Source organism: Selaginella moellendorffii, unplaced genomic scaffold (genome assembly GCF_000143415.4).
Source record: "Selaginella moellendorffii unplaced genomic scaffold, v1.0 SELMOscaffold_8, whole genome shotgun sequence".
Lineage (NCBI taxonomy): Eukaryota > Viridiplantae > Streptophyta > Lycopodiopsida > Selaginellales > Selaginellaceae > Selaginella > Selaginella moellendorffii.
The window spans coordinates 3,200,232-3,324,972 of record NW_003314269.1 but is presented as its reverse complement, the minus strand read 5'-3'; the positions used below and the strand labels follow the sequence as shown (position 1 = coordinate 3,324,972).

The following is a 124,741-nucleotide window of genomic DNA, read 5'->3' as shown; positions in this document are numbered from 1 at the left end:
TGGAATTCATCGTAGAGTTGTGGGAGGGTGAGGACATTGGATCGCCGGAGGGACTCTGCCAGGTGACTGAACATGGCATCGACGTCTTCATGAGTGTGCCCAACCATGAGAAAGCCAAGTGTAACCGTTTCAAATATGCCTTTGGCAACAAGCATCGCCAAGTACACGAAGACGTACATGTTTTTGTTCTCACTGCCAGCATTGTCTGTTTGGAGCAGAAAATGGGGTGGAAGGCCACATCGGCTGCAAGAACTTCCTTGAGATTCTGCTTCGTTTGGATGAGGCTGTGCATTCACCGGGCGACCAGCCTCGTCGGAATGGCATGAGGCCTCACATGATAACCCTACAATTTGACGGCCAACATATTCACTGGGATGGCATGGGGCCCCACGCGATACTGCAAGCCTTTGCTCCTCCTCTAGCTGAACCCTGTATGGGGTTCGATCGACAAGGGCCTTATGCAAGAGTTGGCCGTTCAGCTTAGTCTGCGCACTTTGCAGAGACCTTAAGTGTTTTGCTAGGGACACAATCATCATGTTTGCACCCCCGCCACCCCATAGAAGTACAAAGAAGTTCCCATAGTTCTGGGCACCATGCCCATGAGCGATTATGCCAAACAGAGACACAGGCAGCTGCATGGATGAAGAGATTGCCTTGGGGGCAGGATTGAGTCGAGGTAAGCACGTCTTTTTCTGGTCCATTTTGTCGTGGATGATGCAGAGGTAAGAGTCAGGTCTCTCCATGGAGAGAATCCTGTTATGATAATATGCAGTCCTGCAGCTTCTCTGCTTGATATTGTGGTCGAGCCACCTTCTAACCAACGTCTCTCGCTCTTGAGCGCTACAAGAATTCTTCGACAAAGCCATTTTGATAGTAGTGCACTCGTCACACTTTGAAAAGCTGGAGTACTTTCCTATACTCACATCCCTGAACCTGTTGCTCCACAATCTACTAAATCTAGATTGGCTCAGCTTCCTGTAGCCATTACTCTGGAGTTCCCGATTCACATCTTCCAATATGGCCCCCTTGGTATACATGGAAGGGAGAACTCGTTGGGTGTCTCCTGTTCCATCTTCCAAGAGGCGGGTTTTATGTGGTTGCTGCTCGCTACATGTCTCGACAAACCTCTTGAAGATTGCCTCTCCATATACAACATGACCCTTGGTTTTGTGCGTACCGTCGTTCCCATGGACTACCTGTTGAACCCTTTGTTCCTCGAACTCAGTTTTGATTCTGTAGAATGTGGTTCGAGGGACTCCATAAATGATTTTCCATGCCTTCATGCAGACCAAACCCCTCTGGAAGACCATGCCCCCCACCTGATGTTCTGAAGCATCAACAGATGACCGTAATGCCTCATACACAAAATTGCGAGCTGCCTTCCAGGACAATGTCTTGTATCTTGCTCTCTCCTCTTCAATAGCATCCCAATCAGCATGTTAACAGCACCTCCTCTTGCAACAAGCAACTGTCGAGACCATTCGAACTTCCATCGCCATTTTCTGCCTTTTCGGTTCGTTGCTCAGATCCCTTTGGCTGCGCTTTAGGAAGGTGTACTTTCTTTTCCCATAAAGAGATGCTCTGTCATTAGTTGTAGTGGTGTTTGATTGTGAATCCTTCACATTCTCAAACACTAAGTGCCTCAATTTCCACCGCACAATGCTTCCAATAGTCAGATTGTTTTCTTCTGTGTCAACAACCTCTAAAATTGCAACTCCAATATCATCCCAGCCCAATTCTTGATTAGCAACCGCATCTCTTGGATCGACAACTGTGGCTAAGCCCTCAGCTACCACCTCCCCCTCGGGGTTGTTTAGAAACACCTTTGCCTGAATCCATGTAGCACGGTTCTTAAGATCCACGGAGGGAACATGCGTCGCACTTGCGCTGTCCCTAACATCTGCTTTCTTCTGAAGATTTTTCAAGGCAACAACAACATTTACCCCGACGACCATCTCTCTTCGTTCAATAGCGACCACATTCCCATCGAAGACAGTCTCTATTGATACAGCAGCATTGCCTTCCCCAAGCCTTTGACAGTGTATAACAAAGTTCCGATCCATAGACACAAGGGTCCCTTTTGCAACTCTCTTCCCACCATTCAAAATGTAAACCTTTTCCCCAACCCTGAAGGCCATTCTGAAAGTGCAGAAAAGAAGTTAAGACCATACAAAAAATGATTGGAGAATGGCCTAAATCATAACATACCAAACAACCTCAATAGCATGAGGCCACATGCCATTATTCAAACATGCTATTGACACCCATGTGAAATTTCACATTCACAAAATTGGCATGAGCCCTCATGCCATCTTGATATACACACAGCTGCAGGCAAGTAAAAACATACATGACAATACGCTAGCCATGAAATTGCAAGGGCCTAAGATGGCATGTGGCCTCATGCCATTTCTAAATGTGGTCCTAAGCCATTCCATGGTGAACATACCAGGAAGCACAAGTGCCGAATATCAAGAGGAAGCGGTAGCCACACCAAAGACAGTGCCGCTCGCAACACCGCAACTACTCGTAGCGCTGCTCGCAACACCACAACTGCTCGTAGCGCCGCTCGCACAAACTGCCACTCGCATAAACTGCCGCTCGCAATGGCGCTCGCAATGCCGCAACCGCTCGTAGACGCATAAACCACAGCCCACAACGCCGCTTACACAAGCAGCGCTCACTGCGCTCAGCGGAACCAAGAACACGGCGCACAAAAATGATAGACCTAGGAATGAGTTCGAGAATTCAAAAATAACACACGCTTGAACGTCACATCAAATCCTCTAACAAACCAGATCTTATGACTCCTCTGACAAATTTCAAACTGAGTAGCTTCTAGACTTTGCTGTCGGAGGTTGAACTTTGTCACATCATGTCCTTGCCTCGATCCAGCTGTGCCATGTCAGTGATTCGAACTTTGCCATGCCATGTCAGCGATCCGCGCCAAGATTATTTGCCGTGTAAAGGAATAATTATGCTGTGTGTGTACGTCCATTTATGGCAATATAAGGCCACACGCCATTCAAAGAATAATGCTCGACATAAGGCCACACGCCATTCAAAGAATAATGCTAGTCGAGCATTTTTTGGTGCATTTTTTGGTTCAAAATTGCATGAGCCCACACGCTATAAAGTTTACCTGTACCAAAAATAGAAACAGCTTTATTTACTTGGGAATTTAAGTGGTTGAGGCATTTTTAAACTTACAAACACATGCCCTACTTACATTCCTTTGGTTGCTTAAAATTCAAAAATATTATAAACCTTTCTTTTTGCATTTTCAATGTTTTCAATTATGGTTTTTGATTTTCGTAGGACCAGCCTAGTAATCTATTTGCATCCCGTCATATTTATAGCTAGCTTTCGTTTGTCCCCTTTGCTAGCCTGAGATACATTTGCTCGGCATCTGCCTCTTACAGCATTTGCCCAGAAAGGGCATCTTTCTTCACGCAGCATTTGCCACATGTTTAGGGTTTAGGGTTTAGGGTTTAGGGTTTAGCAATTCAGTAGCTTGATAAACATGCAAATACAGAACTTGATGCAAAATCCTTTGATATGTCACAATGCCCCTAGGACCATAAACACATTTCAATAGAGAGGGTCCTTTCATTTCATAACTCCTTACGTAGATCTTGGTGAAACCAGAGTTAGTGAAGTTAGTTTCTTGTGATCCCGCATCTGATTGTGATGTCCCTTTGCAGTTTCGATGGAAAGGTCAATGCACACCAAACTGTAAAATCTTGGAGCAAAATAACGGTCGGATCTATGGCAAATGCCCCTGAAACATTGTAAGGCTCGTGTGGTCTCATGTGGTGTCTGATCAAGATGCTTCTTTGCAGGGTCATCAAGAAAGACATTGTATACCATTCTGTAAAATCTAGTTGCGATCTAATGGTTGGATCTCCAGAAAACTCAAGAAAATCTCGCGCGTGTCAGAATATCCTAGGAATATACTCCTATGTGCCCCTGAAAATGGCATGCGGCCCCACGCCATTCAAGAGATAACGCCAGATGACGCCGAGAATTTTTTGGTGCATTTTTTGGGTTCAAAATTGCATGAGCCCACACGCTATAAAGTTTATCTTTGCCAAATAAAGAAAAGTTTATCTGTGTCATGTGAGGTAGTTACAGTCCTTTGTGCTCGGCATCTGCCTCTTGCAGCATTTGCACTGAAAGGGAATTTTTCTCCATTCAGCATTTGGCCCTGAAAATGGCATGCGCCCACACGCCATTCAAGGAATAACGCCACAGAACGCCTGGATTTTTGGGTTTAAAATGTTTAGGGTTTTTTGGGTTTTTTCAAAATATTTTGGGTCCAACGTTTTTTGGGTTTCTTTGGTTCAAAATTGCATGAGCCCACACGCTATAATATTGATTTGAGAGAAAAATAGAAACAGATAGAATTTCTTTATTTAGCTGAACATCTGCCATTTTTGGAAATACAAGATGCTTTGGAATATCCAATCATGCATGGTATAAATATAGCGAGGGTATTAAATGATATCCCAATCATGATCTTTCTTTTGGATTTAGAGTGCATGCAGTCCGAGGAATGATGACGTTGCAGATTTCTTTTGGATTTCACGTGCATGCATGCGCGCGGCGATCCAGAAATTAATGGTGGCGCCCAAGTCTGAGGAATGATGACGTGGCGGGATTACCAACCGTCGTGACATTTCGCACGTGTGAGGTTAGGTTTTGCATTTTCCTTCGTACTCGCGCTCGCATCGCGCTCCCACTCGCAATCACGCTCACATTCGCACTCATCTACCTTCTCTATAGGTTTCTCGTGTGCATTGGCGTCCACTCGCGCTTGCATCACACTCGCGCTCGCATCACGCTCGCATCGCGCTCGTGTGCATCGGCGTCCACTTCAAGACACACCCAGTTTGTAACTTCGCCGCCAACTCCGCCGCCCACTCCGCCACCCACACGCAGCCCACTTGGCGTCCCGGGAGATTTCAGCACCACTCTCCAACTGTAAGTGGCAGAGTAGCCTTGCTGCTACGATCCGCTGCACACACAGTGCACATTCGCCAGCGAGTCCGGCCTCGATTGTCACGGCCTCCATTCGGCTTCAAATGGTAAGTCTTTTAGACCAAGTAGAAAATGGTATGAGGCCACATGCCATTCAGTAGCAACATTGGCATGCACCGATTGGGCTCTCGAGTGCAGTCCGGTTACAGATGGCGTGTAACCTCACGCCATCTTAGGATGTAGCCTCAAGACATCTGATGCAGTGGTGAATGGTGTGTGGCCTCACGTTATTTCCAGCTGCTAGCTTTTCATCTGTCAGCTCTAATTGTTGTGCATTTCTGAACAGGCGAGGAATTGCGTTCTTCTTCTAGCCACTGTCTATGTGGATGCAGAGAAGGGGGAGGAGCTCACTAGTTGGACTTTCGGGATGGAAGGCGAGGATCTGAGGCTGTACAACACAGATGGTGGGAGAAAAGAATGCATAGGGATCCTCATCCAAGTGACAGACACTCCATGCAGTTCCATGCAAGAATATGGACTGGCACTTGTGGTAGAGACAGCGTCCGCCTTCAAGATCCACCTTGCACATCCTAGCGGCTTCCCGGAGGGGGGCAGCGGCTATGAGGAATTCCTAGAGGGAGCTAGGGAGAGGTTGTCCAGGAGGCCCACAATTTCAAAGACGCTGCGGGTCTATAAAGATCACATGGAATCCACGGACCTCACCTACGGTGATGTTCAAAAACTATATTCCAACATTGAGTCGTTGAGAGTGCCTCGAGTTCGCGAAGCGAAAAGGAAGGGGGTCGATCTGGAAACTACCCCGAAGCAGAAAAGGGTGGTCAAGCTCAAGCCGACGTCCGACTCTGCTGCTCCAAAAAAGAAGCTACTCGGTGATGCCATTGCCTCGGGTTCGAACACTACACCCACCAAAAAGAAGAGCCGCAAAGAGCAGAAAGAGCAAGAAGAGGCAGCAAAAATCGTCGCAGATAATAGTACTTGTTACTATTCCAACAAAGTATATACAATCGACGTGAGCCATATCGACATCAAAAGCAAATACAACCATAGGCTAGTATCTGATGAGTGGGTGGAGAAACTGAAGCAGAAGATGCTGGCAAGTCCAGTAACACCCGACATCGCAGACGTGATCCCCTACTACCAAACAATGAAGGGCGAGACGAGGTTTCCAGACTTGATCAATAGGAAGGTGTTGGACGATCAGAACATCCGGTTCTATGCCGTCTCCGAGCAGCATTCTAGCTTGGCGATGCAACAGATAGTTGTGGATATTATGGTGGGCGAGGAGGTGAAGAAAGTCTTCAAGACAAGAGTTGTCCACCTGATGAAAGGCAACTCGCCCCTCCGATCTATCATATACATCTCCCACGCGCAAAATGTCAAGCAAGAAACGTGCTACAAATCGGGTCTGCACGAGACATTGGCACGAACACGGAAGCTCTGGGTTCAACTGAAGAAGCCACAAAAACCAGGACAAGGACGTGCACTAGCAACTAGCGCCTGGCAGGTAAGCCTCGTTGCATGTGGCATAGCATGTGGCCTCACGCCATTTCCATTGCAGGAATTCTCGAGTCTTCTCTCGAAAACACTGGGGGTCAATGACACACTCAGCATCCATAACATTCTACTCGCGACAAAAGTTGTTTTTGACAAATGGGTAGATGTGCTAAGGAGGTACCATGACGGGGAGTTGCTAAACTCAATGGGTGTGGAGGACGGCCGGAAGCCCAATGATTTGAAGCTCAACGCCTTGCGTTTCTCGCGGTCTCTAGACAACGACGACCTTCTGACAGTGGCTAATGCTCTTCTACGTGGTGAGGTAGTCTTCAACAAGACCAAAATGACTCCCGGCCATATTGTGACATACGAGGACTTGTGCACGACTCTGAGAGCTCGTGCGCTATTGAAGGATTGGATCTTCGAGCAAGTGGCCGTGGCGAGGGTGAGCATCGACACCACGCAAGAGATGATGGAAGAGCTGGACTTGTCAAATGAAGACATCGACGAGTACGTGAAGGGGGCCCCCAAGTTCATCGATCTGCTGCGGGATGCCACGAAAAGTAAAGCTGAGAAGTTGGATCAGTATCCAAATTTCATTAAGAGGGATGTCGACCGCCGGCTTCAGAAACAGCTCGACCCCGCAGCAGAGGCCTATCGAGAACCTTACCGGGTATACGTGAATTCGGATGAGGATCAAAGGTGGAGGAGCATCGTTTCCCGCGGAGATGAGCAGGTCAAGAACATCTTTTGTGTGATGGACTTCACAAACGAGGAGATCACTCATGCAGACGAAGTCAGCTCCATCATTGACTTAATGGTGGGACTTGCGGAGGTGGAATCTTCAGTCCACTATATGATCTACGACTCCGAATCCTATCACAAGTTCTAGAAGGCCTTGAACAAGGTGAAGGCTCGGTTGAAAGGCAAGGAGATGCGGGAGATCCATGGGATAATGGCTAAGAAGAAGATACTGACAAATTTCCGCATCTTCACACTTGCCCTTGTTATTGGTCCTGCAGCAGAGTGGGACTGGAGTGACTTCCCAGCTTCGTTTGACAAGGCCGATCGAATTGATCTGAGGGAGGTGAATTTACCCGTGCCTGAGGAACTGAAGACGGCTATGGAGCTTTCGAATCCAAAGAAAGCTCCAGGTGCAGCATGGGAAATGCTCAGCTGGGTCTTCAACGCAATAGCGGGTGGGTCACCTACTTCCGACTCCAAGGGCAAATGCGTTGTCGAGTACAACTGCGGCGGACTATTCTTTCGAGCCGCACTACTCAAGAGTGTCCCGTGTGTTGCGGTGACAAACTCCATTGAAGAGGTGACTTCAATGGAGCATATAATTACAGTTGCCAAAGAAAAACAGTATCTTCTCTGTGAACCTGGTGAGTACGCACTTTAAGTTTAAATGTTATCTCACAACCTCTGTATGCAGGAGCATGGCCACCCCCAGATGCTGAAATGGCGTTAACAGCTACTGTTGAAGATACCCATGTTGGGCCGAGCTCACAACCTACACAAGGTAAGGTCACATGAGGCTTCACGCCATTTTGATTATAGATCGTTGTGAATATTCAGACACGAGGACTGAAAAGCGCACTGGTGGCGCGTCGAAGAAGGACAAATAGACAAGCAATAGGAAAAAAGGAGGTACAAATTATATTTGCAATGGCGTGTGGTCTCATGCCATTCCTTGCAGGAGACACTTCTTCAAAGGCAAAACAGGCAAGCACCAGCCAAGCTCAAACTGACAGTGGTCATAAAAAGCGAAAGCACGTTGGACAATCGTCGGGATCAGAGGCGTTTGATTCGAAAAGGAAGAAGGGCAACGAAAAGATGATAGGTAATGCCTCGCGGTTATGGCGTGTGTGCTCATGCCATTCATTGCAGATCAAGGGCTGAGTGAAAGCAGCCAGTCACCACCTCCTGACTCAGATTCCTATGGCGGACTCCCCTTCCCCAATCTCAATGGAGAGGTACAATGGATGAGGGATGCTTTTCAAGTCAGGGCCACGTTTTTCTCATCTCGTCGTCTTCGAAGGGTGCAAGAACGTGCAGAAACCATGTTAAGACAGTCGGGTGAGGATACAGTCCTAGATCACGCACTAAAACAGGCTATGGATGTCTTGTATTTTGAGATGGAGACTCGGCCAGATGATTTTCCCAAGATGGTCCTGGAAGAACAAGCCATCCAGCCTGAGCAGCCTATCGAAGAAATGCAGGAGGGGGATGAGGAGCCAGAGAAAGATAATGAGCAGGAAGAGCAGAAGGACGAAGAGGAGGACAAAGAAGAGGAGGACGAAGAAGAGGAGGACGAAGAGGACTTGGATAGTCCTCACAATGGTGACGATCATAATAACGACGACGATGATGATGACGACAATGGCCAGCCTGAGGTGGCCAAAGAGCAGCGGAGGAAGGTCATACAAGACAAACCATCAGGTAAATAATAGTACATCCATTCCTAACCTTTTACCATTTCTAACATTGTCCATATAGGTCGCAGAGCAAATGGTAAGTAGAGATTATTCAGTTGAATTTACAAACTCTAACCTTTAGTGTCGAGGAAGGATAGTGCCAAGCAAGGGTCGAAACGTATGTCCAATCCTTCAGAATCAGCAGTGCCCCCAAGTGATATCGGTCCTAGTTCCTCAATAGCAGTTGATGGTAAATACAGTATAGTCGATTCAATGTGCTAATGAGTTTGTTTTTAGTAGCACGGGAGGATACCATCTCAATCGAAGAGAGATATTTGGACATGCATATGGATCCGCCAGTGGACTCTACTTGCCTGCAAGAGTCATCAGAGCTGGTGGAGGCTACTATCCATATCAACGCCAAGCAAGCTAACCACGCTCCACTTGATGCTGCCCATACCACTAAGTCAATCTTGTCCACGTATCCAACTGACAGTGACCAGGCGCCATTGGACCCGCATAAGGCCGCCCCAGCCACCAAGCCGGTCGTATCCTCATTTCCAACGGACTCAACGTGTGCCCAATCGTCTGACTACGCGCCGTTGGAACCTCCCTACACCGCCCCTGCTGCCTGTTCGGTCATGTCCACTTTGCCAACGGAGGCACCAGTTGAAATGGCGTGTGATCACACGCCATCGGAACCACCCCATGCCACTGTTGAGCCAGTTGTACCAGAGTCTACAGCTGAAATGGCATGTGCCCACACGCCATCGGATGCGATTGACCCCACATTGCAGAGGAGAGTATTTCCGCCCTTCACGTTTCCTCGACCAAAACCCTCTCAACAACCATCGGGAGCACCATTCGCTAATATTGTAGATGGTAAAATTGACTTGTACCATTTTTTATGCTGACGCATTTCATTTCAAAGTCACGGCGAAAGTACTGTATCGTTTTTGATCTGAACGGTGTCCTTTTCTCCCATGAGCGTGGCTCGTCCTCGAATGTCACTGCACCCTCCAAAGCTTGCGGTCGCAAGTTGGTCAAAAGAGACAGATTCACATTAATCACACGGGAGAAACTGCGGGATCTAATAATGACCATGCGACACTTAAAACAGAGGGCCGGGTTCAATTTGCAATTGGGAGTTTGGACATCCATGATGCGCCACAATGCATTAACGTTGCTACAGATGATGCACGATCAGACGCGAGTAATATTACCATTTGACTTTCTCCTAACGCAGGAGGATTGCTTGATTATGGTCCATGTGAGGGGTAGCAAGCCCATCTTCGTCAAGCCAGAGGCTGTAGTGATGAACCGGACTGCTAGGTCAAGTGAAATCCTCATCATCGATGACTCGCCGATTAAAATTGCAGCGAACACGCACACATATGCAATGCACCCCATCTCTTGTAGTATGGAAACTAGGGAGAAAAAACCGTATGTTCTGGGGGACCTTGCAAAACGGCTTGGAGCGATGGTGATAGAGAACCGGCCAGTCCAAGAGGTGGCTGCAGAAATCAACCAAATGGCAGATGGAACGGTATATCAGAAGCCATTTGATCGGACAGACACCAGTCATCATTTATGGCATGTATATTGTCTAGCCAAGCACTATCCGCATCTCCATAATCTGCTCAACCGGATGGGTTCTTCGACCACTGAACATGAGCGTGGACGTATTAGAGAAGAGATGGCATTACTATTGGGTTTAAATCCTGATAGTGTGGAGAGTGATGAAATTCCAAGATTATTGTATAGGCGTTCGAGGCAAAAAATAACAGTCTGAGATGGCATGTATTTATTTAAAAATGTAACTTATTATGGCATGGGGTTCCATGCCATTGTATTAATATTAAAAGACAATTCTTTGAGAGGATTTGCATTATACTAGAAGTGTTATAGCATGTTATTGGAAGTCTACGAAGTTGTTTTATTAATAAGGGGAAAGTAAAGATTGAATGGGGACTTGGGCTCCACCTAGACTCGGAGCAACTGAGCCAATATTAAAAGGATGGAAAGAAATTGGACGACGATGACAAGGAGAAGAGAGAGGTGAAGCAGTGGCAGGGGGAGGAGAAGTGATTGAGTAGACATTTCCTTGTTTAAAATAAAATGGCATGTGCCTCAATGCAGTTGAATTTTGTTATATTTATATACTATATAAAGGTTTGGAAACCTTATTTTACAAGTGGGATAATGACAATTCCCACTTTAACAAAATAGAGCTTTACATCTTCAAACAGAAATAGAGTAAAATAAGTTTAGCTCAAATGCTCTAACAAAGGAGTACATTGTGAAAATAGAAGGTGGAGAGTATACAATTATCATTCAAGACCTTCCTTCACCCACATGTCTAGACTTTAAGAACCATAAGGAACATAAGAAGGTATATGCTCCTTGCAAAAATATGTACTACATCTTTATTAATATCTTACACTAAGATCCTAAAGTGGATATTCATATACACTAAACAATTTTTACTATTGCTGAATTGTAGAAAACTTTTGAAGTTGACTAGATTTTCCAAAACTATTGATATTTATTCTCTATCAATAATATAAACTTATTATACTTTATATAATTAATAAAAAATCATACTTTTCATTTGATATATTTGCAAGTTTTTTTTGCAATATTGCCCATAATACTTGTATATCTCTATTTTTGTCTTTACCATCTCAAAAAATATTTCATGGTAGTTTGTTGGATGCATGATGTTGTAATGTGTCGCAAAGCATATATACTATCATATTGATCATTGCTATTGTCATCAGAAGCCAAAAAACATATAGGGCATTTTTTTAAAGTCAGAGAATTATAATTTTCTAAAATTAATAGAAAAACATTCTTTTTCACCCAATTTATTGCATCTTCTATCATTGCATTTATCTCTAATTTGTGATCATTATCTTCATTATCCTTTTTTTTTTCTTGTATGATTTGGTTGTGTTGTGCAATAGAGCAACTATTGTAACTTCTAGCCCTTGAATTATTACTCTAAGAAGAAAGATTGCAAGAGTTAAAATTACCAACATTAAAACTCACAAACATTTATATATATTTCCCTCTCTTCAAATAAGAGTGTGATTGAAGATCCATAAATTTTAAATACTATACTATGACAAACCTTTCAAGAATGTATTCTAGAGAAGAATCAAATTTCACTTTTATATGCAACAAATTTACATCAATAGTTGTTATTTTTTTCTTTTCAAATAGTTATATAGCCTTATGTAAAATTCTATTTTAAATTTAATAATTTTAAAATTCTGACAAACTTGACATTTACTAACTAGAAAGCACATAGTATAGATTTAAGAAAATGACAAGAATAATTTTCTTGCAAACATCTTATTTTATGTTTTAACAAACATCCTTATTATGACATATAGTTAATATTTAAATTGTTAGAACAAAAAGTGTCCTTTAGAATATTTTTATTTATATAAGGTGTCTATAACTTTAATATTTTAAATTTTATTTTATTTTTTATTAAATTAAAATTAAAAATTAAACTCAACTTGCAAGCTCAAATCTTCAGTTCGTGAGCTCAAGAATGGTCTGCACTTAAATCAAACACTAGAGCATCTACGAGATAGTTTGAGATATGAAAATCCAATACCAGCAAATGACCAAAAAGCTAAAGATCATAATGGATACTAGTGCTCAATTTGCTACTTTAATTTTGGCTCATCCTACTGTGTTTTTGTAATGTCCAATGTACCATATATAAGAATCTCCCTGGATTAAATAATGTATTATATATTATAGCAAACCAATCAAGATACACCTAGATTAAATAATAGACTATATATTAACAAGCTCAAAAATTTCATCAAATTTCTTTATTTATCTTAATAATGATTTCATGCATGATATCTAGCCATGATGATCATACTCTTGACAATAGTTTACAGCAAAGAGTAAGGCAAGCAAAATGTTCTTCACATGATATCTTTTATTAAGAATTTCAGGTAATAATCACGATTTCATTTAATAATTATGGGGCTGGTTTTCCTTTATCAGGTTCCGGCAGTGGTTTATCACCTGGATTTGGAAGTGGAAGCGGATCTTCTGGTTTTGGAAGTGATACCTCCTTTCCAGGCTCTGGCAATGGCTTGGCATGGCCTGGATTTGGAAGTGGCTTCTCCTTGCCAGGCTCCGGCAATGGCTTGGCATCATCTGGATTTGGAAGTGGCTTCTCCTTGCCAGGCTCCGGCAATGGCTTGGCATCATCTGGATTTGGAAGTGGCTTCTCCTTGCCAGGCTCCGGCAATGGCTGATCTTCTGGGTTTGGAAGTGGCTCCGCCTTGCCAGGCTCAGGCAATTGTGGGTTTGGAAGCGGCTCCTCTTTTCCAGGCTCTGGAAGTGGATCCTCTGGAATTTACAATCGTCAAACTCAATGAACCAAGAGATGTAAGATCATACAATTCACCTTCCAGGATTCGCCTTCCTCCAGTGACAAGAGCCACATTCACGCCCAGCAAGAACACAAGAAGCACCACTATCATCTTCATCGCTCTATAAAGGATAGATTGATCCACATTTATATAGCAAGGGAAAATGGATCCTCACATGCACAAAAGCAAGAAAAGTTGGCCTGGCCTGCGTGTTGTATGTGACAAGGTGGCCCTACACTGCACGTTGTTCCTACAGGATTAGGGCGTGTGTGGCAACTTCACCTATTACGTGGCCAATGACTTGGCAATGTACGGTCAGATAAGCATATTCGCTCTAGGGCTTACAGCTACGGCCATGGCTGCCAGGGATGGGAATGCGGAGAGCTCGATCGAGAGGTCTGTTTAGCGCGCCACACTGGGATCGATATCTAGGTGGAAGGTAGCTCTAGAATTTCTCAATTATGGAGGACGGTAGCAGGGATTTAAAGAAGAAGCTCCTGATCCACGAGGATGAGAGCGGCCTGGAGCTTAGCCTGGGATTATCTCTGGGAGGAGGAGGAGGAGGGGGATCGTCGCTGGAGAAGAAATCGTCGTCATTGGCAGCAGCAGCAGCAGCAGCTACAGTGACTGGAGATGGGGATTCTTCGGCGCACGAAGAGGAATGGATCTCTAGGACCAATAATCACAGCAGCCAGGAGCTGTGGCTGAGAAAGGCGATGATCCAGCAGCAACAGCAGCAGCAATCCCAGCAACAGTCCCGGCTGCGAGAGTTCCTCGCCGCTACTGCTACTCCCTCGTCATCTTCTCCGGACGTTTCCTCCCAGCAGCAGCAGCAACAGATCGCCGCGGCGCACGTAGCCGCCGCTGCCTGGAGGCAAATGAATCACGTCGATCCAGCCGCAAAGTTCATGAGCTCCAGCGGCATGCCTCTCTCGATGGGCGATCTAGCGAAGTTCCTGGCGGCTGCAAAGTCGACGTCTTCTTCGTCGGCTCTTGCTGGCCACCAGCCCCAGCAGCAGCAGCAGCAACAGGCCCAGCCTCGCGAAGACGACGACGAGCTTGATTCCGTGGAGCAGCAAAGAAAGTTTTTCCAGCACCAGGAGGCGCGGAAGAAGCGAAAGATGCTCATCGACGAGCAGAAGCAAAACAAAAAGGCCAAGGACGACGACAAACCCGGTAAGAACAACGTAGAAAACGCAGAGCGCTTTCGATTTTCTGATCTCCTCGCTTGGTTCCAGATGGAGCCGAGAATGCCGCTGGCGGCCTCTCACACATGCAGCGCGCCACCTCGCTGGGGACTTTCCAAAACCAAACCGGCCCTTCCGCCATGGCGGCGCTCGCCACCCAACTTATGCGGAGAACGATCTCGGACTCCTCCCCCGTCGCGCAAGCACAAGCATCGTCCAGAGACGACGGCAATCCCGCTGCTGCTGCTGCTGCTGCTGCTCAGGCCGATCCAGCGACAGAAGCTACTGCGAGAGCTCTGGATCCAAACGCCACCGCCGACGAGACGAAGCAGCTCCTGGGGATGTGGCAGCTTGGCACCACAGTGGACATGCCAGCGGCGGAGAGCATAGATCCGGAGCTGAGCAGCCTCCGGCCGGGGACGGTGGCGGGGCAAATCGGAGGGACGGGCTCGTCACCCGATCTGCCGTGGGTGTCGGCCTCGGGGCCCGGCGGCAAGGCCATCAGCGGGGTCGCGTACAAGCTGTTCCAGGGGCAGTATAAGATCGTGTGCTCTTGCCACGGGCTCCATATGTCCCCCAGCGATTTTGTCAAGCACGCTGAGAGCCCGGACGCTTCATCTGCCAATGGCGGCGGCGTCAAGGGCCTCGGAGATTCCATGCCCGTGCTCAGCCAAGTGACTCCCGCATAAAAGTAACCATGACACGAAAAAAACCGACATATATTTTTTCTGCTTATATTGACCTTCACAAAAGCATGAACGTCGTACTTTGATCGTGTGCTGTTTAACATCGCAGATATTACAAATTCACATCAAAGTGAACTTGGGGATCAGATTAGATATTACTCGCAACCACTCTTCTAGAAGAGCGAGAAACTGGGAATAAATTTGTTAATTTTCTCACCTACCAGTTTTTGGTGGAGCTGCTGACTTGAAATGTCACGTGACTTTTCTGTTTAAAATAGACATTTAAAAAAACTTTCTAAATACTTTTTGAAAAGTTGTATATACACTTGATTGAAGTAACTCGCGGGCCAAAATCTGTTCTTCCCCGACTTGTAGGGACAGTCGTGCCTGCTGTTGATTGAAATCTCTCTCTCTCACCTCCACTAGATTAATCACTTTTTTGGGCCGCGATTTCTTCTCGACTCGGTCGCGCACTCGGTCACTGTTCGCTACCTCTTCGCTGGCTGCTGCCCACTTGTCAATCGTCCCGGGGGGACATCTCATCCAGCGAATCCGCCGAGGAAGCAGCCGAGGAGGACGAAGACGAGGTGGAATAGTCACTGCTCGAGCCCGAGTAAAAGTCGTCCTCCTCGGACTCGTCGTCGTGCACCAGCATGTCCCACAGAAAATCCCGCCGGGATCGTCTATCGCTGGCCATGACCACTTCCTCCCACACTTGCGAGCTCCTCCCCTGGTAGAGCTCCAGCACCGAGGACGCGTCCGGGTTGAGCAGTGCCAAGTCCCTCACGGTCTCGAACCCCGCCTCGTTCAGCCTCTTGAGCTTGCCAGGCCCGTCTTTCACCCCGATCAGCTCCGGCAAGCCACCCATCCTGCTCGTCGAGTAGATCCTCGCGTTGTCCACCGCGTCGCAGTACCTCTCCAGCGACGCCGCGAACATCTTGTGCGATCTCAGCTGCGCGGGGATGGGCACGAAGCGATTGGTGATAATCGCCCTCCTGATCCCGCGGACCACCGCCAGTAGCGCGTCGCAAGTCACCCCGACGAGAACGATCCGATAAGCCGGCCTCTCCTCCTCGCACAGCTTCCCTGAAGCACCGGTTTTTGTTTTTCTCTCAGCCACCTTAGTTGATTGTGGAAGCCGTGACGAAAATGTACCTAGAAACTCGTCCACCACCTTCTGCTGCTCGCCATCGCTGTTATTTTGGAGCTCCTGATCCTCCTCCAATGAGGCCAGGAACTCGTCCTCGATGCTCGTCTCCTCCGCCTCCACGGGCTCCCAGTACCGCTCCACCAGAACCCCGTTCTCGTCCAGCCTATACCCGGGTCCCAGGCGGTACCGCCGCCGGTGGACGTCCCGGGCCATGGCGATGGTCTGCATCACGAAAGGCTCCCACGACATTGTCCCATCGAAGATCACGTCCCTCCCTTCGTTGAGAGCCGAGACGAGCAGCGACGAAGCGGCCCGAGTGGAGGAGTCGTGGACGAGCTGGGAGGCCATGCTCACGTCGCCCGAGCCAGAGCTTAGCGAGCGGTAGAGCACATCAGCCTCCTTGAACGCATCGGCCTCCACCACCACGGCGTCATGACGCACGATACTCTCCGTGGCGTGGAGAAGCTCCTTGACCACGGTGCTCTTGCCCGCTCCCATTCCACCACCAACGAGCATCAGCACTGGGCTCCTCCTTTGCCTCTTGAATTCTCCTCCAAGCTCATGATCACAGTCGGGCAACTCCCTTGCTTCCAAATGCTTGATGGTTTTCATGGCCTTGATCGTCTCCACCAGCGTCGCGAAAGCCCGCTTCGCCTTGAGCGTTTGCATGGCTCGCTGGAACCGATGCTTTCTCGTCGCGGCCATGACAATGCTTCTCAAGTTCCTCTGCCCGCTTCGGACTTGATCCAGCAAGTGTGCCGAGTGTTGCCAGTGGAAGGAGAAGTAGGAGATCATGCACGAATCCAGCTCCTTGACGAGCTCGTCAAAGACCATCTGCGAGGAGCTCGGGTCTTTAAGTCTCTTGGAGAGGAATGCCGCGATGTTCTCCAGACTACCGTCGCTGGGGCTCTTGTCCCCGTTGAGATACTCCATGGCGACCTTGGCCAGCGCCTTGGCCACGGGGGAGTTCTTCCTCAGTCCAATCTGCCTGGCCACGTAATTCCCATAGAGCTCAATGGTCTTGGCGAGGCCGCCGCTAGTGAGGCCAATGTGAGCGATCAGAGCCTCGAGATCGCCGGAATCCGGCCGGGCCGCCAGGATCTCTCGGCTCTGCTGGGAATTTTGGTGGAAACTTTGACTTTGATGCTGCTGCACTTGCTCTTGGTTCCTGTGGATTTGCAAAACCAAAGCAAACGCACCTGTTACCGTGAACGACCCCAGGTGCTCTCTCATCATCGGATGAGGCGGATGATAGAGCTTGGCGCTCGAAATATCCGCCCTGGGAGCCAGCCTGATCGATCGATCGCCGTTTCTTGGAAGAAAAGAAAAGATCCGAGGCTAGTCTCCCCCGTTACTGTCGCGGATTGGAGACAGCGCCACGAAATGTCGAATTCCAGCCCCAGAATCTACACGAATCTACACGGAAGAAGAAGAGAATCCCTCTGCCGCATCGAAGCCCCCAAATCCCTAACGGGCGCCAAGAGACCAGAGAAAAGCCCTATATAAAAAGAGACGCCCATTCCGTACGTTTTATTTTACGCGCTCGCGTACATGTTGACCAGTGACTCCAGAGAGGCGTTCTACTGTTTCGAACTCGCGACCTCCGTTGGCCACGGGCGGCCGTCGATCCCTTCCCGCGATCAGGAGGCACCGTCCCCACGATTCTCACAACGTTGGATTTTTATCTTCTCCTTCCTCTGTGGGTTCTCTTTCGTGACGTCGGCGATGGAGAAGGCAGTGCTTTTCCAGACCCAACTGGAGGATGTGATGGGAGATTTTGGCTACAAGAAGCCATTGCTCTGGGCCACGTCGATTCTCACTGGAATTCTCATGTCCACGCTAGTAAGTCAAACGAAAAAACCATTAAAAAAACGAAGGAATTTACCATGGATCGATCGACTTGTCGAGCAGGCATTCGAGTCGATGAAGGCTTACGGCCCGGTTCTCTTCCCAAATGCGTACACCAAGCTCTCGGACAAGGACAGGGTCGAGTGGAACAACAGGTATTCCAAGTCAATTCGGTCTGCTCGTCGTATTTAAAGTTTTGTAGGCGGGTTTATGTGAGTCGCGTCACTACATGTCAAAAACGTGGTCAGAGAACGCATAGAAAAGAAAAAAAGCTATGGATGTGAATCAGTTCACCTGTGAAGAAGATGGAGAAATCGCGGTTTGACCATAATGCAGGGCAATCTCTTTCACGCACGCCGTCGTCGCGACATTGGTGGCCGGATATCTTTTCTTCGTCTCGGACCTGTTTAGAGAAGAGGTGGCGTATGGGCCTGTTGTGTTCCGGAGCACCATCTTCACCCAGTTTTTCCTCGGGGTTCGGTACTTTATGCTGGAAAAATCTTCCATCGATCATACTGTTCTTCCAGGTCTCAAATGGATACTTTATCACGGACATGGCGATGTTGCTGAAATATTATCCGAACCTGGGAGAGATTGAGTTTGTGAGTGTACACAAAACTGAAAAAAAACAATGAAAAAAACTCACCGGTCATACGTAACAGGTTGTTCATCACGCTGTCTCCATTATCTCGCTCTTCCTGGCAGTGCATAGCGGATATGCACACATATATCTATACACGGTTCTCCTGTCCGAGAGCACGACGCCTTTTATAAACATTCGATGGTACACAAGAAATCGAATTCATGCAAGCACGACCAAAGAGATAAGTTAACAAAAAAAAGACAAACGTGGATGCAACAGGTACCTGGCAGCGGCGGACATGAAGAAAACTCGTGCTTATACAATCAATGGCATTGCACTCTTCGTGAGTTGGCTGGTAAGTTTGTCTTCCTCCTGCTACAAACAAGAAAAAAAAGTTTTAACTTATTAATTCTGGAAGACAGATCGCTCGAATTGTCCTCTTTGTTTACCTCTTTGCTCACATGTACTGGCACTATGACGAGGTATTTCGTGTTGCTTCGAAACTCCTGCATTGAAAGCTCGAACTTCTTTGCAGGTGATTGAAATAGATACCATCGGATACTATTTCATGTTTTTCTCGACGTCTGTATTTGCTGTGATGAACCTGTACTGGTTTGAGAAGATTGCCAGAGGCTTGATCAAAGTATTAAAGTCCAAGGAAACTTGAACACTGTAAACTAAAGAGAGCGCTTTCAAAGAGAAAACAAATCCATATACAAACGAAAATTCCAAACATTAGCCTGATGAAACATCAGATTTCAATACCGTCGTGTCTTCCATTCGTAGCAATAGGCTTGGCAGCTTTCTCGGCTTTCCTCCTCTTCAAGTGTACCATCCAAGTAGCGACCTCCAAAAGCAAAGAGATGACCGCGAGGACCACAAGTATACCGGTGTATGCACGACGCCACTTGTTGTGCGGTTCCAGAATATCGAGGCCTTTATAGATGTTCACGATCGCGAGGAGCAACGTCAGGTAGCCAATAGTGCGATGATAGACTTTCCAGTATGGACGTGCTTTGTGATCGAGCCCTGGCCTCAATATCAGCGACAAAACCTGAGTGACCATAGAAAAGTAATGCTCTACATCTTCAAACTGTGGAAAGCAATGTGAACTACCTGGAGCGTCCCGAAAACAAATAAAGTTATCCCGATGTTCCTATGCTTGTGATAAACTACACCGACGGAGTAGCTTCCGAGCCTAAGCCCGATAGCCCAGCCAATAACACCAAGAATGTAGCCATTAACCTGAAACGGAACGTGGAGACAAAACCATGCGCTGTCATGGAAAGGTCGCAAGTATCTAGCAAACATGGCACCGAGCGGGAGTAAAATTCCCCAGCCAATAGCATTGATAAGTCCATGAGCCTGCAAATAAAAAACTTTAGTCGAGCATGGAACAAAAAGAGAAGAGAATACATACCTCCTTAAGCTTCTGATGCAGAGGACGTGACGATAAAAGTGCTCCGGAGGTGATATCAAAAACACCTCTACCGTTCAAGTCATTCGTGCCGAGGGCGTGTTGCTGGGGACTAAAGTTGATGACACTGGATCCCCGGTTCCAAACGTGGTTGAGCCTCGTCTGATTTGGCCTGAGCTGGATCAAGGCGTAGAGCCTCATGTTTCGCTCTTGAATCACCACTGCCCGATCCAGGACGACGAGATCGATCGGGCTGCACGTAAGTGGCCTCAGCGCCTGGGTCTCTTCCGTCAACTTGTAGTCGAGCAAGTTACTCCCGTTTCCAGCTTGGAAGGCGACTAAAGCGTTGGTCCCGATCATCACTGGCCTGGCTCCAAAGTTTATGCCCCAGCCGACCCATCCGGAGGAAGAGGGCGCCACTCCGGAGAAAACCACGGCTAGCGTGTTTCCAGAAGCGTTGTACGACCACGCGAGAGAGGCCTGCTGTGACGGAAGATTGACGCACGTCGTAAAGGTCATGGAGGTCCTGTTGCTGAAAGTGAGAGACCTGGAGCACGACTGGGCCATTGAGGTGATGGCCAAGCACTCAAGAAATAATAAAATCGCCACCGCGCCTTCGCAAGACCTTTTCCATGGATCTGGCATCGTTCCTACACGAGAAAGAAAGAAGAGATTATCAGCTGCGAACAAACCCTATACCCCGCCAGGGCAATCCGATCGACGCAGCTAGAGAACGCGCTCCAGGCACAAGAACGGAGCTCTAGAGCACTGGATTACCCGCATTTTGATAGATTTCGAGCGATTGGCGCAAGAACTCACCCGGAAATGGAGGCGTTGAGCGCGCAAAAATTCGATGCGCCGCGGCAAGATCCGGCGCCGTAACGCAGCGCCTCGCGCTCACGCAAGATTCGTGAGGGAAACGCCCTTGAGCCGCCGCCTGGGAGATGCGAGGATTTGGGTTCTTCCCTTCCCGAAAGAGCGGGAGACCAACGTTCTCTTCGTGTACGTAATAAAAAATTTCGCTCGCGGTCCCACCGTACAACTAAGCTAGAAGTGGGACCAATCTGGAGCGTGAGCTTACATCACACGTGGAGAGATCTGGAGCGTCGGCCATCGCATTCAAGTTATTGACTTTGGTGCTTCTAGTAGCCGATTCATCATAACATGGCCTTGTGGCGTGGAATAATCTGGATGGCTAAAGTTGAGTATAGTTGACTACGTTGACTTGGTGATGGAAGGCGTTGTTGCCTGAGCCGGGAAACAACAGGGGTGGAGTTGGAGTTGGAGTTCTCGAGATGAAATCCTGGACGACTTGGTTTTGAGGAAATGCCAGAGCCTCGTGTTGATGCTGGAAATCTTGCTCCAAAGTACTATGGATTGGCCTCTCCTCCAAAGCGCTCGACGGCAGCGCCACTCCAGTGCTGGAACCCACTGCTGACATATCAGGCTGCGAGCTCGGATCGAGCAGCATGCTTCCAAATTGCCATGATCCTCCTCCGCTAGTCGATCGATTCCCAGGGAACATCACGCTTTGCTGCTGCTTGTTCCGCATCATCTCCAAGGAAAGGCTCAAGATTTGCGATGCCGAGCTCTCCTGACCGCCGGAGAGCAGCGCCTGGACAAAAGGGTCACTGCTGGTGCTCGCTGCGAGCCTCCTCACACTCGAATTGTCGTGCTGCTCATCCATCCCAATCTCCGGGAGAGACGCCAGCATATCCTCCTCCACCGTGCTCCCATTGCCCGTCCTTCTCGACTCACTCTTAATCACGCTCGCCCTGCTGTACGCTTTCGCCTTCTTTTTGTAAATTCGGCACAGCACCCAGTCGTCCAGCTGAAAAAACATGGAAGTCAAACATAGTCAAAAACAGTCAATATCTAGTCAGCGGCTTTCAAACCCGCAGTGATCCTCGCTTCCTGGCGAAGAGAGCCTTGTTGTTTGGATCCACGAGACGGTACTCGTGCATTATCCAGTTGGACTTGGCGCCCTTTGGAGCTCGTCCTTTGTAAAAGACGAGCGCCTTCTTCACTCCAATCTTCCTGCCGTCGGCGGAGCTGTGGATCATCTTGTCCGTGCCAGTGGCTTTCCAGTAGCCGGACGCGGCCGCCCTGTTGGGACGAACTCCATTGGGGTACTTTCGGTCCCTGGGGCTGAAGAAATACCACTCCTTTTCTCCAAAGCTTGCCTGCTGGGGAAGCTCCCACGGATCAAACTTGTACAAGTCCACCTCGGTGACGATGGGAAGCGGCTTGAAGCTGTGCGACGCGAGCTTCCTGGAGAGGTAGTGGACGACGAGCTCCTCGTCCGTGGGGTGGAATCGAAATCCCGGCGGCAATTGCAGCTGATCGGAGGAGCCGGAAGCTTGATCGGAGCTTAGATGCTGCTGGTTTTGCTCTCCAGTGCTGCAGTGCTGATCCAGCTCCATTGCGTTGAATTTGAGGAAATCCACGCACTAAAATCCAAGGCCAGTACTACGCGCTAGAAGTTTCGCCATGCCCGATCAGGAGGTACACCCTGCTGAAGAGACAGACAAAGTGTCCTCAAACTTACCCAAACAAGTCACGCAAAAAAGCCCACACTGCGTACGTAGATTCCACCGCATATCCCACTTCCAGGCGTCCGCGTGCCTAGTTTCAAATCCCCTTCCATGGCCCCATTTTCTCAACAACACAACACACAAACATACAAAAGAGTGCTATGAATCGACAGCTTCTTTTGTATCGCGACAAATCACACCATCACTTTGGAAAAGAATCTTCTTCTTTTTTTTCTGTTTTTTTTTTTTTTTTTGAGCCTTCTTGCCCATGGAATATATTCCATGGATGATGGATGGATCGTATGGTTTTTGATAGATGTATCATAGCCGTCACGTAATGAGGGCCGGGGTGGCGTACGGAGGTGGGCTTCTTGTCCTTGTGGCCCAGAAGGTTTGATCGATTCGTCACAGCATTTGGCATGCCGTACAAGAAAGAGAGCACACACTTAACACTCCCAAGTTTAGGTCAGAGAATATTTCCATAGGTTTCCAGTTAAGTTATTCATTTCAGCTGAACCCTAGAAATTTCTAGGGCCCATTAACACTAAAAGTTAGTCAATGGAGACTTTGCTCCTCGGAGGAGCAACGAGCTTGCTGGATCCATCGGCGGTGGCCCCGCCCCTGCGAGCTCTCCGCGAGTTCTCATACTCAAACTTGAGAACGTTTTGAATGTGGCCGCTGTCCTTGATGTAGAAGGCGCGAGCGATCCTCGTCTCCTCAATCACTGGGAAGAGCGGCACCATCAATCTGTAAACCACGAAGTACCACAAGCTGCCCATCACCAGGCCAGCTCCGGCCCCGGCGAAAACCTGTGACACTGTGTGGTAGCCGAGGTAGATCCTCGAGTACATTGTGAGCACCGCGAAAGGCCACGGGAGTAGCACCACCATCGCCCTTCTCAGCGAGCCGTGGAAGGACCACCTGAACAGCGCCGACAAGCTGATGAATGTGGAGAAGAAGGACATGTACTGCGAGTGACTGGAAGGCCAACCGTGGGAGTCGCACATCTCGAGCAGCTCGCAAGTCAGTGGCCTGGCCTGCTTCACCTCCTCCTTGATCTTCTCGTTGCAAAACTCGGACATGATGAGCCCAGCGGCGAAGAACATCGCCAGGAGCTCTCTCCGGAAGATGAAGTGGGAGATGAATCCCGCTGAGATGAGAATGGGCAGTAGCGAGGCCCACGCCATTATATGCCCAATATCGTCGCCAACCTCGTACCTGACATGGGTCACTGACACTGCCTTGAGAGACGCCATTGCTGTAGCTTGGTCGATCCAAACAAGCCCTCTCCTTCGCCCTCCAAAAGTTGTGAGACCTAGAAACAGAGCGAAGAACATATAAGGCTTTAGAAAACTTTGCAAGGAATTGACCACTTATTGCTCCCGGGAAGTTTAGATATGCGTTGCTGCTCTGGCCTTACCACGAGATCCTTTTGCCACGCGGAGTGAACTGTGGCAGCTTCCAAGCTCAACGTGTGTCCTCAAATTAAACTTAAACGATCACTGTAGGCCTAAGGTTCCATCGCTTTCATTTGGAAATGTAATGCATCGAAAGACTCGGCAGTAAGAGCAAAGCGTAGCTCCAACCTGTGCGTCGATTCATCGCTCAGCAAAAGAGGGCAAAATTCTATTCTCGCACTCACAGCTTTGCAGGAAGGGCAGCGGCGGTAGAATCGGCTCTTCCTCACTTGGACGTTCGTCTTCTGGCCATTGCAGAAGCTACAGATCGTCCAGCCGCGGCCGTCGCAAGCATCGCAAGGAAGATTCACCTCTGGGAAGACCTGATTCTGGAAATTTCGGGCGAGAAAGCAAGAGAAATTCCAGCGCGCATACCTGTGGCGATGGGGCGCCGGCGGCAGCGGCTGCTCTAGGAGATCGAAATCTTCTTCTGGGGATGGAATCCTCGTCAGCGGCGGGAGAGCGCCATAGCCAGGACTTAACAAGCAATGCCATTTTTCCTTTCTTTGTAACCACCCAATATAGAAACTAGTTTAGGGCTTCGCTAGGGTTTAGGGCTTGATGAGAAAATGCGAGGACTAGCGCTGTGGAAGCGATTGCAGGGGGCGCGGGCGATTTCCACGCGATCGATCCTGCTCGATGAGGCGCCGGGGGCGAGCGATCTAGCTGCGGTCGAGAAAGGTGAGCGTTTCTATGCATGTTGCGCCGGGAATTCTGGAATATTGATTGAAAGAATGGATCCAGCGTCTGCCAAGCTCAAACGGAAGAAGCCGAAGAAGCTGCTGAAGTTTGGCCTGGATGAATCCAACGCGGGAGAATTGCAACGCGTCCATAGTGCACGCAGAGAGATTGATAAGTGGCTCGAGCATCCAACGTTCTTCAATATGATAGCGAGTAAGCTACATTCTTCGATCTTTATGTTTTCGCTCGAGTTTCTGATTCTAAATTCTCTTGCAGAGGATGATGTTTCACTGAGGCCGGACGAAAAGAAGGAAAAACCACGATCGACTCCAATAGGCAAAGGCCCTGTTCTAACGTGGGAGACTTGCATAGTTTTTCCATACGATGGCACTTCATGGCATCCTCTCAATCGCAAGGTGAAGTTGAAAGTTCGTGTCAGCGACTTTCGTCTCAAGCCAATGCAACGGAGGCGCCTACTTGACTTGGTCGATCGCCGATACGAGCCAGCATTTGACGAGCTCACCATCACTTGTGACAGGTATGTTTCTGATCTATGAGTTCTCGGTTTTCTGTTTTCCTGAAACCTGTTTTCGCGATGCAGGTTTGAGAAACGCGAAGACAATCGCAAAGAGGCTCTGAGGCTTTTGTATGCTCTTTTGGAAGAAGCTACAAATCCAATCGCGGCAGTTTTAGCGAATAGCGGGGGACCTGGAGAAACGGAAGGGGAAGATGCCTCCTCGGATCAATCAAAAGAAGAGACCAGCGCGAATGATCCTGCCTAGATACTCGACAAATGGTGGGTATCTCCAGCGTGATATACCTTAAACATCACCATTGAATCATTCGCTTTCATTGCAGCTCCGGACACCATCAATATCACGGTCGCAGTTTTGTGGACGTGGCCTGAGACTTCGATTTGCGTGTCAAAAAGAGTGGTATGTATATTGCAAGTTGTCTCCAGGGAGGATACTCGAAATGTATTTTTTTGGAAACTGACTCGGTCAAGCATTTCTGCGTTGCATGATTGGGGCGTGGTGTGTCTCAGCCTTTTGTTGTCAAATCCTGGCTTTTTCAGAGGGCTCTGCATGTGATGACCTGAGTAGAAATGCGATTCTGTGCGGCTGGGTGTTTCTTGCTGGTCAAGGTCGTGTTTGAAAGGTTAATGCAGGAGCTACGCTTTGCGATCATGTTAATCACCTCCCTCGGAATCACGATGGGAACTTGAGAAGAAGTTGCTTCTCACTAATCCAGTAGAAACTTCGTGCGTCTGAAGTTCACGGAAGACTGGTCGACTTTCTTCCGTCAGTCAAGCCAGGTAATGTGAGAAACGTCCTTTTTTGTTTCACTCTTCTTTTTTTGTTTCTGCTGCCCTTATCTCCTCGACTGCTATCTTGTGCAGCACCAGCACGCCGTCTAAGTGGACAAAGAGCTGTTTCATACAACACTGACGCAGAGCTATTTCGGAGCTAGATCGGTTAAAGTGCGTGAGGGCGACTGGCTTCCAGAGGACCAAATGCTTTGCACCATTCGTTTGCTGGTGTTGCTGATCCAGCCAGTCTCCAGGTACTTAGTTTTGCGCGCTGCTTCTCGCCGTGGCCTTTGAACAGGTGAAGAGACGAAGAAAATTCCACGCTCGGCTCTCTCAGGTACTTCACGCTTTTGTGCCATGACAGGATAGAACTAATCCAGCGTGTCTTCGTTCTTCTTCTTCTTTTCCACTTCGCAGAGAACGAACGAAACTCTTGCCTGCCAACGAGAGAAGATTGGAAGCTTCTTTCCAGCGGCCATGCACGCAGTGTGGTGCATCAACCAGCGTAGAAACTTTGACAAAGGAGGATATGAGGGACACGTGTCGGCACCACGTGTCCCATGGAATTGTGCGTGCCGGCCCCCGTCAAATGATTGGCGGCCACGTGGGCCCCACAAACGCCGTTGATTCTCCGTACACAGCTTCTCTCCCCTTCGGGTACGCGCTCTCCCTCGCTCGCTCTCTCTCTCTCTTTCGGTGTTCTATCTCTTTCGGCAACGTAGGCAGTGACTGCATTGCATGGCTTTCATAAATTTTCCTTTCTTTTTGCTTCTTTGTTTTTTTGTTTCATTCATCATTCCTTATCTTCTTTTTGTTCTTTCTTAGAAGAGTTTCTAGAGTTTATTCCCTTCTTTTCTCATTTCTCATTCCTTATCTTCTTTTTGTTTTTTTAAGAAGATTTTTCCCTATTCGTTGATGCTTTTCTCATTCCTTTTTTCTTCTATTTTGTTTGTTTTTGCAGAGTTTCTAGAGACGTGTAGTGAAAGAAACATTTTTGGTTACTTGATCTCGATCCCTGACTGCGATATGTGTTGCGTAATAATTCCACCGGCTGGACTGTAAGCATCCATCGGGCGCAGGCGGCTGTCGACTTCATTTAAGATGTCGAGCGGTGCGTTGTTGCTTTCGCTCTACCTGGACCACTGCGGGGTATCAAAGTTTGTTACTGTCTTCCTTTGCTCTCGGGGCCGAGCGAGTCCCGTACAGGTCGATTTTGCTGACCCCTTTGTTTCCGTTCGGATTAGACACCTGTGCCGTTTGGACGTGGGATGTGTTTCAGTGGAAAACTGCGAACTCAGGTATTTCTTTCCGTTTTTACGCGAGAGTTTTTTAATTGTCCATGTTTTTTCTTTTTCAACTTTCATGCCATGTTCATGGCATACGGTATCGAGCTCACAGAGATGCCGTTATCCCAAAGCTTTTGTGGACAGCTTTTCTCTACACCTCACTTTCAACGCTTTGCTTCCAGCATTAGAGTATTGCATCTGGCTCATTCTACAGGCTGCTGGAAGTTCATCGAACTCCAATCCAATCATACGTGCCAGTAGAGGCTTTTTTTGCAAGCTTTCCCTTTGCATGCATGTCTGTAAGCATTTAGATATCCAGGATCTAGATGCTCTAAGCTTCGCTGTCCTATACAGAAACCTTGTTTGTATGCGGGTTTGCGAGACTTCGAAGTCACATTTCCATCGCCCCACATGAAAGGTGTCCGTCTTTGAAGATCTTTGCTACGTTCATGTTGTGCTCGCCAAGCAATGATCTTTACTCATAGAGACGAAATCTCACTTGTGTTATGTTGTAGCTCATGCTGATGCGAACCAGTCGACATATGCGAGGACGAGTTCCCTACATGATTCAGAGGGGACCCTCGCCGGGTGGTAGACTTCCTCGGTACGTATCTCTTTTAATCTTCCCTTGTGTCAGTAACTTCTCGTGGCTTTTTTTCTTAGAGCTATAGAAAAACCAAGGCGAGACAGCAGCCGATGAGCGGCAGAGTTGACAAACAACTCGCACAGCTAGCAAACGAGTGGCCATTCTTCTGCCAAAATTCCAGAGAGCCAATGATTAATATCAACCCCATGGAAAAACTAGAGGTAATGTTCTCCATGAAGCAACTCCATTATTTTTTTTGTTTTCTTGGCAGGGAGAGAGAATGCAAAGGAGGTAGAGTGGATAAAACCGCGGTACCTGTAATGTATTTTAATCTGCACGAGGTAGAGCACTCCCGAGCAATGAATGCACCCGATCTTTGTCCCCTCCTTTCCTTCCACGAGCTTTGGAGTTGCACTGATTTATCTATCCATCTTTTTTCTCGCAGACAGCAGTGTGCGCGAGGGGTGCGATCCGATTCGATTGTGGGATGGAAGTTGGAGTAGCGGATACCATTCTTTGTGACGGCGATCCCATAAACAAAACGCGAAAACCGTAAGTTTTTTCGTGGCTTTTTTGTATTTAAAAAGGTGGAGCTGTTGCTTGCTTCTCACACAACACAGGGCTCCGAGATGAGAGGCGGGTCCGGATGAGGGGCCGGGACGTTGTCCTCTTCAAACTCCCCCTACATTCCTGGCCGAGAAGCAGGGCATCGTTCGTTTTCGTTTTGTGACAACTTGTTCCTTGTTCCTTGCCGCGGCCCGGAAGAATAAACAAAGGCGGTGAGTGTGTGGATATATCGATATCGGAAGAAACAACGAAAGAAAAGAATGAAAAGGTGACGGGGGGTATGCGTGGAAAAGAACGTTAAGAAATTCCAAGCTCCCATGCATGTTGTTTGTCTCTGGTTTTTAGGAGCTGGAGCAACAGTCGGATAACAAAACGCCCCAATCGCCTTGTTTATAGAATGACAAGCCTGAAAGAGAAGCCTGAAAGAGCTTGAATTGGAATTGGCCAGACAAATCCTTCTTTATCTTTGTTTTTCCCAAGCTTTTAATCTACAAAAGCAAATGGTGCTGGTTGGCCAGGGTGCGAAGAAGAAATAGGCGAGTAGTGTATTGACTTGTGGCAATGCAAACACTGGAGTTTTGGAGCACAAAAGCGGAGATGTAGCAGTAGGTCTTGTTGGATCAAACGAGGGACACGAGCCCAACCGCGACCAGACACTCTAAAACTCCTGGGAAGAACGCTTTGAATGTGGGCCATCCCATGCCATGGCCCCATGCATGAGCATCGCCGCCGGGCAATGGTCCCATGCATGTATCCGGTCATCACACCATCATCATCATGACCATCATCATCTTTTTACGCATCCATTTGGAGTGGCAACAATGAATTACTCTTTCCCAGACAATTGGAATGAACAATCACCAAGCACTGCTCCCAATTTCTTTCTAGTTCTAACTAATACCATTAACACAGAATTAAAATTATTGACAAGCAGATAGTAAAATAACTGGAATTTTTTGAGCAACGTACGGCAGGGGGTGAAGTGTGCGTACGAAAGTGTGAACGAGGCCCCAATTCCGCGCCGTAAGGCCTGTTGACGACGATGCGGACACGTGTTTCCATCCTGCGGCGGGCGGAATGGGCTTGCGCGTGCCTTGACATGCTTCTCGTTCCTCTCACTTTCTTATATTTAACACTTCTCCATCCATTTGAGCTTTGGTCGTGCATTCATTCCTTCACTCGTCATAGAGAGGTGGGAGTGAGCGGAGAGAGGCACTCGATCTTTGATTCCAATCCATATTTCAAGGCAGAAAGAAAGGAAAAGGCGAGAGATTTTCCTTGGAAATTTCCGGTTGCAAATTTCATAGCTGTGATCATGGCTTCTTCATTCATAGGTGTGAGCTTGGTATCATCTTAGGCGCATCAAATTGGTGTGAGAGCCTCCATATACTGTGTAGTTTGTAGAGACTCTCTATAGAATTGATAGATCTCTCCTCTCACCCCTCTTCAACTCTACACACACTCTCTCTCTCTCTCGCTTGGAAGATTTTCGTTTTCTTGTGGATCAAGCTAAGCTATGGAGGGAGGCGGTGTTAATTCCAGTAGCTCCTCCCGGAGGAACGAGCCTTTGCTTCCTCCAGGCTTTCGATTCCACCCCACGGACGAGGAGCTCATCGACTGCTACTTGATCAAGAAGGTGGAGAATAACAAGTTTAGCGTTCGTGCCATCCAAGACGTGGATCTAAACAAGAACGAACCATGGGAGCTGCCAGGTAAGAACACTTCCAAGCTCTCCATTCATTCGCATTTGATTCATTCTTCTTGGGAAGAAGTGGGAGTTCGTTCCTCTTTTCATGCTTCTTTCTCGAGTTTTCGTGCCGTGTTGAAAAATTGGAGCGACGCGCTTCTCGTGATAGAGGGTCTTGGAATTTCTCCTGTTCTTGCGATTCTATGCATCGTTTCTCATAATCTTGGCTAGATGCTATCTATTTCTTGGAGTCCGTGAGCACTACTAACACTTTCGTTTTTGGCTCTTGCTCCACACAGACAAGGCCAAGATGGGTGAGAAGGAATGGTACTTCTTCACGCTGCGGGACCGAAAGTATCCTACGGGAATGCGCACAAACCGAGCCACCGAGGCCGGATACTGGAAAGCCACTGGCAAAGACCGCGATATCACACGAACTTCCGCCAATTCCACCACCAATTCCTCCTCAAACACACTCGTTGGCGCCAAGAAAACGCTCGTCTTCTACCGAGGGAGAGCTCCCAAGGGCGTCAAGACCAACTGGATCATGCACGAGTACAGGCTCGAGGGCGAGGCGGCCTTCCTCCACAACTCAAGAACATCCAAGGTGATCACTTTGCTCACTCAAATCCTTCATTTTCTCTTCCATAGATTGCAGTGCTTGCGGTGGCTAGATTTCTTGTGCTCAGGGCATAGATTTCCATCTCCTGGATTTTCTTCTCCCTTTTCCTACTGCAGCGAGAGGAGGAATGTTTTACTTTTTGTGTGGGATCGTCTTTTTGTTTTTTTGGCCGCTCTCTTTCTTGTTGTTGCTCCATCCAGTAGCGTAGCACTCGACTCTCTCTTTTTGTAGGCCCTGATGATGGGAGTCATGGACAGACACACATAGAGACAGCACACGGGGCGACAAAACAAGGCCTTTAAAGGGAAAAAACTAAGAACATCACTCCAGGAGGAGAGAGAGGGGATAATTAATTCTCTCTCTCTCCCTCCACACTCAATCGTGGATCCAATTCGTGCTCTCGATTTGATTGCTTGTCTGATTTATGGCATGATTTCCAAGAAGCATTCTTTCCATTCGATCGACCGGGAGACTGACAGTCCGAAGTTAAATTTTTTTCCTTGCAGGACTCGGAGTGGGTCGTGTGCCGGATCTTCCAGAAGAGCCCCGGGGGAAAGAAAGGCTTGATCTCGTACAAGGAGTCTCGCATCGCCCCCACCACCGCCACCACCGCCACCACCTCCACCACCAGCAAATCCAACCTCGGACTGTGCGAGCACTCGGACGAGCACTCGTCACTCCCGCCCCTGCTCGAGTCCCCACATCTCGACTCCTCGTGCATGCCCGCGCTCGACGCCGCCGACTCTTCCACCCAAGCCTTCCAAGTTCTCGGCAAGAGCATGGTCGACTTCGCGAGGTTCCCGTTGCCTTCCTCTTTCGACCACCACACCGGCTTTGGCTTCTTCGACGAGGGAGTGATGAAGCAGGCCAAGATGGAGCCTCTCACTTGCTCGCTTCTCGGCCTGGAACAACAAAACCACCACCAACACCAACAGTTAGAACAGCAAAATCATCGCCATCACTACAACAGCATTGCTAGCTTCAACCTTCACGACGAGCATACCTCTTCCTCCAACCCCTCGTCGACTCTACGACGGGAAAACTCTTGGATGAACGATGCCACCGCTCCTTACAGCTTCGATCACTCCACCGTTGCCACTCCCAACGCATCACTCTACCGTGCTGCGGCCGCTGCCGCCGCCGCCGCCGCTGGCTCCTCGGCAGTCGATCTCGAGTCGCTCTGGACGTATTGATCTTGGTTTCGTCGCTTTCTTCCTGCAAAGAAGTGGTACACCATTCGAAAGTAAATACTGTTCGTTTCTAGCAAGTAATGTAGTGTCTGATCTGATATGAACCTTGTGTATATGCTGGTGAAGAGAGTCTCATCTCGTCTCCGCTCGTTGTAAATATGAAGCAGCGTGTATAGAGAGGACAACGTTTGGTTGTCACTTCCGTACCAAGAGCCACCTCACATTCGGGCTGGAACTTGGAAGTTTTGGTTCCTTTCGGTTCCTCCTCTTCCGTGCATTCGCGAAACTTGCAAGCTCTGCGGCGCTTGACGCTCCCCAGATTGAAAGCTCGCTTCTCCAATCCAGCAAAAGCCAGCAAAAGTCTCTACCAGCTGGCTAGCTACGTATGGCTCTCAAGAACATGTTCTTGTTTCTCCGGATATCATGTACCCGTCTGAATCAAAACTGCAATATAAAAAGGGAAAGGAGGCGCTTTAGTTAGCTCATCACGGAGTGTTGAAGTTTCAAACCTGCAAGTAGTGTTCCCTCGCCATTGTCTATGTGCAGCGAAGCACCTTCTCTTACGGATTAAAATAATACCAGTCATCCTCCCGCAGGCGCTTAAGACTAAGACGTTACGGAACAGCTCCCCTTGTAAAATGAAGTGCCCACCGAACTTTGTCGTTTGTCTGTGCTGGAGATTATCTTGTGTCACAGCTGATCATCACCGCATCATCTGTAAACTCCCACGTTTTCCAAGGATCAAATCGCAAAGATAATCAATCATATTCACCAATACCTCCTGCTTATGTGAGAGACCCGTGCTCACAACTTGTGCTTAGACCGGAGACAACCACCGTTCTTTACTCGCCAAGGAGATGAATGATGCACACAGGAACTGAAAAAATCCATCCACAAGTCAAGGCGAGATGAGAGAGATGGTGATGGTTCGATCAACGAGTGAAAAGTACCTTGTATATTCAGGCCCGAATAGTCTGTTCCTGTACCCGGCGAGTTCTAGATAGAAGGTGGTCAATCACCATCAATCGAATACGAGAAGTACCTGAAGAAGAGCCAAGGTTGCACAAGTAAAAATCATCCACTGTCGCACTCTAAACTCCCTCTCGATGTTTCCACTCGTGTTAAGCTCAAAACTGTGCAAGCGCCTGTGATTAAATATGATACATACACGCACCTGTGAGTGTGAATAAAAGTGTATGTCATGATACAACCGAAGCATCTCTAAAGCTCGCGAGAATCTTGCTTCTCAGGATCTTTGCCATTTCCACCACGCTCATGGAGGACGTTGACGCGAATGGTTTTCTACCAGACTTTGAAACGCAGCATTGTGAGCCGAGGGCGACTAGCCTGTTGGTCACACTCAAGCTTCGGGTTGCCGCTTCGGGAGTTTTTGTTAAAAGCGAAGTCGCTGTTGCTGCATGAGAGCCGAGCTGAAAAAGCAGAGCCACTGCTTCCGGCAGCAAAGGTGACCTGCGCAGTATGGTTCCATGGAATGGTTGTGAATGACTGATTAAAACAAAAACACCATTGGAGTACCTGTCGCTGGTGTTGGAACCATTTTTCTTCATTTCCTCGTATCTAAGCTCCAAGTCCAGAAAGGAAATAAGATCTCTCGCCACGTTTGAAACAGCACCGTCTTCTTGAACCAGAGCCAGAACACGTTCTTGTTTAGCTGACATGAGAAACGCTATCGAGAGCAGGGTGGACTTCCGCAGCCAATAGTCCTGGCAAGTATCTAAGGTTTAGAGAAATGCGGCACGTTGATAGCTCTCACCTGAACGGGATCTTCATCTTGTGTTAGGCATGCACACAAGTCCTTGAAAATGCTTGCAAGTTGCCCTGCAGGACTACAAATGATTTCCAAAATCCTAGGACCTGCAATGCAGAGTGTAAGTTGAGATACAATGACTAGCGATGCAAACGACAGACCTTACAATTGATAAGAAGATGTACAATTCGCACAGCCTGAAGTTGCACAGCTGAAGAAACAGCAACGCTTTTCTTAAGCAACAAAATTATTCCGGCTTCAAGGAGGACAGTTCCAACCCTGTTGAACGAACAATACAGAAGTAAAGAAAAAACAGTATCAAGGTGCTTTCGTACCGTGATCTTTCATGCGTAGGATTTGTATGGATGACAAATGAGACAACAAGCGACAGTGCTTCCTGCTTCACTCCTGTATCAGCATGGCTTTGGGCTAGTTGCAGCGTCGAATTTAAAAATCGAAGCGCTGTCCCTTCATCCGTCGGAATTCCTCTTCTCACGTCTTCATTTGAGCTCGCCGAAGTTTTCAGGTTGCTCGTAACTCTCGGAGAGGAGAAAACGTGACCACAGAGATCATCTTTATGCCACCCATTGCCTTCTGTTTGACAGCTTTCTAAATAAGATTGCCTGAACAAACAGCTCAATACACATGATCCAAAGAGGAAATAGAAAGAGCACCTATAGAAAATACTCCATGTGTTCCCTACCAGGCATTGAAATACACGCAAGGCACTTCGTACTATCAACGTCTGCCAAAAGAGAAGAAAACAAACAATAAAACCAAAGCATAGTGGACAAAATACTCACATTTTGTGAGCTTAAATAACTAGATAGCGGGGTAATTAACGTATGTGCGGAGCGGAGCCCCTGTATGACCTGTGCATCCAAGCGCGATGTAATGAATCACGAGAAGAAATGTTCAACTCACCTGCTTGAGCGCCTCACACAGGTTTCCGGCACAAGTTCCTGACGCTTGAACGCTTGCCTGTGACCTGAGCGAGTGTTCCATCTCTGTATCTTCAGACCGGAGAAGGGCATATAAGTCCCTCTCACACGATGTAAATATTCTTGTAAGAAGTTCGCTTCCAGCTTCTCTGGGTTTTATGCGCCATATGCTGTGGAGTTTTTGCAAGACATCGGAGGAGTCTGCATAAGAAAACGGAACCGGTTCGCGACCTGCCTGCATCAGATTCACAGGTGAGGGTGAATGAAAATCTTCGCAGACCTGAGAAGCATCAGCACCACTTTTCACGGTATCGCCAGCTGAAAGTGGAAGTTGAGAGTATAGAAAAGAAGCCGATGGTAAACCATACCAGAACTGTCATCAATGTTTGTAACCCCTGGCTTTGATGAATCCACGGCCTTGAAAGATGCAACCTGACAAGCCAGGATTTCTCGCTTTCGTTTCTCCCCAACTGCAGCATCGGACCTGAAAGTTTCAGTAAGGAATGTTTCCATTTCAGCAAATAAGTATAGAGCGTACTGTTTCTTGAGTGCACAGATTTCTCGTTGCATGACTTCTATTGCCTCTTGCAAGTGCTCCTCCTTCTGTAAGCTCTGACGTTTTGCTTCCAAAATCTCTTGATCCTACATTGCTCCAGTGTTTCTTAGTATCTTTTCTCAGCGAGATACTACCTTGAGCCGAAGCTCTGCGGAAAGACGCTCGATTTCTTGCTGCAGCCCATCAAAAATTTCTTGAGAAAAAATTTCAAGTCCCTTCACCTGAGCAGCATCCAAGTTCTGGTTCGCATTTTGCAGCTGCGTAGGAAAGTAGCGAGCTTGGATCACGAAGGTCAAGGCAGAGAACTTACCTGTGGGCAGGACACTTCCATCCCTAAGGCGCCAACGTCCCATTCGTCGAGTTCTGACAAATGCGCGGCTGGTGCTGCTCGCTGCTGGCGCTGGCTCGCCTTCACTGCAGAGGCCTCCAGGCGATCGATCTCCAGCATCGTTGCCAAGTCCCACTCGTCGTCCTCGATCATCTCGAAAAACCTAAAATCTACTTAGTTCTAGGGTTTTAACATTAAAGAAACCTTTCACATGCCCAATGGATTTGAGTATGTGCATTTAAACAACCTATGCTATCTATGGTCTCCTCTTTACGATCACAATAATACAAATCAACCACCAACGACTTTAATCAAAGATCGTTGGTCAAATGATAGGTAGGCGAGCACAGGAGCGAGGAGCTGCGGTTTGACTAGGAGGGTGGAAGAGCGAGGAGTGGAGAATAGACCGTGGAGAGTGGAGTGTGGAGCTTTAGAGCTTGGTTTGGAGTTGAGAGGTAGGAGAAAGATTACCTTGCATGGAGCATGGTGCAAGGTGGGGCATGGAGCGGCTAGATGAGCAAAGGTGACTAACTTACATTTTTTGGATTGGCGCTAAGAGAGTTGATAGATAAATTGCACCACATATCCGCTTCTTCTGAGTTGTTGACTAAATAAGGGTATATCCTGATAATGTAGAATCCGAAGGGGGCAACAGCAATAGACCAAATGATGATAGTAGTGTTCTTTCTCGTCTCCACAGCGCTCCTCATCCTCACCAGATCTCTTCTTCAATTCCTCCGGAACAGCAGCAGCAACAGCAGCAGCAGCAGCAAGGGGCGCGTCCCTCCTGGGAGTCTGGGAGTCCCTGTGATTGGCGACTCTCTGAATTTTGTGAAAGCGCTCAAGCGCAATGATCCGTGGCGCTTTTACGGCGAGAAGCGGGCCAAGTACGGCCCGGTTTTCAAGATGTCGCTGCTCGGCTCCCCTGTTGTCATCCTGCCCGCCCCAGCAGGTCACAAATTACTGTTCGGCAGCGAGGAGAAACTGATGGTCAATAGCTGGCCTGTGGGATTCAAACGCCTTCTGGGTCCTGGTTCCCTCACTAGCCTGACGGGTGAGGATTTCAAGCGGATGAAGAAGGTGTTCATGTCGTTCCTCAAGCCGGAAGCCCTACAGAGGTATGTTCCGAGGGTGAGCCAGTTGAGCTTGAAGCACTTGGAAGATCATTGGGAAGCTTACGCTGGTGAAGAATTTGCGATCTATCCTGCTGTCAAGAGCTTCATATTCTCTGTGGCCTGTAGCTCGTTCATGAGTCTGGAGACGGAGGAGGAGCAGCTTGAGCTAGAGGAGCCGTTTGCGATCTGGACCAAAGGACTACTCCAGCTGCCTGTGAACATTCCAGGGACTTTGTTTCACAAGGCTCTGAAAAGGCGAGAGGTTATCCATGACCTTCTGGGCCGGTTGATTTCTAAGAGGAGGCAGGAGTTCCTGCAAGGCAGGGCATCTGAATCCAGTGATATGCTCTCGGTGATGTTGTCTTACCGGAATGAAGATGGAAAGCCCGCTTGCACCGATGCTGAGATCAAAGACAATCTGCTGCTGCTCCTCTTCGCTGCACATGACACCAGCTCTTCAACTCTCACCCTGTCATTGAAGTTCCTGGCTGAGAATCCCTACTGGAGGAACCAGGTTCTTCAAGGTAAGCAGCCGAACTTGATCTTATAGAAGCTGCGGATCATCCTCATGATCAATGATATTCCTGCGATGGCTTTTAATACTGAATGCTGCACTTGTGCAGAAAATCTGGCAATCTCGCAGGAGAAGAGTGGTCAGGACGGCTACAGCCTGGAATGGGATGATCTTCGAGGAATGAAGGTGAGCTGGAGAGTCTTGCAAGAGACTTTGAGGTTGCAACCTCCAGCACTAAGTGGATATAGAGAGGTTATCCAAGACTTCGAGTTTGGCGATTATCTGATCCCCAAAGGCTGGAAGGTAGGGGCTATATCCCGTCTTGATCTTATTTCAGCTTCATCGGTTGTTCTGTTACAGGCTTGCTGGACGGTGGTGTCTCACAGGTTGCCTGAGTTCTTCCCGGATCCAGAAAAATTCGATCCAAGCCGCTTCGAAGGCGACGGCCCAACTCCATACACATATGTTCCATTCGGAGGAGGTCCTCGCATGTGTCCGGGCAACGAATACGCCAAGATGGTGATGTTGGTGCTGCTGCATCATCTGGTTCTGAGGTTCGACTGGCAGCTGGCCGATCCTGACGAAGGGGTTACAATGGATCCCATGCCAATGCCACAAAATGGACTGAATGTCAAACTTCACAAGCGAACCTGATTAAAGAAGTTGACTGTAGAATCTTCCAGATGATTAAAATTTGAATCTGTAAGTTTCACAATCAGTACTCAGCCAAATGCTAACAATTGAATTGACATTAGTGTTGAGTTCAACAGTGAAACTACCAAGCCTGGTTGCAATGATTGTTCATTCCTTTGCTAGGAACCCTGTGAAGGTGATAGCACTCACCAATACTATAAAAGAGGAAATTTTTATTTATTGTCTTCTGTTTCTAGTCTAGTAGTGCTAGACTAAAATGAGTGGGAAAATACTAACCATATAAAATTTTTAGACTAAGAAAAAAGAATCTTATTAAAAAATAAATATAACAATATAGAAAATAACAAACAAGATGATTTTATTAGAGAAAACAAAATTAATTGATGAATTTTTAAAATTTTTAAAATTTTTAAAATTTGGTAACAATCATATTCACTCATATGAGTGAATTCATCTAAGTAACAATCCGATGGTTACCAAAATCCCACTATACTAATATTAATATATGGCATCAAAACCATACATTTGGACCTTATATCTTCTATTTATTTAAGTTATTACAATTTTAAAAAATCATCAATTAATTTTGTTCTCTCTAATAAAATCATCTTGTTTGTTATTTTCTATATTGTTATATTTATTTTTTAATAAGATTCTTTTTTCTTAGTCTAAAAATTTTATATGGTTAGTATTTTCCCACTCATTTTAGTCTAGCACTACTAGACTAGAAACAGAAGACAATAAATAAAAATTTCCTCTTTTATAGTATTGGTGAGTGCTATCACCTTCACAAGGTTCCTAGCAAAGGAATGAACAGTCATTGCAACCAGGCTTGGTAGTATCACTGTTGAACTCAACACTAATGTCAATTCAATTGTTAGCATTTGGCTGAGTACTGATTGTGAAATTTACAAATTCACGGTGGTTTATATTGGTAATCAAGGTTCACTTAGCACTAATTCATCTAGTATTTACATTTCAAACTCATTTTTATAACAAGAGGTCTCTTATTATTCTCTTTGTATTAGTTGATATAGACTTGAATTCTGCTTGGCCTATTGCCATATGCTGCCATTTATAGTTGCATTGTATAGAGGAGCCAATTTTCATTCTGTATGGGAACGGGCATACACATATATGTGCATAGGATGAAGCAAACCTAGTGATGCGTGTGGGTAGTTTCGAGTTTGAGCTGCAGTTATTGCAAGTGGTGCCGAGTCAAGCTTTTGACCTCATCCTTAATATAGATTGGTTGCTATGCAATCATACTAAGTGTGACTTTGAGAGTTCTCCCTCTTGTCTCATACTTCCTTATATTTTTTCTATTCCTCTCACTTTTGTTCTTTTTCGTCCTTATGCTTCTACTTCTATTTCCATCACTTTTGTTTCCCCATTACTTCTTTTTATGTTTCCATTTTGTTCCTTTGTTCCCTCTTCCAATCCTTTTTACAATCTCTGTGTCGCAATTGTGGAATGACTCAAGAAGGAGTAATCTATAGGCTAATCTCAAGAAGGCTAATCTCTTTGACTTTAATCTGTCGTCTATAGCTAAAATTGCAACATTTCAACTGGGGATACTTGTCTAATCAAGTGTAAGTGAAAGATTTTTCCATTTTACTTTAGTCACTTAACTACATCTCCGACCACTTGGAGGAGTCTCACTCACAACCTCCATAAGTTTTATTTCGGACTTGGGCTTGCTAGCCCCTAGAATGGCATCCCCACCACTCAACCTTTGCACTTGGTCTAAGTGCCCCACGTGTCCGATCCCATGACTGACACCCCAAGGTACCACTAACATATCAGCCCGTTATGCTAAAGCCATGCCCATTCACCTTGGTCACACTGGTGGTTTAACACCACCTGCATCACAGTCCCGTTTCTCAAAGACTGGGCCATCCATCCACGAGTGATCATTCCAGATCCACTCTTGAGCATCCTTAGGATGCCCACAGACATGGGGAATAGCCTTTCCCAATATCCCTTTGTCAGTTCCTACCAAGTCCCTTTCCCGTCCATGGCCATGTTCACCAACACTGCTACTAAATCAAGGCCCGCAGGCCCGGCCACTAAGTCCCATTGTCCTTTGGGACTTCCTCACCATGTGACCGTATCCGTAGTCATTACACTAGAGGACTGCTCCTCCTCCTTTCCCCCATTTGGGACTTCGGGACAACATTTCGGAACACCATGGCCCTACACGAGCCCTGTGGGTACTCTCCCCACCTTCCGCCTTTAGGTGCTCTAGCCATGGGCTTAGAGCGAGGTTCTGTTAAGCCACACTAGGTATCCAAGTAGGTAGTGCCACCCACACTTGGACTGGGAGCATCGGCCAGTCGATCTCCCGGGGGAACTAGAGCCAGCTCTTGAACACTTCACCAAGCTACCCCGCTTATCGGTCTATATTCACTCTAATTTTGGACTTCCCAGTGGTCAATTCATCACCCAACACTGGGTCTGGCCTTCCTGGGCCAAATTGGCCTTTCCTGGCCAAACTGGCTCCACTGCAATCCTCCCCCTTACTATACTTTTGGAGCTCACCAAACCCCCCAGGGTCTGGGAGACGAACGTTTTGGGCTTTCACCCTCTCAGACTCGGACTCGGACTCGGACTCGGACTCGGCCTCGGCCTCGGTCTCGGTCCCGATCTCGGTCTCGGTCTCGGTCTTGGTCTCGGTCTCGGTCTCGGTCCCGGTCTCGGTCTCGACCTCAGACTCCATCTCAGGTCCTTCTCGGACTCCATCTCGGATTCCATCTCGGGTCCATCTCGGACTCCATCTCGGTCCATCTTGGACTCCATCTCAGACTCCGTCTCAGTCCACCTTGGACTTCGTCTCGGACTCCATCTCGGACTCCGTCTCGGTCCATCTCGGACTCCATCTCGGACTCCGTCTCAGTCCACCTCGGACTCTATCTCGGACTCCATCTTGGACTCCATCTCGGACTCCATCTCGGACTCCATCTCGGACTCCGTCTCGGTCCACCTCGGACTCCATCTCAGACACTTCCACGTGTCATGTGTTGGTCCTTTTTGGGTCCCTTTTTGGAGCCTTGCTTATTGGTTGCCTCGTGCTTGCTCCTCGAGCACTTTGTTGGGAGTTCCACTCCCACTCTCGACCTTCCAAGTCGGAGCTTTTAGTCCAAACGTGTTACGCTCGTTTGGCTTTCGCTTCGGCCACTACCACGTGGAGCCCTTCCGGCTCCACTTTGGGGGCCTAGGGATTTTGTGTCTCACATCAAGGTTTCTGTTTGACATTAGTCACTAAAGAAAATCAAGATTTTACTCATAAACATTAAGGAAATGTTAGAGAAGGGTGTTATTCGAAAGTCTCAGAGTCCTTGGGCATATGAACTTCATCTTATGATGAAGCCTAATAAAAGTATTTGCTTATGCATTAACTATTATTTATTAAACAAAGTGACTATCCTAGATATGTACCCTTTTCCTCACATTATTGATCTTCTAAATTGTTTAAGGAGAAGTTGTTGATTCACTATGTTAAATCTTGCTTCTAGGTACTGGTAAGTGTTGATGGTTGAGAAAAATGTTCATAATATTGTTTTTCGTACACCATTTAGTTTTTACGAGTTCTAATACCATTTAGTTTAACCAATGTTTCAACAACTTTTTAACAGATGATAGACAAAGTTTTTTGCAATAGCTAAAGGTGACTAATGGCTTTATCAATGATGTCTTCATCCATTTAGAGGGGACATGAGAAGAGCACATTTATGATATTTGTAAACTATTAAATCAGTTGCAAAACATTGATTTAAAGCTAAAGTGGTTAAAGTGTGTATTTGGGTCCAAAAACACAACTTATTTTGGATACCATATTTCTCATGAAAGCTTATAAGCCATTTGATCCTTTTTTTTTGTGTTCAAATTTTTCCCAACTTTTTGATATTTCTTAGCCTGAACCACCTTTATATGTTCTTAGTGTTTGTTTCCTCATTTAGAATATTTCCTTCACTTGATATATCAATCATTTGTGACTCTTATAATTTTCATTCTTAGTTTGGTTTTGAGTTGAGTGTTTTCTCCTCTTTATATTAGTTTAGATGTTAAGCGTATAAGTGAAGTTGAGATTTTTATTTTGTTTCATTGGTCGAAAGTCTTTGATCAATTCTAGTGTTAAGTATTCTCTTGTTTCAAAAGATGAGTCACTTTTGCTAAAGTTTTAAGTTGAGCATGTATCCTAGCTGTGAGTGTTATTAAAAGTCTTTGTTTTACAATTGTTATTAAGTGGGAAGTCCACTTCTTTGATGATGCAAAATTTTGATGATGTTGTTTTCCAGAGTTTATGTGTTCTCTTGAGAGTGTGGACTTTTTAATTAATTTTTTTATCTCAAATGTTGAGTTGTGAAATTAGTAATATAAGTACCAATATTGCATATTTGTAATTTTAAATAAATATTGTAAAAATTATGATTAATAAATATATCTAAATATTTTAAGTAAGATTTTCTTATCAGTTTTTATTGAGAAAAATTTGTTAAGTATAACATAGTTTTATCTTGTATCTACAGATGATCATTTTTTGAAGGTTTAAACTTATCTTACCTAGGTAATATGCTAATTATAGTACTATAGCATATTAATTTGGGATTGAATTTAATCCGTCCATTTTTTCATATAAGTAAGGGTCTAAACCCTAATTAATATACTTATTTCTAAGCACTCACATTAGTGGAGGTAAGAGGCATTGCAATTTGTCTTTGAAAGCAAAATTTTTTAGCAATGTTTTGCTCAATGTTCATAATTATGCTTTTTGCTCTTATTTCTTCATTCTCTTTTACACTTGACCTTTTATTTTAAATGTGGATGTTTTTAATATCAATCTTGGAGGTGTGTTGATGCAAAAAAGCCTGAGTGTGTCTAATCAACATCATCTTATTACATATATCAACCATACATTACAACCAATAAAATTGATCTACTCCACATTAAAGAAGGAGTATTTAGTAGCAATTTAGGGTTTCAAAAAGCTTTATGCATATTTGCATGGTTTTTGGACATTATCAAAAGGTGATCCTATGGTTACTTTGTTATTAAAGTAGAAAATCTTGGTTGGTTATATTACTCGATAGGCCCTCGTCATAAATATTAGAAGAGAGTGGAGAAGAGAGAGGAACTTCAGAAAAAGCATAAGCATCAACCATAAAACTCCTTTAACAATAAACAACCTTAACATCATATACTTAAAGTTTTAATATTAGAATTATTTTAAGCCATACAATCTAACAGTTATATCCTAAATTCTCGAAGCTATGTGAGTCTTGCTACTAGAGAAGAAAGCAAGGAGATGGATGGAATTTTCATGAAACTGGTGGCATTGGAGTAAGGTATAGTTTTGCACTATTAGGCAACTCAAAGAAGCAAAAGTGCCAATGGGGCTCAAAGCTTGCAGCAACATTGGGGCTTGGCAATTGGGATGAAGAGCACATGCAAAAAGTTGCCACTATGGACTAGAGAGCAATCAAGTCATAGTGATGTGCCTAATCAACTTCTATTGCAAAGTTGGAAGTGTGGTCTTTGCTTAACAAGTTTTCAATTTGGTGCTGTCAGAAGATCTTTTAACCTAGATGGCACTTGTAGCTGGATATGGTCCCCAAGAAGACACTATCTCCATGTTTGAAAGCTTTCATAACATGCAAGATCTCAGCCTTCATCCCAATAGCTTTACATTTCTGTCAATCATTAGCACTTCTAGCCATGTGGGGCTTGTAAAACAGGGAAAAGAGTGTTTATATGCAATGAAGATGAAGTATAGAATCTACCTTGGATGTGAGTACTACCATGGAGTAATTGATCTCTTGGGATGAATAAACCATTTAGATAAGGCAATGATGGTTTTCAAATTTATGCCTCTAGAGCTGAGCTATCTATATGCTCGGCAAAGAGTTCTTTGGGCGCTTGATGGATGCAGTCAAGCGGGCCAGGCATCTCAAAGATGCAAAGGCTTTGGTGAAGATCAATAAGAGAAACAAAGTTACATATACACTTATGGCTAATCAATATAAAAATTAACATTTGCATGCTTGTTAAAGGAATAAAAGCTAGTGGCTATGACTAAGAAAGTATCAACTAGACACTCCATTGTAATTTGTGCAGTGATGAGATGAGAATCTTCCATTCAATACCACAATTTAGTGATGGTGCTTCTTGTCCCATTACTCCATAGATTACTCATCTTTACATGACATTGTAAAAGGAAAAGGAGAGTTGTGGAATATTTATCTCACATTATATAAATTAGTACTGCATTCTTGCTTATGTAAAATCTATGTTGCATACTTGCTCACATAAAACCCTTGTAAGATTTGCAATGACGTCATGTTGTCTGGGATAATGTGACATTAGTTTTACATTGCAATCTAAGGTATCATACACCATGCATATATGGCATAGCTATAACAAAAATATTATATGCACAATCACATTTTGATTTCTTATATAACAATTATAAACTGATTATATGCATTATATTTTTTTATGCAACTCAAAATAAATAAAAAAATCCACACTTATGTAAATATATAATACTCTCATACGCAAGCACATATTAGTTGCCATACATATACAACCAAAACAAAACAAATGTAGATGTTGCCTAATATTTACTTCTATCTCATTTGTAAAGACTATCTTTAATTCTTATTTGACATTTAAAATTAAATTAAAAAAAAAATAGACACTCTTCAATAAAAATAAACTTAATCATTCAAGAAAAACATTCAAATGTAAAACTAAAATTAATTTAGCAAAAGTTGAAATGAATGTATTGAATTTTTTGTTTGCTTGGGAGTAGATATACCTAAAATATATTTAGATATTTTGGGATATTCTACCATCTAATAGGTGTTATTCATTTAGAATAAACTTGTAGTTATAGTTATAAAACTTTCTGGTATATATTAGTCTATTCTACAGTCTTATGTGAAAACATTAATCTTGTAACTATCAAATGGATAAATAAATAATATTAAAATATTATTAAGTAAACCAAACATTGCTATATGCAAATAGCATATAGTATGCTTATATACTAAACTCTATTGCATCTCATATTCTTCATTCTGCACATTATTTACAAGATTTGACAAATTAATAAACTGTACAATATTGCATAATATCAATCTTAAATAAAGTATTTTATTAATATCAAATCCTATATTTTCTATATTTTAACATTACTTTTTAATTAAATATAGTTTAAAATTTTGCACATAGTTGTAATTTAATACTTATATGTATAGTTATACTAAAGTCAAATTTCTGTTTTTAAAATTTTTTAAAATTTTTTTTCTTTATATGGTAAATTACAGTATATATAATTTTTTTATATCTTCCCAAAACATAATTCTATTAATTCTTGTAACTACATCTAGGATTTTAGAGAAAGGTAATACATATACATACATATATTTATAGACTTTATAGCTATAATTTCTAAAATTAGATAAATTTATAATTCATGGAAATATATGCTCTCATAATTTCTATTACATTTGAAATTTTATCAGGTTAATATTTTTTTCATAGAACCATGATACATTAAAAATGTTGCAGATTGGCTTTTATTTAAATTTCTTAACTGAAAAATTAATAGATAAGATATGTAGCAAATTATTTTCTTATAGAATAAATAATATTACTATATTTACAATAGATTAATTCATTACTTAATACCATTTCCATATTAATATAAACTTTAAAAGTTCTTTTTTATCTCTATAATTTTTTTTATTTTTATTTCCAGCCATATTTCACTAAAAAATGAACCTAGTATATTTAACAGAAAAACCTTTTGCCATATAAAATATAAGTTGTAGATATTTTTTAATTTCTTGGGTAAAGCCAAATAAGTGACAAAAATTATGGAATATCAACCTAATATTACTGTTCCAAAGAGGGAATGATGTGAGTTTGCATGCTATTATAATAGGACCACACTCCTCTATATAAGCTGAGGATTTTGGGCTAATCCAATGTGCACATTTATCTGCACTCACAAGCGCGCATACACACATACACACATATATATTAGTATTAGTATGTATACATAAAAAGTCCAATTACTTCCTCTATAACTTACAATTCATTAATTCATTAATGTACATTTTACAATATTACAAAAGCTTTTTTTTTCTTTCGAAGATTATCTTTTTGTACTGCTATTCTTGCTATAAGAAAGTTTTGTAATAGGAAATGAACTATCATACCTGCTCAAACTGGCCTCATTTTTCCAGTTGGCATGATCCACCAAGATTAAGCTGCAGGTGATCTGACACATGCACAACAATCTCAAACCCAAACAGAGCAAAAGTGGCAAACTACCTTGGTATTGAGTGTAATTACTGGGATCAAAGTTGGTCACAGCTTCTCCGCCATTGCAACGAACAGCCGCAAGATCATATGCTCTGCATAAGATTTGAGGCAATCATATAAATCAAACTTAACACAAAGGAATGTAGCTTTTGTAGCATTTTACCTCGCCGCATCTTCCTCGGTGTTGAAAAGCCCCAAGTAGATGTATCTGGCGCAAAACCAAGAAAAGAGTCGTGAGTTAGTTATGTTCCCGCGGCCCAAACTCACTTCTTTCCAAGGAACTGTCCCATTCTTGCCTCCCACCTTCCACATTTATGCAAAGTCACCCCGCGATACTTTGAGCTGCCACGAGAAAAGCCAGTGCTCTGGCGGCGAAGTATATGCACAAACTCTTCCTTGGAGAGCGGGGACATCTATAAAAGCCAGGAGTTTCCATCAGCACTATAAACAACTCTTGAAAGTAAAGCAAGAGAAAAGAAAGTGTAACTTGCCTGCTTGATTTCCTCTTGGTAGTCACTTAAGTTGAAGTTGATGTCGGCATCCATGCCACGGAATTTAATTGCAGCCTTGTCGTAAGCTCTGCACAATTTACAGTACGTAGGATCTCTCTATTATGTGTGCTTTCCAAGTTCGAGCACTTGAAAAGCTTACCTGGCGGCAGCGTGAGCTGTGTCAAAGCCACCTGGGAAAAGAAATGACACCCATTAGCTAGCAGCGTCGGGAGAATAAATGGATCGAAGCTCACCGAGATAAACCTGCTTTCCCGTGTCCCTTGAAAACAAAAGACCAAGCGAGCCGAAAAGCAAAAGTGAGAGAACTTTCATGATAGCCAGGAACTTTCGCTCACCATATGTGTGATTCCCATCGTCCAGTTCGCCTGTAGAAGGTCACGCCTCGGTACTGTGAGCTCCTGGATCTCGGACCGCGTCGACTTTTCTTCGCTGGAGCTGGAGCTGGAGCTGGTGGAGGAGGAGGAGCACTGACTGGATCGAGCAGCTCCAAAGTAATGGCATCGATGCAGCCGAACTGACGCTTCCCCATCATTACCGTGCTGATCATAAGACTCTCGTCCTTCCCACTATCTGCTGCTGTTGCAAAGATCGCTGGAGAAGCGTTTGCGAAGAGTGGCTCCAAAGGTAGAAACTGGCGTGTGATAAAGAGAGGGAACTCCTCAGCTTCACTTTCAGAGCTTCCTGGATCCGCAGCAGCCACATCCAGAAGGAGAGAAGCATCGCTCTCGCTCCCAAATTGATCGCAGGGAGTTGCCGGAGCGCAAGAATCGGTGGCCAGCAGTAGAGGGTCCTTGGAAGTCATGCCATCTCCGGTATCCTCGGACTCGGATAAGCTGCTGGTGGCTTGCGCTGCTGGGTTGACCACACCCGAGCTGGAAGTTCCGGACAAGCACTCCTGGGACGGCTTCTCTTCGATACTATCCAGATGTTCTTCGCTCTTCTTCTTGTCGGACAAAGCTTCTTCATAATCGGAGAACTTGCCTTTGGTCACTTGAGCTTCGGTGGTACTATAGTCATCTTCTTCCATCGCGGGCTGGAGATTTAAGTCCAACATGACGATATCGTAGCACTTGAGCCAAGATCTGGTGAGGATTTTTAGTACTATTTCTATGCTTTAAGCTTGGAAACCACCTATAATATAGCAAATTTTCTCTCTTGTAGCTATATAGCTAATAGATAGATAGATAGATAGGTAGATAGAGATAGCTTTAAAAGCTCTGGGTTACCAGATAGCCGCGGTCGATTCTCTAGTACCTCCCATTGGGCGCCAGAAGAAGAGAACGTTCAAACCCTGCGGAGTTCTCACGCGAGCGGTCATTGTTGACGTTGTTGTAGAGAAAACTATGAGATCACGGGATTTCGCGACCATAATTTTCCAGCGCCAAAGCGACTCAACCCCGAAATATCGCGAAATATCGATCTTCCGAGGTGGAATTCGAGAACCGTGACAAAACCTATCGATTTCCAGGCGCCCGATTGTCAGGGAAAGAGAAAGACGAGAAAGAAACGGTAGTACCACCGCGACGGCGCAGGCGCTGCGATTGCGCTGCGCGCAGTGGCCGCAGATCGCTGTCAAGAAAGAGATGCCCGCTCGCTCACTCGCCTCTCTCTCTCTCTCTCTCTCTCGCCTTCGTCGCTCAAGCTGGAAGCGAATCAGCTTTAAAACCAACGGGAAAGATGAGAAAAAGATGGACCGACGTGTACATACCTTCCACCGTTGAGTTAAGGTGATCTTGGCCGTGGGATGCCGATTTTACCAGTACATAGTTTTATTCGTTATCGATTCCAATGAATTATTCAAGGGCCTCCTAGACTTTGAAAGTTTGAAGTCATGGATTAGTACTCCAAGTTTACACTTTTTCGACGGAAGATTAAATAGATTGCTTTAGCTATTGACACATTGAATAAGACCTTGAGATAGAAGAGAAATATTTTAAAGGGGTTGAGCACTAGCGACTCGTGTCATTATTTTGATTCTATTCTTTACTTTCAACAAATGAACAAGAGGATCACCGACAGATATCCATTATATATATGACCAGAATTATCACTATACTGGTATTTGCCCAGCAAATGTTGGGTAGTTGGCAAAGCCAACACTCATACTTTGTTTTTAGGAGTCGAAGGTTTTAACTCAAAAGTTAATGGCAATAAAGGGTAGAAGATAAATTATACCTAAAATATTCAAGCATATTTTAGGATATTGCCTAAACTTTAAAGAAACATTTCCTTTAGTAAATATTTTCATGTGCTTCGGACATTACAAAATTGAAAAAACAATTGCTTTAGTACCTTTTAGAAGGTGTACAGCCTTGTAATCTAAATATACATGAAGTTAGTATATTAACCAAAATTTATAATGTACCAATACATCACCAAAATGGCTATGCCATCATCCTTTCGATGCACCCTTCCTTCAAGCTCCTTCTGCTCTCTTACCGGCATTATACCTATTGGCTTAAGTCCTTGTCCATGACTAATTGCTCTTGAGAATCAAGTTGAGCCAAAGGAGCTCTAGCAAAAACATGTATTGCTTCCCCTGGCTCAACTCCCAATATGGAGCAATCATATGGTAAAGGGTGTAAGATAATCTGAACTTTAAATTTCTTGTTACTCAAAGACTTTCACATTAGGTTTTTATGTAGGCACTTCTTTCTTTGGAAGTGTGCCTGAAACCTCTTATTTTGTAGGTTAGCATTTGGAATGGGAAAAACTAGAGCATATGATTGCTTTACCATCTTATATAATTTTAAAAAATTGTAAATTTTATCTTTATGCAAGTATACCACTTATGAAAGGTATTGGAGAAAAGTCCAGAAGATATAACCTACCAAAAACTAATGCTTACTGAAATAGATAACTTATTAAACTACAAAAATATAAAAACTCAAAAGCAAAACAAGTGTTGCTACTTGCTACACAGCATAGAAAATTACTATGATCTTCTAAAATTAAATCTTAATTATTGAGAAATATTATTTTCACTTTAGAATAAATCTTTCAAAACAAACCATAGTTAGATTTATTCTGTTTTGAAACAGTTTCAGGTATCAGTCAACATATTCTTAATACCATTTTCTAATTTTTCTCTATAAATTAATATTAATGTTTCTTTCTACTTATTTTTTTTAAAAAAATTAACTTGTATAAGGAGTAGACATTCATAGAACTCCAACCCAACTAAAACCCTTAACAGACTGAGATCAATATTACTTTTCAAAGGGGATGAACACAATGGTTTTCCTTGTATAGATTTAAGCTTTACTTTACCATGGATGTCTATTAAAAAAAGGAGAAATTATAAGTTTAAATTTCTGATAAGTTTTCTCTAATTAGATTGGGATTTAACGGTTTTAATGCAGATTAATCAAAATAATTATGCGTTAGGACTCTACACTCTAACTACCTCTTAATAATAATGTATAGTATTACTATATCAAACGAAAATTCCGCTTTTGTTCTTTTTTTGTTCTCTCCAAAGCGAAAAGAAAAAAGGAAACCGGTTCAAAAGACATAGCTACACTTTGCCTTTTGCAAGAAAAACCAAAAAGAAAAAAGAAAATTATAAAGATAAAAAATAGACCAAAACTCACCTGTGCACCACTCGCCCATAAACTTAGATAGATATCCCTTCCCTCTGTAGGGTCTGCATTAGCGCCTCCTCCTCTTCGTTCAAGAGCTTGACGCAGCTCTTCAAATCGCTCCTGGCCGAGACCATCACCTTGTCACCGCCATCTCTGGACTTGAGATCCTTGAGCACCGCCTCGAGCACCTGGCGCCGGACATACTCGTCCTGGACCTTCTCCAGAATCCCCGGCAAGATCTTCAGCTGCAAAGCTCGCGACGTCGCGAGCGCCGCAACGAGCTGGCCAATCTGTTTGGGCGCCATGGGACTGTCGATAGCGGTCTCGTCCAGCTGCTCGGCTAGAAGCATCAGCCCCGACGCGAGCTGCGCCTCCGTCACCACCCCCTGCGCATGGAGATGGTTGAAGAGCTTGAAGAGGAGCTCGCGCTCCCTGTCGCGCTTCTCCAGCGCCAGTGTCACGGCAACCTGGACGAACTGTGGATGATAGTCCGGAGACTTCATCTCCTGGATGCACAGCGTTGCCTCCGTCAAGTCCATGATGCTGAAGTACTCCTCCAGTAGCGACTCAGACTTCTTGTTCAGTATGGCCGATGATGGAGATGGCGTCGCGGCTCGCTCTTCACTGATAACCGGAGGAGCTGGAGCTGGAGTCGGAGCTGGAGCCGGAGCTGGCTTTGGAGCCGCTGGTGGCGCTTCGGCCGTTGGACCCCCGGTCCCGAGCAGCGGACTAGACTTCCCCAAGAATACCGAACTTGCCTGTGGTAGCACCCTTTGTTGTCTACCCGGGACGCGGCCGGGAATGTTTGCCGACTGATAGGACATCGCTGCCGCCGCTGCCGCCGCTTCTCGCTGCTTACTCTTCTTGGGTCCAGCCATTTCCCAAGGACCATCGGGGTCTATTCCCATTGAACGAGGAGGCCCCCCAGGCGCTCCAGGAGCACCGGGCATGGGTGCACCAGGCATCAACCGACCCGCTGGCATGAACGATGAATCCTTGTTTATGGCACTCCCGGGCCTTCCGTTTCTCGAACGTATCCCGAGTTTCTGCTCTGCTTCCGCGTGAATTTCGTTTATGGTCTTTGCTTTTATCTGGGAAAGATGGGGATAGTTAAAAGCCTGAAACACAAGGTGGAGTAAACACAGCATACCTCTTCTCGTCTTGGAATCCACTTGTTGCTACGCAGATCCAATACGTCGCGGACCATGAACCGCAATCTCGAAGGCAGGTTCTTGTTGTTACCCAACTCTTTCATTCTCCGGAAATATTCGTCCAGCGACGATCGGGACTTCAAGTTTTCCTCAACTTGCTTTCCAACAGTCGCAAAAAGCTGGCAAAGTGCTTCGATATTTTCTTCAACAGGAATAGCAGTCCGATCCGGTCCAAGTAACTCCTGAAATTATGAAGAAGTTACACGTTATAACCATAATTTCACAACTCACCATAATGCAAGCGTGCACGATCTTCTCGGGGATCATCCTTTGCTTGAAAAGCTCGCCAATAAATCGAATGTTCCCAAGTGTGCGTAGTTTAACCTTTCTTTCTTTGTCCATGCGTTCAAGTTCTTGCTCAGGCGATCGCATTTCTTTCACTTCAGCACGTAATGCAGCGGCGCCTTCAAATTCTTCCTGGCAAGTGTTCAGCAGAATCCGACGAAAGGTCGTAGGCTTCTCTCCCGGCTCGGAAGAAGGAAATTCTTGCAAGGTAGTGCTCAAATGTACACATAGTTGTGAATACATGGGACAGAATGTCGGCTCTGCAACAGCCTTGTCGAAGATTAACGAGATAACTCCCTGCAGCAAGAAAGCAATAGGAAACAGTGAACACCAAATATATCGCCGAAATTGAAAGCCTTACCTTGAGCTTCTCAGCAGTATCAATGCCAGCTTGCAACAATTGTTCCAGCAACACGTCATACTTTTCAGGTGTCAACTTGTTCAATATTCTGAGAAAAAAAAGGGGTGAGAATCCACGCAAGAGAATCAGGAAAGCGATCGATACCCCTTGACCGTTCTAAACACCCGCTCCTCCTCAGACTGTGATCCCCTCCGGACCCAAGGATTAGCTGCCTTCACTATTGGAGGAGCTGCCTGCCGGTCGTTCTGGTAATAAACAAGCTCTTAGAGGAGATTTCTGATTTAAATGCCATACCGGAGGTGGCTGTCGCGCATTGAACTGGCTCGACGCTCTCTCTTTGGAGTAGTCCACAAGCGACACCTTGTCTTCCGAGGTACTGCGTGTACGCCAATCTCTTTTATCAGTTTCCACCGGTCTCTGGGGCTGGTAAAAAAAAACTCTCCATCTTACAGAGGCATAGACAAAGCCAAACGCATTACCATTGTGTCCAGACGGCTCCATTCTTGTTCCTCGCTCAAGCTGGAATTCACCTCAGCGACCAAGCTCAAAATCTCCGATGTAGCATCGCGACAGATCTGCACAGCGATGATAAATTCCGCGATTGCGCAGCGAGCACAAGTAGCACAGACCTCTTGATACTGCAATAAGTCCTCCCTTGTGTACCGCAGCTTTTCCCAATCGGCCTTCCTCGACTCCTACACAAGACAATCGGTCATATCACGCAGAGAATGCACAGATCGGCGCTGCGATCCAGCTCCCGAGCAGACCTAATTGCGGCGAGCATGCAACAATACCTTGGCTGGAGCGGGTCGGAAGACGAATCCGGAGGGCGTCCTCCCTCCCGGCCCCAAGAATCCTCCAGCTGCATCGCCGGGGGCACCGTTGCTGGTCCCAAACCTCGGAAACCCTCGGCCGCCGCCAGGCCGGAGGCTCACTCCCCCCAAATCTGTGGTAGCGCCTGAGGATCCGACGAGCGACGATGGCGTTATTGACGACACCTCCATAGCTGAGACCACGAAAAAACAAAAACCCTTGCTCTGCAGTGTTTATATTGATGCCCCCCTCTTCTCTCACGAAGGACGAAGGGCAGATAACATAACAGGGGCAATAAGGCAATAATGTGAAATCCTTTTTAGGGCACCTTAGAATATCCTCGCGCCGGCGGTGTGAGGTTCGAATCCCATTAAATGCACTTAGGGCTCTTGCGTGAAGACGTTGGAGACGAGAATGTAGCCCGCGCCATTCCGGGGATGAAGATGGAGGACGCGTTTCGCGGCGTCCCCGATCGAGTGCTTGTAGAATCGCGTCGCAGCGAGCAGGCACGTCCAATCCAGCGCGTCGGGCACGAATGGCATGTTTTCGAGGAGATCGAGCGCTTCTTCCAGGTATCCGGCCCTCGCGAGCACATCCACAACGCAGGAGAAGTGCTGCTTGATGGGATTCACCCCATAATCCATCCTCATGCACAGGAATTGCTCGATTCCCAGGCGCGCGTCGCCGATCTGGCCGATCGCCAGGAGGACGATGATGAAACAGGGCTCTTGCGGCGAGAATCTCAGCTTCATGCGATTGAACTCCGCTAGGGTTTCGTGCGGCCGCTCGTTCTCCGCCAGCCCCAGAAGCATCGTCCTCCACGAGATGAGATCCCTCTCAGGCATGGAGACGAAGATTCGCCTCCCGGATTCCAGATGCCCGTTCTGGGCATATGCCGCCACCATGGCAGTCCACGTCACCTCGTTCCTCGCCGGCATTTGATCAAACAAGATCTTTGAGGCTCCGAGATTCCCAGACTGGGAATATGCGGAGCAAACTGCCGTGTGAGAAACCACGTCTTGACCGGGCATTTTTCTCACTAGGGAATCTGCATCTTCAAGATGCCCAGCACGAGCATATGCCGCTGCCAACGCAGTCCACGATTGGAGGTCCCTTTCAGGCATCGAGTCAAACAATGACTTGGCATATTCAAGGTGCCCAGCCTGACAATACGAAGCAACCACAGCCGTCCACGTCAGCAGGTCTTTTGCTGGCATGTTCTGAAAGATCTCGCTAGTCTCTTTCACACAGCCCAATCCACTGTAGGCTGAAAGCATAGCATTCCACGTCACTAGGCTGTGATAGGCCATGGACTCGAAAGTGCGCCTGGCCTCTATGGTATACCCGCTTTGGGCATAGGCTGATAACATGGTGTTCCAAGATACCAGGCTGTGTTGCGGCATATTCTGAAACATTGCCTTGGCATCTAGAATCTTTCCGCTCTGAACATATGCCGCCAGCAATGAGTTCCAAGTGACGTGATCTTGTAGTGGCATATTCCTAAACAGTGTCTGGGCCAAATCAAGATGCCCACACCGGGCATATGCGCTTAGCATCTCATTCCAAGTTATGAGATTGTGCTGTGGCATGGATTCGAAGACAAACCTTGCTGATTCGGCATGTCCAAGTCGCGAGTATCCCGCCAGCATGGCACTCCACGTAATCAGATCCCTAGCCGGCATTTGGTGAAACGTCCTCTTTGCGTCCGGCATATGCCCAGTTTGGGTATACCACGTCAGCATGGCCGTCCACGTGATCAGGTCCCGCTCAGGGAAAGTCTCAAAGAAAGCCACGGCGTTTTCGAGGCAAATTTCTGCAGATAGCATGGCATTCCATGTACTCAAACTCCGCAAAGGCATTCTTTGAAAGAGGCGCTTGGCATCGGAATAATGCCCGTTTGAGGCATTTGCGCAAATCATCAAATTCCACGAAGCCAAGTCTGTCTCCGGATTCCCTTCGAATAACTTCCTGGCCTGATCCATCTGCCCGTTTCGCGAGTACGCCGCCATCAGCAGGTTCCAGCTCGCGACATCGCGCAGAGGCATGCCATCAAACAGCATCTTGGCATCCCTCAGATGCCCGAAGCGGGTATATGCGGTTAGCAGCGTTTTCCATGCCTGGAGATTCCATTGCCATGGACTGAAGGCTCCAAAGAGCTTGCTCGCTTGCCCTAGATCCCCAGTTCTGCAGTGTGAAGCTAGCAGGGAGTCCCGGGATCTGGAAGCGGCATCTGGCATATGCTCAATCAGTGTTAAAAGATCAAAGAAACTGGCATTTTATTCGTACGTCACAAATCGTGTGCCTGGGCCCCCTACCATGTGCCATGTGTATGTTGTGCACGCTATTATGCTCTTTTCATTTTTCTTTCCGTCTTTGCAAGTGCTATTTCTCCATTCCCTGCCACAAGCCTTCCTATCTTCTCATCTTCCATCGATAGTCTCGATTTCGTCACATTCCCTGCGATCTCTGGCTGTTCTTGGTGTTTGCGCGACCGATCGTCTCATCTTCCATCGATAGTTCTTTCGGATCTATCTTCCTCGATTTCATCACATTCCCTGCGATCTCTGGCTGTGCTTGGTGTTTGCTTGCGGGCGCATGATCCAGTGGCACCGATCGTTCGTTGTGAGATTCTCGGAGCTCTAGGAGGTGTGATCTCTCACCTCTTAGTTGTCCTACACACATCGCCGTCCTGATGCTTGCTTGCAAGCGCACGGGATCCAGGAGCACCGATCTTTTGTGAGGCTTGCCTTTGATTCTCTGAGCTCTGGGAGGTGTGATTCCCTCACCTCCTACTCACACACATCGAGATCTTTGGCTGTTCTTTGATCTCGTCTTGCAGGCGCGGGATCCAGGACTTGTGAGGCTTGCCTTTGATTTTCTGAGCTCTCGGAAGTGTGATTCCCTCACCACCGAGCTCTGCACACATCGAGATCTTTGGCTGTTCTTTGATCTCGTCTTGCAGGCGCGCGGGATCCAGGAGCAGCGATCTTTGTGAGGCTTGCCTTTGATTCTCTGAGCTCTGGGAGGTGTGATTCCCTCAGCTCCTAGCTTTGAGAGTCAATTGCAAGCCTCGCACGCATCGAGATCTTTGGCTGTGCTTTGATCTATCTCGTCTTGCAGGCGCGCGGGATCAAGGAGCAGCGATCTTTGTGAGGCTTGCCTTTGATTCTCTGAGCTCTGGGAGGTGTGATTCCCTCAGCTCCTAGCTTTGAGAGTCAATTGCAAGCCTCGCACGCATCGAGCTCTTTGGCTGTGCTTTGATCTATCTCGTCTTGCAGGCGCGCGGGATCCATGAGCAGCGATCTTTGTGTTGATTCTGGGGGGTGTGACTCTCTCACCTCCTAGCTCTGTGAATCCTCACACATCGCGTATGCATCCCATCGCACTGGATTTTCACTGCATGAGCGTCGATCTAGCGACTTCCCGCTAGAATATTTCTGCAGGAGCCCTAATCTAGGTTTGTGGCAAGCAATGGCGCCCATTGCGAGCTCTGGCGAGCGATTCTTGTGCTGCTGGAGCGCTGCTGCGTGCCATTCGGATTATCTCCAGGTGAAAGACTCGTGATGGGGATTTCTCCTTCGTTCTTCTTCGTGCTTGGCTTAGCTTTGTCTTCCGTGTGTCTGTTTCTTTGCAGGTGAAAAGAGTGAGCTTCAAGCCTCCCGGGACCGAAGCCACCATTTTAAACAACGTGAGCTTCTCGCTTCCCGAAAAGAGGTATATCAAAGTTTCGAGGCTCGTGACTTTCCTAGGATTGTTCTTGCAGGCTAGGATTGATCACTGGAAGAAGCGGTAGTGGCAAGACAACATTGCTTCAGGTATCTCTCTTTGTTTCTTGAGCGTTTTTGCATTTGGTCCTCACCACTTTCACACACAGATGTTAGCCGGCCTGGCGTCGCCCACACAAGGCTCCATCGTTTTAGGCGGCACAAAAGGGGACACCACAGTCAGCCTCACAGCCAAAGTGGGCCTGGTTTTCCAGTTTCCTGAGAGGTTGTACGTCTTTTCAAAGCTTACAAATGAAATTGACAACTTGATTGATCCTCGCAGGTACTTTCTCACGGATTCCATCCTGGAAGAGCTAAGCTTCGGGTGGCCAAGCAAAAAAGAGGACTTTTTCTCCAGACAACTGCTAGCAATGCGCGTGCAAGCCGCTGTAGCTGCCGTAAGAATCTCGTTTCTTCTCTCATTAAGCTTTATGGACGTGCACAGACTGGTCTCGCCAGCATATCTTGGAACACCAATCCTCGAGCTTTGAGCGATGGATTCAAGCGACGATTAGCACTCGCTGTGCAACTGGTAACCTGTGATTTCACCGCTGCTCACGAGGACTACGTTTCTTGTCCTTCTCTTTTTGTTGCAGGTCCGCATGCCAGAGCTGCTGCTGCTGGATGAGCCGCTCGCTGGCCTGGGTATGATGTTTGTGGCCACCTTGGAATTCTTTAATGCTGTGGCTGTAGATTGGCAATCACGATCCGAGATAGTGAAGCTTCTGAACAACTTGAAGAAGGAGAGGACGTTGCTCGTTGTGAGCCATGATCTGCGGTAAACTTGCGTGATTAGTGCTTGGATCTTATTTTCTTTCCTCGCAGAGAGCTGATTCCACTGGTGGACAAGGCGTGGGTTATGGATATGGGTGGGACTTTGGTTGAGCAGCTAAATTCTACTCTCTAGTTCGTGGAATGTTACTCTTAAGATAAAACTATACACTAACCGATCAAGCCAGTGAGGCTGGATGGGCAATTAAAAGTTTTTAGTATTGCAACGGACTTCGCAGGCTCAACTCACAACAGCGGAAGGGCTCCTCGAACCGGGCAGCAGCGGAGGACATCCACATGACTAACGGCGCCTCCCAACTCTACATTGGTACACAATGAGCCACCTGAGGTGCCGCACATGGAACGGGAGCAGTACGAACGATTACATCCTGGTCAGCCAAACTAGTCTTTGACCAAGAGTTCCTGGCCCCCTCATGTCTGACTGGGATGCATGTACTGCGTACAACACTCCTGTCGACAAGCAGAACTCGCTGTGGTCACGACCGAGTCATGCCAGCATGGGTGCCCGACTTTGCCCAGCAAGTCCAAGAGCTCTGGAATGCACTGCCCACGACCCCTGATATTGAGGTCAGCTGACTGATCGACATGCTCACACAGTAGCACAGGAGTATTTCTCAGTTCACTCCCACCACCCCAACTGGATGCTTTCCTAGATTGCAATGGTGGGACAAAGAATGTGATTGAGCCCTCTGCATGAAAAAGAATTGCTAATAGTCAGGCCATATACGACACCTTCTGTGTTCTTTGCAAAGCTAAGAAACACAAACACCACTAGAAAATTCCAGAAGCTAAATGATGTTTGATCCTTTAAGTTGCAAATGTTATGACCCAGTGCCAACAAACGAAGTATGTTATGCCTTCTTGAAGTTCTTTCACCCAAATGTGGAAGTGAAACAAAGAAATATGAAAAGAAAAATGATGAGATTATGAGTATGGAAGAGTTGATATTTCACCCTCATTATACAACTGAGAAGAATATTTTATCTTCCCTCCAAGAGTTAATAACTATTGCAAGAATGGCAAAACAAAACGACAAAAGAAAAGGAAAGAAAAAAGTGAAGGGGAAAATGGACTGTGAAATTCTTGAGGTTATTGATGAACTAGATTTCAAACTTACTTAGTATCACATAGCCAAAAATAGGTCACTCTTCCTTTTATATATACATATATATATAAAAGAAATGATCATTACACCTGATACATCATCTTGCACTAGAAGAGTTGCTTCTTTTGCATTCTCGATATTTAATACCACTTCTTTTACAATCTCCATAGTAACATATAATACTTTTGCCACTTTTTCACCTTCCTCCATATCTACTTGTGCTATTAGTTTTGTGTCATGCAATAAAAGAGGGTTATATGGAAGTTGTCTAGTTCTGGCCATCAATCTTCTTCCTAAAAAGAATAAAGAATCTGGAATAAGAAAATCAAAATTATTAATTATATATATAAATCCCACACTCAAAAAGATACTTTTTACATTTTGGATCACCTAAGGTTGTAAAAGAATTTATTTAAAATAAAAAACAGTTGTTCCAATAAGAAATAGCCATAGGTGACAAATGACAAAGTTAAAGGATGAATTTTAGTGTTGAGATAGTTAGCAAGCAGACTAATGTGGTAGAATTGCCATGCTGGTTAGAGGGGGAAGGACATCTAGTATAGTGGCACAAGGAGCTCATAGAGGACATGGACTAGGACTTAACAACATGGAGATTGAAGTTAATGGCTTCTTCATGTAGGAAATAAAGGATGTGCAAAACAGACTGATAGTAAATAAGGAGTTTGAGAGAGAAGAAGTACCCAAGCTATGTCAAAAATGAATTGCACTAGGGGTGGAAGTGAACTAGGTGATAGAAAACACAGTGGCATTCTAGAAGTCACTGATCCAAGAGAAATCAAAAGGTACTTTTTAGCTTGTGGCAATGAATAGATTGCCAATAGGACAATGATTCCAAGTAGAGGATGCCTGAAAGTGTTTGGAATATATCACATTTGAGATAATAGCACACCTCCAATGGGAGTGTGATGTGACAAAGGAGACTGGAGAATGATAGCTAAAGTGACTAGGGAGCTTTGAAATCAAGCAAGATTTTGAAATCTGCGAAGGGGATGTCACTCAATGGTTCCCAGAGGCAAGGAGGTCAAACATGGGATTGGCTTGGCAAAGGATTGGTTATTGGGGATGTTCAGATCGAGGCACTAGAGATCAATTGGGATGCCATTGGAGTAGAGATCGGACTACAATCTAGGAGGCCTTTGGATAGATTAGGTGGGAGATATGGCATGTATCCGGGGCTTAAGCACTTTTGGGAAGCTCGAAACCAAAGGCATTTTGAGGGACAGAATGCTCAGATTTTGGTGATCATAACAAACTAATGAGGGCTCATGTTGGTAGCTGTCCGTCTCAAGGAAATGCTGTCGCAAGAATATGGCAAAAAGAAGGTGCCTAATACTTGGCAATGGCAATGAATCCCTTACTATAAAGGGAAATACGAGGGAGGTATCAAATGGAAGTGGAGACCACTAGATATTGTAATAAAGGAAGCAAGATAAGATGATTTGGCATTAAACCCTTTGCGAAGGAGACAACCACAACAACCTCGGTTGGAAGGCAACAACCACCAATAGGTGGGAGATAGTGAAATGTTATAGTTGAGAGAGTAGCACCATGAAAGTATCTTCTTTATAACAGTCCCTAAGGGACATTGAGATATATATAATGCCCCAATAAAAAATAGCCCAGACCAATCCATGTATATGTACCATTATTGCTAGGAGATGGCAATCCATATTAATGCCCAGCCGGTGGAGCTTCATATGGGGGATGAGTATGTGATTTATGATTATGATAGTAGTGAATTAGGTGCATTGGTGCAGGTGAGCTTTTGTAGGTTGGCCATGAAAATGGCATATTGAGAGGCTATAAACTTTTTATGTTATACAAATTGATTAATCTAGTGTTTATAAATTATAAACATATTTATAATTATAATTCTTGAAATATTCATAACCATGCTATAATGAGGTCCACCAAGTGCCAATTCACCTAATCTCGAGGCAATATGCAAAAACCATTGCCATCCAATGCAAATATAAAAGGTGATCTGTTAGTAGGATGTTTTAGAAAAGAGACAAATTCATAAGCTTGTGGCTGTATTGGAAGCCTATTGGATGCATAGGTATTTGTAAATGGCTTATCAATGTAATAGCTAGATCATGTTAATTCTTCCTAAAGGACTTCTAACTAATATCAAATTGCTAAAATTCTATGCTTGAGTGCCTTTGTCTAGGCATCACACCAATGCTATGATAGTCATTTAACACTAACCAGCCCTAGAATGTTCAAAAGATGAGCTCTTGCCTTGAGATAGAGCACTACAACTAGAAATCCAAGCAAGAAATCCTTGAAAGGTAAATTATACCTCCTAAGCAACTTTTACATTTCTTCCTTGCTCGTCCTTCAAGAGGATTATTTCCTTTGTTATCTCTGAGGGAGATAACACTACAGAGAACCCAAAGCTTTTGGGTTTTTAATGGAGTGAATGTTACTCTTGCTACATGATGGTGTGGTGCATATATTAGAGGCTAAAAGCTTTAACAAGGAAAATCCAACTTTGAGAAGGACCAAATAAATATTTTTCTCCATTTTGAGGTTATTAATTTAGCAACTTTGAATGGTGGGAAAGAATTTGAATTTTTTAATTGATTTTCTTATCAAAGCAGTGATATATATCCCTATGTGGCATGGCAGTGGAGGAGGAGCCTTGTGAGGTGGACACCCCAAACTCAAAGGTGAACAATTCATACATGATAGTTCTTTGTGATATAGTGATTTCAAGTGAGGACATGGAAGTGCCACACAATAATTTCCATTAAAAGGATGCTTTAGGCAGTGAGATGGAGGTGCCACACGATTATCTCCACTAGTTAGAGGTTCCATGCAAGTTAAGAGAGTACTTATGTTTTTGTGATCAATTCTAATGATCTTCGCCTTGAAATATCACCATGTGTTCTGATCTAGGTTATTAATTCAAAGTGTATACAAATCAAAAGCATATTCATAAATAGTATTCTAAAAGTGGAATATATAACACCTAGATGCTAGATGTGAATAGTAAAAGATAAGGGAGTTCTTATAGGGAATCTAGCTCTAATTGAAAATATAGAAAAACTATATACTAAAAAATAAGAATTTTGAAATATTTTGCTATTATCTCTCTCTAATTTAGAGCTCAAGCAAGAGATTACACATTGTTTAATCTGGGCAATGAGTGCAGACACAAAGTCTATTTGTCCTCAATTTACCTCCAATAACACAAAAATGGATTTCAAAATCTTATTGGATCACTCAACTTAATTATTGGTATATTGGTGGCAACAATTGCTAGAGAAGTGTTATTAGAGTTTAAGCCCCTATAAAAATTGCTTGATGACATACCCTTAACTAGATATCAAGGTCACGAGAATACCAAATTGACATATGATGTGATCATATAAGAACTCTACTATAGAATGTTAATTTGTTATCTTGAGAGCAATAGCCTCCACCCATTTAGTATTGCCAATAATAAATAATAGTGCATATATAAAGATGTTGGAATAAAATTCAAGTGTAAAACAGACCTAAAGAAGTAATGAGATAAAAAAGAGGTTTGGGAGTGTTATTTAGAGGATTGAACTGTTAGCAAGTCATGCATCTAACAACATATAATAGCATATGGTAGACTAATAGAAACTACTAGAAAGAATGGTCTATGCTGTTGTTAATCCCACAAAATAACTACCACAAGTATAATTGTTCCTTTCAACAAACAAAAATTATATGCTTTGATCTCTAAAGCCTATTGTTATGTCACTAGCAGTTGTCAAGAGTTTATTGTTGTCAAGTTACTGCACCACATCTAGTAAAGATGTAGAGTGTTGTTACAACAAAGTACTAGTTGGGATTAACTATCACAAAGCAAAGGTGACGTAAAATTCTTAGAGGAGCATAATGCAAGAATAGATCCTTATATTCAACAAAACATTATTTAAAAGAAAAGCTAGCATATAAAAATAAATATAAAAAATATAGGCACACAAAGTAAAAAGTAGTAGAAGCACTCTAAAGTGTAAACTATAGGTATGGCCTTATGCTCTGCCTTAACAAAATTACACACTGATGTTTTAAACAAATAAGAGGTGAAGTGCAATGCAAGCATCATCATGATTCGGCTAATAGAGGCAAATACTAAAGGCCAACCAATAAAAAAAGAAGATAAAAAAAAGCTAACATACATAAAGAGAATGATGTCCCCACTGGAACATCTTAACTTCCCACCACTTTAACCATGACTTAAATTGTTGTAAACAACTTACATCCATATGGCCATCTTTATGTCACCACATTTGAATCTCATTTACTTTGCCTCATGCTTTTCTTCAAAAAGTGCAACCTACTATACAACTCCTTAAATGTTAACTTTGATAAATATGTGTTAACTCCACCTAAACTTTGTGGTGGGGTGGTTTGCCAGAGTATGATAGCTCTCATCATACCAAATTTCATAAACGAGGACATTACAACATATTGCTTAGGTATCAATTTTGATCTCCATTGACAATACATGTCCTATTTAAACTCTATTGCCCAATTAGTAGCATTGTAATTGATTATACAAAAGGTAGTGGTTTGATGGTTATGGTAGCATATGATTCTAGTAAATTAGTGTTTGCAATTGAAGAATATAACTTCTTCAAATGCTGTCTTAAAGATTTTTATCCTTTTTTATCAGTTGCTTCAAAGAGGTAGTTTATGGTCTTTCAAAAACTTATATATAATATATATTTAATTTTTCTTTTATATCACAAATCCCTAATAAAATGAGCTTTAGAATATATGCAATATGAGTTTTCCCCTTAATTGAGGAGTCCTATAAAAATTTCAGAAAAGTTTCCAGACCCATGCAACTATTTGTTTTGTCCAAATAAAAGTAACATATGGGACACTGAAGATAATATATGCTTATTCTTTCAAGAGTTTTTGCTATATTTGGAGCGAGATCTTGAAGAAATAATTGACATCGCTCATAAAATACAAGAAGCAATCCAACTCTAATAGCAATATCTGAAATATTAGCTGGAAGAGGGATATCATATTCAATGATACTCAAGGCTTCAAAAGGAAAAAGCTCATAACATTTATTATGTGGAGGGAAGGTAGAATGTTGATAAAAGTTAGAGATAGAGGTAAAGATTTATATGAGCTAAATGGGGTCAAGTGTGAGTAATAATAATATTTTCTAGACATTCATATACACTAAACAAATTAAATTTTGAATGGTGAAAACATCCTTTATCAATATTTTACTAAGTTGAACTCTAGGGAATGAGTTTTTATTATAACACTGACAATACATAGTCTAGATTGCTAGTCTCAGAAATGGGGGTTCAGAATTATAATAATGTCAGAACCACTTATATTATAATTATATATAATAATGTCTTCACACATGCAATATATCACAAATGTGACTTCGGGTATCGAAAGTTACCTATTGGCTGTCCTTTCAAATATTCTTTCCTTACTATCACGATGGTAGGAGGTCGGTATTGGTAAACCCATTATTAATCTCTACCTAAATTAGTTGAGAAATTGGTTATCACATGTGCACTTAAACTAGAAGAGCACTAAGGCATGTTGTTAACTTGCACTTGCTAGTGTTGGAAACCTCTGTGATATTGAAATTGGTCCCTCAATATTTGTTAAATGATAGCTTACCATATTTGCCAAACACTCTCGCTATCATGCCCTTTGTGTTAGTCTCATTTCGGTCCCAAATGCTATTTATGAAAAGTGTCTAGATTTGCTCATTTAGCATATCTACAGCATGTAGAGATTGTCCTGAACACAATGTTGTTTGTCCCGTGTCCAAATTCGCAATCTAAAAATATTCCATATTTAATAAGTTTCGAGCTTGTCCCAAAGACTAACTTCTGGTGGGCATGGCCAACCAATTTAAGGCACAGTTTAGCTCCTGGTTGCGTGTTTGTCCTTGTTTTGCGTTCGGCTTGGGTCTAAGCCCAAGTTCCATTCCATGTTAGCTGGTAGAGTACCCATATCCTTGCGTTAGGCCACCGGTATATTGAAATAGCACAAGACTTTGTTTGGCTCTGTTTTGCGTGTTAATCCTAGCATTGAGATGATAAATACTTTAGGATGTTCTAAGTCGCTCCGTGCTCCTGTCCCTTCACTCCTTGGGTTATATGCTTAAGAGTCATTTCGTGCTCCAATGTCATTGCTCCTTGGCTCTATATTTGGGAGTTTGGCACCGTTCCTTCATTTAGCAGCCCAAAGCTCTGAAACTCAGGTTCCACACCACTGTACTTTAGATATGTGGCATGTGACACATAACATCTGTCACATGGCACATGGAGGGTTTAGGTTCCGCTTCCATGGTTATCCTATGGTAAATCACCATAGAATAAAGGGTAAAAACCACATGTGCTACATAATCATATAATCATTCTTGAAAATATAAGATTCTACACTTTACTTATAATGAACTAAACTTTCAAAAAAACTATGATTTTCATGGCTCTTATATTGTGAGTGCATGGAATATAGAAAGGGAATATATGCTTTATTTCGTTAAAGTGGAACTTTTCATTATCCCACTTATGGTGTGTGGCCACATGCCATTTTTATAACAACAATAAAAAATTGAAGTTTTAGCTTTATAATTTATAAATTAAAAACTTTTCATATGATTTTGTGTTATAATATTGTGAAATATAAAAAATAAATTAAAAAACTGATAGAAATATTAATAAATATTAATTAAGTACTAGGAAATGGCATGTGGACACATGCTAATTAATGTCCCACTTTACTGAATAAGTTCCACTTTAACGAAACAAAGCATATATAGAAAATATACATATCAATTAGCCCAAAAACCCTAGTTTATATACAAGAGCGAGTGGTCCGGATTGAAACTAACCTAACGGCTACCAAATCCCACTATGCTAATATTAATACGACATCATAGCTGTACACTTGGACCTCAAAACCTTAAATTATAGGGTGGTCTAAATATCTTATATTCAACACTCACTAATGTAGTGTTATCACTAGAATATTGTTCTTCTTATAAAATTATAGTAACTGTATGTTTTTAACTCTTTTTTGATTTTCTTATATATCTATATATGCATACCTTCCAAATTAGCTCTTAAGCATTTGTGACAATAATTAAGACAACACACCAAATTGTAGCGCATGTGGTTTTTACCCTTTATTTTATGGTGATTTACCATAGAATAACCACAAAGTGAAATCTAAACCCTCCATGTGCCGCGTGCCACATGCCACGTGTCCAAAGGACAATAGAGTGGAACCCAAGTTTCAAGGCTTTGGGCCATTGAACGAAGGTACAGAGCTAAACTCCCAAACATGGAGCCAAGGAGCAAAGGAACTTAAGCACAGAGCAACTTCTAGGTGTACAACCCAAGGAGGAAGGGATAGGAGCATAGAGCAACTTGGAATAGTCCTAGAGTATCTAGCATAGCGGCGTCTGGTGCTATTTCAGCATACCAATAGTTTAACGTGAGGATATAAATACTTCACCAGCTAGCATGGTGTGGAACTTGGGCTTAGACCCAAGCCAGACACAAAACAAAGATAGGCATGCAAGCAGGAGGTAAACTATGTTTCAAGTTGGTCAGCTATACTCAACCTACCCACTATCCCTACTATAATACATTTGGAACCCCCTTTGAGGAACACACACTTTGGGCTTTCACTCCAAGCCTCACTTAGTACTAGGAGTTAGTGTCTAGGACAAGTTTGAAACTTATTAAATATGGAATCTCCTTAGATTGTAAATTTGGACACAGGATGAACACCATTGTGTTCAGAACAGTCTCTACATTCCATAAATATGCCAAATAAGCAAATTTAAACACTTTCTATAAATATTATTTGGGACCAGAATGAGATTAACATAAAGGGCATGATAGCGAGGGTGTTTGGCAGATATGGTAAGCTATCATCTTGCGAATATTGAGGGACCAAGCTCAATATCACAACGGTTCCTAATACTAGCAAGTGTAAGTTAATGAATGAGTTTCTTTAACTAAGTCAAGTATGCTTGACTAATAGCACTTAGGAATTCTGTCCTTATGCTCATCTGGTCAAGTGCACATGCAAAAACCAGTTTCTCACCTAGCTTAGGCTTGGTTGACAAGTATTTTTCGTGACACAAACCCATACAACCATCTCTCTTGTTTAAATAAAGGTAGTATATGAGATATTGAAGATAATATACATCTACATCAAACATTTTTGCCATATATAGAGTAAAATCTTGAAAAAATTTCATATCACTTTTAGAGCATTAGAGGTACTCCAACTCTTCTACCAACATTATAAAGAAGGAATTCTTGTTTAGTTGCATTTGAGGTTGCAAATAGAGGAGCCTTGTAACAATTGTTATATGGAAGGAAAAACCACAAAATGAAAAGGATTATTATATTGAAGTGAAAGTGAATTATTGGTTGAATTTGGGGATGGAGGTGGAGACTTACATGAAAGCTTTCTGGGACTTGAAATAAACTTCTTTTGAACCATTCTAACACTCAAGAAGAATTAACAATAAAAATTATTTGATAACTATAATGTTGGTATTGATTAATATACTATATTTTAATCTTGGGAATGAGGTTTTATTATAATATAGACTAAACCTTAATTATAAGTCTTGATAGCAAGGTTACATATTAATTACAATCTATTGTTAAAGATAAGTGGCTTTAGGGTTCTAAAAGCTAAAGACTAGCACATAATAAATATGTAGCTTTATTTTAGCTTGCCATTATTTTAGTTTGCTAACTTTTTGTTTTAGATTATGAAAGTAAAAGAAACATTTTATTAATAGTGATAATGGTCTCTATATTCCCAGACAGATAATAAGAACCAAAAGTGTAATATAGAGATTGTGGTAATGAAACAAAATTAATATTCTCACATTTCTGTATGCTAAAATTAATAATAGATTTTTTGTATTCTTTGCTTTTTATCTCTATAAAAACCACATTGAATGAATGAAAAAAAAAAGTATTCTGAACTATCTATACATTTCTAGCCTAATGGTCAATTTTTGAATTAAATATTTAAATATTGAAAAATCAAAATATTAAAATCTTAAAATATACAATAGAAATTTTCAGCACCGTAGCTAATTTCAATATTCCCATATTTATTTGGATAAAAAAAAAGATCTTTATAACCAAAATATTATGAATGTATAATACTTTTATTTTATAAACTACTTATTAATTATTTTATTGTATAGCTTACATTAGAAAAAGAAATTTCTACCAACAAATAGATTCAAAATATAAATTTCTCCAAACCATTAATAATTAGATTCATGAATTTCATGTTTGCCAAGGAATAATATTTTTTTGATATGAAATTTATTTGTCAGATTTATAGTTGACTACATTGACTAACATTGATTTTAGCTGAGTTGAGCTGAACTCAATTTTGGACCATTCCCCTTTATATTACAGTTTTGGAGTTCCATAGAAAATTATTTTTAATATTACACAAAACATTTAGTGGGTAAAAACCACTTATGTAAAATAAAAATATTTAATAAATTAAATTGGGCAAAAGGATATTTAAAGAACTTATAAAAATACTTATAGACTTACACTAGAAAATAAATCTAAAGTATTGACATCTAAAAAACTATAAAGCATTACAATGTAAATTGATGTAGTAGCTACTTTCAATTATGACCCATTCAAAGATGCCAAAGAACTCTTAAGAATAGTAATGAAAATTAAATTAGTATAGAATACAATAAACAATCACATAGAAACACTTGCCTTTATAATTATATTTATAATAATAATGTTTTTAACCTATAACAAAGCTATGTAAAATAAAAACACTTGGATCTACATTATTTAATTGATACTATAGTTTTAAAAAATTTAAAATTGCTCTATAAGGTATATAAAATATATGGACTATGAGACATAAATCCCTAATCCCCAAAGTAGAGCCAAAAGGGTGCGACATGGTAGTGACGAAAGTGGAAACCAAACAAACGTAACACATTTAGATTAAAAACTCTGATTTAAAAAATCGAGAGCAAGAGTGGAACTTTTCATGAAATACTTGAGGAACAAGTACAAAACGATCAATAAGTAAGTCTATAGAAATGGGATATAAGCACTCTTACTCTCCTCATGAAATACTTGAGGAACAAGTACGAAACGATCAATAAGTGAGTCTCTAGAAATGGGATATAAAAGGATCAACACATAATATGTAGAAGTGTCAAAATTGTGCCCAAGATGGAGTCTGAGATGGAAATTTCATTAATAATTTAGGGTTTAATAGATGGAGTCTGAGATGGAAAATTTAATCGCTTACATGGACAATCTAATCATTGATTATTTTTTAGATACACTACTCATTTCTTTCTCTCAAAGTATAAGCTTTATATCATAAATACTCAAAACTATCCATTACCATGCATAACTAATAACTTGCATTAAGGTACTATCAACAACTACTCCCCATCAAAGGGTATAAACATCAACAAGTAAATTTTCGGCAATTACTTTAGAAGGTAGTTTACTGCTATTCAAAAGACTATATAGCTATCAATGCTTGAAAATGGTTCTCATCTTTAATCTTTATCTAATATGTATAACATGAAGTAAAAATATAATATATGCATTGTGTGTTCCTTGAATATAGATGGTAGCAAATTCTAGAATTGTATGCAATTAAAATTGTAACTTTTCCAAAACAGATATATAATAGAAAACATATTATCACTTAGATTTACTATCTTTCTCACCCTTTTAGTATTCAATTTAAATTTATTAATTTATATTAATATACATAAAATTGTGTTGATTTGTTTTTTAAATAAAAAATTACAAGTATTTAATAATAAGTTAACAAGTTATTATCTGATACTTTTGTTTAATTTATTGATTAAGTTTTACTATTTATTTATTTGGCATATTTCTGTTGTAAATGAAAGAATATCACCTTCAAGCCATGCATTAACATTAAATTTTCTAGATGTGACATAGCTATCAGGATTATTTGGTAAAGGTGGTATAATTTCAACCCATTCTGGATACCATCCAGGCTTACCACCAGAATTATCGTGTGATAAAGTCATTTTACAAATTACATCAGGTTCCTCCAAACATTCTGCTTCTAAATCTGAAAATGTTGAAAGTGTACATCTTTCAAAATCATCTCTATTTTTGTTATCAAGATTCTTAAATTCAAGAATTTTTCCAAAGTATGTAATAAATGTTACTTTTATATTTGCATCAGTTCCAGCACCGTCTACACATGCTGTTTTAATATTTATACCATATAAACACTGCATAAAAGAAATTTAGAAAATTAGAAAAGCATTAATTGCATTTTAAATTACCCCAATTATGCTTGGTATAAAAGAAATTAACAGGAATATAGTGATGAATGAGACCATCTTCTTATTCTCAACTTGAACTTGATCAGCTTTTATAGTAAACCTATGCTGCTGTTGCTTCTGTTGCTGCTGCTTTCCGACAAATGAAACTCTAGATTGACCTATGGCAGTAATTTAAGTATCTTTGTGCTTCTAAGCTCCTTGCTTGGCAGCATTGTTTAGCGCCAAACGTGAGTTGGACAGCAGACAATGATCTGGAATCCGCCAGAATTCGTGTGGAATCCGCCAGAATTCGTGTGCCACTGCCAGCCTTGTGACGTTCACCGGCTAATCTTGCTATGGTAGGTGGAGTGGAAAGCCAAGCAACGCTTGTAGTTCTCGAGCTCGCTCGCTCACCCGCTTCAATCAAATCGTGCACCGAGGACCGAGGACGCATTTAGATGACTAGTTGTTTTTTCTTTTCCCAAGAAAAGTTGTGAAGTTGGATCAAGCAAAACTTGCAGCGATCAATCTACCTGGGATGAATTTAGCTTGGCCTTCTTCTTTGCCTCGAGAGCTGCAATCACACTCTCCAGCGCCGGCGTCTCGTGGTTCCTGTTTTGGATCAGCAGCTCGGCGATCTCTGCCGGAGTCACTTGCACCTCCCCGATGAGCTCCTCGATCCTCGGAAACAGGCGATGGTCCTCCACGTCCAAGTGCGTCCTCGCGAGAACTTTGAAAGCCGGGAAGGCGCAGTAAGACAGGCAGATGTGCATGTCCATCCTCCCGGATCGAATGAGCGCCGGATCGAGCTGGTCGATGTGGTTCGTTGTAAAGATTAAGATCCTCTCGCTTCCGGTGGAAGACCACAAGCCATCGGTGAAGTTGAGAAGCCCAGACAGCGTAACTTTGCTCTTCTTCTCGTCTTCTTCAGCATCATCGTCGTCATCATCATCGCTCTCGCCACCATCTTTCTTCTTCTTCTTCTCGCCCTCCTCCCCGGGACGCTTCTTGAGATCCAGCGAGCAGTCGATGTCCTCGATCACCACGATCGCCTTGTTGCTGATGGCGGTGAGGTACTTCCTCAGATTCGAGTTGTTCTTCACGTCAGTGAGCTCCAGATCGTAGATGTCATACCCGGTGAAGTGAGCTATGGCGGCGATGAGCGACGACTTCCCAGTTCCTGGCGGCCCATGGAGAAGATAGCCTCGCTTCCACGCCCTTCCAATCTTCCGGAAGTAAGCCTCGCCGCCCATGAAGCTGCGGAGATCGTCCATGATCTGCTGCTTGAGCTCGGGATCCATAGCCATGCTCTCGAAAGTTGCAGGATGATCGAATGGAACCGACATCCACGGCCGCTTCCGGTACTCCCAGCCGCTAAAGTTCGTGAAGAGCTTCCTCTTGCGGTTCCTGTGCTGGACCTCCTCGGCGTTCTTGACGACGTGCTCCAGATAGCTCGGGAGGATCGACTGCGCGAGCTTCGTGTCCACCTCCAGCGTGTAAGATCGCCGCGTGCTCCAGCGCCGCGACTCGCTGTTCTCGATCACGCGTCGCGTCCACCAGAAGGAGACGCCGCGAAAGCTCTCCCGGACGCTCTCGCCACTCGCGAGCGCGAAGCTGGGCTTGGCGGAGTTCTTGACGCGGACGAGATCGAGGCGGCGGGTGGAGGCTGTCCGGGCGGAGGCGGAGGTGAGCTCCGCGACGTGGAGGTGGACGAGATCATACATCTCGTTGGGCGAGGAGCCGGCCCACTCGTGGACGTCAATGCGGGTCTTGCTCGTCCAGAAGAGGAAGTAGAGGCGCGGGAGGAAGGAGATGGCGGCCTCGCGGAGGAAATCGCGTACCTCGCGTGGAAGGATGCCGCGGAGAAAGGCGACGAGGCCGATGAGCGAGCCGATGTAAGCGACGATGCTATCCCCGGATCCCCATACTCCTCCGCCCATCTCGTGGCGGCGATCGATCACTCACCCATGGACGCCGCTTCGCTCGATCGCTCGATCCACACACTCGACTGGACGGGGGCTTTTCATATATATTCCCGGTTTGTTACTTACGGGCCAAGTAAAACGGATTTTCGTTGGCCGTCAACGTCAAAGCCTTTGGCGGTCAAACGTGTGTCACGCGCTTAAACGCAAGTTCCGTCCAATTCGTGGATGGTTCTAGCAAAATACTTACAACTTGGTTATTGATCTTTCGACTCACCATGAAGCACATATACTGAGGAAAAAAAAAATTGTGCTACCAATGCCAAGAACAAGGAAATCCCAAGAACAAAAAGAGAGAAAAGCGAAGGTGAGAGCTAAGAAGTAATATAGTCGTGCCGTGTCAAATTCGAGAAGCCAAATCTTGAGATACCAACGCTATGTAATCCTGTGGCAATGTAAAGCTTAGATCAACAAAGATTGAAGAGAAGAGAAGAAGGAACTTACGTCCGCTATGCCGTTCGCTAGTTCTACGAGCTCGCCTTCACTAAGAGAAACGCCAGCGTTGTCTGCGGCGGCCTCCGCAACACTCCTCGCCACCTCCTCAGCAGACTCACCTCTCTCGAGCTTCTCCAGAGAAGAATCGGTGGAGTTCTACAAAAAACCAAGCACTCAAAATCGATCAATCACTCAGTCACGTCGTGTAAAAGATATCTACCTGAGCCTTGGTCACATTAGAATCGTTTTCTTGAGCATCAGTTGCCTCAGGTACCTGTTTGAGCAGAAGAACGATCAGGGAAGAAATAAAAAATCTTACTTCCGGATTGGCAGGCTGCTGCTGCTGATGCTGGATGACGCTTCTCAGCATCGGCTGCATTATACTCCCGATATCCACATTCTGCGAGCCAGCACCGCCTTCTCCCAAAGTTTGCATCATCTGCTGTGCAAGGTTGCCAAACGCAGGAGTCCTGATAATGTTCCCGATGAGGCTTGCAAAGTTGTTCTCGTTGAGCGACGGTGACGTCGGTGGTGGCGACCTTGAATCAGTTCTAGCAGCAGGATCACTCTGACTTGAGCTCTCCGTCCGCCTTCTAGGCTGTACAAGAATTTACTGAGTGAACAGAAAGAGATTGAAACATACCACTAGCGGACGCAAGCGGCCCAAACCCAAGCCAGCCGGAGGATTTAAGCTAGGCTGGGGAGCAGTCGGAGTAGAGGTGTTAGGAGCTGTTTGGTCGACTGACCTGTTGATTGCATCACGAGAATCTGTCGATGGCTGCAATAGCACAAAGTTAGCAACAAGCTTCCAAGTTTTAAAGTTAGCTCAGTACTTGTGAGGGCGGCTGAAATGGGATTGAAGAAGTCTCGCTTGGAGATGGTTGAGGTGCTGGAACACTAGCAGGCTGCTGAGGCATGGAGACTTGTGCTTGCGCTGCAAGAGAGATAAAACAAGTTAAAACGCTTCAGTTTTAAACCAAACCAATGCAGATTACCCAGAGTAGTGGTGGGAGGAGCTGGTCCTTGTGGAAAAACTTGCGAGCTAAACGGAGCTGGTACCTGAAAATTTCCTGTTTGGAAACCAGCAAGTTGGCCGAGTGTAGCTCCCAGCATCGACGTCAAAGGATTGGATCCCATGCCCATCGCGGAGCCATTAAACTGCTGTGGATGCTGTGGAGCTCTTAAGTTTGCAAGCCCTCCAGGCCAGAGCTGGTTTAGCGCCTGTGAAACCTGTGCCATTTGTGCCGTTGGGGCAGCTTGCATAGGCACACTGGAATTAGCACCAACTGTACCTTCGTTGTCGGCTGGTGAAGCTCCAGGGCTTAAGTTCCTGGAGCGAGACGATAGCACCCGAGCGTCACCGTTATCCTGGATAACCATGATCGTCTCTTGTACCACAGCACTGGGAATGCCCTGCGAGTTGTCATCTCCAACGTTTTCTTGGCCAGCACCATCTAAAACGCCCGCTGGTATTCCAGTCATAGGAACCTGTGGTTGCTGTGGTAATCCTCCCTCTTCGGTAGAAGGCGCGGCCGGAGCATTCGTTGAAGGTACTCCGGTATCACTCGTATGAATGTGGATGTTCAGGCTTCTTGGTCCTTGAGCACCTGGCCACCCCGGAGGAAACGGTGATCTTGCAGGGAAAGTACCTATCGGTTGAAAAGGCATCGGCTGCAAAATCAGTATGCACTCAGCCACAAATAAAGGTACAAATCACGAGCTTACCTGAACCATCATCTGATTTGGTCCAGTAGGAGAAACGAAAACTGCCGGACCAGAATTTACAAAGGCTTCAGCCTGTAGAAACCATGTGAAAGGTGCTCAGCGGAAGTAGCAAAGAATGAAATCTAGATGCTTACAGGCGTGGATCCCATATGCAAAGTCATGGTAGTCCTGCCAAGTTCCATCAGTAGAGCCCCAAGCTGCTGCATAATCGTCCCACTCCAAGCAGCAGCAGCTTGGACCTCTCCACGCATATTGACGTCGGCCAGTGTCACTTCGTTCTCAAGTTGTCCAGCCAATGCCTTAACAATTCAGGTTACTACGGAGTCAAAAAAATGGAGAGAACTTACAGCAAGAAGCACCGCAGCCTGACCAGCAAGTAGCGACTGCGTACGACGAATGATTCCACCCAGCGCTGCCGGACTGAAAAGCGGTCTATTCACTGCAGGAGGACTCCTTTGCCCATTTGCAGAAGGTTCACCGAGAGCAGGAGGAGAAGTCTGGCTTGAGCTTTGGTTCTGAGTCTGGGGCTGGTTTGATGGCGGATTCGGAGTCTGGTTCGGAGTCTGGTCCGGAGTCTGGTTCGAAGGCTGGTTCGAAGGCTGGTTTGAAGGCTGAGCACTCGCAAGTCCTGTGAAACATGCCAATTTTTTGGAAGCTTGGAGCCAAAAAAGAAAGAAAGAAACACACTCACCAAACATTTGTTCCATGCGACTGAGATAAATTGCCATTGTTGTCAGTGCATCAGGCGAAACCTGAAACCCCTGGTTTCCTCCAAAGGAAAGGCCCAGGCGCGGGGCCGTAAGAGGTGTACCTTGTTGCAAGTCGGCCGGACCCATGGGAACGTTTGATCCTGGAAGGTTTCCAACAGAGCCAAGAACAGCCGAAACAATCTGTCACCATTATACAGTAAGCCAAGAACAAAAACAGAAAACTAGCGGAGGAACTCACTCTATTAAAATCAGGAATCCCTCCATCCCCGACAGTCGGAACATTGATAGTTCCAACGACGAGACTGTGAGTGACTCCCCGGCCTTGCTGGTTCGGATCCGCTTGTCCTTGCGCACTCGCTTGATCGGCTAAAGAAACTTAAGTCGTTTAGTCTCACGTTTTCCGAAAGTTCTACTCACCTTGAGCTTGAGTTTCACCGGACTGTGGTTGCGGCCTTGCCACCAAATGCAACGTATGCCCGTCTTCAACGTCTGGCCATCATCGCTAAGAAGATCAAAAAGAGTTCGCAGAAACAAAGACAAGGAACATACTGTAAGCCGATAGAAGTTGATCGTCTTTCAGCACTCTCCCGCGGCAAATCAGCCTTTGGTCCTGCGCTGGAATTCCCACCAGTTCCTGGAGTTGCTCTTTCAAGGCAGGCACAGATATCTACGAGAGAGAGAGAGAGAGAGAGAGAAAAAACCGTGAACATCCTCCTTGTTCTTCCAATTCAAAACCATTTTAAAGACACTTACATCCTTGTTTACTCGAACAGTGTGGCTCGCCGAGTCCAATGTCCTGATCCTGATCTCGACGGTGGAAGAATTGCTCGATCCCGATCCAGATGAGCTCTCAGCTTCTCCCTCGTTTGCTCCGCTGCTCATTGTAGGCACTGCTGATAAGAAGGAAAAGGAAAAAATCCATATCTTTCCACCATTCGCGAGCTTAGCAAAGCGCCTACCAGGGACGCTGTGCCGGTGACCCAGAATGGATGCCGCAGTGGAGAGCGCCTTGGTCGAAAAAAAACAATGCACTGTTCTTCTTCGTCTAGGGCAAGTGAAAAATTAGGTCTGGGATTATTATGTAGGTTAAATCAGATCAAAGCCACGTGGCAGTTCTCTTAAACCCCGGGGTTTAGGATCGACGGTGGGCGGCATTGGGCGGGAAAATTCAAACAGGTTAGGGTTCTTGGATCCGAGCTATGGCCGACGAGCCGGAATGGCTCCAGGCGAAGGCGCCGGCGGTCGTCACGTACCGGCGACGCAAGAGGTATGCGCCGCGGCTTTGTTCATTCCTAGATTCGAGACGGGCGGATGGATTTTCAGGAAACCGGCATTCGATGAGGAGAAGTCGGATGGCTCCGACGGGGAATCCGACGTCTTGAGGCCGCTGGCGCCGTGCCAGAGCTCGAAGAATGCCGCGCTGCCGCAGCCAAAGCGGCAGCGCGGCGGCGGCGGGCAATACTTCCTGGATTTCGGGCAGTCGGATTTCTCCCAGAGCGCATGCAAGGTCTGCGGCCTCGTCTACGCGCGAGGCCAAGAGAACGACACCAAGGTTCACGAGATCTTCCACAGAAACTTCCTTCGCGGGATCCAGTTCAAGGTGAATCGATCGATGCCTGATCTCGCTTCTTACATTCTCTCGGTTCTTGCAGGGCTGGCGAAACGAGAGAGTCGCCGCTCGATTCGAGGATAGAAGCAGTCGAGTCATTGTAGTTCTTCCGCAAGATCCCGCCCAACACCGCACAAAGGTATCGATTCCCTATGCTCGTGAAGTAGTCCGCTAAAACTCCATAACCAGGTGAAAGAGGTCGCCACAACCATGGAGAAAGAGATGGGCCTTCCTCCAGACTGGTTGCTAAACACCCAATACAAGGTACCTTGGAAATGAAAGGCCTCTTTTTCTCTCGTTTCTCTCATAGCGAAGCTGTCTTGCAGGTTTACCTCTATGTTGAATCGAAGAGAGTACTCGGCTGTGCCGTTGCCGAGGCGATCGACGAAGCATTCGTTGCCAGAGTCGAGAGAGATCACTGCGATAAGGGGAAAGGTACGTAAGAACAAGCTGCAAACAAGTTTCTCACGCATGGCTCTTTTGTTCTACAAATCAGCCGCGAGTGTGAAGAAGGAGATGGTGTTTGGCAACATCAAGTTCGTCAGAGAGGTCCAGCGCAAGATCAAAACCAGCAGCAGCAGCAGCAGCGCGGATCTAAACAAGTCGATCTCGTATGACAACAACACTCCGGTGGCGGCCGCGTGTGGCATCCGGGGACTGTGGGTGATGCATTCCTTCCGGAGAAAAGGAATAGCGTCTCGTCTCCTCGATACGATCAGGTAAGCTCACGCACGTAACTCCTCTCGGCCGGAGCTCATTCTGCTTGGTGTTTCTTGCCAGGGACGATTTTGCCTTTGGATCCCAGATAAAGCTTGACAAGCTCGCCTTCTCACAGCCGACTGGAGACGGCATAGCATTCGCGTCCAGCTATCTCGACACGGATAGACTTCTCATATATACTTAGCGTTGCAAAGAGATGCAAGCGTCGATTTTGTCCGCTCGAATCATCTGTATAATCCATCGCCGGGAGAGTTTCGATCGTCTTTCCTCGGAATATGAACAAGCGTTCATGAGAAATAAAAGACAACGAACCATTTTATCTGCTCATGAAGGCGCTTGTGGATACACGAGCCTGTCTCGTCCAGAAACTAGCGTGGCCGACTCAATGACGTCGCCGGTTTTTAGCTGGGATAGAAGTTCACGTCCTTTGGTTGCATATCTGAAAAACCATGGATTGATTCGAGGCAGATGGAGATGAGACAAAGCTTACCCGAAAACTGCGAATTGGCCTTCTTCAAAGGAAAGTCCACCAAGCCCAGCCTGAGGTGATATAAAAGCTTAAAACTTCGTCTATTGTAAGACAAAGAAAGTGGAAACTTACGCTTCGCCTATCATATAAGTAGAAGAAAAACTGAGATGCGGATGACAAATCTTCCGCGCTAGGGTCGTGTGCCATTGCCACAGCGCCGTATACAGACAGTGGAAGTACTGGCAGCTCGCCATCCTGAAAGAGAGAGTTGTCATTCATATATCTCTTTGAATGTGTGACTACTCACCTGGATATTCAAAGTTGTTTTGTACAGTGGCTGGAATTCCCCGGATGGCAAGATCTCCATTGGAAGGGCGTCCTGCTGAGCGCTATCCGATAGTATCGCTTGTTCAGTTGTCCTGAGCTTGACTCCGTTGTAAAAGCCTTTTAAAACCTGGGAAGAAAACTTTAGTGACTGATAAAACCTAGATGCAGGAACCTTATCGGCGAAATTTCCAGCAGTGATGGGTGCAGAAAAACCATCAAGAACAACCTGCCAGTTTGAAACATCTCAAGAAATTTTCATAGCAATGTCAAGGAAATGAACGCAATTACCTGAATTGTTCCCTGCGGTTGAGGTCCTTGACCGGCTGCAACGGTGAAGGCCGTGTTATCACCTTTCTTCACAACCATTTCAACCAATGCTCGACCAGTAAGCCTATAGTATCAAACAAGGGGTGTTAACGAAGAATTTCCACAGGATTAAACCTTGTGAAACCTGGGCAACTGTTGGTATTGTGCTGGAAGTAGATATGGAAGAGCTGGGGCCTGTTTCAGAAACCTTGGCACATAAGAAGTGAATGAACAGCGTTATCGAAAACGATCTACCTTAGATTTTTACCTGCAAAAGCTCAATCTGAGCTATAACATCCAGGGACGAAGCAAGTCTTATTGAGACCTTGTCAGCATCTTGCTTCCCAATGCTCCCAAGCAAGGCTGGCAATCCTGCCTGAAGTAACACATTCACAAAACGAAGAAAAAGGATATGGAGAACATACTACCTTCTCATCAACTAGTGTATCGTAGAGCTCTTGTCCCGTCGCCCTCTTCTCCTCAGGTATTGAAGATATGATAGTGTCTTTGCCATCCATAACTATCTGAAAGAAAACTCTCAAGACGAAGTGTATCGACAACTCGTTCGTACCTTGAGAGCTTTCTTAACATCCGATTCCATGCTACCGTATGGCTTCCTTTGTGGGATCCTGAGGAGATAGAAAATGTTTTCCAAAGGTTCCTATGAAGAACAAAAAGTTCCAATGGAACATTGAGAGATTTTGGAGAAATATACCTGAATGGCTTTCATGGTGGGTGTGATCACAGGAATAGCTCGGCGCAGCGCTACCTCTGCAGTGCGTGGCACTTTGGTATCTGGAGAGTAGAGAATCGCATTTGCCACCGGCAAATTCCAGTCGCTAAACGGTGCTGCCACCTGCATTGCTGCGAAAATTGCTATGGCGGCCTTCTTCCAGCTCTGTGGCTCAAATAAGGGTGAATTCGCAGCGCGTGGTGGATCTTGGAGATGTAGATGCATCGATTCCTCGCCCGCCTGGAAAGAAATCGCTCGAAATCCTTGATATTTGCACGTATTGAACTTACGGCAGCTGACCGGATCGTCGAAATCCTTGGCGCCGAGACCGGCGAGAGTGACAATCCATTCCGCGGCCTGGCGCTCACCGCCGATGCTCCCACACAAACCCTAGCGCTACCGCAATGCGGCATAGCTTCGTTGTAAGCTCGCTAGAAAGCCTTATCCCAATGGAAAGATATTTGAATTTCTAGATTCGAACCGCGGATTTCGACAAACCCTAACCCCGTGTTCTTGGATCGAAGCCGCTCATCGCGCTGGAGCAGTGGCGCCCAAGCGGCGCCATTCCAAATTCCTGGTAGGCTGACGAATTCCTTGCTACATTCCCTCGCTACTCACGCAAACGCGATTTAGCTGCATTTCTAGATCGATCAATCGATCGAAAGAAGAGTTAGATCGTTCAATTGATCTATCGAGAGCACAGAGAAGAAATGGAGATGGCTCGGGCGAGGCGCCGGCTGGAGGCGATGCTCCAGGCCTACGTCGACACGTCACAGTAAGCATTCAAATAATCTTCCTAGAACAACTAAACTGTGTGGAAAGAAACGAGAATTTTTCAGTGTGGCTGAGGAAAATAGATCCAAAGAACACCATTCAGTGATCCTTCTTCAGGTAGATCATACTCTCCATTTTTTCTCATTCCGGTTTTCTTCTTTCCTTCATTCTTACGCTTGCGAGCAGCTGGAACTTAATGTTTCAGTTCCTCAATAACAGTGTGCTTGGAGACGAAGAAGAGTCTACAAGCTTATCAAGAGATGGAACACTTCTGCTACAAACATCCAAAGAGTTTACCGCGGCCACCTTGGGCGAGAGAGATTCTATGCCATCGGTCGTGCCCGTGACACCAAGCTCCGTGTCGCGTACTTCAACCACAAGGCCACGACGATCCAGAGGATCTTTCGCGGGTTTTACAGCAGGAAATACGTCCACAGCTACTACGCAAGGAAAGAGTTCCTGCTCGACGCGATGGCACGAAACTGCGAGGTGAAGACCGACATCTTTGCGAACTTCAAGCAGCAGTGGGACGCCCGGATCAACAAGGTGGCGACGAAAACCCGCGAGGAGATTGAAAAGTTCTTTAAGTCCAGTCACTACTTCGTAAGTTCTCTGGAAGCTTTTTTGGTTCCTTTTGTTTCTAAGTCTCTTCTCTTTTGTTCTTGCAGCTGGGGACTGAGGCCGAAGAAGGCATGTACTACTCCCACTACCTCAAAGTTTTGGGAGAACCAAACATTATCGAGGAGAAGATCAAGGAAACGAGGAAGGCGATGAATTGCGTGGAAGAAGTGAAGCGCTTGAAGCGTCGGCCGGGGCGACCGCCTCTGTGGAGATCAAAGTACTACATCACTAGCGTCGGGCCATACTTCACTCGATTCGACGTGAAGAAGCAGGAGGAGAAAGAGGCGAGAGAGAACCGGCTGTTCCAGCAGGACTTCATCGTCTACGCGAGGCAGCAGGACAAGATTGATATGTTCAAGGGACCGACGATCCGGGTCCAGACCGACTACGAGCACGGCAAAGTTAAAGATCAAAAGAGATGGACGAAGATCTCGGACAAGCCATTCATGGTGTGCGTTCCACGGCGGCGCCGATTCTCCTGTGGTGGTTTGTAGTCTTTGGATTTCTATAGAATGGAAAATACACTTGTTCTTAACTAAGTTTTAATGACTTTTCTTTGGCACTGATATTAGGGTTTAGACCGGAAAAAGACTTTTCTTCCTTCTCTTTTATTTTTATAAAAGAAATCAGACGGCTAGAAATTTGACAATATTTTTCTTTCAGCAAAATATTTATCTTCTTAAATTACAGTGGACGGCTTGGATTAATTCAAACATCTTATCTGACGTTCAAGATTGGCAATCTGGTTCCTGACCGTTGTCTGCAGACACGATCCCGATGTTCCATCTGCGACGTCTACTCTTAATATCTGACGGCCGCGCTCGCGCCACGCTGGGCAGAGGTTTTTCTTTGACCTCCTCCCTCGAGTGTCTAGGGTTTGCTTTCTTCGTTGCGGTCCCGGGGAAGGGTCCGACAAGTGCGGGAGGGTTTGGGTGCTCGCCCTGGATCGGCGCCATTCTTCCTCTGCTAGATCGGCACTCAGGTGTGATCTATGGCGCGCCACATTCTCCAAGGTAATGACGATTTGGTTTCGTGTCAGCTGGCTCGGCGCAATCTAGGTAGATGGATGCGATCAGGAAACAGGCTAGCAAATTTCGGGAGCAAGTCGCCAAACAGCAACAGGCTCGTTTCCATCCAGGATTGGGAGATTTGCTCACGATTTGGATTGGTGGTTCGCAGGCGGTATTCAAACAATTCTCGCAAGGATATGGCGGCTCTCAAGGGACCGACATTGTGACGAACGAGGCGGAGCAGCAGAGGCATCAGCAGCTGGAAAGATTATTTATATCTACACGCGCTGGCAAGGTATTGAGTTGTCGTTTGTTGCAACGAAGGGAATTCTTTCGATTTCATACTCTTATGATACTGATAGCTTTGTTGCTTTGTGTGCTGATGTGTAGCATTTCCAAAGAGAAATAGTGCGTGGAACTGAAGGACTGATCTCTACTGGATCCAAGCAGCTTGATGTTTGTAAGTGTTTCTTGTGAAAAAAATTCCAAATTGTGAGAGAGAAAAGCTTATGGTTTTTTGAACAGCCACCAAGCTTGCGGAGGATTGCCGAAAGTATGCCGCTGAAGGACCAGCTCCGAATGGGGCCCTTGCAAAGTCGGCTACGTACTTTGGAAATGCTCGACTCAATATTGAGAAGGAGAGAGATAGCATGCATCGAGCACTTGGTACTCAGGTAAGAAGACATTGTTTGTGATAAGTTTTAACAAGTCTTGTAGGTTGCTGAGCCTTTGAGAGCGATGGTGATGGGAGCACCTTTGGAAGACGCGCGGCACTTGGCACAACGCTATGATCGTCTGCGCCAGGAGGCTGAAGCGCAGGTTTGGTCGGTTGTGTTCCTGCTTCTTTTTTTCTCTTGGTACCAAAGGTGTTAATGATCAGGCCCAGGAGGTTACTCGAAGAAGGTCGAAAGAGACCGGCCTCAATGCAGACAACGCCTTGAAACTGCAAATGGCCGAATCGAAACTGACAGAGCTTATGGCAGCAATGACAGAGCTGGGAAAAGAAGCCGCTGCGGCGATGACTGCTGTTGAAGCTCAACAGCAGCGTCTCACATTGCAACGTCTCATTGCCATGGTAAGCATCAGTCACTGGTAATTAAAGTCCCACAGTTTTTTTCGTTTCTTTTGCCAGGTAGAAGCCGAGCGAGCTTATCATCAGCGCGTGACTGATATCCTTGACAAGCTTCACACCCAGGCAAGTTGCGACGTTCGCTTCACCGGAAACACAGGGCTGAGATATAATTGTTCTCCAGATGGTTGCAGAACGGTTACAGGGAGAGTCGGGCGCGTCACAACAGCTAGAGCACTCCACGTCCCCTCCTCCATACGAGGAAGTAAAAGAGAATGGTGGCTACTCCAATGTTTACCAATCCAACTCCGACCGAAAGTCATCGTTTTTCCTGGCCGAGGTACTGGGCTCTTTTTAAAGTTATAGCTGTGCTCTAAAACGCGCTGTCCAGGTGATGCATCCTTTTGAGGCGGAATCCGAGGGAGAGCTTACGATAGCTGTTGGTGATTACGTCGTTGTTCGCCAGGTAATCTAGATGCGTTTCATGGCTCCTAGTTTTCTCACACGATTCGATCTAACTTCCAGGTTTCTACGACGGGATGGTCCGAGGGGGAGTGCCGAGGCAAAGCCGGATGGTTTCCTTCGGCCTACGTCGAGCGTCGGCAGCGTGTTCCGGCGAGCAAGGTAAGTAACGATCGATCTTCTCCTTGACACTCGTTTCTTTCGAATGGAATAATAAAAGCTTGGAGGAACTTCCAGGTCCAACCGTGCTTGTGCCCCATGTAGGCCTTCTCGAGGGATCGATAACTTTGAGTTTGGGAGAGCTTTTCTCGCGTGATAATCTCTTGGAAGAGTGAGTACTCGGTTGTACACTGGTGCGCTTTAGCTTTTTTTCTTCTTCCTTCTCCTCCCCCTTGTATTTACATATCTAATTGATTGTTTTGATGGTACAGACAGACTTAAGAGATGATACTTCTGTGGTTACAAAAATTATAGCAGAGAAAAAAAGCATACAATGTACACAAAGCCATAGCACGAATTATGCGCGGCCGCGAAAGAGACATAAGAAACTTTGCCACGAGAGAGATAAATATCGCCTGCCGTGAGACCAGAAGAACGCATTTAAAAAAGGAGTTACGAACCAAGGAGCGATGAGGATCTTCTAGCACGGACAAAAGAACGCCCGCTCTCTCTCTCGTAGATCTATCAGTTGGACCAAACGTGGACAAGCCCCTGCCTGTTACCAGTGTAAATCTCGTTCCTCTCCTCGTCGTAGAACAACGCCGTCACGTCCTCGAGTGCCTCACGGACCGAGCCTCGGATGTTGGACGAGTTTGCGTGACACCGCGGGCTCACTTTGACGCTGGGATCGTCGGCGCGGATCTTTGCCAGGCACTTCCCGGTCAGGATATTGCTGATGTTGATCGAGCCTACTGCGAAAATGGAGCAGTCAGTACCACAGAGAAGAAAGAAACGATTAGAGAAACGAGAGATTGTGGTTACCTGTCTCTTCGTCGCATCCCTGGGCCTTGCAGTAGGAGATGATGAGGTCCTGCTCGCTGGTGATGTAGATGTTGTTTGTGTTGCAGTCCGGGTACCACAAGAGGTGGTCCTCGAAGGAAGTGACCAGCTCGCCGCGGAAGTTCCACACGGCGACAGTGCGGTTGCGAAACGTGAGGAACAACTGGTTCTCGTACAGAAAGATGAAGGCCGACGGTGTCATAAATTCGGTCCTGCTCACTTCCGTCAGTTGGGCGTTCCGTACCTGCGCGAACAAACCAAAAGCCGTCAGCTACAGGGATAAACGCTTTGCTTTTACTTACGTCAAGGATTTGGAGGTTCTCGTTCTCCTGTTTCACTAGCAGCTTCTCGTTAAATTGCTCGATGAAGTCGAGCTTCTTGTTGCGGTGGAGGAGATGGTTAAACGCCTTTAGGACGGAACCATCTTCGATGGACAAGATTTTAAGAGGAACATGGCTCGCCGCTCTGTCAAATATGAGCAGCATAATGCCAGGACTGTGACCAGGAAAAAGAAAACGTCTTAAAGGGGTTCAAAAAATCATAACTTCAACGCGTTACCTTATCTTAATCTCTTGGACATGCTCGTCAGATATAGAGTACAGCATGGTGTAGTTTTTGAGATCAAAAACTTTGTAAATCCTGCAAGGAGAAAAGAAAGAATCTCAGTAGTGATTAAATGGTGCCGGAAAAGTGAGATGAGCATACCGATCCTGTGCGGAATACGTTAGCACCTTTCCGTTCACGTCGTCGAACTCCACGAAGCCGGGCCAACGCAATGATTCTGTTTCGAACAAAGGAAATCCAGCGTCAGGCTGTCCTCTTCTAATATATCTGCGAAAAGTTAACACAAACTAGTAAAATAAAAGATGAAAGCATGGAAAGTTTTACTCGATGGGTGTTGTCCTGCATTTTAGTGAGCTGAAATTGTCAGATGCGTATACTGAAACAGTGATGAGCGAGTCGTTGTTTTTGTTATAGAAAAGGCTTCTGATGACTTCGTCGGAGCTGATATTGAGAAAACAGATCTTCTTATTTGTTTCTAAAACCCCAAACGAAACAAAAAGAAAAGATTATATTTGCCATGGAAATGTGAACGGATATGACTGCCTACCTCTGCTGAAAGCAGCACAAATGCCCGAATGCGCCAAAGCAAAAACGATGTCACGGGCAGCAACGATCTCCACGATCTTGGACCTCTTCTTTAAGAATGGAAGTTTCAAGCATCTGTGCGCTTTGGGATCGTGGGTATCAAACTCTTCCTATTGCGAACCCCAAAGAAAAATAAAAAATGCAGCTGAGATAGAAAGTATCTAATCCATACCTGGAGCTGGAAGTTTCGAAACTTCTCCTGGGAGCTTGTCCGATTGAACGCCCAGTTGCCCGCGCGGCTGATCTCTCGCCTCATGAGCTTTCGGACACTGTTGCCGCAGTAATCGTCAGGGCGTGGCCGCTTGCCCGCTTGGATGCGCCGGCCGGACGAGGGTCTGGGGCTCACTTGCAGCTTCTTGGAATCCATGCCTCCCCACAATCCCTAACCAAAGCACCAAACCCTCGCGGCGAGACCTCGAGCGCCAGCGGCAGGAGTAGCGCCTTCAGCCCTGCATTGTCATCGCGCAAAGGAATCGTCCCCCCAGAGCGCTAGCGCCGGAGAATCGAAGAACCGAGGAGAAAGAAGGCGCAACGCGCACTATTACCCTGCCCTAAACTCAAAAAACAACTGCAACAAGGTAAAAAACTTAGATCAAACAAATACAAACTGGGCCGTTGGATGCAACCTAGTCGAACGGCCCAGATCGCGAAATTCAAACGTCCGGCCGCCGGCGTTTTTTGAATTTCACGATTTGATCTTGTCCAAGTGATGCATGGTTCGAATCCTTTCCCGTGAGGGTCTAAGTAGTGGACGGTTCGAATCCTTTCCCGTGAGGGTCTAAGTAGTGCACGGTTCGACTCCTTTCCCGTGAGGGTCCAAGTGGTGCATGGTTCGAATCTATTTGGGGCCGCAGCTATGGCGGCACTGCGACGATGGAGGCAGCACGCTGGATCGCTCCGAAATCCCTTCGCGGTAACGCAGATCACAGTGCCGCTGACGCCGCCCGAGGGATTCTATCGGGCCGACTGGGATTATCGCGGCCAGCGGCAGATCGTGCCCCTGGCTATGGCTGTGCCATACATCGCGCCCGATGCCTGGGTCGCGCCGAATGCCACGCTCATCGGGAACGTCAAGGTGGAGGACAAGTGCACGGTGTGGTATGGGACGGTGCTACGAGGCGATCTTAACAAAATCCAAATGGGATTTTGCTCGCATATCTTCGACCGCTGTGTTCTTCACGTCGCCTCCGAGTCCCCAGTTGGTACGTATTACTATCTTTTCATTGTTTCGTCCATGGTTAGAATGTAGATCGCAGTGAACGGTTTCGTGAATTATTTATTTTTGGTGGTGCTTGCTTTCGCTTGATTGACATAGTTCTTCTCTTGCTGTGATTCTTTTTGTTTTTGGCGTTCCACGGTTTGTTCTAAACTTAAAACTCTTTCCAGCATAACTCTGGATTTGCTATAGTTTTGCATCCATTCTCTCTTGCTGCTGCGATTTATCCGATGGTACTGAAAAGTTTGTCCATCCCAGACTTGTCTCTCTGTTTGTTGCTTTTATCATTCTGTGCTTCACGTTTGTGAAACTTCCATCCATCATTTCGCAACTCTTTTCTCCTTTTCTACATTCCTCCTTGTTTGTTCTTGTCGTTTCTCTTGCTCCTATGATTTTTTTGCTTTTGGCATTTCAGCTTTTCGACCATCTAAACGTTTTCTCGCTTACACTCTTTCCAGCATTACTTTACGAGTTTTCCGATGATAGTCCATCCCAGATGTTTTTTTCTGGGAAACTTTCGCAACTCGTTCCTCTTTGCTACATTCCTCCTTGTTTGTTCTTTGCTTTTCTTTGAGCAACTTATCTCTTTTCTTTCTTTTCTTGTGTGTTGTTTTTCGTCCATGGTTTCCGAGAATGTAGATTGCAGTGTATGGTTTTATGAATTTTTTCGGTGGTGTCTTGCTTTTTTTATTCCTTAGAAAGACCTTGTTTTCAAATTTGCTATGATTCTTTTTGGTTTTTGGCATTCCACCTTTCCGAGTGAAGTTTCGTCTAAACGTTTCTCGCTTAGACTCTTTTTAGCATAACTTTGCATTTGCTAATTCATTCTCTCTTGCTGCTACGATTTATGTGATGGTACAGCCCATCCCAGCATTGTTTGTTTTATTTTTATCATTCTGTGCTTCATGAAACTGTTTCGCAATTCTTTTATCATTTGCTACATTCCTCCTTGTTTGTTCTTTGCTTTTCTTTGAGCAACTTATCTTTGTGTGCTTTTCCTTCTCCAGGACTTCCACCGCATCTCATCATCAGCCACTACGTAACAATCGGTCCCTACTGCACACTTCGGTCGTGCATCATCGAGCGCGAATGCATCATAGGCGAGCGCTGCGTCGTCATGGAAGGCTCCGTCGTGGAGACCCACAGCATTCTGGAGCCCGGCTCGGTGGTTCCTCCCGGACGCCGGATCCCAACGGGAGAGGTCTGGGCCGGCAATCCAGCGAAGTTCGTGAGAATGGTAACTTTCGACGAGACCAAGGCGTTCGTCGGCTTCGCCGAAGGCATCCGGAGCTACGCGCAGCAATACTTTCGGGAGTTTCTTCCTTACTCCACTGCCTACTTGGAGCTCGAGAAGATAATGAAGAATGGAGGCGTCACTCTAAGCGTAAGTGGTCTCGAGTTCCATTTCTTTTCCGGACTAACAGGTCTATTGGATTTTACAGCACTGAGATCGTCCCAAACTTTCCAAGCTTCGGGGTTCCAAATTTTCGTGAAGTTGGAGAAGTTTCGAAGTTCCAAATTTTCGTGAAGTTAGGAAGGTTTCGAAGTGAATAAGGAGATAGACAATGACGACATCCCTCTCTTTCGTTTCTTCCAATTTGATACCTTGTTTAGTCTTTATTATCTATCCTGTGCTCATTGGTGTGCTCAGAGACGATCGATGAGTCTTGTGATTGTTGCTAGGACTTCCTCTTGCAATCTTCAAGTGCACACCATTTAGATTTGCGTATCCAAGCTTGCGACGGCAACTCACCTAGCTGGTGAAACTAGCGTAAGAAGCTGAAGAACATAGTACCGGACGTAGAAATGCTCCTCCTCCTGAAGACATTTGATAAGATAGTTCCCATTCTTACCATACCAGCAAGCTTGAAAGCAACGCAACGATGTTCTTCTCTCTTGCAAGAAGTTCACAGTTCACAAGACCAGGAGAAAGCTGCCCGTGATCATCTTGAGTCGCGTTGCTTAAAGCAGTAACGAGCGTTTCCAGCGCTCCTTGGACCTTGATTCATTATGTAAGTCAACCAAACTCGGTAGAAAAAAATTACGCTCGCTCATCACCAGGTCTATGGCGTCAGGATATGAAGCTGGAATGCGAGGTCAGCAAGATGTAGACGGCTGAAAAGCTCACGTAATAAACGTTTGCAGGTGATCTGGAATGAAGCCCTTGTGCTTTGACAGGTGGGACCTTTGATGTATTTGAGCTTTCGTTTCTGCTTGCTTTTTTTTTTACAGGAGATCCAAAAGATAGTTGTTTTTGAAGGCGCCTTTGAGAGGGTGTTTCACATTGTAAAGGAAGGAGGGTCCCAGGTAACGTTGGAGTCGATCTTTGAAGTCTAAAATACTTCTATGATATGCAAGACTGTCTGGAATTGCTTCACTAACCTCCCTTGAGAGTACAATTTAATGATTTTCTAGCTCTTAAACTTTCTCTAATTCGTTTGCTTATCACTAATACAAATTGTGTGTTTCATGGAAGCATGTAAGTTACTGCCGCAAGAGCTTCAAGCTTTGTGTACACACTTTAGTTTCTGGTCAAGGAAGAATCTTAGTTTGAATATAAAAATTAGGCTTCAAGGCTTCATGTTAGAGCCACTTTGGGTGAGCATGTAGAGTTCACTAAGACCTTGCAAGCTTGCCATGAGGAATCTCCTTGAGTTACATATAGCCAGTGTTGTTCTCACAAAAACTGAAGTTTTTATTCAAGAAGAATACATAATAATAATATAACTCAGAAGAACCCAAAAGGATTCCTGAAAATGACAAGTTGGTAGACAAGACAATATATTGAGGTGGATGCTGCTCCTCCAAAAGTCTTAAAGAGTTGCCTCAAGGGAAGATTTATTTGCCGCATCAAATGCTAGCAAGCCAAACTCATGGAACCCATGGATTTTGACTTGCTCCAGAGGCTGAAAATCTTATTCATACTTGATATAAAACTTCTCTATTTGGGAAACATGGTATCGACTAACACCTCCAACTCGGGCATTTGCAGAATCTTGGGAATCTTTGTTGTAACTTGTGATTTGTTGATTCCAACTAGATTCTAAGGAGATGAGTTGACATGGGAGGAATAATCTGAAGACTCTATCCAGTTGAATTGCAAAAAATCGAAAACATTGCAATTCACCACATTAATGTTTGACAACAATGTAAATGAGCAGAAATTGAACTTGAGGCTTTAAAATGGAGATTTTGGGTGATATAGAGTTATTTATAGTCCACTTCTGCCCAAAGAAGAAGCAAATGTAATACATTGTTCCTTAGTCTCTCTAATCTTGGTCATCTTGTCGAAGGTAGTTGAAGGTGATGGAAAAGGCACTAAAGATTTCTCAAAAGAAGGATTGTCTACAAAAGTGGTATGATTGGGGTGGAAAAATGGCCACAGAGTTAAGAATGGTGGACATGGAGCTAATGGCAAACCTAAAGCAAATATATCAATAGTCATCATGTTTTTTAATTGAACCCAGGATTGCATGCCTCAATGATTCAATAAATAAATTCTACCATCTATGAAAAACAAAAGCCAAAATCTGAACCTATTAGCAAAAAAAACCCGAAATCACCCATTTAATAACTTTTGATCTAGAGAAATACTATCCTTTGATCTTTGCTTTGGAACTCAGTACTTCACATGATGCCTCCGTTGAAAAGTGAGGCATCCCACGGTGGTCACCATCTTTTGCAAAGGAATCTTTCAGCCTCACCATACACTCAAAATCCAATTGGAAAACCCACTAGAAAATAATCTAGATATCAATTTAATCTGAGTATATCTGGCAATGTCTGGAATCATACTCATGCTCCAACAACATTCTTTCCTGTGAAATCTTGGTGCCTTTCAGGCTGTAAATCACACAAACAATCACATCACATATACACTTCAAGCTCAAGGTGATCATCCATGGTGTACTCAGATGACAAACAGCTGGAACGCTAGAGCAATAGCCTAGCCTTACAACAACAGGGAGAGGTCTGGGCTAGCAATCCAAAGTTCCGTGAAAATGGTAATTTACGATGAGACCAAGTCCTTTGTCCGCCATCTGGGGCTTTGCACAGCACTTTTTGGGAGTTTACTCCCCTGCATACTTCGAGCTCGAGAATCTAATGAAGAATGGAGACGTTACTCTAAGCCTAAGTTTTTTCATTTCTCTTCCAGACTAACAAGTCTTTTGAGCATTTTCATGAAGTTTTGGAGAAGTTTGAAGTTCTAAATTTTCGTGAACTTCGGGAAAGTTTTCGAAGTTCCAAATTAAGTTAGAAAAGCTTCGACGTGAATAAGGAGATAGACAATGACGACATCCCTCTCTTGCTCAAGTCAAAGCATATTCGAGTTCGATACCTTGTTAAGTCGCATCTTTACGAAGCATATTCTTCCTGACTTAAACCCTAAGCGAGGAGCTGGATCCAAGGCGATTCTGAGAGCTGGATCGCGATGAGGCCTTCTACAGCTCTCGGCATGATGGTCAAGGTGAGGTTTCTCTTCTGGGACGATCGATCCAGGAACTTTGGGCATAGATAAGGGCAATCGATAGATTTCTAGATTGTCCGGTGCCTGCATTCGCTAGGACGCGCAATTCGAGGCGAATTTGTGATGGTTTGCATCGGTGCAGGGTGTTGGGGGATTCGTTTTTGGAAGCGGAGATCATCCGCCAGAGGACGATGGGTAAGTCGACTCTCTGGTTGTTCTTGAAGTGATTTTGGATTGGTTTTTCTAGTGGAGTGGAGCAATTGCTTGAGACTATCAGCAATGGTACGCTCGCTGTGGACAGGCGAGCTGCCATGGAGGAGCTTCGTGTTCTCGTGGACGAAAATCGCCAAGCACAGCTGGCCTTTGGAGCCATGGGTATTTTATTCTAACTCTAGTTCTCTACTTTGTCTACTTCGTGTTTTAAAAAGCGTTGCTTTGCAGGATTTCCGGTGCTCATTGGTGTGCTCAGAGACGATCGTGACGACGTAGACATGGTGAGCGAGCGTAATTTTTTTATCGCGAGCTTTCTATTCTCTGGTTGACTTACATAATGAATCAAGGTCCGAGGAGCGCTGGAAACTCTCGTTACTGCTTTAAGCAACGCGACTCAAGATGACCACGGGCAGCTTTCTCCTGGTCTTGTGAACTGTGAACTGCTTGCAAGGGAGCAGAACATCGTTGCGTTGCTTTTGAGTTTGCTGGTAAGCTAGGAAACTTTATGGGAACTATCTTATCAAATGTCTTCAGGAGGAGGAGGATTTCTACGTCCGGTACTATGTTCTTCAGCTTCTCACGCTACTTCTGTCCGTTTCACCAGCTAGGTGAGTTGCCGTCGCAAGCTTCGATACGTAAATCTAAAAGGTGTGCGCTTGAAGATTGCAAGAGGAAGTCCTAGCAACACCGCAAGGCATCACAAGACTCATGGATATGATGCTGGAGCGCGAGGTCAGCAAGATGTAGACGGCTGAAACGCTCACATGATAAACGTTTGCAGGTGATCCGGAATGAAGCACTTTTGCTTTTGACTCACCTTACCCGTGCAGCCAAGGTGGGACCTTTGATGTATTTGAGCTTTCGTTTATGCTTGTTTTTCTTTTCTAACAGGAGATTCAAAAGATAGTTGTTTTTGAAGGCGCTTTTGAGAGAGTGTTTCACATTGTAAAGGAAGAAGGAGGATCGGACGGAGGGATCGTTGTCCAGGTACAAGTTGGAGCTGATCTTTGAACCGTCTAAAATACTTCTATGATATGCAGGACTGTCTGGAATTGCTTAACAACCTTTTGCGCAATAATTCGTCCAACCAGGTATTCCTGTATGTTGGTGTTCAGTCTGACCGTCGTCGTTTGTAGGTGTTCCTTAGAGAAACCATGGGTCTAGCAAACGTGGCTTCTCTTTTGAGTTTGCGCAAAGGAGGCGGTGACGCCTCTCAGCAGAAGGTATTTCGAAGGTTATCGTATGTGCTTGGACTCTAATTTGGATACGATGTTCGCTGTTAAGACAGTCAGTGAACTTATTATGTGCTCTGGAAACAGTTGCCTTGTTACTAGCTGGGAGTGAAGACGTGGAGCCCGGGAAGGATGCAAACCTGGCTGCTAATAAAAAGCTTCTTGCTCAGGTACAACTTTGTCTTGCAATTATATACATGTACTTCATCGTGCATCCATTATAGAGTGACGTTCTCAGCTATTTGTTGGGGCTTAGCGTTGAAGGCAGGATTTCGGCAGTGGCTATTCGATGCCTGGTATGCTAATGTGGTGCCGAGTACCTCTAGACTTTAACTTGAGTTGGACGTGCAGGCACTAAAATGTGTCGGAGATCTTGTAAATGGCCACGCTAACAACAGAGACATACTAGCGAACAAGCTAGTCGGTGACGAAGGTGATGCAGAACCAGCTATGGTGTGCATTCTGAGAGTCTTACTACGTACGCCCAACATAAACGAGTGTATCGCCGCTGAGTACGTGATCAAATGCTTCTGTGAGGTTGGATCTTTCTTTACTGCTGTCTAGTTATTCACGCTATTTTCTTCAGGGCAATCCAGATGGTCAGACAATGCTGGCATCGACAATTACTCCACTACCTCAGTCGTCTAGGAGGAGAGAAGATGGTCACCATCTTTCATTCGGAAGGTTTAATTTCTCGTCGTATGGTGAAGTGAATGACGACAAGATTTACTTTGTTGTTTCAGCATGCTGATCCAGGCGCTGGTTGGGATTGATGGCAGAAATGACTTGGAGGTACGACCGGATTCGTCCTGACAGTTTGTATGATCTTTCTTCTGGCAGGCAAGTTGCAGAGCTGCAAGTGTTTTGTCTCACATTCTTAAAAACAACATCAAGTGCAAAGAACGGGTACACAAGATTTCATTACTTGTTATTTTCTGATAAAAGCTGGCCGGCCGTGCAGGTTTTGTCAATCCCTCTGGAGATACCTTCTTCGAGGCTTGCAACTCCGGAGCTCCTGTTGCCTCGGTGCATGAGATATCTAGCTGCCGCTTCAGCTTCTGTAAGACATGAAAGCGTAGACAACGTGAGCACAGCTTGGCTGCAACCGGTCATTCTGAGGCTATTGGTGACATGGCTTGCCGAGTGTCCACCAGCAGTATCTGCATTCCTGGAGACGGCTACTCACCTTCCGTTCCTGGTGGAGCTCATGTCTAGCAGTGGGTCGCCTGTAAGTGTTCACGTAGCTGGCCTCGCTGCAGTTCTACTTGGCGAGTGTATAGTGTACAACGAAAACAAGCCGTCACCCTCATCGTCAGCTGGGACAGATGCGTCTGCAGTCCTAGAGATGGTTAATCAGAGAATCGGGCTCACAGCATTCTTTTCCAAGTGGGAGGATATGAGACTAAGCCCCTTATTTATCGCTTCGTCGACACCGACTCGACTTCCGCAGGCACTTACGAGATCTACAGCAGCTGCAGTAGCTGCTGGTGACGGATTTATAGCTGCTGCTGCGTCCACTGAAGAAAAACTGGAGTTGGGATTACATTCCGGGGATGCATCTCCAGAGGCAGCTCTTCCACTATTCTACGATGCTCCATTCGTTCAGTTCATCAACCTCTTGGAGCCGGTTGTGCGGAACCGGATCGTGGAGCTGTTTACAAACCCGAAGAGTGGGGCAGTCACCGTGGAGGTGGCGGGGTGGGAACCTGCGGAAGGCGAAAGCGAGTCGGACTACACGACGAGGCTGAAAACTGTACTTCAAACTCAGGCTCAAGAAATACAGGTGCGTTTGTTTTTTCCCACGTAGAGGTGATGTTAACACTTAACTCTTGCTGCAGGAACTCTTGGCCAGAAACTCAGCACTCGCCGAAGATCTCCTCATAAACTCAAACGAAAAGGCCGTAGTTCAAGACTCGTCAACTCACCGGAGCAGTGCATCTCTGAAAGCCGACGTCGATCGCTTGAAGCAGCAGCTGGAAGAATCCCAGCAGAAAACCACCGCAGCGATCAACCAGAGCCGGGAGTTGGAGTCGGAGGTGGCCTCGTACAAGCAACTGGCGTCCAGGTACGAGGCGGAGCTCCAGAGCCTTTCGAGCGCTTACAACGAGCTGGAGAAGATGAACCACGGCATGGAGGGACAGATGAAGAGCCTGAGAAGCGTTGTGGAAGGCAAGGGAGTGTCGCTGAAGCCATCGCCGGAGGAGCTGGAGGCGGCCCGGGAGGAAGGCCGGGCCGAGGCACAGAAGGAGAACGAGGCGGAGCTAAACGACTTGCTGGTTTGCTTGGGCCAGGAGGAGAGCAAGGTGGAGAAGCTGAGAGCTCGGCTGGAAGAGCTCGGTGAAGACGTTGGAGCGCTCTTGGAAGGGATTGGAGGTGGAGACGAGGAAGACGAGGAGGACGAGGAGGAGCAGTGATCTTCCAAGGTTCTTCATGAAACTCTCATCCAGATCATATCACTGGGAGTTCCAGGTACTGGATTCTACTATGGTTTTTTCCTTTTCTTCTTTGGAAGGACGTTCTTCCAGATCGATTTCTCACTTACAAAGTTCCAGACGAAGCAAACTGGAAACGAAAGAACCGAAGAGTTTGAAAGAAACTTCCATTTTCTCTGTACAAACGAAGCACACTAAATTGACTGGAGGCATATTCTCTTGGAATCTTCCGCGTCATAACAATAAACGATTTGGACGACACGTGGCGGCAGCGGATTTGCCGTTGGTGCCATTTAATAGTGCGTGTGTTTGGCATTTTAGGGTTCTGGGGACGGAACGGCCGGGTAGATGCTCTAGCTCTGTCCTTGGCCAAGGATGAGCTCGGCGCCTCCCACAATCTCCGCGGACGCGATCGCCAGGCTGAAGAAGAAGGAGGATTTCCCGGATTCCAAGGTCGTGGGGGGGGCGGCGGGCAAGGAAGGCTCGTCATCGCCGGCGGCGGCTCTCCAGAACAAGACGGTATGGTCAAACTTCCCCAAGGATCTCATCGCGGGCGGGCTGATGGGCGGCGTGGCGCACACCATCGTTGCGCCCATCGAGCGCGCCAAGCTGCTGCTCCAGACGCAGGAGAGCAATCTGGCGATAATGCAGGGACGGCATCACCGCTACAAGGGGATGATCGATTGCATCTTCCGGATCGCCAAGGATGAGGGCGTGCTCTCCCTGTGGCGGGGGAATGGAAGCAGTGTCATGCGGTACTATCCGTCACTAGCACTCAACTTTGCCTTCAAGGTGTGTAGTCTCGTTCTTTCGTTCTTTCGTGGCTTCTTTCCTTCTCTCTTCGTTTTTCTTCCTCTTTGCGCTAGAGATTCTTCCTTCTCTTCGTTTTTCTTCCGGGATTCTTGCGCGTTTTTCGGATTGTTTACGTATAGTTTCGTCTCGTCGCAGTTCCTACCGGTTCTTACTTGCGATCCTTTCGTCCTCAGTTCTTGCGTCTAGTTTTCTTTATCCGTGGAACCTTTTCCACTCACTTCGTACCGCAAGTAGGGACTTACGGATGAAACCTTTACTTCCATTCTTATCATTCGAGCCTCCATTTTTTCCTTGTTTATCTGCTCTTTAAGATTCCATTGTTTCTAGCAAGTTGGAACCTTTTGTTCTTACTTATGAAACCTTTACTTTCATTATTAGAATCTTTGTCATGAGCTTACATTCTTTTTCTCTTTTTACAAGCTTTGCTTTTGACTCGGACTTTCTTCTTTGCAGGACTTGTACCGATCGCTACTCATCTCGGACAAGAACGACGCACTGTCAAGAGCACCCTTCAACTTCGTGGCCGGGGCCGCCGCCGGGTGCACCAGCCTCGTCTTCGTCTATCCCCTGGACATCGCCCACACGCGCTTAGCGGCCGATATCGGGAACCGCGACGCCAGGCAGTTCAAGGGACTCCTCCACTTCATCAGGACCATCTACCGCAAGGATGGCACTCGCGGACTCTACCGGGGACTCCCAGCGTCCATCCAGGGAATGGTCGTGCACAGGAGCGTCTACTTTGGAGGTTTCGACACGGCCAAGGACTTGCTCTCGCGAGACTCCGAGCACCTCCCTTTCTGGAAACGCTGGCTCATGGCTCAGGCGGCCACCACCTCCGCCGGCTTGATCTCGTATCCGCTCGACACCGTCCGGCACAGGATGATGATGCAAGCCGGCCTGGAGAAGAGAATGTACGTCAACACTCTGGATTGCTGGAGAAAGATTTACCGGATGGAAGGGGTCTCGTCCTTCTATCGTGGAGCCGTGTCAAACATGTTGCGAGGAACCGGCGCTGCGCTCATCCTGGTGCTCTACGACGAGCTCAAGTACCTGATGAACTTGACGGTGCCGCTCGACAGTGGAAACAAGTGAGATGATCCGGCAGTGCAGCTCTTCTCAGTTTTGTAAAAAGAAAGCAACGTCGGGAGCGAGTTTTGCAGCAGCCTACCTAGCTCCTCCTCCCGGAAAGCTCTCTCTTTGTTGATAGAAAGGGTCTGGAAGCGCGGCTATATTGTAATATAATGTTAGCATTCCATCAAACAAAAGCAAAAGGCCTTGAGCTCTACAAAGGTGGTCCTGTTTAGAGTCGTGCTTAGTAAACTGGCTATGCAAAGAAAGATGAAAAGCTTACCACTGACCAGAGTCTTAAGCTCCTGCTGTTGGATCGCCGATAAGGCCCAGGAAATCGTCCTTGATCGTCCCGATGCAGAACTATGTAGCGTACAGATATTTTTTAACACCAGTTTCGAGAAGCCGAGCGGAGCATGCTTACAATTTCAGTGGCGTCTACACGAGTTCCAACGATTTTAAGGCGCACCTCGCTGTCCTTTTGTATTCGGACCTGAGGAAAAAGAAAAAAAAAGTTTGAGGTTTTCCGGAAGAGCACACACACACATGCTCACCGAGCTATCAGATGTTTCGTAGCAGGGTACATCGCCGGACTGAAAGGACATGTCATCTGGAATAAGCTGCAGGCTTTCCAAGTTATTAAGAGAAAACGAGGAAGAACAAACAAACTTGAGCAAACTTACGTGGTTTGAGACGAAAATCTGGACTGGTCCGGCTTCTGCGAAGAATCCCATCTGCGAATTCACAAAAACGTAAGTATGAGAGATTTGGGAGAGGAGGAGGAGCCAACCTTATTGACCAGCGTCACGACCCCTTCAAGAATCTCGCCTTTGAAAGGGCGGAAGACTACGCACTGGTAGTGTATGGGAAAAGTTACGTAGCCAGTCCCGTCGCGAATGAGTCCCTTGCCAATCGTGTCCACTCCGGTCACGGCAACAACAAAGCCATGTCTTCCACTGGAAAGGGAAGAGCTAAAGGTTTAGAACTCCAAAGAGAGATTATCCAAACCAAATGAAAAACAAGGCCAAAGATAAGAACCACAAGAAATAAAAAACGCAACCAAAAATCTCACAGCGAAAAGCTTCTCTTTAGAGGAAAAAAAACAGGAAAACAAACCTTGCTCCTAGCAAGAACAATCCGAAACGAAAAAATCCTAGAAGGTAGAACAACCCGAAAGGAAAAGCTAGAAGCTAGAACAATATCCGAGAGAAAAACTTGAAGCTAGAACATAAGAAAATCCTTGCTCCTAAAAGCTAGAACAACCCGAGAGCGAAGGAAAAAATCCTTGCTCCTAGAAGCTAGAACAACCCGGGAGGACAAAATCCTTGCTCTAGAAGCTAGAAGAGCCCGAGCAGGCCAATGCAGGCCCTCAGATTCAGCGACTATGCCTCTAGAGCGCCTAAAATACGCGATTCTTAACCTGGAAACTCTTTCCCTACTCTGGAAACGCTAGAAACGTACCTGCAAGTGCCCTCGACGTCGTGGATGAGCTTCTCGACGAGCTTGTCTCTGAGCTGCGGCCCAAAGAATCGCGGATGGAGCTGGAGATTGCGCTCGAGGCGGATATGGAAGAACATCCCTTCACAGTGAATGGAATTAGGGTTTATCACCAAACGCGTTTTGTCCTTTTAGTAGAGAGCCGTCTAGGGTTTGATCGAGGATTTTTGGGATCGCGATCGGCATCGGCGAGCGCGAGCTCTTCCCCTCTGTCGTGCTGCTCCAGGCGCTGCGATTCCGGTGGTGTTTCCTCTTCCCCGAGCTAGATTTCCTCCGAAATTTCTGCTTTTCAAGCTCAGAGATGGAGGATTGCTGCGCTGTGTGTGCCGAGCCGCTGGAGTGGATCGCCTACGGCGCTTGCGGCCACCGGGAAGTGTGCGCTACATGCACCGCTAGGCTGAGGGTCGTGCTCGATGATAAGCGCTGTTGCATATGCAAACAGGAGTGTCCATTCGTCTTCGTCACAAAGGTGAGATTTTTTCTTTGGTTTCTTCTCGATAGCGAGCTCACAGAGTAGAGATTCTTGCGTAGGCTCTCGGGGACTATACCAAAGTGGTGTCGGACTTTAGCTCCTTGTCCACTGGCCACCAAAGTGGCAACCTTTGGTTCGAGGCGGACATTGGGGCCTACTTTGACGACGAGGATGAATACAAGAGGATCAAAGCTATGTGCCGCCTCCAGTGCAAAGTTTGCGAGGCTGCCACTGCCACTACTCCTCCTGTCAATGGAGCTGTTCGAGCTGGCCACGTCTTTAGAAACCTGGATACTCTTCGACGCCACATCTTCTCGGCGCACAGGCTCATCATGTGTTCGCTGTGCTTGGAAGGCCGTAAGGTACTGCAACTTGGATGTTGTGTGAGTGTGCTAAAGTTTTCCTCTCCTCTTTGCAGGTGTTCATTCAGGATCAAAAGCTGTATACCAAGCCACAGCTCGAGCGCCACTCTTCTAGAGGAGATTCTGTCGTGGATGGGAATGAGGAGGAGCGAGGTGGCTTCACGGGCCATCCTATGTGTGCCTTTTGTACCAGGAGGTTTTATAGTGACAACGAGCTCTACCACCACATGTCCACGGAACATTTTACGTGCCATCTTTGCCAGAGGTAAAAGTGTCCACCTTTGGTGCAGCTTCTCATTTTCTCATTGTGTATCCAATGCAGGTTGAGGCCTGGACAATTTGATTATTATGAAAACTACGACGACTTGGAGGTAGGAAAGCTCACCTCGTTGACACGTCACTAGTGAGTGTCCTTTTTCTACAGAGTCACTTTCGGAATGAGCATGCTCTTTGCGAAGATCCTGACTGCCTTGCGAAAAAGTTTGTTGTGTTTGCTTCCGAGCAAGAATTGAAGGTGAGCGTAAGAGATTGTGTCGTCTACTTTAGACTTAAGTTACGTCGTTTAGGTTCACAATGCCAAAGAGCATGGAGGGAGCCTGACGCGTGCTCAGCGAAACGCAGCGCTGAAGGTGAAGTTTGTCCGCATGTATTTCGCCTGCGCCGTAGCTCATGGTGTCAAATTCCAGATTCCTGTTAGCTATCAGTTCCGACGTTCTCCAGGCCAACAAACTTCAGAGCGTGGAAGAAGCTCGTACTATAGAGGCAACCGAGGGAACGACTTGAATGCCGAACTCTTGTCTTCGCCTCCCAGGGAGACCGTTGTCCCGCTCGCATCCGAAGACACTGATACCTCCGCTGTGGCAAACAACCCCGCGCACTTCCCCGCGCTTGCTCCATCCGAAAGTGCTGCAGCAAGCGCAAGCACTAGAGAGAACACCGACAGCGCGAGGTGGTATCGTACTGCGTTACACGGCGGAGGCCGCTCATCTCTCAACGAGTCCGCGTTTCCGCCATTACCTGGAGCAGCTCAGCCGCAGCATTCTCGGCAGCAGAGCCAGCGTCCGTTGGCTTCGCTCATCGCGGCCGGAGGGGCCGGAGGAAAGAAAGTCAAGGTTCTCAATGCAAAGCAGCGAGCTGTTCCCGAGACTCGCCCCCCCGAAAGTCGAGCGATCATCACTCTAAATCCTTCCGAGTATCCGGAGCTGCAAGCCGGCCACTCGAGTAGTGCTCTCGCTGGGCGCGGACCTCCCCTGGGTGTCCCCGGCGCTGGCGCCGGAGGTGGTGGAGGTGGATCTTCTCACTCGAGCAGCAGCAGTACCGTGGTACGTCCTGCCAGTGCCGACGTCGTCCAGTTGAGCATGGACGAGATACGAGCTGCAACAAAAGTCTTGATAGAGGAGATACGATCCCACTTGAAAGGCAATGAAGACAAGTTCGCAAAGTTCAAGGAGGTACACTCGCAGTTTCGAAGCGGGGAACTGAGCGCCAAGTCATACTACGATCAGGTGGCGAAGCTCGGCTTGTCAAACATTCTTCCGGAGCTGGCTCGACTGTGTCCGGACCGAAGGAAGCAGGAGGAACTGCTGGACGTGATGAAACAAGGCAGAGCAGCAGCAGCAGAGAAACCAAGGAATGGATACAGGGACCCGAGCGGCGACGGCGCAGCCAGACGAAGAGAAAAGCAGGCAGCAGTGGAGGAGGACGTGGAAGTTCTTTCCACGGACGGATACCGTAGAAAGGGAGGGAGTGGGACAAGTTCGTCATTCCCGTTGTTACCTTCGTCGTTCCCTTCGTTGTCATCGTCGTCGTCGCCGTCACTCTCGGTGCTGTACAAAGCCAAAGCCGAAGCTCCTCCCGGTACGTCGGATTGGAGCTGCGAGACGTGCACGCTGGTAAACCCGTGGAGCAGCGTCCACTGCGCTGCTTGCGGAGCTGGGAAGCCGCTCCATCAGCCGGGTGGAAACAGCAACAGCGGCAACGATGTGATCAAAGAGGCTGTGGATACGAAGAAGAAGAAGAAGGTGCCAAAGTTTCTCAGGAACAGGCTTGGCTCAGACGTGGAGGAGGAAGAGACCAGCACTGTGGAAGAAGTACCGGCTGGTGCTACTACTGCTACTACGACTCGCGGGGCGTGGAGAAACGGTGGTGGCCATCGCTTGCTAGCTGTGACATCATCTTCGTCATTGGGTAACCGGGCTGGGTGAAAGTTTCTCTCGGTTTTTCTTCTGTTGGCATCTTTCTTTCTTCTAATGCCACACAGAGAGAAATGAGGATGAGGGGAAAAGAGGAAAGAAAGAGGAACCAGACAGAGCAGGCTTTTTGGAAGATCAAATTTATGCTAGCTAAAGTTCTGAAGTTCCATTGGATGGATCATCGTGCTTTTTTTGGGGGGATGAAGAGAGGAGGTGGACAACGGCTGTAAGCGGAATAAAATGCTAGGATGGGAGGAGATTTGAGAGATCGATGGGATTCTAAGGTGGAAGCTTTTCCTTTTCTAAAAGTTGATTGATAGTATATATTTTGTGTTATGTGCCTATACTTACCTGGACGGATCATATATGTCCGCTCATAGTATATATATATATTATATGTATGCCATCTTTTCTTCTAATATTTGCAACAAAAGAATGGCTAGGACCAAAGTTTGTCTTAAAATTTGGCTGTGTTTGTTCTACTCTTCGCTGCACAGTCCTTGGCATTTCTCCTTGCATCTCCTGAGCTCCTTGCGAAAAAACAAAGGCAGTGTTGGTAATAAAATCAAGTTGGAGAGAGCTTTTTTGTTGAGATTCTCTTTTTCTCTTTTTTTCTTCTGTGTTTATACCTCTTTCATCTGTTCAATTTTCTCCTTGAGCTGCTTCATGTATTCCATTGCATGGTTGAGCATGTCTGCTGTGTTGGTTTGCTGGGCAAAGTTGTAAAATTATATTAAACTTGAGAAAGGAAATCCACTGAACCTTGTCCATGTTTGGGACGAGATCATGCAGCCGCTTGATTCCCTCGCTGATCTTGGTCCTGCGAACCTGCAGCCACGGAAGCCACGGAGATCAGAGGCTGAATTCATTCGTGCGCCTCGAAAACAAAAGTAGGCAATCTCTAGTTCTTCCCAATCTTTGCGCAAAGATTGGGAAGAACTAGAGGGTGGTGGAAAGAGAACGCTCTGGAAGGTGATTCTGTAATGGAGGTTGCGGAAGGTCGACTTACTCGCTCTGCGACGCTGCGGGGATGAGTGGCGCATCCCCGCCGGGCTCGCAGCTTGCAGGGCACCGAATCCTGCAGCTCCTTCCGCAGGCTGAGGTGCCGCGAGAGCACCAGCGCCTGGTGCTCCAAGCCGCACTGATCCTGCAGAAACCTCCAGCCACTTAGAACCACGAAGCCTGCCATCCAAGCACTCCAGCCATCGACTTGGAGCTAAGGGAAATCAATCAAGTAAACACAAGTAAAAAAGAAAGGAAGTCACTGAAGAGGAATGGTGGCAATCAAACACCCGACGAACTTTGGTGTGAATTCGCACAAGAACACGCACGAGGAGCCGAATCTATAATCTATACAGAATACAAGAGGATCAAACGAGAAAGAGCGAATAACAACAAGAAAACGAAGTCCAGGAGTCTTGGTGTTTGGAGCCAAAGAGAAATTTAAGAACAAATAAAAAGGAGAGAGTGCACTGAACCTGTAGATACGCCTCCAGATACACACACACACACCAGAGAATGAAGCAGTGAAATTCATGCAGGACTGACAAATATATGCTGTATAAACAAAGAACAAAGAACCACAAAGCCAGATTTCCAGCGAAGAACACGAAGAACAATCGGACACTCACTCACCTCGTCGCAGTAGCCAATCTCCTCGGCGAATTGCTGCTGCTGCTGCTCCACCACCTGATCCGATTCTCGAAGCCGCTTCCTGCTCGAGGCCACCTGATCGTGCATGCTCATGATCAAGGCCCCGCCGCCGCCGCCACCTCCGCCGCCACCACCGCCGCCATCCCAGCTCCCATCTCCTCCTCCTCCGCCGCCGAGCTCCACGTTAACGCCAGGAATTCTGGACGCCGAGAGGCTGTCGCTGCTGGATCGCGCCAGCGGTTGCAACAACGCGGGGATGACCAAGCTCGCGGCGGCGGCAGCGGCAGCGGCGTGGTGGGCGGAGTGGTGGTGGTGATGGTGGTGGTGGTGGTGATCGCTGGGACTGGAAATGTTGCTACTCTCTCCGCCGCCGCCCCGGCTGGCCATTCCCTCGACAAGCTTGGAGAGGAGATCGGCGGGGGAGCTCTTTTGCTTCACCAGCGCGAGCCCGCCACACTCGGCGGCGGCGGCGGCGAACAATGGATTGGTGCTGGCGGCGGTGGGATCGTCGTCGAGGTCCTGCGGATGAATCATCGCTGCCGCTCGCTGCGCATCGAATCCATGACTCGCCAGTGCTGCTGCCGCGGCCGCGGGGTCGAACGCGTGGTGATCGATCAGAGGCATGAAGTGGTGGTGGTGGAGCGATGATCCGCCCGGCGACGCCGAGGACCCGCCGCCTCTAGCCCCGCCGCCTCCTCCGCCGCCGCCGCTGCCTATCACGGCCGAGGAGGACGAGGGAAGGTTCAAATTGCTGCCTCCGCGGCTCCTCTCCAATTCGTGCGCCTGTTCTTGGTGGTGGTGGACGCGAAACGCGAGTGGGATCATCCCTCCCGCGGCCTGCTGCTGCGCGGAGGAGTGGTGAGCCTCATACGAGTCCTGATGATCATACTGCTGCTGCCCGGCGCTGTCGATGCCTGATCCCATCCTCGCCAAGGCCACGCTTTGCATGCTACCATTGCTGCTAGAAACCCCAGCTCCTCCTCCCGCTCCGCCTTGATCCCGGGAGCCATTGCCAGTTCCTCCAGCTCCTCCAGCTCCAGCTCCAGCTCCATCCAGGCTGAAAATCTCGTTGGTGATGCTCATATTGATGTTGATGCTGTTCATGTCTAGATGCTGGTGGGGGATGACTTGGTGGTGAGTGATCTGCTGTTGCTGCTGCTGCTGCTGCTGCTGCTGCTGGAGGGGACCAGGATCCATGAGGCTGCAAAGCAAAGATCCAGGAGCAGAATGGTACCTCATCAGGCTTTGCTGCTGCTGCTGTTGCTGCTGCTGGGATTGCTGTGTTTGCTGCTGTTGCTGCTGATGGAGATGGTGGTGGTGGTGGTGGTGATGGAGCTGCTGCTGATGGTCATGGTGAAAGATCAAGCGGCTCTCATTGGCGGCCTTGGAGGAGCGCGCGTCTACTGTAGAAGAAGTGGTAGTCGCAGTAGTAGTAATGCTGCTACCGAGACCACGATCCGCAGCAGCAGCAGCAGCAGCAGCGGCAGAAGGCTCCATTGGGTAGAGATTATATTATTTTCTTTACCCGAAAAAAAAAACACACACACACACACACACACAGAAGGAAAAGAAAGAAGAAAGAGCAGTAAAAAAAAGGAGAGAGAGAAAAGGAAAGGAAAGAAAAACGCGCTCAAACTTTGAAGTGATCTTTGGAGGTAGGAACCATGGATGAGACGTCCAGCGATCGGTGAAATTGCGTCTCTAGGCACCTGTGGAATCGGCCAAATTGCCCGCTGCAAAGAATTCCTCGTTTTGCTTTTTTCTGTTGTTCGTCCTTCCTTTTGTAGCTTCTAAATGCTGCTGCTGCTGCTGCTCCAACAATAGAGAGATCGATCGAGTGATTCCATGACTCAAATCTACTTCTTGTCGAGGAGAAACTGAGCGAGGCCTAGTTGAAGACACACTTAGATTTGTTCTTCTCGAGTCTCGCAGTAGAAAAGGAGAGAGAGAGAAAGACCACTATGGTCACGCATCGAGTCAGTAGCCATATCCAATCCTTGTGGGACTGTTCCTCGGAATAGCTGTGAAAACACGCCACGGATAAAAGCCCAGGGGGAAAGGGAAAGAGAAGAACTGCTTCTTCTTCTTCTTCTACAAGCTCTCCTCTACGCAATCGTATTTAAATTTCTATCAAATGGCCTACACAATCTCTACACTAGACTCTATGCGCCGCAAAGAAAACTCCTCTCCAATCCATGTTTTTCCCTGTACACTCTAGGAGCTTCTATTACTTAGAGTTCCAAAGTTTTGATTGATCATGGAAAACATACCAAAACAATCTGACAATGGGCATCAAAGGGTCAGTAAGTGAGTGACACAACTTAGTACTGAGATTTTTTCCTTCCCTTTCTCCCTTTTTTTCAAAAAAAAAAGGCCTTTTTTTTTTCCTGGAGTATTTTATTCCAGATTTCTCTTTGGTGCTTGTTTTTGCTTGATTTTCTCCTGCATTGCTTGCATGTGTGTGTGTGTGTGTGACTCAGTGAGTTTAACCTCCCCCCAGTTGGTACGGCAAGACAGCCCGTATCTGGGAGGCCATATTCGGACCGGCCACAAATACACTGTGACCCAAGTACGGACAGCAATCCTTACCCGCATTTATATTTCGCGGGCCATGTAGCCTGGAATCTGGAATCCGAGAATCTGGCCACGTCACATTCCTATACCTGCCATGTGTGAGAACGACAGTCGTCCGATAGCTTTCCGAAATCAGCGCGGCATGTCCGTCCGATTCGGTGATCCGACGGTCACTTTCGGGGGGAAATCTTCCCACAAAGGGGTAACTTGACCAAAAAGGAAAGAGGCGTCACTTTCGCTGCCAGTTGACCCTTACTTGATTTACCACAGCGGTAAATAGTGGTCGTAATCATTGGTGGACAATTAGTAGCGTTTTGCGCCCATGATTTAGCGTATATTGCATTGGGTGGAAAGTATAAATCACCTTGAACCATGAGATAGAAAAAAACTAGCTATCCCACCCTGGGTTAAACATCCATGATTAAGCGTATATTTCCATTTGGAAAGTATAAATCAGATAAAAAAAAATTACCCATCCGAGCACAGGGCAAAACATTCCACCAAGGGTCAACCGACAAGTGGACATAAAATAACGGGGGCTTCTCGTCCAGTTCCCTTTAGGGGGATTTGCCGAAAGTGACGTTGTCACTGGTGATTTCACTAACACGTGGCAGCCCCTCGGTCAGGGTGACGTGGCGATTTTGCGGAAAAAAGTCCTGGCCACCACTTTTTCCGTACACTGGGGCCAGTGTGTTGCTGCTGGTCCGATAATGCCCACACAGATACGGCAGGTTCTCGTACCAACTGGGCGAAGGTAAAAACCGCCAAGAAGAGAAGAGCGTCACAACATCACACACACACACGACGCAATGCAATGCAAAGCCAAGCCCAGCAAAGCCAAGCTATCTCTCTCTCTCTCGACGAGCAGAGTTAAAGCAACTTAAATGTACCTGTGTACGCACTGACGCTTGATGTCCCTCTGTCAGATTCTTTCGGTATGTCTTCTTCGCGCTCGCTCGCTCGCGATCGATCGAGAAAGCCTCCAAAAGCAAAACAAAAGCGAAGTTCCGGTTCTAACGAACGATCGATGACATTAGACACGACGACGCAAACTTCGAAAGCTTTCCAGGCCAGCAAACCAACGAACCGAGACTAGCTGAGCTGAGCAGGCGGACGGACAGAGAAACGGAGTTTACCCGAGAGGAGTTCGTTGGCCGTGTCGAGAGAAACCAAGTCCAGATTAACACCAACACGCCCCCGGTCTCGTCTCCATTCCTTCCCTCCTCCGTAGAGCATTTGGTTCCGACGAACGAAACACTAAGCCTTCACTCCAGCTCTCTACAACAAACACGGGAGTTATTAGCAAGCGGCCCCGAATCTGGAAGTTATAACAAATGCAGAAAAAAGGTACACTGCATTACCTGATCAACATGTGCACTGTACCATGACACCCACTGCTGCTGAAAAAAAAACTTCACCACACATCAGCAGAAGGCGCAGAGCTGAGGCTGAGAAACAAGAACACGAGGTTAGGACCCACAGACAACCTTAAAGGACGACGAAGAAAGAAAAAAAGGGAGCGAGAGATCTTGTCAGAGAGAGAGCCACATACTTCCTAATGTCGTTTATTCCAAGAGCCAACAAAGAAGAAGAAAAAGAATATCAAAACTTTCCCATCCCAACCACCAGTCTACAAATGAAGCCGATGCGTAAGAACGAGCAAAAAAAAGCAGCAGCAGCAGACGAAACCGAAAATGAAATGAACACAGAATGAAAGCAAGTCTAAGGAACAGCAAAGCAAACGAAAGCAAAAAAAGAGAGAGAAAGAGAAAAAAAGAACTCACTCTCGTCCAGCAAACATCTCTATGCAGTCAACCGTAAGGGAAAAAAAAAAGCATTAAAAGAAAGAAAGAAAAACGAGAAACAAAATGTACTCCGTCATACGAAAACTCAATGCACACTCTCTGCTGCTGCTGCTTTACGACGGAATTGGCTCGTTGAGCGAGAGGGACGCCAGCTCTGTCGAGGGCGACCTCTGGGCCTGCCTCAGCACCTCCATGGCCTCCGCAACTTTGGCTTTCAGAGCATCCGGTGCCTCGAGCAGATGGAGGATCTCAGTCTGGTCCATCTCGAGCAGCATACCAGTTACCTTTCCGGCGTGGTCATGCTCGAGCTGGTCGACCAGAGGATACAGCTGCTCTCCCAGCATCTACACGCAATCGAGACTCGCGTAAGAAAACGGTGCACACGGGACGTACCAAAAACAAATCCAAATCTACGTACCACTCGTTGGTGCTCGGGAGACGCGGAAGCCAGAGCGGATGCAAGCGCACCGATGGGTAACGACGGCGGAAGCGGGGAAACAGGAGTCAGAGGCACGCTTGGTATCTCCAGCGGAACAGGCAGCACATTCACGAGTTGCGGTGGTACGGGAACTTCGGGAGTGTTCCTGGCCGAGGGAGTGTACCGGAAATTCCGATTACCTCGGATCATCTGAAACGACGGCAAACACCCATGTCAAATGGATGCAAGAGGTTACGAAGTACAATAAGTATTCGGTGAACCTGTTGCTGCGGTGGTGGCAGCTGCTGCTGTGGCACTGGCGTTCCAGCGGCTCCGCGCCGTGCTCCGGCTGCTCGCTGTCCTCCTTGAGGTCCTTGCCTTTGAACAACAGGTACAAAATAACTAGGCAATTGACCGCCGCCTGGCCGCATTCCTAGCATTTGCTGCTGATAAGCAAATCCAGCTGGCTGCAAGACGAAACCGAAAGAACTTAGAAGACATTCCCATGTAGGAGGTGAGTAAATATGTCACCTGTGGAGGCATCAACGCGGGTGGCTGCCCGTAAAACAGTTGCTGACCAAGCCCCGGTGCTCCAGGATGATACATTGGCATCGTAGTCGCAACACCGACGGGACTCCTCATCTGAGCGAACTGAGCCTGCACAAATGATGACTTGAGATAATCGTAAGACCATAGTCCTCGGGCTTACCTGTAGTTTGGCTCGCCTTTCCTCTTTCCTTTGTGCCATGGCAACGTAGATTGGTTTGCTTCCGATCATCTTTCCGTTCATTTCAATCGTCTGAAAGTTCCACATGTTATCGTAACAGTTGCTATAACAGATTAGAATAAAGTAGGCAAACATACCGCACGATTGGCTTCTTCTGGGGCGGAATATGCAACAAATCCTGATCCTTTGCTCTGACCTTGAGCATCCCGCATTACCTGTTACACGATCCCATTTAGCGAGCCAAAATGAAACGCAAACAAAGCATTCTAACCTTGCACGAGGTAATAGAACCGAAATCGGCAAATATTTCGCGAAGCCTTTCATCGTCAACGTCGTCGTCCAGATTCTTCAGGTATAAGTTCGCGCCCTGATATCTGTCAATACGCTCCTTGCGCTCTTGTTCGTACTTCGCCCTGAGCTCTGCCTCCCTTTCGGACTTTTTCTGCGCTCTACCCACGTACCATTCTTTGTCTTCGATTTTCTTTCCATTCAGGCCTACAACAGCCTTAGCAGCCTCGTCCGGATTCTCAAAGTTGACGAAGCCGAAACACTTCGACTTTCCATCGGAGTCCCTCATCACCACGGCGCTTGTGATCTTTCCAAATGCACCGAAAACCTCCTTGAGTTCGTCGTCGGTGGTGGATTCACCCAGGTTCTTCACAAACACGTTGTTGAACTTGCCGTTCTGTTCTCTTTCCTGGCGCCTAACGAAAGGACCAACGAACACCTGTTTCTCCGCAACGAGCATCCCGTTCACCTTGTCAATGGCAACCTGGGCAGACTCTTCCTGCTCAAACTGGACAAACCCATAGCCTTTCGACTGCCCGTTGGAGTCCGTGGCCACCTTACAAGAGAGAATGTTTCCAAAGCTCACAAACGTGTCGTGGAGAGCCTTGTTGTCGATGGCCCTGTCGAGATTCTGTGAAAACACGAAGATTATACTCTCAAACCCGGAGGAATTCAAATACTTCTACTGATAGTACCTTGATGAAGATGTTAGCAGTTCCACTCTTGCGAATGCTAGGATCCCGGTGAGAAAACATGATACGCACAGCCTTACCATTCACAGGAGTGAAGTTAAGAAGCTCCAGCGCACGCGTTGCTGATAATAGAACAAGAGAAAAGGCGTTTAGTGGTACCAATAAAAGCGTGGAAACAAAGCAAAGCACCATACCGTCTTGGACGTTGTTGTAATTCACATAAGCGTAGCCCAGAGACCTCCTCGTCATGAGATCGCGGCAAACCCTGATCGAGAGGACCTGCCCAATCTGGTTGAAGAGATCATACAGCTGATTCTCGCTGACATTGGGATCCAAATCCCCGACGTAGAGCGAGGTCGACACGAACTGATTGATCCCGGGAATCACAGGCGACTGGACCAAAGGCGACGGGAGCTGGGCCATTTCTGCCGGGCTAGCTGCTGTTCTCGAGATTTCTTGGGAAATTGTTTTCGTTTTCTCGCTAGAGAAGAGAAGAACCAGACCTTTTTTGTGATTTTCTGCTCGAGCGCCCTCCGCGATCAACCCCGATCCCTACCGAGAAGAACGAAGACTGCCGCCGGAGATCGATCGCAAAACCCTGGATTAGGGTTGTGAGGAGGAGGCGCTCAAGATAAAGAAGAAATGGGGGAGGAGAAAGAGGAGGAAGGGAGGAGGGGGGATGGAGGGCTGGGCGATGGAAAGAGGCTGACGAGCCCTAACACCGGCCAACAAAGCACTGGGCGAGGGTACATTGGCGAGAAAACCCTGGCACGGACGTGACGCACGGAATGCAATCTAGCTTTAGGACTTAATTAGCCCCGCCGCCGTATGCTTTATGCATTTGCTTCGCTACTTACCAGGCATGTCTAGAGCAAGGCACGAATCTAAAGTTTGATTAAATTTTCTCTACTTGTTTGTCGAAGAGTCTCCCATGACTATTTCTATCATTCTTACGATTCCTAAAATACTATAGAGTGATGGAGCGATGGAAATTTCTGCTGCAGTGGCAAGGAACTTCCTGATAAGAATTCTTCCAAGGACAACGCATATTAACTTCGTCGAACTTCTAAAACCTGGCAAGGGAAAAATCATCCAGTAACTGTAGCAGTTATAAGACTGTGAAGGAAGGAACTTGAGAAGCATACCGTATTAGCTTGACCCTCTAGACACTGGAATTCTGCTCGTTACAGCCAGACCGTATCCTCGCAAGCCAAGGAACTTTGCGGGATTGTTGGTCATCAGCCTCATCGTTCTCACTCCAATGTCTCTCAAGATCTGGAACATCAATACAGTGATCAAACAGAAAGAGAACGAAGAGAAGGAAAGCAAAGAAAGAAAAAACTAACCTGAGCACCAATGCCGTAGTCACGCGAATCCACTGCGGTTTCTTCCACGATGGATTCGCCTCCATCCATCATGCTGTAAGCTGAGAGTTTTTCCGCGAGGCCGACCCGCATTCCCTCGTGACCACGCAAGTAGACGAGCACGCCCCGGCCGGCGCTCTCGATTCTTTGCATGGCGTGAGCGAGACTGTCACGGCACGGGCATCTCAAAGAGCCAAGGATGTCACCAGTGAGGCATTCAGAGTGAACTCTCACAAGCACGTCTTGTCCGTCGCCAATATCGCCCTGAGTACAACTTTAGAGTTGAGAACGAAGGAAAAAAACCAGAAAAAAAAAAAACGAAAAACCGTAAAATGCACACCTTCACATACGCGACGTGCTCAATGCTATTGAGCTTTGATTTGTAGCTATAAGCTTTAAAATCCCCCCACTTGGTTGGAAGTCGAGCGACTGCAGTTCTTTCGACAAGCTTCTCCCTCTTTTTCATGTACCTGGAACAACGAAAATCCCGTCGGCACTGACTCACAAAGCTTCGTTCGTACGTACGACGCACTTTACCTTCCTAAATCGGCAACTTTAATGAATGGAAATCCGCGTTGTGCCGCAAACTTGCTCAATTCTGGCAGTCCTTGGACCGCAAGATGTGTGGTCACAGCAACACTCGGCAGCCCAGCTAAAGTTACAAGATCCATAGCGGCTTCTGCAAAACCAAGCCTGTATAGAACTCCATCTCTATGAGTTCGAATAGGATAAATGTGTCCCGGCTTTCGAAAGTGTTCCGATCTGGAGTCGGGCGACGCAAGCGCAAGAATTGTGTTTGCACGATCTTGGGACGAGACACCAGTTGTCGTCCCCAGCTTCGCATCCTGAAAAAACAGGCTTTGCATTCAGCTATCTATGCATTGGAAGAACAAACAAGCTTAACATACCACAGACACCGTTTGTGCTTGCTCCGGCGTAGGTTCGTTCTCGCCGTGCTCTCGAACCATTAACTGGATTCTCAATCGGTCCAAGAGCTTCGGGCTCATGGGACAGTACATCAAACCACTGCCTGCTTTCACAAAGAAATGAGCGTCTTGAGGTGTGATCAAGCTTGCCGCCATCACCAAATGCCCCGTATCTTTTCCGTCGACGAGCACCACGTACTAAATCATCCCAACAAGAACATCGTAAGCAAACACATTGGTTTAAGAAAATAATTCTCTCAATCTCTTACCTTTCCTTCACCGATCGCCTCGATCGCCTCCGATATCTGCGAGAACCCCTCCATTGGCTTGTCCGGATCCCCTTGCACATCGCTGACGAAGAATTTGTCGATGACTGGCGTGATCTGAGCTGAGATCGTCTCCAATCCGGGCGCTCTAGTAGCCGCATCATCATCGGATGCCGCTTTGCAGCACAATCCCGACCTCCGGGACGCGGGAAGTGGAAATCTCACTGCAGCGCCCGGGTAATTCGACGCCCTAGGGGCTCTCGGACACAATGCGGTGCTAGCACCTGGCACTAGAGCCCTAAACATTAAGCAATCCATTCTCCGGGGGTTCGAATCCATAGGGTTATATTTACCATTATAATCTTTAACCATTTTAATTGCCACATCACTAAAAACAATGCCAACAAGGCGCCATGTCACAAAAGCATACATAAAGCTCTAGTCTAAGATGTTGGTAGCGGAGGCGACGTTGGAAGGCCGTTTGTGGGTAAATTATTGGCGGCGCCGCCCTGGCCCTCTCCCTCTTCCACCGGAGGTTCTCCTCTTTCTTTCCTCAATCGATCCCTCTCGGCGATCAAGAACTTCATATCAGTAGACGTCGATCCGGTCTCTTTTTGCAATCGCTCTCTTTCGTCCTGGAGGCTCTTCATGATCCAGTTGACGACTGTCAAGTTGTGGAGTGTGGTCTCGGCAAAGTACCTGGAAGAAGAAACACCAAAGAGAGATCAAGTCGCGAAATGGAAGAGCTCGAAGAACTTTTACCTGTTTAAGTCAGTAACCGAGAGAATCGGGATCAAGTTCTCCTTGGAGAATCGCTGGAGCTTTGGGAGTCGGGGATTTAGATCCTCTTTGTCGTAGACCAGCTGAGAAACCAGGGCGCCCCTCGGCAGGCGATTCAGAGTGATGAGATCCAGCGCCGCCTCTGGAGTTCCAGCTCGCTTGCCAGAGCCTTGATAACGCAGAGGATAAACGTATCCGGGACTTACGAACATGTCCGGCTTCGATTCTGGATTTAAGAGTGCTAAAACGGTGTTTGTTCTTGCACCCACGGAGGCGCCAGTTGCAGTGCCAGATCTTTCGTCCTGGAAAACACAAAGAACAGAAACTAAATCAAAGAAGAGAAGACAGCAATTCTCAACGTTTACATACCACGGAAACTCTCGCTTCATCGGTCATGCTTCCTCTCGCACCAATTTGGAGCTCGTCTAGACGCTCACTGCTCAGCACACAAAAAAGACCTTGCATGCAGTATCGATCGACAAACTGGAGACGATCGGGAGTAACCATACTCGCTGCCATCACCAAGTATCCAACGCTACGTCCATCCACAAGGTCGACAAGAATCACAAACTGCATATAACAGACCCACATTAAGTACTCGCAATTAGCAATTTATTTGTACAAACCTTGCCCGCTTTAATCGCCTTGGAAGCGTCAGAGATCGATGAATAGCCCTCGGTGGGAACATCCGGATCGTTTTCATCGTTTGTGAAGAGATCGCTGATGTAAGGGATGGGATCAGTCTCCTCAATCGTAATCCCTGGCCCGGTATCTACTGGCGCATCTGTGGAAGCCTCGGCCGCCGCAGAGGCCCTCGTGACGAATCTATCGGCCGCATTTCCATTTCTAAAGGCGCTGCTGAATCCTAGACACATACCGCGCCGGAGAATGCCGCCATTGAATCCGACGAAACCGGCGCTCGCGCCCGCTATCCAAACCCTAGGTGCCGGAGCCCTAGCAAGAAGCGCACTCCCAGAGGGCGCACAATATGCCGCCATAGCTCTTTCCCTCGCTCAAGGGTTTGGATAAGGGTTTTAGGCAAATATCTCACGACGACGTGGCAAAGTCTACTTGGCAAGCGATCCGGCCGCTGGACATCGACGGCAAGGATGAACCGATTATTTCTTTCGACTCCGTACATTCCACGATATCTGACGGTCCGGATACGGGCAAGTACGGCAGCGTCTTTCTTCTAGGGTTTTCTTAGGGTTTGTGCGTTCGGGAACCCGGGGGGGGGGATAGCATGGCCGCATGAATCTCAGATCCATCGCCGGCGCGGGATTGCGTGGAAGCAATCTTGACATCGCATCGGCAGGGAGGAAATTTCGGGCGCTCCATTTGCGATGGAGAGCTTGGCGCAGCTGGAGGCCCTGTGCGACCGGCTCTACAATTCCCAGGATCCGGCGGAGCGAGCTCATGCCGAGAGCACATTGCAGTGCTTCTCGACGAATTTGGACTACATTTCGCAGTGTCAGCTCATCCTAGAGAGCTCATCGTCTCCATATGCGCAGCTGCTGGCATCTTCGAGCCTTCTCAAGCAAGTCACCAATCACACCTTGGCGCTCCAGCTGAGAATCGATATCAGTATGTAGCATCTTCTTTCTTGGATTGCCGTGAATTTTTTTCTTTCGTTTTTTTCCCCAGGAAACTATATTTTGAGCTATCTGGCATCGAAAGGACAGGAGCTCCAAGCATTTGTGATCATATCCCTGATCCAGCTCCTCTGCCGTATCACAAAACTGGGCTGGAATGACGACGATAGATTCAAGGAGATCACCAAAGAGGCCATGAAATTCATGTCTCAAGCAACAGTGGAGCACTTCTACATTGGTTTGCGAATCTTGAATCAACTCGTCCAGGAGATGAATCAGGTAAGCCTGCATTGTCCTCGGCTTGCAGCGTTTTTTTATCGTTTTTATTTTTTTTTGTTTATCTGCAGCCAAATCCATGCCTCTCTCTGGCGCATCATCGAAAAATTGCCTGTTTCTTTCGTGACTCGGCGCTCCTCCAGATCTTCCAGATTTCACTTACATCGCTTGGCCAATTGAAACGAGATGGTATGTCTTTAATGTTTCTTTACAGCGTTTATTTATTTCGTTTTTTTTGCAGCTGATGACAGGCTCCGTCAGCAAGCCATGGGTCTCGCTTTAAAGTGTCTTTCTTTTGACTTTGTGGGGACATCGCAAGATGAAAGCTCTGAGGAGCTTGGTACGATTCAGGTGGAGTGACTATCTTGCATGATGCTTGCTTGCTGTAATGTCTGCCAATTGCAGATACCTTCTTCGTGGAAAGGTTTGCTGGAAGATATGTCGACCATCAACTTGTTTTTCGACTATTATGCTATCTCAAAGCCCCCACTTTCAAACCAGGTTTGATTCTACGCTTCACGTACTCTAACAACAGGTTTATGGTAGGCGCTAGAATGTCTCGTTCAACTAGCCTCTATTAGAAGAGCTCTGTTTTCGGGCGAAACTGAGCGCATGAAGTTTTTATCACACTTGCTGTCTGGCACACGCGAAATACTGAGAACTCAACAAGGTTCGGCGTTTTAGTGCCTCCTCTGCTCATTCGGATGGTGTGCCTTGTGTATTCACAGGACTGTCGGAGCACGTTAACTATCATGAGTACTGTCGCCTCCTTGGGAGGTTGAAGACGAACTACCAAGTAAGCAATCCTTTGTTTTATGTAGACTTTTATTTGCTGATGACCTCGCTACCAGCTTTCCGAGTTGATAAGTGTAGAAAACTATAATGACTGGATCCGATTGGTGGCTGAGTTCACAATAAGGTCGTTTCAATCTTGGCAGGTACTACAAATCTGATTTTTTGTTCTTGTTCACCTCCGAATCCTGTGATATCTGTAGTGGGCCAGCGGAAGCGTATATTACCTTTTGGGCCTCTGGTCCCGGCTCGTCTCGTCAGTTCCATATCTTAAAAGTAATTTTCCTAGTCTACTCGATGCGTACGTCCCCAAAATAACGGAGGCTTATATAACATCACGCTTTGATTCTGTACAGGTAACGAAATTTGTTGAATTTTTTTGTAAGATTCTTAATATCCTGAGCAGGCGATCGTTCAAAACAATTTGGCTGAAGATCCTCTTGACAACGAGGAACATCTGCAAGATCAACTTGATAGTCTTCCATTTCTTTGTCGATTTCAGGTGCTGCTGTTTCAGAGTAATACAGATCGCTGATGACTTTGTTTCTTGTTTTTATACGTAGTACGAGAGATCTAGTGCTTTCATCCTGCAATTGCTTGATCCAATTCTACAATCATTCACGGTATGAAGGCATGCTATAACTTCTACAGACGCTAATACATGTCACTGCAGGAAGCCTCACGTGTTCCAAATCCTGCTGAAGGTTCTCGACTTAGTATAATTGAAGGCCAATTAACATGGCTAGTTCATATTATTGGCTCCATTATAAAGATCAGGCAGAATTCGGCATCCAGGTATTTGTAACTACCATTCAGGCTTTTCTTAACATTCTCGCTTTTTGTTCTGCAGTGCAGAGGTTCACGAAGTCATAGACGGAGAACTTTCAGCACGAGTGTTTCAACTTCTCCAAGTAACGGATTCTGGCTCGCATGTACAGGTGTGCTTCTACGTCGTAAACCCTTTTCATAATTTCTGTTTTTTTTTTTCTCAACAGAGATATGGTGAACGAAGCAAGCAACGCTTAGATATTGCTTTACTGTCTTTCTTTCAGCATTTTCGCAAAGTATACGTCGGGGAGCATTCTTCTAAGGTAATCGCGTTGCTATTGGTCCTCTTGTCTTGCTAAACCGTCTTTTTTCATATCAGCAATTGTATGCTCGGCTTAGCGAACTTGGGGTGCAAGATAATTTAGTGGCCTTAAATATTATCGTTGCGAAGATTGCGACCGACCTCAAGTGCTACGCTCAGGTTAACCCTCACGTCTTTATTTTTCCTTTTTTTTTTTATCAAAGCAATCTTTAGTGCGAGGATGTTATTCAACAAGCACTGAACCTTTTTCAAGAGTTGCCTACCGGGTAGGATGTTCAACAGGAAGTTTGCATCTCATTATCTGTTTTCTCTTCTGCAGATACATGAGTGGAAAACTTTTGTTGAAGCTGGATGCTGTGAATTTCATCCTCGCAAATCACACGGTAAGCATATTTGTATAGTAGTGATTTCGCCAGGTTTATTTTCAGTAGTTTGCTCGGTAAAAAACATTTGAAATGTTTGGACAACCAGATACAATGGTTTTGAGGTTGCAGAGGGAGCATTTTTCTTTTCTGGATGAGCCTTCCAACTCGAGGCATCGGACGACGTTCTACTTCACCATAGGGCGGTTGGTGTTCATGGAGGATTCCGTGTCGAGGTTCCGCACTGCAATCGCCCCTTTGCAGCAGGTTTCATGCATCCTCTTCCTTTTGCTAGTTAGTAAGTTTTGTTTCTCTCAACAGGTCTTTCTGAGTTTGGAGGCGACTCCAGATTCGGCATTCAGATCCGATGCTGTTAAATATACCATTGTCGGATTGATGCGGGATTTGAGGGGCATTACAATGGCTACAAACAGGTGGAACTTAAATGTTTGAAAGGTTGCTAAAACTTGTCCACAGTCGGAAAACGTTTACCCCGCTATTCGATTGGCTGTATCCAGCTCATTTCTCTGTTATTATCAGAGCTCTTGGTCATTGGGTAGATACTCCAGAGGTACTCTTACACGCTTGCTGTTTTCTTGTCTGCTTATTTGCTGGTTCCAGGTGACGACCCCGTTGTTGAAGTTCATGGCTGAATTTGTCGTGAACAAGACCCAGCGCCTTACATTTGAGTCTTCATCGCCCAATGGAATTTTGCTCTTTCGAGAGATCAGTAAGCTATTGGTAGCTTATGGAAATGGAATAATGGCACTTCCAACGCCCTCTGACATATATGCATACAAGTATAAGGGCATCTGGATAGCTCTGGTTATTCTTACTCGAGGTTTGCTCTTTGTTGCCTTGGAAGATTTGTCTGATGAAGAGTTTCTTTGACAGCTTTGGGTGGAAATTATGTCAATTTCGGTGTTTTTGAGCTCTACGGCGATCCTGCTCTCGCCGATGCGTTGGACGTAGCTTTGAAGATGTCGTTTTCAATACCGTTAGCCGACATCGCCGCATATCGCAAGGTACTGCTATTAATGAGAGAAGCCAAACACACCGCTCGTTTTTTGTGGCAGGTTGCACGATCATATTATGCTTTTTTCGAGGTTTTGTGTCACCACCATTTGTCGGTCATTGTGAACCTTGACACACCAACATTTTCACATGTTCTGGGTTCACTGGAGGCGGGTCTCAAATCTTTAGATGCCAGTATTTCTTCACAGGTTCGTACCTTTGCTTTTTCGCATTTTGTTTTTACGTTTCCTTTTTTCCTTGACTTGGTGTTTTAGTGTGCAAGCGCTGTAGACAACATGTCGGCATACTACTTCACACACATCACTCTAGGAGAGTCCCCCACCTCACCAATGTCAATCAACTTTGCAAGGCACATACAGGAGCGGCCAAATATCTTCCCACAGGTATGTTTCGAGGCTTTGCTAGCATGATAACCTTTTTCTCTTGCAGCTCTTAAAGTCGCTCTTTGAATTGGTGCTGTTTGAGGAATGCTCCAACCAATGGAGCATAAGCCGACCTATTCTGGCGTTGATTCTAATAAATGAGCAGGTCTGTCGGCTCGTTTTGCTTCTGCTAGGCTAACGTTCTCTTTTCTTCAGGCATACACTGACATCAAGATCCAAATTATTGCTTCACAGGTTTTACTTTATCCCCTTGTCACAAGAGTTTTCCTCGCGCTTTTAATGACCATGCCTTTTTGCTTTGTTATTGCATGCAGCCTCCCGATAGCCAGCAAAAGCTCCTCCTCGGCTTTGAGAAGTTGATGACTGACGTGAACCGAACGTTGGAACCCACGAACAGAGAAAAGTTCACACAGAACCTGACCATTTTCCGGCACGACTTTCTTGCGAAATGAGTACATAGTCTTCACGCATCGAGATTTTCTTTGGTATAAATACTTCCGGAAGCTCTTCTCTAAAAGTTGTGAGTATGTTGTGATTTCTCTGTTTCCTCGGTTGGCTAATCCAATCACTCGTCCAGCTGCAGTTTTGGGCGTTGGGGGCTTTCATCGGTTCAGTTTTGTAAATCAGGTAGTAAAAAAGTTTTCATTCCAGCCGGGTGGCCGGGCTTGAGGGAATTGTTACTCTCTCACTCGGTGCTCGTGCCTGAGGTATGCATCTTCTTTCCATTTTCTTCTCCTTTGTTTTGTGAATATGGAAATCGGATATTATTGGGTATGGTGGGGAAAAGGCTGTTTGGGATTCTCGATTCTCGCTCACACTGAGATTTTGGATTTGGTAGTGTTGGTCGCAGGAACAAACATTTGTAGGTGGAAGTTGAAGAAGAGCATTAAAAAATTCCACCGGTAAGCCATCGCTGTGTTCGTTTCTTTTTAATTGTTCCTCGTTCTTGGTCTTGAGTCGGTCGAGCATTATAGTTTGTCTCTCGAGTTTGCGAAGATGATGAAAGCAACGTGTATGTCTATAAGTTTAGACTTTTACATGGATGCCCGCTTGTCGGTGTCTTGTCTTTACTCTCCAACCCAGCAGCGATCAACAGGCAACCAATCAGTGGTGGTGGATCCAGATTTTTTTTCTTATTCAATTCCATCCATTCCAATCCACGGCCTGAGGCCTCTTAAAAATCAAGGAAAGTGATCGCACTGAGTGATCCATGATAGAATCTGTTTAGTAGCTAGAGGAAGAGTCTTTGATCTTGCCAATCTATGGTGACCCCACGGCAGTACAAGGACGCTGAGCTCACACTCAGAGGACCTGCGTAATACAACAAAAACAGCTGTTGGGAAGAGAAAACGAGGCTCCAACTTATTCCTTGTTTACGCTCGCAAAGCAACGGTGATGGCGAGATCGAGAGACTTTTCTTTTAGAAAAAAACGCGCACCCTGTAAACGATTTACATTAGAACCTCACAAGCACAAACGTAACATCGATGTGTTGTACCGTTGTACTAACACCGAGTGATGATGATGCTCCACCCCAACTAAAGTCTCTCAAGAAGAATCTTCTTCTCTCTCTCTTTTTTTTTTCTCTTGCAACATCCTATACATACCTCGTCGTCGTCATACTTGCGCTTGGAAGACAAAGCCACCACTGCTCACTCTCGAGATCGCCGCTAGGTAGGAACAAAGAGACCGTCGTCTGGATCTGGGATTGATTGTCAAGGCTTTGGTGGAGCCGTGTATGTGCACTGCTTGCCCAGGAGCTTGAGGAAGTTCTTGCCGCTGCTGTTCACCGTCACGTCGCACGAGAAGTAGCTCCTGAACTTCGGCTTGACGAGCTTGCCAAAGACGTAGGCCCGCGACGGCAGCGCGGCTTTAATTTGCAAGGGAACGCCGCCACCGGCCTGTGTCAGGCTCTGTAGGTTCGGACCCGCGCCATACAGGGGTATCCTGACAGCGACAACGTTCACCGAAAACGCCCTCTTGCTGTTCTTTGCCTGGTAGAACTTGGCTATCTGTGCGTAGTGGAACTGGAAAACGTTAGAAGAGGAGGAATCGGAACTGGAATAGACTAAGCAGCGACTTGCCTTGCCGGTCCCGACGCTCAGCTGCGTGTAGTCCAGCGTAACATCCGAGTCGCTCACATGAAGCCCAAAGTACTTGGAGGGATTGTGGAACATGACCTTGATCGTGCAATTCGCCGTTAAGACCCGAGTTGGCACGCCTTGGGCACTCCCGTCGACCACGAAAAACTCATTGAAAATGATATCCTGGACACCGCGATCACAGGGAGAACGGAATCAAGACCCGGCTACGTAAGTAATGCAAGCAAGCCCGAGACAAGATGCCATAGAAAAAGCTTCGCAATGAGCAATGCACGCAAGCCCAAAACCAAATTCGCTATCCTAGAACTTGGAACATACCTTGACTCGCAGCTCCGGGGCGCGAGGCCGACAGACCAACCAGAAGATCATAGCGATGAATCCAAACACGAGGACGCAGCCCAGGAAGCTGAGTCCACACATGCAGCACCGCGAGAGGCCCTTCTTGGCTGCGCCGGGCATTTGCTCCTCCTCCTCCATGATGGTGCCGCCGGGAACCCATGGCTTGTATCCCTTCTTGCGATACCCACCACGGCCGTGAGCATCGCTTCCATACGAAGGCTGTGGCAGCACCTTCCTCGATCCAAGCTTGTGCTGCCCAGACACCGTGTCGGCCGAGGAGGCGTTGGAGGAGCGCACGAACGAGTGATGCATGGGCGACGCCGAGGGGCTGATCATGGGCGTGGATTGCACCGAGGGCTTGTAGTCGCCGTCGTGGGAGTCGCGCGAGGGGCTCTGGACGAAGTAGACCGGATGCCGGGGCGATTGCGGCGGCGAAGGGCCCAGGCTCGTCGCCTCGGAGTCGAAAGAAGCGCGCATTCTGCCGTGGCGCGACATCCCTGCACGGATTCCCTGGATTTCCTAGCGAGGAAACGAGTAGCGAGCGGCCTGGCCTCGAAATATCGCAATGCTGCGCGGCTAGGACGATATTTCGGCGATTCCAGCGCCAGAACGAGGAGAATCTGGCAAACAAGTGGCAAGAACCGAGAGAAACCTGGAGAATCGGCGCAATGCGGGTGCCGGCCCGTTCTTGGAGCTAGAAACTAGAAAACCCTAGGCCGTGGATGCCTGGCACCATGGAAAGAGCGCCCCTCTCCCTCTCTCATAGGCTAGAGAGTGAATGTATGAAAAGCTTTAGCCTGCCATGCTTCATAGAATATGCGTAGGCATTTTCCGGCTGCCTGTGTGGGTAGACACGTCATACTTTACCACCATTCTAATAAACAATGGGTACAGAATCACGATTTTTCTGGATTCCTTGACCGTGTCTTACGGCTCGTAATTGAACAAACTGGTGGTAGTAGTTTTGTTTCTTCAGGTGGGAATTAAAATCAACCTGTTTGGTCACTATTTTTTCCATCACAACATTGTCCTTTTTACCACATAGTATTAAATTAACTAATTTAATGAATAACATTAAACGGATATTTTGGGATATTCTACAATTTAACTGTTGTTATTCATTTAGATTAATCTTGTATTTATAATTATAAACTTTCTAAACACTTTCTACTATATTCTATTTTATTCTGCTCTCTAGTGGTTGAAGATTAATTTGGTGTTTATAAATAATAAACAAACTTTTATTTGATCAATTAGATTAATAAATATTAAATACACTACTATTAAGCAAACAAAGCAATGCTGCATGCAATGCACAACAAATTATTTTTATTTTAATATTGAAGAAAGCTTATGCATGAATATAAATGTAACATTAATCTAAATAAGAGGTAAATGGTAGAATTTCCTAGAATATCCAACCATATTGTAGAATTTTAAAGCAAACCAAAAAAGTAGAAACATTTAATTAATTTTCTGAGCTCACAACTATTTAATTAGAAAACTTTTGTCTAATATTAAATAAAATTTTACAAGAAATGAGGAATCTCAATTCTCCAATGTCCCAAAATATGAAAGATTTTCTTATCAGAAATTTTTCAAAGAACACTCTAAATCTAAATCATAAAGAAGCAATATAATTTTATATATATGTAAAAATTACAATCATGTTTATAATTTATAAACACAAGCCCCATCTGAATTATTCCTCTTTAAATTGGTTTTGCTAATCCTTTTAAATTTTTTATTTATTATTTAGATATTATGATTGCAGAGATCAATTTCTTTATCACTATTATCTGTGCTAAGCCAGCTATACACTTCAAATATTTTCGAACCTGATTTCTCTCCAGAAATTTCAATCCAATCAATATACCATTCCCCATTTTTACTAAGTGTGCGTTGTACTATCATTCTACATATTTTATCATTCTCAGAAAGACATTCTCCTTCAACATCAAATGTGTCAAGATTGCATCTCTCAAAATCATCCTTTCCCTTGTTATCTAAATTATTAAATGTTAATGTACGTCCTGAAAAAGAAGAAAATATAACATCTATGTCAGAATCAGTTCCTGCCCCATTTTCACATCCAGTTTTTATATTAATTGAATATTTACACTGTAGTTATATATAGCAAGTTATTAAAAAAAACACAATTGTAGTAAGTAATGTAAAGTTTACCTGACATTTGACAACTATAATAAAATAAACATGTAGAAACATCAATAACATAAAATATAAATAGGTTGCCATTAATGTTCTATAAGAAAACTTTTTTAGTTAGTTTTCTTTATATATTAGCAAATAAGGCTGTTTTATTAAGCCAAGTGTTAAACATAGAAATATCTTAGTAAAAATTATAGAAATATAAAAAACACTTTTTATAATATACTGTTTTTAAGACTCTTTAACTATTTTAAATTAAAACCTTAATCAATTAAACTAAATTATAGTACTATTTCTAAAAGTAAAGTATATAAACTGAATTTGGTGTTTTAGAGTAGAATATATAATAATTGTATACTTGATATTCATACCATATACATATAGCTAATATTTTGAGGGCAGCATACATAATAGAGCAAATTAATTTAAAGTTTAAGAAAGTTTATATATAAATATAAACACAAGATTAATTTAAATTATGGTTAGATGATAAAATATACTAGAATATCCAGGCAACCCTTACCAATGCTAACCCAAAAAGTAGAAACATTTGATTAGGTTTTTGAGCTTACAACTATTTACTATAAAAATATTGGCTTTTATGATAGAAATAACTTTTACAAAAAAAAGACGAATTAAAATCTTCCACCATACAAAAGTTTTTCTTCAATACTTTGCACTTTTGACATTTAAGCCTTTTACCATATTAAGAAGTGTCTTAGGTTGTGGTATGTGGTATGTGTTGAGTACAATAGCTTGACCATTACTCTCAAGTGATAAAAAATATGATTTAGCATATATATTTTACCATCTAATGGTTGAAATGCAATAATATTAGTTTTGTGTTTATAAAATATAAACATGTTTATAATTATAATTTATATTTGATTAATTAGATTAATAAATAGGAATGACACTACTATTAAAAAATGTAGCATACCTAAATTTGAAATTGAACCCCAAGCCCATTACACAGGTGTAATATACACTCAATATCTTCTACTAACATCAGCTCCTTGTATCAAGCTCCTATATGCAAATTAGTGTCAAACAAAATTTAACACAATTTTAGTATACTGGTCACTTCTAAGAGGTGGGTACCCCACTAACTAAAGTAACATAGAGTTTAAGTTTAGACCCAAGTCAAATATAAAATAAAGAGTTGTAAGGGCTAAATTAACATATCAAATGGTCAGTTATACTTCTAGCAATTGTACTTACTATACCTTTGGAACTAAGGGCATAATAACAGAGGTGTCTAACAGACACAATAGGCTATTATGTAGTGATCCTAAGGGACTGGCTCAATACACGAAAGTTCTTGCCAAGTCAGTACAAAACAGAGCGAAAGAGAACTAAAAAAAAAATTGAGTATACATAACAATAAATATATAAGAGTTTATACTTTATGTTTATTTGGCTAAGTAAAGATACTAGATCCAATTTAGTAACACTTGGACAAAAGAGGCTAATATAAAGAACTAGGAGTACTGATCTCTTGGTGTCATAGTAGTAAGGAGAAAGTGTTTGTAAGAATAGGCCAACAAGTATCCTTCAACACCCAAAATCATATTTGTGACAAAAATGTTGCATACAATGCATAATACATTATTTGCCTTATAAAAATAATAATTGTAAAATAGTGTAAGCAACCAAAAAGAACAAATTGAAAGATAATCCATAGGGTTTAAATATAGAGGGAAAGGGTCCATGAACAAGAGTCCACCCCCTTTTTCAATTGGTTATATGTCTTGGAATATTTGGGTTAAACATTTTTGGGTTTGAATAATATTGGGTTGAGTGACATCTTGGAAGTCTAAATTCAAAAGGTTACAGATGGGTTTAGCATAATATCATCATTTTATATATATATAAACAAGCAAATAGAATGACTTAAGAGATGATCCATAAGGGTTTAAATATAAAAGGAAAGGGCCTAAAAACAAAAGTGCACTGGGATA

The 124,741-nt window shown here is 45.6% G+C and overlaps 33 protein-coding genes and 1 long non-coding RNA gene across 50 annotated transcripts; 15 read left to right on the top strand and 19 right to left on the bottom strand.

Annotated features, from left to right (window-relative positions):
- Positions 1–12,848: 12,848 nt before the first annotated feature.
- On the bottom strand, positions 12,849–13,444 carry LOC9632591 (protein TsetseEP). The gene is made up of 2 exons (XM_002967106.2): positions 13,357–13,444; positions 12,849–13,298 (listed from the first exon to the last, which is right to left on the bottom strand). Exons 1-2 carry the CDS (start codon positions 13,436–13,438, stop codon positions 12,922–12,924), a joined length of 459 nt encoding a protein of 152 aa, XP_002967152.1. The 5' UTR covers positions 13,439–13,444; the 3' UTR covers positions 12,849–12,921.
- A 223-nt stretch (positions 13,445–13,667) lies between these two features.
- LOC9636087 (AFP homolog 2) lies at positions 13,668–15,274 on the top strand. Its single transcript, XM_002967469.2, has 2 exons — positions 13,668–14,497; positions 14,560–15,274. Exons 1-2 carry the CDS (start codon positions 13,783–13,785, stop codon positions 15,195–15,197), a joined length of 1,353 nt encoding a protein of 450 aa, XP_002967515.1. The 5' UTR covers positions 13,668–13,782; the 3' UTR covers positions 15,198–15,274.
- Positions 15,275–15,475: 201 nt separating this feature from the next.
- Positions 15,476–17,802, bottom strand: LOC9632590. Its single transcript, XM_024671901.1, has 2 exons — positions 16,350–17,802; positions 15,476–16,280 (listed from the first exon to the last, which is right to left on the bottom strand). Exons 1-2 carry the CDS (start codon positions 17,578–17,580, stop codon positions 15,712–15,714), a joined length of 1,800 nt encoding a protein of 599 aa, XP_024527669.1. The 5' UTR covers positions 17,581–17,802; the 3' UTR covers positions 15,476–15,711.
- Positions 17,803–17,895: 93 nt separating this feature from the next.
- LOC9636086 (transmembrane protein 56) lies at positions 17,896–19,442 on the top strand. Its single transcript, XM_024672153.1, has 6 exons — positions 17,896–18,347; positions 18,529–18,667; positions 18,720–18,794; positions 18,855–18,976; positions 19,055–19,169; positions 19,311–19,442. The coding sequence occupies exons 1-6, from the start codon at positions 17,896–17,898 to the stop codon at positions 19,440–19,442; spliced, it is 1,035 nt and encodes a 344-aa protein (XP_024527921.1).
- LOC9636085 (cytochrome b561 and DOMON domain-containing protein At5g35735) lies at positions 19,389–21,306 on the bottom strand. The gene is made up of 5 exons (XM_024672152.1): positions 21,274–21,306; positions 21,012–21,186; positions 20,196–20,842; positions 19,892–20,140; positions 19,389–19,829 (listed from the first exon to the last, which is right to left on the bottom strand). Exons 1-5 carry the CDS (start codon positions 21,304–21,306, stop codon positions 19,527–19,529), a joined length of 1,407 nt encoding a protein of 468 aa, XP_024527920.1. The 3' UTR covers positions 19,389–19,526.
- Positions 21,290–22,638, bottom strand: LOC9636084 (NAC domain-containing protein 55). Its single transcript, XM_002967103.2, has 2 exons — positions 22,088–22,638; positions 21,290–22,023 (listed from the first exon to the last, which is right to left on the bottom strand). Exons 1-2 carry the CDS (start codon positions 22,613–22,615, stop codon positions 21,388–21,390), a joined length of 1,164 nt encoding a protein of 387 aa, XP_002967149.2. The 5' UTR covers positions 22,616–22,638; the 3' UTR covers positions 21,290–21,387.
- A 564-nt stretch (positions 22,639–23,202) lies between these two features.
- Positions 23,203–24,485, bottom strand: LOC9632589 (lipid phosphate phosphatase gamma). Of its 2 annotated transcripts, none has more exons than XM_024672018.1 (3): positions 24,369–24,485; positions 24,097–24,312; positions 23,203–24,041 (listed from the first exon to the last, which is right to left on the bottom strand). In XM_024672018.1, exon 3 carries the CDS (start codon positions 23,980–23,982, stop codon positions 23,278–23,280), a length of 705 nt encoding a protein of 234 aa, XP_024527786.1. In that variant the 5' UTR covers positions 23,983–24,041; positions 24,097–24,312; positions 24,369–24,485; the 3' UTR covers positions 23,203–23,277. The 2 variants fall into 2 exon arrangements, with proteins under 2 accessions (XP_024527786.1, XP_002967148.2); XM_002967102.2 differs by having other exon boundaries at positions 24,147–24,312.
- A 246-nt stretch (positions 24,486–24,731) lies between these two features.
- Positions 24,732–25,888, top strand: LOC112345380. Its single transcript, XM_024672017.1, has 5 exons — positions 24,732–24,864; positions 24,928–25,077; positions 25,141–25,402; positions 25,466–25,660; positions 25,723–25,888. Exons 1-4 carry the CDS (start codon positions 24,753–24,755, stop codon positions 25,644–25,646), a joined length of 705 nt encoding a protein of 234 aa, XP_024527785.1. The 5' UTR covers positions 24,732–24,752; the 3' UTR covers positions 25,647–25,660; positions 25,723–25,888.
- Positions 25,889–26,240: 352 nt separating this feature from the next.
- Positions 26,241–29,121, top strand: LOC9632588. The gene is made up of 8 exons (XR_002992026.1): positions 26,241–26,510; positions 26,591–26,830; positions 27,135–27,471; positions 27,814–28,063; positions 28,123–28,266; positions 28,317–28,386; positions 28,491–28,597; positions 28,666–29,121. It is a non-coding gene; the product is annotated as an uncharacterized LOC9632588 (long non-coding RNA).
- A 639-nt stretch (positions 29,122–29,760) lies between these two features.
- LOC9636083 (protein CUP-SHAPED COTYLEDON 1) lies at positions 29,761–32,323 on the top strand. Its single transcript, XM_002967466.2, has 3 exons — positions 29,761–30,324; positions 30,599–30,906; positions 31,428–32,323. Exons 1-3 carry the CDS (start codon positions 30,129–30,131, stop codon positions 32,112–32,114), a joined length of 1,191 nt encoding a protein of 396 aa, XP_002967512.2. The 5' UTR covers positions 29,761–30,128; the 3' UTR covers positions 32,115–32,323.
- Positions 32,324–32,338: 15 nt separating this feature from the next.
- On the bottom strand, positions 32,339–35,848 carry LOC9632587. 4 transcript variants are annotated; one of them, XM_024671916.1, is made up of 16 exons: positions 35,687–35,848; positions 35,511–35,633; positions 35,359–35,462; positions 35,189–35,304; positions 34,804–35,138; positions 34,683–34,751; positions 34,554–34,624; positions 34,215–34,502; positions 34,046–34,158; positions 33,886–33,986; positions 33,648–33,835; positions 33,154–33,581; positions 33,062–33,107; positions 32,890–32,988; positions 32,621–32,826; positions 32,339–32,555 (listed from the first exon to the last, which is right to left on the bottom strand). In XM_024671916.1, exons 1-12 carry the CDS (start codon positions 35,822–35,824, stop codon positions 33,311–33,313), a joined length of 1,917 nt encoding a protein of 638 aa, XP_024527684.1. In that variant the 5' UTR covers positions 35,825–35,848; the 3' UTR covers positions 32,339–32,555; positions 32,621–32,826; positions 32,890–32,988; positions 33,062–33,107; positions 33,154–33,310. The 4 variants fall into 4 exon arrangements, with proteins under 4 accessions (XP_024527684.1, XP_024527682.1, XP_024527683.1 ...); XM_024671914.1 differs by having other exon boundaries at positions 34,215–34,624; positions 34,804–35,055; positions 35,101–35,138; XM_024671915.1 differs by having other exon boundaries at positions 34,215–34,624; positions 35,511–35,549; positions 35,598–35,633.
- A 443-nt stretch (positions 35,849–36,291) lies between these two features.
- On the top strand, positions 36,292–38,082 carry LOC9636082 (cytochrome P450 716B1). Its single transcript, XM_002967465.2, has 3 exons — positions 36,292–37,343; positions 37,443–37,636; positions 37,694–38,082. Exons 1-3 carry the CDS (start codon positions 36,371–36,373, stop codon positions 37,985–37,987), a joined length of 1,461 nt encoding a protein of 486 aa, XP_002967511.1. The 5' UTR covers positions 36,292–36,370; the 3' UTR covers positions 37,988–38,082.
- Positions 38,083–46,069: 7,987 nt separating this feature from the next.
- LOC9636081 (AP2-like ethylene-responsive transcription factor AIL5) lies at positions 46,070–48,429 on the bottom strand. Of its 2 annotated transcripts, none has more exons than XM_024671605.1 (8): positions 47,166–48,429; positions 47,064–47,089; positions 46,970–47,000; positions 46,810–46,897; positions 46,586–46,731; positions 46,482–46,526; positions 46,328–46,410; positions 46,070–46,274 (listed from the first exon to the last, which is right to left on the bottom strand). In XM_024671605.1, exons 1-8 carry the CDS (start codon positions 47,882–47,884, stop codon positions 46,228–46,230), a joined length of 1,185 nt encoding a protein of 394 aa, XP_024527373.1. In that variant the 5' UTR covers positions 47,885–48,429; the 3' UTR covers positions 46,070–46,227. The 2 variants fall into 2 exon arrangements, with proteins under 2 accessions (XP_024527373.1, XP_024527374.1); XM_024671606.1 differs by having other exon boundaries at positions 46,622–46,731.
- A 1,744-nt stretch (positions 48,430–50,173) lies between these two features.
- Positions 50,174–53,355, bottom strand: LOC9632586 (eukaryotic translation initiation factor). Of its 2 annotated transcripts, XM_002967099.2 has the most exons (10): positions 53,066–53,355; positions 52,901–52,966; positions 52,751–52,846; positions 52,566–52,694; positions 52,416–52,516; positions 52,272–52,359; positions 51,857–52,207; positions 51,565–51,807; positions 50,424–51,505; positions 50,174–50,358 (listed from the first exon to the last, which is right to left on the bottom strand). In XM_002967099.2, exons 1-9 carry the CDS (start codon positions 53,273–53,275, stop codon positions 50,447–50,449), a joined length of 2,343 nt encoding a protein of 780 aa, XP_002967145.2. In that variant the 5' UTR covers positions 53,276–53,355; the 3' UTR covers positions 50,174–50,358; positions 50,424–50,446. The 2 variants fall into 2 exon arrangements, with proteins under 2 accessions (XP_002967145.2, XP_024527580.1); XM_024671812.1 differs by having other exon boundaries at positions 50,194–51,505.
- Positions 53,356–53,464: 109 nt separating this feature from the next.
- On the bottom strand, positions 53,465–55,129 carry LOC112345433 (pentatricopeptide repeat-containing protein At4g02750-like). Its single transcript, XM_024672151.1, has one exon. It carries the CDS (start codon positions 55,127–55,129, stop codon positions 53,465–53,467), a length of 1,665 nt encoding a protein of 554 aa, XP_024527919.1.
- Positions 55,130–56,536: 1,407 nt separating this feature from the next.
- LOC9636080 (ABC transporter I family member 11, chloroplastic) lies at positions 56,537–57,846 on the top strand. The gene is made up of 9 exons (XM_024671813.1): positions 56,537–56,633; positions 56,719–56,798; positions 56,848–56,899; positions 56,959–57,074; positions 57,132–57,246; positions 57,294–57,380; positions 57,445–57,493; positions 57,542–57,626; positions 57,674–57,846. Exons 1-9 carry the CDS (start codon positions 56,556–56,558, stop codon positions 57,753–57,755), a joined length of 744 nt encoding a protein of 247 aa, XP_024527581.1. The 5' UTR covers positions 56,537–56,555; the 3' UTR covers positions 57,756–57,846.
- A 12,708-nt stretch (positions 57,847–70,554) lies between these two features.
- On the bottom strand, positions 70,555–72,023 carry LOC9636079 (AAA-ATPase At4g30250). Its single transcript, XM_002967098.2, has one exon. The coding sequence runs from the start codon at positions 72,021–72,023 to the stop codon at positions 70,608–70,610; it is 1,416 nt and encodes a 471-aa protein (XP_002967144.2). The 3' UTR covers positions 70,555–70,607.
- Positions 72,024–72,240: 217 nt separating this feature from the next.
- On the bottom strand, positions 72,241–76,008 carry LOC9632585 (large proline-rich protein BAG6). 2 transcript variants are annotated; one of them, XM_002967097.2, is made up of 16 exons: positions 75,895–76,008; positions 75,689–75,828; positions 75,485–75,602; positions 75,353–75,424; positions 75,174–75,301; positions 74,917–75,115; positions 74,573–74,853; positions 74,360–74,524; positions 74,226–74,297; positions 73,496–74,171; positions 73,334–73,434; positions 73,144–73,278; positions 72,820–73,098; positions 72,721–72,774; positions 72,510–72,656; positions 72,241–72,450 (listed from the first exon to the last, which is right to left on the bottom strand). In XM_002967097.2, exons 2-16 carry the CDS (start codon positions 75,815–75,817, stop codon positions 72,406–72,408), a joined length of 2,601 nt encoding a protein of 866 aa, XP_002967143.1. In that variant the 5' UTR covers positions 75,818–75,828; positions 75,895–76,008; the 3' UTR covers positions 72,241–72,405. The 2 variants fall into 2 exon arrangements, with proteins under 2 accessions (XP_002967143.1, XP_024527991.1); XM_024672223.1 differs by having other exon boundaries at positions 72,721–73,098.
- A 118-nt stretch (positions 76,009–76,126) lies between these two features.
- LOC9636078 (protein CHROMOSOME TRANSMISSION FIDELITY 7) lies at positions 76,127–77,591 on the top strand. The gene is made up of 7 exons (XM_024672198.1): positions 76,127–76,202; positions 76,259–76,535; positions 76,588–76,683; positions 76,734–76,808; positions 76,871–76,979; positions 77,041–77,263; positions 77,325–77,591. Exons 1-7 carry the CDS (start codon positions 76,135–76,137, stop codon positions 77,446–77,448), a joined length of 972 nt encoding a protein of 323 aa, XP_024527966.1. The 5' UTR covers positions 76,127–76,134; the 3' UTR covers positions 77,449–77,591.
- Positions 77,401–79,671, bottom strand: LOC9632584 (peptidyl-prolyl cis-trans isomerase CYP37, chloroplastic). Of its 2 annotated transcripts, XM_002967096.2 has the most exons (13): positions 79,390–79,671; positions 79,082–79,339; positions 78,938–79,027; positions 78,795–78,890; positions 78,635–78,742; positions 78,512–78,561; positions 78,349–78,451; positions 78,233–78,286; positions 78,041–78,187; positions 77,866–77,988; positions 77,755–77,804; positions 77,577–77,703; positions 77,401–77,492 (listed from the first exon to the last, which is right to left on the bottom strand). In XM_002967096.2, exons 1-12 carry the CDS (start codon positions 79,510–79,512, stop codon positions 77,589–77,591), a joined length of 1,317 nt encoding a protein of 438 aa, XP_002967142.2. In that variant the 5' UTR covers positions 79,513–79,671; the 3' UTR covers positions 77,401–77,492; positions 77,577–77,588. The 2 variants fall into 2 exon arrangements, with proteins under 2 accessions (XP_002967142.2, XP_024527965.1); XM_024672197.1 differs by having other exon boundaries at positions 77,440–77,703.
- A 17-nt stretch (positions 79,672–79,688) lies between these two features.
- On the top strand, positions 79,689–81,033 carry LOC112345445. The gene is made up of 4 exons (XM_024672199.1): positions 79,689–79,874; positions 79,922–79,990; positions 80,093–80,476; positions 80,542–81,033. The coding sequence occupies exons 3-4, from the start codon at positions 80,345–80,347 to the stop codon at positions 80,986–80,988; spliced, it is 579 nt and encodes a 192-aa protein (XP_024527967.1). The 5' UTR covers positions 79,689–79,874; positions 79,922–79,990; positions 80,093–80,344; the 3' UTR covers positions 80,989–81,033.
- Positions 81,034–81,368: 335 nt separating this feature from the next.
- Positions 81,369–83,643, top strand: LOC9636077 (SH3 domain-containing protein 2). 3 transcript variants are annotated; one of them, XR_002992015.1, is made up of 12 exons: positions 81,369–81,476; positions 81,534–81,799; positions 81,895–81,964; positions 82,030–82,178; positions 82,222–82,323; positions 82,385–82,579; positions 82,637–82,699; positions 82,758–82,913; positions 82,965–83,039; positions 83,099–83,197; positions 83,273–83,366; positions 83,467–83,643. XR_002992015.1 is itself a non-coding variant. In XM_024671877.1 (12 exons), the coding sequence occupies exons 2-12, from the start codon at positions 81,557–81,559 to the stop codon at positions 83,297–83,299; spliced, it is 1,122 nt and encodes a 373-aa protein (XP_024527645.1). In that variant the 5' UTR covers positions 81,369–81,476; positions 81,534–81,556; the 3' UTR covers positions 83,300–83,463. The 3 variants fall into 3 exon arrangements, 2 of the variants coding, with proteins under 2 accessions (XP_024527645.1, XP_024527644.1); XM_024671877.1 differs by lacking the exon at positions 83,467–83,643 and having other exon boundaries at positions 81,534–81,616; positions 81,674–81,799; positions 83,273–83,463; XM_024671876.1 differs by lacking the exon at positions 83,467–83,643 and having other exon boundaries at positions 83,273–83,463.
- LOC9632583 lies at positions 83,573–85,743 on the bottom strand. 2 transcript variants are annotated; one of them, XM_002967095.2, is made up of 8 exons: positions 85,356–85,743; positions 85,146–85,293; positions 84,923–85,073; positions 84,740–84,865; positions 84,593–84,673; positions 84,337–84,529; positions 84,017–84,278; positions 83,573–83,946 (listed from the first exon to the last, which is right to left on the bottom strand). In XM_002967095.2, the coding sequence occupies exons 1-8, from the start codon at positions 85,548–85,550 to the stop codon at positions 83,720–83,722; spliced, it is 1,383 nt and encodes a 460-aa protein (XP_002967141.1). In that variant the 5' UTR covers positions 85,551–85,743; the 3' UTR covers positions 83,573–83,719. The 2 variants fall into 2 exon arrangements, with proteins under 2 accessions (XP_002967141.1, XP_024527643.1); XM_024671875.1 differs by having other exon boundaries at positions 83,573–83,943.
- A 296-nt stretch (positions 85,744–86,039) lies between these two features.
- Positions 86,040–88,060, top strand: LOC9632582 (gamma carbonic anhydrase-like 1, mitochondrial). Its single transcript, XM_002967461.2, has 3 exons — positions 86,040–86,385; positions 87,407–87,783; positions 87,842–88,060. The coding sequence occupies exons 1-3, from the start codon at positions 86,040–86,042 to the stop codon at positions 87,845–87,847; spliced, it is 729 nt and encodes a 242-aa protein (XP_002967507.1). The 3' UTR covers positions 87,848–88,060.
- Positions 88,061–90,772: 2,712 nt separating this feature from the next.
- LOC9632581 (golgin candidate 6) lies at positions 90,773–94,969 on the top strand. 2 transcript variants are annotated; one of them, XR_002992031.1, is made up of 20 exons: positions 90,773–90,867; positions 91,010–91,062; positions 91,115–91,242; positions 91,309–91,361; positions 91,428–91,568; positions 91,615–91,688; positions 91,743–91,812; positions 91,862–91,915; positions 91,972–92,067; positions 92,121–92,171; positions 92,217–92,303; positions 92,369–92,482; positions 92,537–92,608; positions 92,664–92,849; positions 92,899–92,996; positions 93,056–93,104; positions 93,153–93,218; positions 93,274–94,095; positions 94,151–94,781; positions 94,865–94,969. XR_002992031.1 is itself a non-coding variant. In XM_002967460.2 (19 exons), the coding sequence occupies exons 1-19, from the start codon at positions 90,832–90,834 to the stop codon at positions 94,724–94,726; spliced, it is 2,826 nt and encodes a 941-aa protein (XP_002967506.1). In that variant the 5' UTR covers positions 90,773–90,831; the 3' UTR covers positions 94,727–94,969. The 2 variants fall into 2 exon arrangements, 1 of the variants encoding a protein (XP_002967506.1); XM_002967460.2 differs by having other exon boundaries at positions 94,151–94,969.
- Positions 94,970–95,080: 111 nt separating this feature from the next.
- Positions 95,081–96,840, top strand: LOC9636076 (probable ADP,ATP carrier protein At5g56450). Its single transcript, XM_002967459.2, has 2 exons — positions 95,081–95,536; positions 96,011–96,840. Exons 1-2 carry the CDS (start codon positions 95,120–95,122, stop codon positions 96,647–96,649), a joined length of 1,056 nt encoding a protein of 351 aa, XP_002967505.2. The 5' UTR covers positions 95,081–95,119; the 3' UTR covers positions 96,650–96,840.
- LOC9632580 (DNA-directed RNA polymerase II subunit RPB7) lies at positions 95,909–98,245 on the bottom strand. Of its 3 annotated transcripts, XM_002967094.2 has the most exons (8): positions 98,087–98,245; positions 97,416–97,581; positions 97,309–97,359; positions 97,180–97,245; positions 97,050–97,118; positions 96,909–96,988; positions 96,506–96,853; positions 95,909–96,454 (listed from the first exon to the last, which is right to left on the bottom strand). In XM_002967094.2, exons 1-6 carry the CDS (start codon positions 98,200–98,202, stop codon positions 96,923–96,925), a joined length of 534 nt encoding a protein of 177 aa, XP_002967140.1. In that variant the 5' UTR covers positions 98,203–98,245; the 3' UTR covers positions 95,909–96,454; positions 96,506–96,853; positions 96,909–96,922. The 3 variants fall into 3 exon arrangements, with proteins under 3 accessions (XP_002967140.1, XP_024527824.1, XP_024527825.1); XM_024672056.1 differs by having other exon boundaries at positions 97,180–97,359; XM_024672057.1 differs by having other exon boundaries at positions 96,916–96,988; positions 97,180–97,359.
- A 2-nt stretch (positions 98,246–98,247) lies between these two features.
- LOC9636075 (E3 ubiquitin-protein ligase ZNF598) lies at positions 98,248–101,470 on the top strand. The gene is made up of 7 exons (XM_024672044.1): positions 98,248–98,591; positions 98,654–98,956; positions 99,013–99,221; positions 99,279–99,327; positions 99,381–99,470; positions 99,523–99,585; positions 99,643–101,470. Exons 1-7 carry the CDS (start codon positions 98,424–98,426, stop codon positions 101,158–101,160), a joined length of 2,400 nt encoding a protein of 799 aa, XP_024527812.1. The 5' UTR covers positions 98,248–98,423; the 3' UTR covers positions 101,161–101,470.
- LOC9636074 (AT-rich interactive domain-containing protein 1B) lies at positions 101,180–104,954 on the bottom strand. Of its 2 annotated transcripts, none has more exons than XM_002967093.2 (5): positions 102,784–104,954; positions 102,158–102,295; positions 101,911–101,976; positions 101,778–101,858; positions 101,180–101,670 (listed from the first exon to the last, which is right to left on the bottom strand). In XM_002967093.2, the coding sequence occupies exons 1-5, from the start codon at positions 104,296–104,298 to the stop codon at positions 101,509–101,511; spliced, it is 1,962 nt and encodes a 653-aa protein (XP_002967139.2). In that variant the 5' UTR covers positions 104,299–104,954; the 3' UTR covers positions 101,180–101,508. The 2 variants fall into 2 exon arrangements, with proteins under 2 accessions (XP_002967139.2, XP_024527813.1); XM_024672045.1 differs by having other exon boundaries at positions 101,528–101,678.
- A 1,956-nt stretch (positions 104,955–106,910) lies between these two features.
- On the bottom strand, positions 106,911–110,059 carry LOC9636073 (polyadenylate-binding protein 2). Its single transcript, XM_002967092.3, has 9 exons — positions 109,500–110,059; positions 109,309–109,427; positions 108,597–109,244; positions 108,463–108,540; positions 108,308–108,397; positions 108,130–108,255; positions 107,880–108,065; positions 107,599–107,808; positions 106,911–107,524 (listed from the first exon to the last, which is right to left on the bottom strand). The coding sequence occupies exons 1-9, from the start codon at positions 109,726–109,728 to the stop codon at positions 107,294–107,296; spliced, it is 1,917 nt and encodes a 638-aa protein (XP_002967138.2). The 5' UTR covers positions 109,729–110,059; the 3' UTR covers positions 106,911–107,293.
- A 111-nt stretch (positions 110,060–110,170) lies between these two features.
- Positions 110,171–112,144, bottom strand: LOC9632579 (bifunctional riboflavin biosynthesis protein RIBA 1, chloroplastic). The gene is made up of 7 exons (XM_024672050.1): positions 111,865–112,144; positions 111,578–111,793; positions 111,207–111,514; positions 111,010–111,139; positions 110,652–110,933; positions 110,451–110,580; positions 110,171–110,404 (listed from the first exon to the last, which is right to left on the bottom strand). The coding sequence occupies exons 1-6, from the start codon at positions 111,916–111,918 to the stop codon at positions 110,455–110,457; spliced, it is 1,116 nt and encodes a 371-aa protein (XP_024527818.1). The 5' UTR covers positions 111,919–112,144; the 3' UTR covers positions 110,171–110,404; positions 110,451–110,454.
- A 65-nt stretch (positions 112,145–112,209) lies between these two features.
- On the bottom strand, positions 112,210–113,665 carry LOC112345387 (probable bifunctional riboflavin biosynthesis protein RIBA 1, chloroplastic). Its single transcript, XM_024672049.1, has 4 exons — positions 113,268–113,665; positions 113,011–113,211; positions 112,624–112,943; positions 112,210–112,560 (listed from the first exon to the last, which is right to left on the bottom strand). Exons 1-4 carry the CDS (start codon positions 113,637–113,639, stop codon positions 112,305–112,307), a joined length of 1,149 nt encoding a protein of 382 aa, XP_024527817.1. The 5' UTR covers positions 113,640–113,665; the 3' UTR covers positions 112,210–112,304.
- A 150-nt stretch (positions 113,666–113,815) lies between these two features.
- Positions 113,816–118,945, top strand: LOC9636072 (exportin-7). The gene is made up of 28 exons (XM_024672043.1): positions 113,816–114,225; positions 114,286–114,512; positions 114,581–114,698; positions 114,751–114,860; positions 114,915–115,010; positions 115,056–115,179; positions 115,238–115,305; positions 115,361–115,447; positions 115,505–115,657; positions 115,708–115,803; positions 115,865–115,924; positions 115,975–116,096; positions 116,152–116,239; positions 116,297–116,392; positions 116,449–116,550; positions 116,605–116,657; positions 116,711–116,774; positions 116,886–117,020; positions 117,075–117,187; positions 117,231–117,324; positions 117,375–117,594; positions 117,648–117,778; positions 117,830–117,976; positions 118,043–118,171; positions 118,218–118,316; positions 118,367–118,405; positions 118,486–118,691; positions 118,749–118,945. The coding sequence occupies exons 1-27, from the start codon at positions 113,985–113,987 to the stop codon at positions 118,621–118,623; spliced, it is 3,150 nt and encodes a 1,049-aa protein (XP_024527811.1). The 5' UTR covers positions 113,816–113,984; the 3' UTR covers positions 118,624–118,691; positions 118,749–118,945.
- Positions 118,946–119,279: 334 nt separating this feature from the next.
- Positions 119,280–121,408, bottom strand: LOC9636071 (NDR1/HIN1-like protein 6). Of its 2 annotated transcripts, XR_002992032.1 has the most exons (4): positions 120,591–121,408; positions 120,255–120,437; positions 119,778–120,182; positions 119,280–119,610 (listed from the first exon to the last, which is right to left on the bottom strand). XR_002992032.1 is itself a non-coding variant. In XM_024672053.1 (3 exons), exons 1-3 carry the CDS (start codon positions 121,104–121,106, stop codon positions 119,886–119,888), a joined length of 996 nt encoding a protein of 331 aa, XP_024527821.1. In that variant the 5' UTR covers positions 121,107–121,408; the 3' UTR covers positions 119,286–119,885. The 2 variants fall into 2 exon arrangements, 1 of the variants encoding a protein (XP_024527821.1); XM_024672053.1 differs by having other exon boundaries at positions 119,286–120,182.
- Between the last annotated feature and the right edge of the window lie 3,333 nt (positions 121,409–124,741).

Excerpts from the sequence above, each read along its gene's own strand:
- LOC9632591 (XM_002967106.2), bottom strand. The coding sequence starts at position 13,438 with ATGAAGATGATAGTGGTGCTTCTTGTGTTCTTGCTGGGCGTGAATGTG. Across the intron at positions 13,299-13,356 it reads AGGAAGGCGAATCCTGGAAG|AGGATCCACTTCCAGAGCCT; the intron begins GTGAATTGTATG and ends TGTAAATTCCAG.
- LOC9636087 (XM_002967469.2), top strand. The coding sequence starts at position 13,783 with ATGGAGGACGGTAGCAGGGATTTAAAGAAGAAGCTCCTGATCCACGAG. Across the intron at positions 14,498-14,559 it reads CAAGGACGACGACAAACCCG|ATGGAGCCGAGAATGCCGCT; the intron begins GTAAGAACAACG and ends GCTTGGTTCCAG.
- LOC9632590 (XM_024671901.1), bottom strand. The coding sequence starts at position 17,580 with ATGATGAGAGAGCACCTGGGGTCGTTCACGGTAACAGGTGCGTTTGCT. Across the intron at positions 16,281-16,349 it reads GGTGGTGGACGAGTTTCTAG|GGAAGCTGTGCGAGGAGGAG; the intron begins GTACATTTTCGT and ends CCGGTGCTTCAG.
- LOC9636086 (XM_024672153.1), top strand. The coding sequence starts at position 17,896 with ATGTTGACCAGTGACTCCAGAGAGGCGTTCTACTGTTTCGAACTCGCG. Across the intron at positions 18,348-18,528 it reads AGGGTCGAGTGGAACAACAG|GGCAATCTCTTTCACGCACG; the intron begins GTATTCCAAGTC and ends ACCATAATGCAG. Across the intron at positions 18,977-19,054 it reads CCTTTTATAAACATTCGATG|GTACCTGGCAGCGGCGGACA; the intron begins GTACACAAGAAA and ends TGGATGCAACAG.
- LOC9636085 (XM_024672152.1), bottom strand. The coding sequence starts at position 21,306 with ATGGCCGACGCTCCAGATCTCTCCACGTGTGAT. Across the intron at positions 20,141-20,195 it reads TGCATCAGAAGCTTAAGGAG|GCTCATGGACTTATCAATGC; the intron begins GTATGTATTCTC and ends TTTTATTTGCAG. Across the intron at positions 19,830-19,891 it reads TTGTTTTCGGGACGCTCCAG|GTTTTGTCGCTGATATTGAG; the intron begins GTAGTTCACATT and ends ATGGTCACTCAG.
- LOC9636084 (XM_002967103.2), bottom strand. The coding sequence starts at position 22,615 with ATGGAGCTGGATCAGCACTGCAGCACTGGAGAGCAAAACCAGCAGCAT. Across the intron at positions 22,024-22,087 it reads GGAAGCGAGGATCACTGCGG|CTGGACGACTGGGTGCTGTG; the intron begins GTTTGAAAGCCG and ends ATGTTTTTTCAG.
- LOC9632589 (XM_024672018.1), bottom strand. The coding sequence starts at position 23,982 with ATGGCGTCTCTCAAGGCAGTGTCAGTGACCCATGTCAGGTACGAGGTT.
- LOC112345380 (XM_024672017.1), top strand. The coding sequence starts at position 24,753 with ATGCGAGGACTAGCGCTGTGGAAGCGATTGCAGGGGGCGCGGGCGATT. Across the intron at positions 24,865-24,927 it reads TCTAGCTGCGGTCGAGAAAG|CGTCTGCCAAGCTCAAACGG; the intron begins GTGAGCGTTTCT and ends GAATGGATCCAG. Across the intron at positions 25,403-25,465 it reads CTCACCATCACTTGTGACAG|GTTTGAGAAACGCGAAGACA; the intron begins GTATGTTTCTGA and ends TTCGCGATGCAG.
- LOC9636083 (XM_002967466.2), top strand. The coding sequence starts at position 30,129 with ATGGAGGGAGGCGGTGTTAATTCCAGTAGCTCCTCCCGGAGGAACGAG. Across the intron at positions 30,325-30,598 it reads CGAACCATGGGAGCTGCCAG|ACAAGGCCAAGATGGGTGAG; the intron begins GTAAGAACACTT and ends TGCTCCACACAG. Across the intron at positions 30,907-31,427 it reads ACAACTCAAGAACATCCAAG|GACTCGGAGTGGGTCGTGTG; the intron begins GTGATCACTTTG and ends TTTTCCTTGCAG.
- LOC9632587 (XM_024671913.1), bottom strand. The coding sequence starts at position 35,824 with ATGCTGGAGATCGATCGCCTGGAGGCCTCTGCAGTGAAGGCGAGCCAG. Across the intron at positions 35,305-35,358 it reads ATCTGTGCACTCAAGAAACA|GTCCGATGCTGCAGTTGGGG; the intron begins GTACGCTCTATA and ends TGAAACTTTCAG. Across the intron at positions 33,987-34,045 it reads TGTACATCTTCTTATCAATT|GTCCTAGGATTTTGGAAATC; the intron begins GTAAGGTCTGTC and ends TCTGCATTGCAG.
- LOC9636082 (XM_002967465.2), top strand. The coding sequence starts at position 36,371 with ATGATGATAGTAGTGTTCTTTCTCGTCTCCACAGCGCTCCTCATCCTC. Across the intron at positions 37,344-37,442 it reads GAGGAACCAGGTTCTTCAAG|AAAATCTGGCAATCTCGCAG; the intron begins GTAAGCAGCCGA and ends GCACTTGTGCAG. Across the intron at positions 37,637-37,693 it reads TGATCCCCAAAGGCTGGAAG|GCTTGCTGGACGGTGGTGTC; the intron begins GTAGGGGCTATA and ends GTTCTGTTACAG.
- LOC9636081 (XM_024671605.1), bottom strand. The coding sequence starts at position 47,884 with ATGTTGGACTTAAATCTCCAGCCCGCGATGGAAGAAGATGACTATAGT. Across the intron at positions 46,898-46,969 it reads ACAGCTCACGCTGCCGCCAG|AGCTTACGACAAGGCTGCAA; the intron begins GTAAGCTTTTCA and ends TAAATTGTGCAG. Across the intron at positions 46,411-46,481 it reads ACCGAGGAAGATGCGGCGAG|AGCATATGATCTTGCGGCTG; the intron begins GTAAAATGCTAC and ends AATCTTATGCAG.
- LOC9632586 (XM_002967099.2), bottom strand. The coding sequence starts at position 53,275 with ATGGAGGTGTCGTCAATAACGCCATCGTCGCTCGTCGGATCCTCAGGC. Across the intron at positions 52,847-52,900 it reads ACTTATTGCAGTATCAAGAG|ATCTGTCGCGATGCTACATC; the intron begins GTCTGTGCTACT and ends ATCGCTGTGCAG. Across the intron at positions 51,506-51,564 it reads GGATTCCAAGACGAGAAGAG|ATAAAAGCAAAGACCATAAA; the intron begins GTATGCTGTGTT and ends CATCTTTCCCAG.
- LOC112345433 (XM_024672151.1), bottom strand. The coding sequence starts at position 55,129 with ATGCCTCTGCGCGATGTCGCGAGCTGGAACCTGCTGATGGCGGCGTAC.
- LOC9636080 (XM_024671813.1), top strand. The coding sequence starts at position 56,556 with ATGGCGCCCATTGCGAGCTCTGGCGAGCGATTCTTGTGCTGCTGGAGC. Across the intron at positions 56,900-56,958 it reads GCAAGACAACATTGCTTCAG|ATGTTAGCCGGCCTGGCGTC; the intron begins GTATCTCTCTTT and ends TTTCACACACAG. Across the intron at positions 57,627-57,673 it reads GTTGTGAGCCATGATCTGCG|AGAGCTGATTCCACTGGTGG; the intron begins GTAAACTTGCGT and ends CTTTCCTCGCAG.
- LOC9636079 (XM_002967098.2), bottom strand. The coding sequence starts at position 72,023 with ATGGGCGGAGGAGTATGGGGATCCGGGGATAGCATCGTCGCTTACATC.
- LOC9632585 (XM_024672223.1), bottom strand. The coding sequence starts at position 75,817 with ATGAGCAGCGGAGCAAACGAGGGAGAAGCTGAGAGCTCATCTGGATCG. Across the intron at positions 74,298-74,359 it reads TGCATATGGGATCCACGCCT|GCTGAAGCCTTTGTAAATTC; the intron begins GTAAGCATCTAG and ends TGGTTTCTACAG. Across the intron at positions 73,099-73,143 it reads GCCGCTTGCGTCCGCTAGTG|CCTAGAAGGCGGACGGAGAG; the intron begins GTATGTTTCAAT and ends ATTCTTGTACAG.
- LOC9636078 (XM_024672198.1), top strand. The coding sequence starts at position 76,135 with ATGGCCGACGAGCCGGAATGGCTCCAGGCGAAGGCGCCGGCGGTCGTC. Across the intron at positions 76,684-76,733 it reads CCGCCCAACACCGCACAAAG|GTGAAAGAGGTCGCCACAAC; the intron begins GTATCGATTCCC and ends CTCCATAACCAG. Across the intron at positions 77,264-77,324 it reads CGTCTCCTCGATACGATCAG|GGACGATTTTGCCTTTGGAT; the intron begins GTAAGCTCACGC and ends GTTTCTTGCCAG.
- LOC9632584 (XM_002967096.2), bottom strand. The coding sequence starts at position 79,512 with ATGCCGCATTGCGGTAGCGCTAGGGTTTGTGTGGGAGCATCGGCGGTG. Across the intron at positions 78,891-78,937 it reads ATGTTAAGAAAGCTCTCAAG|ATAGTTATGGATGGCAAAGA; the intron begins GTACGAACGAGT and ends GTTTTCTTTCAG. Across the intron at positions 78,452-78,511 it reads CAATACCAACAGTTGCCCAG|GCTTACTGGTCGAGCATTGG; the intron begins GTTTCACAAGGT and ends TTGATACTATAG.
- LOC112345445 (XM_024672199.1), top strand. The coding sequence starts at position 80,345 with ATGGCACGAAACTGCGAGGTGAAGACCGACATCTTTGCGAACTTCAAG. Across the intron at positions 80,477-80,541 it reads TTAAGTCCAGTCACTACTTC|CTGGGGACTGAGGCCGAAGA; the intron begins GTAAGTTCTCTG and ends TTGTTCTTGCAG.
- LOC9636077 (XM_024671876.1), top strand. The coding sequence starts at position 81,557 with ATGGATGCGATCAGGAAACAGGCTAGCAAATTTCGGGAGCAAGTCGCC. Across the intron at positions 81,965-82,029 it reads ATCCAAGCAGCTTGATGTTT|CCACCAAGCTTGCGGAGGAT; the intron begins GTAAGTGTTTCT and ends TTTTTTGAACAG. Across the intron at positions 82,580-82,636 it reads TGCAACGTCTCATTGCCATG|GTAGAAGCCGAGCGAGCTTA; the intron begins GTAAGCATCAGT and ends TTCTTTTGCCAG.
- LOC9632583 (XM_002967095.2), bottom strand. The coding sequence starts at position 85,550 with ATGGATTCCAAGAAGCTGCAAGTGAGCCCCAGACCCTCGTCCGGCCGG. Across the intron at positions 84,674-84,739 it reads ACGTATTCCGCACAGGATCG|GATTTACAAAGTTTTTGATC; the intron begins GTATGCTCATCT and ends TTCTCCTTGCAG. Across the intron at positions 84,279-84,336 it reads AGAACCTCCAAATCCTTGAC|GTACGGAACGCCCAACTGAC; the intron begins GTAAGTAAAAGC and ends TTGTTCGCGCAG.
- LOC9632582 (XM_002967461.2), top strand. The coding sequence starts at position 86,040 with ATGGCGGCACTGCGACGATGGAGGCAGCACGCTGGATCGCTCCGAAAT. Across the intron at positions 86,386-87,406 it reads CGCCTCCGAGTCCCCAGTTG|GACTTCCACCGCATCTCATC; the intron begins GTACGTATTACT and ends TTCCTTCTCCAG.
- LOC9632581 (XM_002967460.2), top strand. The coding sequence starts at position 90,832 with ATGAGGCCTTCTACAGCTCTCGGCATGATGGTCAAG. Across the intron at positions 91,362-91,427 it reads ATCGTGACGACGTAGACATG|GTCCGAGGAGCGCTGGAAAC; the intron begins GTGAGCGAGCGT and ends TAATGAATCAAG. Across the intron at positions 93,105-93,152 it reads ATGGCAGAAATGACTTGGAG|GCAAGTTGCAGAGCTGCAAG; the intron begins GTACGACCGGAT and ends TTCTTCTGGCAG.
- LOC9636076 (XM_002967459.2), top strand. The coding sequence starts at position 95,120 with ATGAGCTCGGCGCCTCCCACAATCTCCGCGGACGCGATCGCCAGGCTG. Across the intron at positions 95,537-96,010 it reads CACTCAACTTTGCCTTCAAG|GACTTGTACCGATCGCTACT; the intron begins GTGTGTAGTCTC and ends TCTTCTTTGCAG.
- LOC9632580 (XM_024672056.1), bottom strand. The coding sequence starts at position 98,202 with ATGTTCTTCCATATCCGCCTCGAGCGCAATCTCCAGCTCCATCCGCGA. Across the intron at positions 97,582-98,086 it reads GACGTCGAGGGCACTTGCAG|TGGAAGACATGGCTTTGTTG; the intron begins GTACGTTTCTAG and ends TTCCCTTTCCAG. Across the intron at positions 97,119-97,179 it reads ACGAAACATCTGATAGCTCG|GTCCGAATACAAAAGGACAG; the intron begins GTGAGCATGTGT and ends CTTTTTCCTCAG.
- LOC9636075 (XM_024672044.1), top strand. The coding sequence starts at position 98,424 with ATGGAGGATTGCTGCGCTGTGTGTGCCGAGCCGCTGGAGTGGATCGCC. Across the intron at positions 99,328-99,380 it reads AAAACTACGACGACTTGGAG|AGTCACTTTCGGAATGAGCA; the intron begins GTAGGAAAGCTC and ends CTTTTTCTACAG. Across the intron at positions 99,586-99,642 it reads AGCGAAACGCAGCGCTGAAG|ATTCCTGTTAGCTATCAGTT; the intron begins GTGAAGTTTGTC and ends GTCAAATTCCAG.
- LOC9636074 (XM_002967093.2), bottom strand. The coding sequence starts at position 104,298 with ATGGAGCCTTCTGCCGCTGCTGCTGCTGCTGCTGCTGCGGATCGTGGT. Across the intron at positions 102,296-102,783 it reads AGATTGGCTACTGCGACGAG|GATCAGTGCGGCTTGGAGCA; the intron begins GTGAGTGAGTGT and ends AGGTTTCTGCAG. Across the intron at positions 101,671-101,777 it reads AAATTGAACAGATGAAAGAG|GAGATGCAAGGAGAAATGCC; the intron begins GTATAAACACAG and ends CAAGGAGCTCAG.
- LOC9636073 (XM_002967092.3), bottom strand. The coding sequence starts at position 109,728 with ATGGCCCAGCTCCCGTCGCCTTTGGTCCAGTCGCCTGTGATTCCCGGG. Across the intron at positions 109,245-109,308 it reads CTGCTAACATCTTCATCAAG|AATCTCGACAGGGCCATCGA; the intron begins GTACTATCAGTA and ends GTGTTTTCACAG. Across the intron at positions 107,809-107,879 it reads TGCCACCACCGCAGCAACAG|ATGATCCGAGGTAATCGGAA; the intron begins GTTCACCGAATA and ends CCGTCGTTTCAG.
- LOC9632579 (XM_024672050.1), bottom strand. The coding sequence starts at position 111,918 with ATGGAGGGGTTCTCGCAGATATCGGAGGCGATCGAGGCGATCGGTGAA. Across the intron at positions 111,515-111,577 it reads AAGCACAAACGGTGTCTGTG|GATGCGAAGCTGGGGACGAC; the intron begins GTATGTTAAGCT and ends CTGTTTTTTCAG. Across the intron at positions 111,140-111,206 it reads AAAGTTGCCGATTTAGGAAG|GTACATGAAAAAGAGGGAGA; the intron begins GTAAAGTGCGTC and ends TCGTTGTTCCAG.
- LOC112345387 (XM_024672049.1), bottom strand. The coding sequence starts at position 113,639 with ATGGCGGCATATTGTGCGCCCTCTGGGAGTGCGCTTCTTGCTAGGGCT. Across the intron at positions 113,212-113,267 it reads AGGCGATTAAAGCGGGCAAG|TTTGTGATTCTTGTCGACCT; the intron begins GTTTGTACAAAT and ends TGTTATATGCAG. Across the intron at positions 112,561-112,623 it reads TCGGTTACTGACTTAAACAG|GTACTTTGCCGAGACCACAC; the intron begins GTAAAAGTTCTT and ends TTCTTCTTCCAG.
- LOC9636072 (XM_024672043.1), top strand. The coding sequence starts at position 113,985 with ATGGAGAGCTTGGCGCAGCTGGAGGCCCTGTGCGACCGGCTCTACAAT. Across the intron at positions 114,861-114,914 it reads AGGAGCTTGGTACGATTCAG|ATACCTTCTTCGTGGAAAGG; the intron begins GTGGAGTGACTA and ends TGCCAATTGCAG. Across the intron at positions 115,306-115,360 it reads GGTTGAAGACGAACTACCAA|CTTTCCGAGTTGATAAGTGT; the intron begins GTAAGCAATCCT and ends CCTCGCTACCAG.
- LOC9636071 (XM_024672053.1), bottom strand. The coding sequence starts at position 121,106 with ATGTCGCGCCACGGCAGAATGCGCGCTTCTTTCGACTCCGAGGCGACG. Across the intron at positions 120,438-120,590 it reads CCCCGGAGCTGCGAGTCAAG|GATATCATTTTCAATGAGTT; the intron begins GTATGTTCCAAG and ends CGCGGTGTCCAG. Across the intron at positions 120,183-120,254 it reads TGAGCGTCGGGACCGGCAAG|ATAGCCAAGTTCTACCAGGC; the intron begins GCAAGTCGCTGC and ends CACTACGCACAG.